The sequence below is a fragment of the Rhinatrema bivittatum genome, chromosome 6 (assembly GCF_901001135.1).
Source record: "Rhinatrema bivittatum chromosome 6, aRhiBiv1.1, whole genome shotgun sequence".
Taxonomy (NCBI): Eukaryota; Metazoa; Chordata; class Amphibia; order Gymnophiona; family Rhinatrematidae; genus Rhinatrema; species Rhinatrema bivittatum.
The window spans coordinates 318,498,087-318,642,265 of record NC_042620.1 but is presented as its reverse complement, the minus strand read 5'-3'; the positions used below and the strand labels follow the sequence as shown (position 1 = coordinate 318,642,265).

Genomic DNA, 144,179 nt, shown 5'->3' with positions numbered 1-144,179 from the left:
TCATTTTATTATTTCTGTTGGGCAGAGAGTCGAAAGAGGAACTGTGTTTTATGGCTCCATTTTTTTTATATTAGACCAATTTTTTTTAAGTATATTGTTTATTGAGCAAGACATAACCAAATCTTGAAATATTAAACACTATGGAAAATACAAAAAAAATGTCTTTGAACATGAGTAGACAAAAAGTAGATCATGTCTCACAATTATTTCCTCTTTATAACCCCCGATTCAAGCCATAATACTCATACACCCACTCATTCTCACACACATTCCACAACATATACTGAGAAAAATGATCATCTGTGACCACCTCATAAAGCATGAATGCCATACACTGAATAAGAGCAAAGTGGAAGCCTTTTCCCAAAAGCCAAAATATCCTTGTAAAAATAACAATGACTTTTTGACCTTGCAAATCACACTGTCATAATAACTCCAGAGCATAGCGGTGCAACATCTCCTCCAGCACTGAAAAGAAGGTGCTTCCGCGTTGTGCCAACCTGATAAGATTACTTTTTTGGCCAGAACCAGAGAGAGGGCCAGAAATCGCTTCCCACCCTTAGGAACCAGGATATGTCTTGGAAATAAATGCAAATAAAAAAGTTTCCCATCCCAATGAATTTCCTGCTCCAGAGGAGCCTCTATCAGCCTCCGGAAATGACCCCAAATATTTTGCAACCTATTGCATTCGAAAAACCTATGGCAATGTCCCAACTTCACTGTTAAAGAGCTTTGAGTCCCAAAACTTCACAGAGCACCTTTATCTCTAGAAATGTATACCCGATGCAATCATTTATATCAGTGGTTCTCAACCTTTTTTTGGCCGGGACAAACCTGACAGATGGTTCTCACATGTCTGACAAACTGAACATGTGACCGTCTCGGGGCTAAATGTAAACATATATTCTGCATCTACAGGACCCCCGACTCTCAACAATGGGTTAGAGCAGAACTAGGGAATTACCCGTACAACTCACCATACAAAAATATATTCTGGTTCTGGTGACCTCAGTAAAAGCAAAACAAACTCCCTCTACTACCAGGCACAATAGCCCCCCTTATGAAAAGACAGTAATTTAACACCAATGCATATCCTATTGAGAAAACGCAACAAATACGATTGATACAAATGCCTACATGCTAGTAAAATACCTCACCTCGGTCACACACATAAAACCGATCTTCACCAAGTACAGAAAGCCCACAAATTATTATAAATATGGAGAAAGAAACTGGAATAGAAACCCAAAAAAGCCACTCTGCATGCATTACAAACCTGGAGAAATGGAAAGAGAAATATAGCACCTAACATAGTTCCAGGATCTGCAATAATGCACACAAACTAATTCACACAAAGTTACACCTGTATTATGGAACACGCTCAAACAGTAACAACCCTACTTATGAAAAGGCAACACTACAAATATTAAGCCAGGCCCTAAACACTAAAGCACCTCCTATTAGGAAAACAGAACAAGCCAATTGTTGCACTTTCCGGCCATGTTCGCTCCGCGGCCGGGCCTGCTCACTTTGCTACGCCTTCCATCAGCTCCGGGCATGTTGCCTCCACAGCCGCTTCCAGCTCGCGGCGTCTCCGGCCCCCCTGTGCTCCCGCTCTGGACCAGATCTCACGGCGGGACTTGGCGTCCTCCATGGCATCGGCCCCGCCCCTAGGCGCATGCGTGCAGACTGCCCAGCCTCTTAAAGGGCCAGGGGCGGATCCCAGCTCCGCGGCACGCCCTGATTGATCGCTGCTTAAAAGGAAGTAGTCTGACCCCACTTCCTTGCCTTGGCAATCGGGTCAATCATGTTGTGTTAGCAAGTTTGCCTTCCTGCGTTTCCTGTGTCTCCTGTTCCAGTCTCTCTGTTCCAGCGTCTCCTGTGTCTCCAATCCTAGCATCTCCTGTCTCCTGTTCCAGCGTCTCCTGCTCCTTCGTCTCTCCATTCCTGGTAGTACCCTTCGGACTGATCTCACGGTACTGACCTTTGCCAGTTCTTGACTACTCTCTTCAGCCTTTCCTCATAGGGAAGCTGTTCCATCCCCTTTATCATTTTGGTTGCCCTTCTCTGTACCTTCTCCATCGCAACTATATCTTTTTTGAGATGCGGTGACCAGAATTGTACACAGTATTCAAGGTGTGGTCTCACCATGGAGCGATATAGAGGCATTATGACATTTTCCGTTCTATTAAACATTCCCTTCCTAATAATTCCTAACATTCTATTTGCTTTTTTGACTGCTGCAGCACACTGAGCTGACGATTTTAAAGTATTATCCACTATGATGCCTAGATCTTTTTCCTGGGTGGTAGCTCCTAATATGGAACCTAACATCGTGAAACTACAGCAACGGTTATTTTTCCCTATATGCAACACCTTGCACTTGTCCACATTAAATTTCATCTGCCATTTGGATGCCCAATCTTCAAGTCTTGCAAGGTCCTCCTGCAATGTATCACAGTCTGCTTGTGATTTAACTACTCTTAATAATTTTGTATCATCTGCAAATTTGATAACCTCACTCGTCGTATTCCTTTCCAGATCATTTATATATATATTGAAAAGCACTGCCTCAGGGATCTGCAGTGGAGTGCCTCAGTGCAGATCCCTGAGGCACTCCACTGTTTACCCTTTTCCACTGAGAAAAACTGACCATTTAAACCTACTCTCTGTTTCCTGTCTTTTAACCAGCTTGTAATCCACGAAAGGACATCGCCTCCTATCCCATGACTTTTTAGTTTTCGTAGAAGCCTCTCATGAGGGACTTTGTCAAAAGCCTTCTGAAAATCCAAATACACTACATCTACCGGTTCACCTTTATGCACATGTTTATTAACCCCTTCAAAAAAATGAAGCAGATTTGTTAGGCAAGACTTCCCTTGGGTAAATCCATGTTGACTATGTTCCATTAAATCATGTCTTTCTATATGCTTTACAATTTTGTTCTTGAGAATAGTTTCCACTATTTTTCCCGGCATTGAAGTCAGGCTCACTGGTCTATAGTTACCTGGATCACCCCTGGAGCCTTTTTTAAATATTGGGGTTACATTGGCCACCCTCCAGTCTTCAGGTACAATGGACGATTTTAATGATAGGTTACAAATTTTAACTAATAGATCAGAAATTTCATTTTTGAGTTCCTTCAGAACCCTAGGATGCATACCATCCGGTCCAGGTGATTTGCTACTCTTTAGTTTGTCAATCTGGCCTACTACATCTTCCAGGTTCACAGTGATTTCGTTCAGTTCGTCTGACTCATCACCCCTGAAAACCATCTCCGGAACTGGTATCTCCCCAACATCCTCATTTGTAAACACGGAGACAAAGAATTCATTTAGTCTTTCTGCAATGGCCTTATCTTCCCTAAGAGCCCCTTTAACCCCTCTGTCATCTAATGGTCCAACCGACTCCCTCACAGGTTTCTTGCTTTGGATATATTTAAAAAAGTTTTTATGAGTATTTGCCTCTATGGCTAATTTCATTTCAAATTCTCTCTTCGCCTGTCTTATCAATGTTTTACACTTAGCTTGACAATGCTTATGTTTTATCCTATTTTCTTCAGATGGATCCTTCTTCCAGTTTTTGAAGGATGTTTTTTTGGCTAAAATAGCCTCTTTCACCTCACCTTTTAACCATGACGGTAATCGTTTTTCTTTCCTTCCACCTTTCTTAATGCGCGGAATACATATGGACTGCGCCTCTAGGATTGTATTTTTAAACAATGTCCATGCCTGTTGAACACTTTAAACCTTTGCAGCTGCACCTTTCAGTTTTTTTCTAACTATTTTTCTCATTTTATCAAAGTTTCCCTTTTTAAAATTTAGTGTTAGAGCTGCAGATTTTCTTATTGCCCCCCTTCCAGTTATTAGTTTAAATTTGATCATGTTATGATCACTGTTGCCAAGTGGCCCCACCACCGTTACTTCTCTCACCAAATCTTGCATTCCACTAAGAATTAAATCTAAAATATTGCAATGTTTGTCATTTCTGTACTATCATGGACACTCTGTATTTTGTTTTATGTCCTGATTTCTGATTTTTTTTTACATTCCGCTTTTTGGCTGTCACGGAATAAAACTATTTTGGAAGAAAAGTAATAATAATTGTCACATTGGCCACCTTCCAGTCCTCAGGTGTCGAGGCTGTTTTAAATGACAGATTTCAATTGCCAGCAACAGGTTAGCAATTTCATATTTCCTAGCGTGTAGCCAGATGGACTCAGAACGAATGGGTATAGTATGCTCGTGCTAGCAGTTGGAGACGGATCTGACGTCAGCACGGGTATATATACCCCCACAGGAAGCGTAGCAACTCAGTAATTTCCGTCTCCAAAGCAGTTTGGAGTGCCTGCACGCTCGCTGAGCGTGTTTCCAATCTACTTTCTATTCTTTATTTTTCATCTTACTAAATTTCTACAGAAACATCGAGCCCCGCACTCCTGCGGTGATACCCTTGGGGTCCCTCCCCCAGTTGAGTTTCCCGGGGTGTTTTCCGTGATCCCCCAGAGGTTTAAGACCTCGGTCTGGTGGCCGAATCGCGGCAGGGACGTAGCCCCCGGGCGAGAAGGGCTCGGGCGTGGCGAAAGAGGCGCCTCGGTCCCGGCGTGGACGAGGCAGTGGGTGCATTTCCTCAAAGCGCGGCGGTGAAGGTATTTCCCCTCTCCCCCCGCAGCCGGAGACTGCCCGGGTTCCAACCGGGAAGCGCCGAGGATCAGGTAAGGTGTATATCTCTTACTTTTTGGTCTCCGAGGAAGGAGGAACGCCGGCGTTGCCTGCATGTGGCACGCCGTGGAGGTCGCCATTTTGTCTGCCTTGTTCAGGTATTGAGCGCCCATGATAGGCGCCGGTCTATGGTTAAGCGCATATTGGATATCCTTGAGTGTATATTGCTGACCGCATACCACTGAGCACATATTGTATACCATTGTGCGTATATTGCTGACTGCAGACTAATGAGCACGTAGACTAATGAGCGCATATTGGATATCATTGAGTGTCTATTTGCTAACCGCATACTGCTGAGCACATATTGGCTATCATTGAGAGTATATTGCTTGAGCGCCTGTTCTCTTAAGCGTGTATTGCTGCCACATGTTATTGAGCGCCTGTGGTGTTAAGCGCCTGTTGTATTGAGCGCATATTGCTGCCGCATATTATTGAGCGCCTGTGGTGTTAAGCGCCTGTTGTATTGAGCGCATATTGCTGCCGCATATTATTGAGCGCCTGTTATATTGAAGCGCCTATTGCTGTCGCATATTGTTAAGCGCCTGTTGTATTGAAGTGCCTATTACTACGCATATTATTAAGCGCTTGTTGTATTAAAGCGCCTATTGCTGCCGCATATTATTAAGCGCCTGTTGTATTGCAGCGCCTATTGCTGCCGCATATTATTAAGCGCCTGTGGTATTGAGCGCATATTGCTGCCGCATATTATTAAGCGCCTGTGGTATTGAGCGCATATTGCTGCCGCATATTATAATAAGCGCCTATTTTTCAATGGAACAGACCGCCTCAGCGTCTTCAGCGGCGGCGCCTCCTGATTCAGGCATTAAAGCCCTCGGCCTCTGCTCAGCATGCCAGCTTAGAGCCACGCATAGCGAGGAGCCAGACTCCCTTTGTGCCCAATGTGAGGAGGCAGTGGGAGCCTCGGGCCAGGACCAGTCTCAACCACGGTTTGCTGGCAGTTCCCCAGGGGCCACCCCGGATCTAGCGGGCAGTCTCGACCAACCTGGGATCCCGGGGGACCTGGTACCCCGACGACTAGAGACCGCTTCCATTTCCTGGGTGGATCTCTTTAAGGGGATCCATGCCTTTGTACAGATGCAGTCAGCTTCCCGTCCAGGCCCTGCTGCTGCTGCGGCCGCTGCGGTTGTTCCTCCAGCTGATCCTGCCCCTGGACCTTCGCGCCCTGTTCCTGGGCACCCGCCTCAGGGCAGTCCGGTTTAGTCGGACCCTGATGTCTCGGAGGACGAGTCTGAACCCCCGGAGGAGGGGGAACTTCCCTCAGGGATTGAGCCATATCGAACCATGAGGTGGTTCTTTCCCAAGGAAGATCTCTCCGACCTGGTATCACAGTGCCTGGCGGAGTTAGATATTGCAGGTCCCAGCTCTACGGCGCCCTCTACGCAGAACCCTCTGCTGGAAGGTCTTCGTCCTCCAGCCCGCCCTTTTCCCTTCTTGCAAGCAGCACAGCAACTGATAGACTTGGAATGGGCTGCACCAGCAGCCTCCTTCAAAGGGGGGCGGGCTCTGACGGGCATGTACCCTCTGGAACCGGCAATCAAGGAGATGCTGGCGTGCCCTCAGGTGGACGCCTTGGTTAGCGCTGTGGTCAAGCGCACTACCATTCCAGTTGAGGGGGGGGGCGGCCCTCAAGGAGGCTCATGACCGACGCATGGACACCATCCTGAAACAGACCTTTGAGGTGGCAGCTTTATCTTTGCGGATTGCAACCAAACCATATCCTTGCCTACTACGGCGGGTTTGAAGAAATCAGAAGAAGGGCGTTTACTACGCCATCTCGACATTGGCAGATTGCTGCCTAGATATCTGGAATTGACACAAGAAGTACGAAAGACGGACCATCTGTTCGTCCTATACAGCGGAAAGAAGCAAGGTGAAGCGGCCTCTCGGCCCACCATCGCCCGCTGGATTAAAGAAGTCATCAGAGCAGCTTACGTAGAGGCCGGGAAGTCACCGCCTCTACAAGTCCAGGCTCATTCTACTAGAGCCCAAGCAGCATCTTGGGCAGAATCCAGGATGCTGTCGCCTGCAGAAATATGTAAAGCGGCGACGTGGTCCTCCCTCCATACCTTCTCCAGGTTCTACCGCCTGGATGTCCAGGCCAGGGAGGACACAGCATTTGCGAGGGCAGTCCTACGCGGTCCTCAGGCAGCCTCCCACCCGGGCTGGGAGTAAAGCTTTTGTACATCCCATTCGTTCTGAGTCCATCTGGCTACACGCCAGGAAATGTTGAGATTATTTATTTATTTAAATCTTTTCTATACCGTCGTTAGGAAGGATCCGTCACAACGGTTTACAGTAAGGCACATAAAATAAGGATGCTGAGATACATTAATTTACATGCGTGCCTTAATGATTCGGTACATAGTTTTCACAATGATATAATTGGGGTGTGATACAATACTGTCCGGGAACTATCAGTTTAAAAACAAATCTAATTTTATAAGTGTCAACTTCTCATCTTGTGAAGAACAAATCGAAATACAGCTACACACTTTATTTGTTCATATCTCATACTTTGCCTGCCTCACTGTTTCTCCTTCTCTATTTGGTAGGCTAGCTTGAATAGCCAAGTTTTTAAGCCTTTTCTGAAGATTTTGTTGTCTTTTTGCAACCTTAACTCTAGTGGCAAGGAGTTCCACAGTGTGGGTCCTGCCAAGGATACTGCTCTCTCTCTTACTTGAGTTAGTCTTGCTGTCTTAATTGATGGGATAGTAAGGAGTGCTTTATTCGCTGACCTTAGGTTTCTGTTTGGTATGTGTACACGGAGGGCTGTGTTAAGCCAATCTGCTTTTTCATTATGTATTAATTTATGTAAGATGCAAAGTGTTTTGTATTGTATTCTCTGCTCCACAGGTAACCAGTGTAACTCTACCAGTCAAAATTCTTGCAGCAGTGTTTTGTAAGATTTGTAGTGGTCTGAGTGAGGTGTATGGTAAGCCTAGTAATAGCGCATTACAGTAGTCGGTGCTTGCAAAAATCAATTATTGTAGGACTGAACAAAAGTTTTTTGGTGTTAGCAGTGGTTTGAGTCTTCTGAGTACCATAAGTTTAGCGTATCCTTCTCTAACTTTTAAGGATATTTGTTGTTTTAAGCTTAGTTTGGTGTCAATTATAATTCCTAGGTTCCGTACTTTCTCCGCTAGTTCAATCTTTTGGTTGTTTTTGAGTGTGATAGTGTTTTGAATGATCTCTGTCTTTTTGCATTCTAGATGTAGGAATTCTGTTTTCTCTATGTTGATTACTAGCTCCATTTGGTTTAGTAATTGCTTTATGATGTCGAGGTACATGTTAGCGATATTTAATGTTTTTTCGATGGTTTCATCTATGGGAAGTATTAGCTGTATATCGTCAGCGTATATATAGTGTGTTATGTCCAGTCCGGCTAGTAGGTGGCATAAAGGTAACAGATAAATGTTAAAGAGTGTAGCAGATAGAGCTGACCCTTGTGGTACTCCTGTTTCTAAGTGATTTTTTTCTGACATTACATCATTGATTTGAACTTGGAAATATCTGTTACTTAGATATGATCTGAACCATTTGATGGTTATGTTACTCAATCCTATTTCCTCTAGTCTATTTAAAAGTATGTTATGATTTACGGTGTCGAATGCTGCTGATAGGTCCAGCTGCTGATAGGTCCAGTGTTTGCCATTGTCAAAACCTCTCATGATGTTGTCTGTTAGTGCTATCAGTAGTGTTTCTGTACTATAGTGTTTTCTAAAGCCATGTTGTGATGGATACAAGATGTTATTATTCTCTAAGTGCTCCACTAGTTGCTTTTGTATAGTTTTTTCGATTAATTTGGCAATTAGGGGAAGGTTTGATACAGGTCTGTAATTGCTCAGATTAAGCGGGTCGCTGTTCTTTTTCTTTAAAATTGGTTTAACGATTGCCCCTTTTAGATTATCTGGGATAATTCCTTCCTCTAACGAGAGATTCACTATCTTTGTTAATGTAGGGGATACTGTGTTGGCTATTTGTTTTATTTCAGTGGTTGGTATTGAGTCACATGGATGGGGGGCAGGGTTTAGTTTTCTTAGCATAGACTCAATTTCCATTTCAGTTACCATATCAAATGTTTTTCACTGTTCAACGTCTCTTTTTTTCATTTTGATTTCCTGTTTTATTGTATCTGGAATTTTTGATTTTAGGTTTTTGATCTTGTCATTGAAAAAGTTCGCTATTTCATTGCATTTATTTACTGGTAGGTTTTGTGGGGAGTTAGATTTGTCATTAGTGAGATCTCTTATGATTGAAAATAAGGTCCTAGGGTTGTTAGCATATTTCTCTATTCTAGTGTCGTAGAACTGTTTTTTTGCATTGAGAATTATTTGTTTGTAATAGGCTAGGTGTTTTCTGTACTTGGTTAGGTTATCGGTGTTTTTATTTTTTCTCCATTATTTTTCTTTCTTTCTTAGGTTCCTTTTGACTTCTTTTATTTTTTCATTGTGCCAGGAGTTTGTTTGTTTAGGTTCTTTGATGTTGATGTATCTTGTTGGGTTTATCTCATCGGCTAGGTTATTGGTTGTATGCATCCATGTTGTGGTTGCTGAGCGGCAGTTGGAGTAGTCTAATTTTGTTAGTTTCTCTTCTAACTTGTCTTTCAGCAATTCCGAATTATAGGATGGTCGATATTTAAATTTAATGGGCTTACTTTTTTCCTGTGATGTTAGAGGTTCAATGAATTTCAGGGTGGATTTTATGAGGAAGTGATCTGACCAGGGGATGGGTGTGTAGTCTGTTTTCATGTGTTCTAAGTGACTGTGATTGATGAATGATAAGTCAAGAGAGTGTCCTGCTTTGTGCGTGGGTTTGTCAGTTATTAGAGTGAAACCTAATGCATTCATAAAGTCCAATAGTGTTTGGCAGGTGTTGAATAATGGCTTTGTGTCTATGTGAAGGTTGAAATCAATTTAGTGGGTTTTGAAGTATTTAAATGTGTGGTTAGGAATTCAATTAGAGGGGAGATGTTTAGTTCGAGTAGGCTAGGTGGGCAGTATATTAGGCAAATTTGTAGATTAATAGTGTCAAAAAGGGCGATTTCATGGTTTCTCGGTGGAGTAGTTGGTATCAGTTTACATCTGAGTTTTTTTTCAATTATTAGCATTAGCCCTCCCCCTCTTTTATTTACTTACCTGATAATCTCCTTTTCCTTAGTGTAGACAGATGGACTCAGCATCCCGCCCCAGCTGCCAGTATACATGGGTTTCACCGATTCAAGGTAGGCCATGTCCTTTTACTTACATAAGAGCGTCCCCTTTGCCAGGTGTCGACGCCTTCCGGTTGTGAATGCTGGTGGTCTCCAGCTCCTATCAATCGGTCAGGGGAATCCTGTTTCACTAATTCATTGATCGTCAGTACATCCATAACAGCTTTTGCAAGGAAGATTACTGAGTTGCTACGCTTCCTGTGGGGGTATATGTACCCGTGCTGACGTCAGATCTGTCTCCAACTGCTAGCACGAGCATACTATACCCATTCGTTCTGAGTCCATCTGTCTACACTAAGGAAAAGGAGATTATCAGGTAAGTAATCTCAACATTTCAGTTGTGTTAGAACTGTGAGGTGGTGCAAGCTTCACACCCGCCCCCTCTGAGAAAACCCCTAAAGAAAGAATATTGTTAAAACAGATCAAACTGTAATGCTCCAGTGTTATTAGCAGAGTCTGAGGAAAGGAATCTTGCAGGCTGGGGTCAGAAACACCAGAGAGGTGATGCTGGCCAGGAGACCAGTGCCACTACCATCCCGATGGCTAAAGGAGTAGCACTGCGGGACGGAGATGTCCCCCTCAGCTCTCCTGGCTGGTGGTGGTACATATGTCCAGGTGTGCCCTCCTGGGTGAGGAAAGTGTGTGAAAATGGACAGGGTCGGTGCGAGAGTATTTGGCACTCTAGGCAAATGTTCGGCCATGCACCCTCCTCCTCCAACTTATCTATTGCTGGCAGTTCCAGCACAGTGCTCCCTCCTAGGGCCCCTGCACAGCACTTCGCTCTTTGTGAGCATTGGCACAGGCCTAGCACTCCTCTGGGCCTCATGTTAGTGGGATTTCATCAAACACCCCCCCTCCCCCGCCACAATTTTGGCGCTCTAGGTGACCACCTAGTTTGCCTGCTAGAAGCACCAGTCCTGAAAACGTGGATGGAAAAGAAAAATGCTCAGTATCGGCTCAGCCAGACTTTTGCACTGTAAAAGCTGGTGTTCTCCTGTGCTGCTTTCACTCGATAGGGAGGGGGGGGGGGGCCTGTGCCGCTCGCTCGGAGATGCTCGCCTCGGGCTTCCGCGCACAGCGCCGAGGGTGGCAGCGCTCATTCTTACACGCCCTTCAGCCCAGCTCCCTGTGAGGATTCCCTGTCCTTTGGGAAGCTTATCCAGTGCTGGCCCAGGCTTTTAATGGGCAAATCAGCAGCCAGGACCTGGAGTCATAAGGCAGCCAGTCACCCTGAAGATGAGCTCTAGAGTCAATGGGGAAAAAAGAGGTTTGAATCAAATCAATGGGAATGCTTGGGTGAAGGGAGGGGGGGGGCTCAAATCAGCAAGGTCAGTGATCAAGAATTAAAAAAATTGGGACCTCTGATTGTAAAGTGTATTGACAGTACAAAACGCTTAAACCCTCCCCCCTCCCAGTCTGCACAACTCTTTAAAAACTGGAATGACTTTGTGTAGGTCCCCAGCCGCGAACACCTTTTGACCATGTCAGATGTGGCTTCAAAGGGTGTCCGAAGTTAGGAAAATATACATCACCTATACAAGCACACTGCAGCCCACGGAAGAGCAGCGGTGCAAGCTTCACACTTCTCTCTCTCCCCCCCCGAGAAAACTCCCTAAAGAAAGAATATTCCAAGGCCAAGATCAAACAAACAGCCACAAACTCTCAGGGAACCATTTTACTGAAAACTATTGACTCTAAAGGGAACAGGTTCTGATAGGCAGATGATATAAATCCTTCCTGGAAGTCAATAGTTTTCTGCTACAGACGGAAAGTGCCAGTCTATATTTGTTCTGGTAACAGTATCAAATGTCTGTTGAAAAAGCTGCTCCTGACGATTATATAGAAATGGATATGTGAATTATAGGTCCTACCCATGCCCCAGTGCATGAGTCACTTACGCCAGCATCGGGAAGCTCATAAATCTGTCGCATCGGGATTATCCCTGCCTTTTTTTCACATCGTAACAACCATTCAGGAGCAGGGTGAGCCAGGGCCTGTATACCGAGGACAGAGCTGCTGGTACTGGAGCGGATGTACTGCTCTATACCCAGGACAAGGAGAGGACTCGGAAATGAATTGTTTTATTAAGGTGAAAGAGTGTGTGCACTGCCTGCATGGTCAGAAGATTAGATTCCACGACGTGCACCTGGGGTGCAGATATATAAAAGAATCTATGCATGATGGTGGGTGGGAGTGAGATGCTGGTGTGCGCTGACTGGGGCAGAGAGCCCTCAGGCTTCATAGCATCTGGTGAGAGAGTGTGACAAGGCAGTGGCTGAAGCCAGAGGGATTGTAGGTTGCATAGACAGAGGCATAACCGGTAGGAAAAAAAAGGAGGTCCCTATACAGATCACTGGGGAGGCCTCACTTGTTCAGTTCTGGAGAGTGCACCTCATTAAAGGACAGAGGTAGGCTAAAGGCGGTCCAGAGAAAGGCAAGCAAAATGTTGTAGGGTCCGCACCAAAAGACATATGAGATGAGACTTGAGGAACTCAACAGGTATTCCCTGGGGGAGGGAGGATAAGATAGACATTTAAATACCTGAAAGGTAATAATGCACAAACAAAACCTTTTCCAGTGGAAAGGAACTAGGGGTAACAGTATGAAGCTGCATGGCAACAGACTCTCACAACATCAGAAAATATTGTTTCACAGAAAGGGTGGTGGATACATGGAACGCCCTCCTGCAGGAAGTGATGGAGACAGACAGTAAAAGAATTAAAATAAATACAGAGGATCCCTTATTGGCAAGAGGAAAGAAACACAACACTGGAGTAACCTGCATGGAGCAGTGGTGAAATGACTGTGCCGTGCTTCCAAGAAGGGCACCTGCATGGAGCGGCAGTTACACCCCTAAACAGAAGGCATGGCGGCAAGGTTTCCTGTAAACTGTGTGTGTGTGTGTGTGTGTGTGCGTACAAGAAAAGGAAAACGAAATGGCCCTTCAAAAGAACACTGAGCACAAATGTGTACACTGCTTCTAAAATGTACATGAGAACTTTCTTTTGTGTGTGCACACAGACCCCCAAAAATTCGAGGGAACATTGCATGGGAGTAACTGCAAGAAGCGGCAGTAACACAGACTGGGTGGGCCATTTGGGTCGTTTTCTGCCTTCATTTACTAATTTTACAAATCCCCTTTCACTTGTTTGTTGTTTGCCAAATATTGTTCCGGCCCCCTGTGTGCTGCAGTGAGGAGCGCTCTGGGCTTGTGCCCTCCTTTCAGTAAGGTTAAGGAAGTAAATACATCCCCATAGCCATCTTTGTTTAGGGGGTGGAGGGGATGAGGAAAGAAGGTGAAGGCAGGGCCCCAAGGTGGACATGTTTTGGATCACACAAAGGATAAAAATATCAAAACTGGCCCATCAGTTACAAACAATTCCCCCAGCTCCACATTTTACCCACTTCTACAAACCACCTCCTGGGGCTGTTTAAAAGGAAGACGCCAAAAGACTGTCTGAACATGGGGTAGAGTTTTAAAAGGCAAACCTGTGCCGCACAGAACTAATGGATCCTACTTTCTGGAACAGGTAGATGTGAATCCCCAAAATTTATTCCTTGGACTGCCTGACATGCATGGATCAGATTCAGACACTAAGCACACACATTATTGGATGGGAAGAGGGAGAGGAAAGCAGACAGACAGACAGACAGACAGGGTGATGTCAGAAGACTTCTTCCCTTCAGAAGATGGGATAAAAGTGGATTGTAAGGGGTAATACTCCGACTTAGAATTGGAGCGGGTGCTGGTGGCATCTCTTTCCCTGTTTTATATTCTCCACATGCCACAAACCGCTCTCCCCAGGCACCGCTGCCTCTTTATGGATCAAGGGCGGCCAGGGTAGCATGGAAATCCTTAAGGACTAAGCTGTCATTACCATGGGAGAAATCATTCTTACTCCAACTGCGGGGCAATTTGGACTCCCCCCCCCCGGGGGATGAGGTAGCAATTTATAGAGCGTGGGAGATGACACACAAAGCATTGGTTTTACTATTTATTGATTTACAATCCAGATCAGTACATTCGTTTACTTATCGCCTCCCCCACTTAGGGTTTCAAGCACATCAGTTCTCAAATTAAAATCTATATTATGGTTGCTTTTCAATTACAAACTGTCCAATATACCTCTGGTCCCTTCCAATGATTTTATGGGCTATGCTTGGGAGGTAAACATACACTTTCGTTCTCTATATAAATGTTTGCATGCTGTTCCATCGTATAAGCTTTTAGCATCAATGGGTAATGAGTTGCTTATCACGGTAGACGAGGATATGATTGTATGTGTCCATGATATATATGGGACATCGGAAGGAGTTTGTTATAGAGAATTGCAATTTAAGATTCTGAATGGAATGTTTTACTTCCCTCAGCAGGTGTTTCGAGCTGGCATATCCAGACACAGCAAATGCCTTAAAAACGGCCACCTGAGTGCGACACTGAGTCATTCTTTCTGGACTGCCCTTTCATTCAAAAATTTTGGAAGGCAGTTTTTTCCTCGATGGGCCACTGGTGGCCAGTGACTCTTGAGGGTCCCGCTGAGGTGTGTGGATTGGGTAAAACGTTGGACTCTCCACATATAGATAAGGCAGGTGCCCTCTTTATATATAAAAGTTGTCTGGTTGGGAAGCAATGCACATTATTGCACTGGCTGGAAACATCTGCTCCCACTCTAGCCTTGTGGCACAAGAAATGGTAACCTTGCTATGCCTGGAATCACAGTCTATTAAGTTGAACCCCCTGCTCAGGTGAATTTTTTTCTGCCTGGAAACCTCTTAAGAGGTCTTTATCTGTTGAGCTCCAACGAATGGCTCTTCAAAATGTAATATACTCTACCTCAAACTCCTAGAAATGTTGTATAAACAGTACAGGATTCTCTGACTAATAGTTATTTGGATCTCAATGCGAAACTTCCTTCTTATATGGAGGGATGCTATTGGGATCGAGATCCATTTAAACCGAAGTGATATGTAATTTCTTACATGAATATCGGTATATAAAAATGTTAAATAAATAAATAAATTCACCAGTTTGCAGTATACTGTGTTGATGGTTATAGTCTTTGAGTCAGGAGACTTGGCTAGAATGGGGTGGGGTGGGGGGAGGGGATATATGAGAGATCCTATTTGTAATTTTCTTTCTGTTACGGCTATGGCTGCAGTGCAACCGCCTCACCACCAGGGGTCCCTCTAGTGCTGGCTCTCCTGACAGGTCCAGTCCATCTCCCCTGTCCACTCTATGTTCTGGGCTGTCCCTTATAACCCTGCCTGACAGTTCCCTCGGTGCTTCGGCATCGAGCTCGCCTGGGCTCCCTGCTCTAGCCTTCCTTGCTTGCTGTGCTTTTGGTCCCTGGACCATTCCTTGCCTTGCCTTGCGCGGCCTTCGGGCCTTATTCCTTGCCTTGTCTTGCCTTGTGTGGCCTACAGGCCTTCTGTGTGTGTGTGGCCTACGGGCCTTCTGACCTGCCTTGCCCTGCTTACTGTGTGTGGCCTACGGGCCTTCTGTGTGTGTGTGTGGCCTACGGGCCTTCTCTGCCTTGCCTTGCGCGGCCTTCGGGCCTTATTCCTTGCCTTGCCTTGCGCGGCCTTCGGGCCTTATTCCTTGCCTTGTCTTGCCTTGTGTGGCCTACAGGCCTTCTGTGTGTGTGTGTGGCCTACGGGCCTTCTGACCTGCCTTGCCCTGCTTACTGTGTGTGGCCTACGGGCCTTCTGTGTGTGTGTGGCCTACGGGCCTTCTGACCTGCCTTGCCCTGCTTACGGTGTGTGGCCTACGGGCCTTCTGTGTGTGTGTGTGGCCTACGGGCCTTCTCTGCCTTGCCTTGCTTACGGTGTGTGGCCTACGGGCCTTCTGTGTGTGTGTGTGGCCTACGGGCCTTCTGACCTGCCTTGCCCTGCTTACTGTGTGTGGCCTACGGGCCTTCTGTGTGTGTGTGGCCTACGGGCCTTCTGACCTGCCTTGCCCTGACCCAGCCTGAACCCGGACACTGCTACTTGCCGCCTGCCCTGACCCAGCCTGAACCCAGACACTGCTACTTGCCGCCTGCCCTGACCCAGCCTAGACCCAGACACTGCTACTTGCCGCCTGCCCTGACCCAGCCTGAACCCAGACACTGCTACTTGCCGCCTGCCCTGACCCAGCCTGGACCCAGACACTGCTACTTGCTGCCTGCCCTGACCCAGCCTGGAACCAGACACTGTTTCTAGCCATTCCTGTCTCTCTCCACCGGGAGCCACCCTGCTGGGTGGTGTTCACGACTCCTGACCGGAGCCCAAGCGTAACACTTTCTTTGTAATACTTGTGCTTTTCAGATGTTGATATGTCCCCATGTTTTGGGGGAGGGTTTGTGAAAGTTCTAATAAAAGTTATATGCAAAAAAAAAAAAAAAGATTTTTGAAAAGACATGTCCAGAAAATAAAATCAACAGTCCACGTACTGCATTCCAGTTGGCTGGATAGGGTGGTAACTTCCTGTTGCGTCCGTCGGTCTCAGACGGCTTTGCCCGACATGCCTCACCTCTATTTCAGCCTTCCCCACTAGCCTCGGGAAAATGGCATCCGTAGCGTCTCCTTGCCACACCCTCCGGCGCCCCTGGAGCGGCTTTGGCGCGGCATCTCGCCATGTTGACCTGTGGCCTCCTAGAGCGCGCGCGCGCACGCCTCACATCTTGAGGCAGTGTTGGCGCGAACCACGGGGGGCGTCCCTCTCGAGTGACGTCACTGCTTCCGACTACAAAAGGTTGCCCATTTACTGACTCTCGCCGAGTTAGCAACAGATTGGATTCGTTCTGGTCTGAAACTGCTCTGCCGCTTCTGCTGCTGCTGGAAGTGGCTATCTTCACCCCTCCGGGGTGAAGATAGCCACTTTGTGGCGCTTCCTGGTTTACCATCTGCTAGTGAACTTGCAAAGCTTTTCATCCGCCACATATTCCGCTTGCAAGGAATACTGAAGCACATCGTCTCAGACAGAGGCGTACAATTCACAGCCAAATTCTGGAAGGCTCTTTGCAAAACGTTTGATATCACTCTCGACTTCACTTCTTCTTACCATCCGCAATCCAGTGGCCAAACTGAGAGGATGAACCGTACCCTCAAACAGTTCCTCAGAACCTATTTCTCTTCACGCCAGAATGACTGGGCTGAACTTCTACTGTGGGCTGAGTTTTCCATCAACTCTCATCCAGCTACATCTACTGGATCAACACCATTCGAAGTGGTATATGGACGACTACCTTCACCACCTTTGCCACTTCTGCTTTTAGTGTTATCCCCGGCAGCACAAGTCACTGTCGATGAGATTCAACAACTTTGGAAGAAGACAAAGGAGATGCTCATCAAAGCTGGAATTCGAGACTGGAATTGAAGACTAAGACATTCATCACGGCAAGGCTCCTGAACTCAAGCCTGGTGATAAGGTCTGGTTGTCTATGAAGCACTTTAGATTGAAGTTGCCATCTGCTCGCTTCGCTCCATGCTATGTCGGACAATTCTCCATCCTCTGACGTCTGAGCAATCTCTCCTACAGTCTCAAACTTCCTCTAGCAATGAAGATCCATAATGCGTTTCATGTCTCATTACTGAAACCGCTTATTCTCAACAACTTCAGCACCGAGACACCAGATCCCCCTCCTGTTGACGCAGAAGAGGACATTGAGTACAAAGTAGACGCTATACTTGATGTAAGGAAGAGAGGCAGAGTATGGGAATATCTCCTGTCATGGGAGGGTTATGGACCAGAAAATAACTTGTGGGAACCTATGTCTAAAATTCTGGATAAAGAGATGCTGAACCAGTTTCATCGGAAACCAAGACCAGGTAGGGAGTCTGGAGGAGGCCCTTTGAAGGAGGGTACTGTTGCGTCCATCGGTCTTAGATGGCTTTGCCCGACATGCCTCACCTCTATTTCAGCCTTCTCCACCAGCCTCAGAAGAATGGCGTCCGTAGCGTCTCCTTGCCACACCCTCCAGCGTCCCTGGAGTGGCTTTGGCACAGCATCTCACCATGTTGACCTGAGGCCTCCTAGAGCTTTCGCGCGTGCGCGCCTCACGTCTTGTAGCAGTGTTGGTGCGAATCTCGGGGGCGTCCCCCTCGAGTATCGTCACTGCTTCCGACTACAAAATGTTGCCCATTTGCTGACTCTCGCCAAGTTAGCAACGGATTGGATTAGTTCCGGTCTGAAGCTGCTCTGCCACTTCTGCTGCTGCTGGAAGCTATCTTCACCCTCCGGGGTTCTACTAACTTGGGTACCCGCTCCTCGGGGGCCCTTTGTTTATTTCCAGGTGCCTATCCTGAATCCAGGTACTCGCTCCTCAAGGGCCTGTGTGTCTATCCTGGTGCCTGCTACCAATTCTTCTACCTGCTGGAACATCACCTATCAGCTACAGAGAGTGAGTACTACTTCTCCCAGTCTGTTCATCTACAGCTCCTCATTGTCTATCTGCATCAGGCCCTACACTACCATTGTGGAACGGGACACCTCTGCCGCAGATCACAGACTGTTGCTACCTATCCTCTCTCTACTGCTTATTGGGAACTCTATCTACTCAGCTATAAGGGAGTGTGTATAACATCTGCCAGTCTGTCTCTCCTACAGCACCTCACTGGATACCTGCATTGGGGCCTTACACCACCATTGTGGGACGAGTCTCCTCCGCTGAGGCTCACAGACTGTTGCTATCTAATCCACTCTCTACTGCCACCTCTGGTGAACCATACAAGCTGCATAATAAAGATATATTCTCTGTGTGCATCTGAGTCTAGCCTGGTGCTACAGTTCCCTATGGGGCTCCTCCATGTGGGAGTCACTATCATTGTTGCCCCTGAGAATCCACCAAACACCTCGATATCATAACACTTCCTGTTTGGTGTCCCCTTTAAATCTACCCCTTCTCATGCATCCCTTTCCTCCCACTTAGATTGTAAGATCTTTGTAGTTTGAAAGTCTATTCACTAGTGTGCCTGTAAGATATTAGTCAGTCATTAAATTATTGCATTGTACAGAGCATTGTGCATTCAGTACAAACTACAAACAAAATCATATTTTAACTTTAAATCCCCAGGACAACTACAGTGATCAGCAAAAAGCCACATGCTGTCTATTCCATGACTGATCCACAGCAAACAAATACAAATAAAGATTACTGCTCTCAGTTTGGAAAAAAATGTGTGATGCACTCAGCATATTTGTAATACTAAAGAGACCTTTAGAGATTTATCAAAATGCCACTCCTGTTTGGCATCAATACTGGACCTGTTTGAAATGTGGAGATGTTTTCATTCATTGAAGACAAACTCTGATAAATCCTTCCCAGATTGTATTTTGCTTCCCAAGAGTATGGGATAAAAGAACAGGCTGATGTAAGAACATAAGATATGCCATACTGGGTCAGACCAAGGGTCCATCAAGCCCAGCATCCTGTTTCCAACAGTGGCCAATCCAAGTCACAATTACTTGGCATGTACCCAAACATTAACAGATCCCATGCTACTAATGCCAGCAACAAGCAGTGGCAATTCCCTATTGATTAATAGCAGTTTATGGACTTCTCCTTCAGGAATTTATCCAAACCTTTTTTAAACCCATTTACACTAACTGCTGTAACAACATCCTCTGGCAATGAATTCCAGAGCTTAACCATGCGCTGAATGAAAAAGAATTTTATTCAGTTTGTTTTAAATGAGCTACTTGCTAACTTCATGGAGTGTCCCCTATGCCTTCTATTATCTGAGAAAGTAAATAACCAATTTACATTAACCTGTTCAAGTCCTTCCATGATTTTGTAGACTTCTATCATATCCCACCTCAGTCACCTCTTCTCCAAACTGAACAGCCCTAACCTCCTTAGCCTTTGTTGTGTCCGTCGCTGTCCGACGTCTCTGCTCCGCCCACCTTACCTTGTTGGCGACTCCCTTTGGAGTTGATGGAAGGCTAGCTGCTGCGGTGTCTCCAGGCTGTCCTCCTCCGGCGTTCCCGGACCGGCTTGACGCTGCAAGCCGCCATGTTGACAAGATGCCTAAGGGCGCGCGCGCGCGGCCCGACTGCTGTACCACTGTTGGCGCGAACCTCAGGGGCGTCCCCCTGAGATGACGTCACCATCTGCAGATATTTAAGGTCTCAGTTTTCGCTAAGAAGACGAGTTAGCGAGGGGTTCGCTTCCTCCTGGTCGCTGCGGATGGGATTCGCTCTCCGCGACCCTAGCTACTCTGCCTCCTCAGACTTCACTAGAGGTACCCGCTCCTTGGCCTCGCTCTCTCTTTTTCTTTGCAGGTCGCAGTCCGGAACCTGTACTCGCTCCTCGAGGGCCCACATCCCGGACTGGGTACAGGTACTCGCTTCTCGAGGGCCTAATGTATACCATCTCCTGGGCTGCTTTAAGAGACTATTGTGTGAGTGTTACCATTAAGGACTTGTTCCAGTACTCTGCATATACTGCCTACTCACTGTCTTAGTTTCTCTACAGCTCAGCCACCCTGGGATCGCTGTTCCAGTACCTGAGGGACTGCAGCCCAGCTGGGCACTTCCAGCTCACTACTGCCACCTTTGGTGGTTTGATGTATTGCTTCTAAGAAGTCTTGTTGCTTAACATGTGAGTTGCCTCTATCTCTCAGAGCGTTCCCTGGAACCAGGTACTAACTCCTCGAGGGCCTAATGAATTCCAACTTCTGGGCTGCTTTAAGAGACTATTGTGTGAGTGATACTTATTTCCAGGTGCCTATCCTGAATGCATATACTGCCTACTCACTGTCTTAGTTTCTCTACAGTTCAGCCACCCTGGGATCGCTGTTCCAGTACCTGAGGGACTACAGCCCAGCTGGGCACTTCCAGCTCACTACTGCCAACTTTGGTGGTTTGATATATTGCTTCTAAGAAATCTTGTTGCTTAACATCAGTGAGTTGCCTCTATCTCTCAGAGCGTTCCCTGGAACCAGGTACTCACTCCTCGAGGGCCTAATGAATTCCAACTTCTGGGTTGCTTTAAGAGACTATTGTGTGAGTGATACTTATTTCCAGGTGCCTATCCTGAATGCATTTACTGCCTACTCACTGTCTGTCTTATTCTCTACAGCTCAGCCACCCTGTGTTATGGAACCCTGCCCGCGAGTCCCCCCGCAAGCAGGCACTCACTCACCCTTGCTGCTTCTTCACCCGACGCGGCATGGACGCCGCCGTCGTCAGGCCTTCCAGCACGGCTGGAGCCGCGGACTTTGTTGCTCTTCGCGGCCCGGAGGCCGCCCGTGTTGCCTGCTTTTGTTGCGGCCCGAGCTGTAGACTTTCTCCCTTATGCGGCACGGAGCCGCCGCCGCCGCCTGTGTAATCTTCGCAGCCAGAGGCCGCCAGCCCCGGGCTAGATTAGTGGTTGGAGTTGCCCCCGGGGCCTCCTGCAGCGGCTGGAGCCGCTGCCGTCTTTGGGCCTGCCTCCAGGCCCAGCCCTACGTCTCTGGCGTCTGACGTCGGTGCAGGCCGCTGTCCGCAGTCCTGCACAAGCTCCTGCTCCTCCCTTATGTGCCAGCACGCCTTTCTACAGGATTTAAAGGGCCAGACACAGGAAGTGTGCTGGCCCCACCTAGGAGTGGACTTCCTGCTCCAGCCCTATAAAAGGGCTGCTCCATCACTACGTCTTCGCCTTGCATCGGAGTTACTTCACTCTGGAGGCTCCTGCCTGTCAGAGCTCCATCAGGTCTTCTTCGTGGAGCTCCTCTTCGTTTCGTCTTCATGTCAAGTCAAGTCAAGTTATGTCTTTGTGCCTGAGGTCGTCATCCAGGTGTCTTGGTGTCTCATCTTGATCCTCCGCTTCCTGATGTCCCAGGTTCCTTGGTGTCCTGCCCTTCTTGGTGTTTGCTTCAGCGCTCCTGAGCCTTCTGGTACCTATCAGACCCAACTCCCTTGGATGACGTCTTTCCCGAGCGTGGAGTGGCCTGCAGGTGGACTGGTGTCCTCTGCTCCTGAGCTGTCATATCCTGCCAGTCTTTGTGGTGCTTCGGGCGACATCTGGCTTCGTCGTCGGAGTTCCACTTCGACTGGATTCTTCTCTGCGCTTGTCCCGTTCTCGGCGTGGTGCGTGACCAGCCTCCTCAGGCTGTTTAGGGCGCGCAGTGGGACAGGGTGGTCCGCGACCAGTCCCGCGGGTGGACTGTGTAGGGCACCCTGAGAGACAGTGCCAATGTCCTTCCGCCCAATCTCGCGTCTCGTCTGGACTTCGTCAAGTTCATCGTCTCGTCATGGATGCAGTTGCATCAGTCTTGGTGTCATGTCAACGTCTTGTTCCTGATATCGTCGCATCGACCCTGGTCCGGGATGCCATCGTATCGACCATTGGTCCGTGATGTATTTGCATCAGCCTCGGTGTCATGTTCTCAACTACCTTGGTGTCATGTCTTGTTCCAGCCCTCATCTCTGATGCCGTCCGCATCAGCGTTGGTCTCATGTCTTCGTCTGCAATGCCATAGCATCGACTTTGGTGTTATGTCTTCATGTCAAGGCCCGTCTGCCCTCATCCTCAGGCCAGGCCTGCTGCTCCATGCCGATCTAAGCAGCAGGTCCGAAAGGGCTCGGAATGGTCGGAGGACCATTCACATTCCAACATCATCCTGTTGTTGGCCTTGGGAGCTTGCAGGCCTGGCGGAGGGTAAGACCGTCTGCCATAGTGGAACACGCCGTCAACCCTCGGTTCGGTCCTGGATCCGTCTGGGGTCAGGCTGAGGCCCAAGGGCACACTAAAACACCCCGTTCTCAACAGAATGCAAGGGCATTCGAGACCGTTTACATAACACCCTGGGATCGCTGTTCCAATATCTGAGGGACTACAGCCCAGCTGGGTGCTTCCAGATCACTACTGCCACCTCCGGTGGTTTACCATATTGTCTAATAAAAGAACGTGTGTGTCTGTCTCCTACACTAAGCCTGACCAGTGGTCCCTCTCAGGAATTCCCCTGAGGGCATGGTCACCTGCCACTGGTCCAAGGATCCACCCACAACTATTCTAAATAACTACAGATTGCTAATACCAGCTTTATCAACAGAGCTTTCTGACAGATTGCTAACTCCCAGCTTTCTCTATAGAGTTTTGACAACAGATTGCTGACTCCGCACGGAGAACACATCAGATTGCTGACTCCACACGGAGAATGCTGATAGATTGCTGACAGCCTTTCCTCATAGGGCAGCCATTCCATGTCCCTTATTATTTTGATCGCCCTTCTCTACACTTTCTCCAATGCAACTATATCTTTTTTGAGATGCGATGACCAGAACTGAACACAGTATTCATGGTGCGGTCTCACCATAGGGCGATAAGAGGCATTATGACATCCATCGTTTTATTTGCCATTCCCTTCCTAATAATTCCTAACATTGTGTTTGCTTTTGTGACCAGCATAGCACACTGAGCCGACAACTTCAATGTATTTATCCACTATGAAGTCCAGATCTCTTTCCTGGGTGGTAGCTCCTAATATGGAACCTAACATCGTGTATCTATAGCATGGGTTATTTTTCCCTAGATGCATCACTTTCCACTTGTCCACATTAAATTTCATTTGCCATCTGGAAGCCCAATCTTCCAGCCTCAAAAGGTCCTCCTGCAATTTGTCACAATCCGCTTGAGGTTTAACTACTCTGCAAAATTTTGTGTCATCTACAAATTTGATCACCTCACTCATTGTACCGCTTTCTAGAAAATGTATAAATATATTAAAAAGCTCCGATCTAAGTACAGATCCCTGAATCACTTATTGGACTGTGAAAACAGAGCATTTAATCCTACTACCTGTTTCCTATCTTTCAACCAGTTTCCAATCCACAAAAGGGTATCGCCTCTTGTGCCATGACTTTTTAGTTTTCTTAGAAGCCTCTCATGAGGGTCTTTGTTAAATGCCTTCTGAAAATCCAAAACTACCACATCCACTGGTACATCTCTGTCCACGTTTATTCACTCCTTCAAAAAAAGTTTGAGATTTGTGATGCAAGACTTCCCTTGGGTAAATCCATGCAGGCTGTGTCCCATTGAACCATGTCGATCTAAATGTTTTGTGATTTTATTCTTTATAATAATTTCCACCAACAGGTGCTGGCTTTCTATTGGACTAATTTAATACATTTGCAGAGCTGGCCTAGTTCCAGGGGAGAGATTTTAGGCCAGTTCTATGATCACAACTAATTCAGCCTGGTGCTTGCAGCGCTGATTGCCAAATGGTAGAAGCAGAGACTACAAATACCACAATGCACCAGGACATAAGTAAAAACAAAAAACAGGACTGCCTGAAAGTCTTCCTGCTTGACCTGGGTCACTTGCCAGCTCTTGAAAGGCACCCAAAATGGATGAAGTTAGTCCAATAGAGAGGTCTGGCCTGCAGCTTGTTTGCTGGCCTTTCTTTCTGTGAATCCTGGCTAACTGCTTTCTCAGGCTCACCATGCTACATCCCTTAATAACCACTTTATACCTTCGTCATCTATTGTGGTTTTACTTTTAACACAATTCTTGCTTATGCTTTCAAAATAAAGCTTGCCCAGGATCTGACCCCGCCCTCTCCCGACACGTACATTTTAAATGTTTGCACATCTGATGATCTCCTTTCTGCATGGGGTGTGACCTTTCCAGGTTAATTAATGTAACAAACCCTCTCTAACCTCTGGATGTAATATTCCACCCGTGCAGCAAAAAGTGGAGAGCTAGTCAAATATCCATCATATTCTATCCCCAGCATGGGCTCAACAGTTGTTTAAACCTGCTGGGTACAGCCCTTCCCCAGCCAGGACTTTCCTCCTTAAACACAGGCCTGGGGGGCAATCTTTTATCAGGACTGGATTGAGCCTGACATGTCTGGGGGCTCCAATACATCATTAGCAGTCACTGAGCAGCACCTTTGCAGGGACGGAGGCTGTTACCTGAAGGCGAGTAGGCATTCAGGCCGATACAGTACAATGCGCTACGGTGGAGCTCACTGCAAGTCCAGGTTTGGACACGCGTTTTCGACGCGCTAGCTTTACCCCTTATACAGTAAGGGGTAATAGCACGTCGAAAACGCGCATCCAAACCCCCGAAACTAATAGCGCCCGCAACATGCAAATGCATGTTGATGGCCCTATTAGTTATTCCTGTGCGATACAGAAAGTAAAATGTGCAGCCAAGCCGCACATTTTACTTTCAGAAATTAACGCCTGCCCAAAGGTAGGCGCGTTAATTTCTGCCGGCGCCAGGGAAGTGTACAGAAAAGCAGTAAAAACTGCTTTTCTGTACACCCTCCGACTTAATATCATGGTGATATTAAGTCGGAGGCCCCAAAAGTAAAAAAAAATTAAAAATTGGCCCGTGGGTCGGAAGATGGACACTCAATTTTGCCGGCGTCCATTTTCCGAACCCGTGGCTGTCAGCGGGTTTGAGAACCGACGCCGGAAAAATTGAGTGTCGCCTGTCAAACCCGCTGACAGCCGCCGCTCCTGTCAAAAAAGAGGCGCTAAGGACGCACTAGTGTCCCTAGCGCCTCCTTTTACTGCGGGCCCTAATTTGCATAGGGCACCCTCCTGAATCGCGCGCCCAGGAGAGTGGCCTGTGCGCACGCCCCGGGAGAGCGGGTGCTCGCCCGCTCATTTTTCTGTATCGGCCTGATTGTGATAAAACTAAACCATGGCTCCCTATCAATAGGTAAAAAACAAAGAGGAGAGGGGAAAGCAAGGGTCCCCCACCCCCTCCCCGGCTTCCGTTCATGGACGTCCAAAGTCAGGGCTTCCATTCATGGACCTTTCCGCCTGTATCCGGGTGTCCATGTTCGTAGGCTGGACGTCCCAAAGTCGGGGCTTCCGTTCATGGATCTTCCCGCCTGTATCTGGGCGTCCTTAAAGGCGTCCATAGAGGCGTCCATGCCTCCGCTGGACCCCGGAACCTCAGGATGCCTAGCAGATGCCGGATGAAGGCATCCGTAGAGGCGTCCATAGAGGCGTCCATGCCTCCGCTAGACCACGGAACCTCAGGACGCCTAGCAGACGGGTGAAGGCCTGGCAAGCCTCCCATCTCTCCGGCGACCATGTCCGGAACCTCAGAGACGCTCAGAGATGGATGGTACACTTGAACCCAAACAGAATACATACCTCCTCCGGTCTTGCTGCTGGGTTCTCCGGTTGGCTGGGTTCTACAATCTGCAGAGCAAAAATAGCGCCAGAGCCAATATATGCATGTTGTCCATGGCTCTGTCCGGTACGAAGCTGACTGAACATCACCCTAATGCCAGAACAAGGGTAGGCGGTAAATATGCAGGTTAAAGACGCGGTAAATAAGCAGGTTAAAAAGGTAATAATTTGGGCGCACGTTACTGTATGGGAGGGAATAGCTAATCCAATCATTAACATATCACATACATGCGGCGGGCAGAAAGGGATATGCGTCTTTTTCTGCAAGCGATAAGGACACGTAAAAGCAGATACTGAATCGCGGGTCCTCCTTACGCGCTCAAAACGTGCGTCCAAAGTGGGTTAAAAAACGGGCAACCGCAGCCGCGCTTTACTGTATCGGCCCGTCTGTTTTTTCAGTTCCTTCAACAATATCACCACGATATTAAGTCGGAGAAACTACAGAAAAAGCAGTGTTTTCTGCTTTTCTGTTAATTCTTGAGGAGCCCCTAAAGTTAACAGGGCAGGCGTTAATTTTTGAGAGTAAAAATGTATGTATCGGGCGCACATTTTTTTTTTGGCATAGGTGGGTAATAGCTAAAAGCCTCATCAACATGAATTTACATGGGATGCGCACTATTAGCTATGCGCTGGTTTGGACACACGTTTTGGATGCGCTAATCCCCTTATTGCATAAGGGATTTGGGATGCACATCCAAGTACGTTGTAAAGCCAGGTGCTCGGCTGAGCACACTATATTGTATCGACCTGTATGTGTGCACAAATCCTAATTACAGGTCCCATTGACAGAACTCCAGTTTCTGCCCCTAGACTGACACAGATACTGGAAATTTCACTCCACTTCCAACCAGAAGGAAAATTTCCTGCGCTGAGAAAACCTGAGTTAAGCCAGGGCACTTCTATGCATGGGGCCGGGGATAATAGTTAATGCCTTCATTTGGATGGAATTTCCATGTGAGAAGGGCGCACAGTTTTATATGCACGATTAAATTGCCTTTTACTGAATGCTCCTCACTGCATCGGCCCCATAAGACATAGAAGGAGCCTGGGGTATCGAGGCCTGGTCTTGTAAGAAGCAAAGCTGAAGATGGCCACTAGCAGAGGTCCTCACTGTAACAGAGTTTAGGACAGAGCTAGAGGGCAGGTAAACAACTTTTTGGGAATTCCTATTTGCTCAGTCTTGCCCCCCACTGCTCTGCACCTCCCCGCCGTGGAGGCATCTCAGACTGGGGGGCCCTCCCTTATTTGCTTTGCTACTGGGGACAGAGGTCAGGCCATTTCCAGCCGCGATCACCCCTCCCGGTGACAAGCGGGAGCAGGAAACAAGGCATCCCGAGCTTCGTGCGCCACCTCCCCGAGCAAGCAGGGCGCCCGCTTCAGCCTTCAGGCCACGGCTGCAGGGAGGAAGCGGCCGGCGGGCGTTTTCCCTCTGCTCTCGGAGCTGGCGGGGGGCGGGGCCTCGGGGCTCCTCCCTCTCCGGGCTCCGCTTTCCTGGGTGGGGTCTCTGCAGCCCGCACAGTTCCGTTAGCAGAGCTGAGCAGCAGCGCGTCCCCGGCCCGGAGAGCAGCAGCGGTACCGAAGGCAGGTTGGGACCCCGGGGTGGCTGTGAGCGAGCCACGATGCCTAAGACGGTGAGTTCCCGGGGGGGGAGGAGCGGGGCTCCTCCGTACCATGCGAAGTTCGGGGAAAGTTTGGAGGATTTGGGTGGGTTTTTTTTCCATTTTCTCAGGGCGTGGGGCCGGGAGCCTCCCTCCCTCGCCGCGATCCAGGTCGGGAGCAGCCAGGAAGCACTCGCGGGTGGAGACTTTTTCCTCTTTTTCGCTTGGAGGTGTTTTGTGTGGTTTTTTTTGGGGGGGGCTCCCTCCACCCCCCCCCCCCCCGAGAAGTCCTGCAGTAGCCCATGTTTCCTCTTCTGTTAGGTTTGCCCCTCGCATTGGGGAGGGGGCCGCTGTAGCGTGAAACGACCCCTGGTGTAGTTCTTCTCCCCTCCCCCGGGGCATCAAACTTCAGTCGCCTGATTGAGGGACGGGGGCGCTCTCCTTAATTCCAGCCTCCTCTGGGGTCGCCGGGGCCGGTTCCGCAATAGCCAGGTTCTCGGTTGGGGGGTGGGGGTGGCTGGCACTCGCCACCGCTGGCTTAGCCGGGCACGTGGCCGGGCATTTTTCCCTGCTTTCTCAGCCGCCTCCCCGCTCCGTGTCCGTGAGTCACTGCGAGTCCCTGTTCCAGCTTGACTCCAAAGTATTTCTGGGCCGGTGCCACTGCGCGCTTCGGAGGCCGAGACGCGCTCAAGTCTGTGCTTGATTAGACGGATAACGTCGGGAATGCCTGGCGCTGGTGCCCTCCCTGACTGCTGAAGTGGCCGTGCCCACTTAGTAAAAGGCTACCGCTTATTTCCCTCTTAACTTCAAAATAGACAGTTTTCCTGCGGCTTTATTGGTTTGGTTTATTTTTTTTTTCTTGTTTTGCTTTGGTTGTCCATATTCCTACCGCTCTTCTTGTCCTAATTACAAAAAAAAAAAAAAAGTTTTGTAATGATCCGTAACTTTTCTTTAAACAACTCTTTCCAGCTTTCATTTAATGAGCTGCTCCCTCCGTCGAGTGGGGAGGACCTTAACTCCACACTCGCCTCCCACCTTCTCATGGCAGCTTACTAGTGTGTGTGTTTCTAGAAGCTAAATGGTATTTCTTTTAATACCGCTACAATTGGAGGGATTGGCGACCTTTCCTCTTGGTATTTTAAGTGCTGGTACTTTCAGTACCCTTGCCCCACCCTGCCGCAGACAAGCACCTGGGAGAAGAAATATCAACAGTTATCTGAATATAATCTGCTTCGAAGTGCCAGAAGACAATATAGAGTGTGTGTGTTTGTGTATATGGTGAGGCTCAGGGCAGGTTCTGGTGAAAGCATTGGTGCAGGAGCCAAATGCACCCTGCTTGACTTCAGTAACTTGAGAGGAGGGCCTACCGGTCTGTGCTCTGGGCATCTTTCTTGCACATCTGGCACTCTAATTTTGTTTTCTCCCTTTGCATATAGGGTTTCTGTTAGAAATAAATAAAAATCCCAACTTGTGAAGGCATATTTTCTTTTTCCAGGAGAGGTCTGTGCCATGCAGACATAGCCCTCCTATACTCCTCCAGCTGTATCCAGATGCAACTCAGTGGGAACAAGGTGCCTTCTGTTGCCCTTGTTACAGTATCCAGGGACACTCCCCAGTCATGCTGTTCTCACTCTCTCTAGTGCTTTCCCCCGGGAACAGCAACATCTTTAGCTGGAGAACATTGGGCTTTGTTTTTAAAGTTGCAACTTTATATCATCTGTGTGTGGGGGTTATGCTGTACCTACCCAACCGGCAGGTTCCAACTTCTGTGGTGGCTACAAATCTAGAGCTTAGCAAAAGTGAGTTTGTTAGAATAATGGCACACATGCTAAATCGTGTCTCAGGCTGACACACTGCTTACTAGCAATTAAGGCTCCTCATTTGCCTTCCAGTGAGGCAAGAAAGTTGTGAAAACAAAATGTTTCTCTGCTCGGCATTGGTCTCCATATTGAAGTGATGTGGAAGGTTTTTCAGCAGATCTTAAAAGGACCAGTATTCAGGGGGATGTGCAGAAAGATTTTGCACAGGAGGAACTCCCCCCCATGCTTCTCTGTTCTGAATGTTAAATCTTCCAGCCTTGGGGGGAGATGCCTTGAGCCAAATAACTGCAGGTATGAGTCCATGTGCTGTGCTTTGCAGGAATTTCATAGACTTGATCTTGTACGAAAAGCGGGATACTTGCTTTCATGCCTGCCCCACCCTACAGCTTCCAGGACCATGCTTGCCTTAGCCAATCACCTTGCACCTTATTTACTGCTTTGAGACTGGATGGCTCCTAGGAGAATCTGTGGCCTTCCTCATGCATACAACAATCTGAAAACCTGTTTTTTGGTTTCAATTTTGTCGGCTTTCCACGTCACAATTGTTTTAGCTTCATGGATAAGTTGAGGACCTGGCAAAGAATAGTTTCTTGTGACTTGATTTTTTCCAAGTCATATAAGGTAAACGAATATAAACTTATGTGTAATATGGGAATAATTATTTAAAGCCACAAAAAGGAAAAGTGGGAATCTTATGTAGGAATATTATATACAGAGACAAAGTCTCTTGGGGGAGGGGTTGCAAGTTATTTAGATGCTATCACAAAGATCCAGTAGTAATTGGTGATTTTGGGAAATAAGATTAGTATTTGAGTGTTACAAATGTGAAGCTTTCAGTGGTGGTAGGGGAGGAGCATAAAGCCCCTGCTATCTGATTAGTTTGTCCTGAAGTTAAGGAGAAGGCTGTCACCTTTCCAGGAAAAGTCTTGTGATCCTAAGTTATTATCCTGCATGAGCAAGGAGAAACTCTACAATATCTCTGGAAAAATGATGAACTTTGTGTCTGCCTGCTGAGTGTCTAGGGACATCTGTTAATCTCTCTCTTCTTCTCCCCCCACCCCCACACACACACTCTGAATCGTTCCACAAAAGCCTGCTTGGAGTCCAGACTTGATCATTGTCCCACAGATTGCTTAAGAAACTCAGCACAGTTTTCTTGTCCTTTCGAGATGATCAGAACTGGGGCTGTGTGCTGCCGTGGTGGAGGGGTATTCTGCTCCCTGACCCCCCTGCGATGCTTGTTGCAGTTGATATTTATCAGTTGTAGACTCAGGCAGGAAAGAGCCCGTGAAAGGCAATGTAAAACGTGTTCTTTTATTGTGGGTTTTTTTTTTAAGGTAAATGAAATAATTGGAGGGAGTGCCTCCTGAGGGGATAGATAAACTTGTTGTAAGCTACTGATGCAACCTGTCCAACTTCCACTTCAGATGCATCTTTCCCACTAGAGCTACAAGGAGAGGGCTTAAGCTTTACCTACCATTTCCTTTCCTTTATTTGAAGAATCTTAATGAATTTTTTTCCCTATATTTTTGCAAGGAATTCATTTTCCTATAACAGCTTTGTTCCAACAGTGCCATAATCTGTCAAAATGTTTCCAAGTGCCCTCTGCCGGGGCAGTTACCTCGGAAATCCTTTATCACAGCCTTTTACAGTACAGCTTCTCTCAAGCAGACATGGGACTCCACTGCCAAGCTCCTCTCCCCCTCCTGGCCCCTGAGGATGAAGCCCTCTGCGGAGAGAGTCTGGCCATGAACCAGTTCCACTTTGATAGGTCCAGCACTGTCCTGGGGGTGCGAGCTTCGAGCTGGGCTGATCTCAGCTAAAGATCTGGTGGGAGTTATTAAAGACTGGCCTCAAGCTGCTACTGCTCCCACTAAGCTTTATATAGTGCAATCAAACGTGGGTTTTATCCAGGTGAGAACCCACTTTAAAAGCCAAGAAACTCAAGATAGTCACACTGGTTAAGTCTGGGGTATGGAAAGCTGCAGCTGATGTCTGAACTGGATTGTGGCCATGTTGGAACCCAGTGTGTCCCCCGTCCCCCCCCCCCCCCCCCCCCAGACACAACAATTACTTGCTTATTGTCTTAAGAGCTCATAAGGGAAATAAAACGTTATCCATTTTTTTATTAAAATAATTGGCTACAACTAAAAAAGAAAATGATGCAGTTGATGGTTGTATTAGTCAGGTCTTTAAAAAAAGATGAAATAGTGCTCTGTATATAGTGTGTGGGGTGGTTCCTCCTGCTCCGTCAGAACCAGGCTTGAGATCCAGCACCATGAGCTGCACGGGGATTTTCCCCTGTGTCATCGCAGGGCAGAGGCCCACACACTAGAACGGCTCCTGAATCCAGCCATTAAATGTTGCTGTTGCACAACGAGTGACTCACCTCCCATGGGCTGTGAGGGCTCCCTCTGCAGCATCCCCAACCCTGGCCAACCCAGGGAACACAAACCCAGGTCCCTTCACATGGCAAAAACGTCCTGTGCTTGATCTGTTGGGTTTTTTTTTTAATGTGTTAATTTTTTTTAAAGCAAAACAACTTTTGGGTTCATGGTAGAAATTCTTGTTGTGATTATGGTAAAAAATTGTATGTTGACAGTTGTATTTGGATTAAGCTTTTGTTTAAAGGAATAGGGACTACATTTTTCCTTTAAAGGAGGCATGGCTGGATTTGACATTCAAAAAGGATTTCAATCTTAATTTTGTGCACAGTTTAAAAAAAAATATCCAGAGTTGAGAGGGAAATGAAGGACTGGTTTAGGAGACAGAAGATGGCTAGATGTAGGACAGGAAAAACCCTGGTGTGGATTTCATGCTTTTGGAGGCAGAATCCTAGAGTTAACATGGTTTATTTTTTTGTTGGCTCCTGCTGATTGTCTGGGTTATTTTTAACCACCACATGTGATGAGTTTTCTTTAGTGGTTCCCATCACCTCAGGGATCATTGCTTCTGTGATTTTTAACTAACATGGTATAGCAAAAGCAGCGAGTTCCCAAACTCTGCCCTCTGGATCCTTGACGCCAGGCTATTTTTGGATTAACCAAAATACACACATTAACCTGTGCTTGGACTGCTCACATGAAGAAAAGCTCATTCATATTCTGAAAAACAGACCTGGCTGTGGGACTTGAAGATCCAGATTGTGAATGCTCCTCTTCATGGTCTCCTTTCATTTTTGTTCTAACTTAGTTTGAAATGAAAGTTCTGTACCTTCTAGGGATGTGAACTTGTTTCCTTTTGGGTGGTTTATGAATGTACATTTTACATAAAATCTGATTGTGTGTACAGTGGTATTTATGCACTTACCTATATGAACTGAAAAAAATGCTAAATGCCTTTTTTAATTTATAGAATTTTATATATGTACAAACAAAATATCCTTATAGTACAAGTAGTTTCCTTATTGAGAGAAGAATTTGCAAGAAAATACACCAATATTACCGACAAACTGTCTTTTTTTTTTTTTAATGTATATCCTTACTACCACCTTAATGTGGTGGTGTCTCCTGTTTTAATGGATCTGGTAAGAATCTGGCTGTATTCTGGCTTTAAATGAGTCCTAATGAGGTGTCTGGACGGAGGCACAACTTGACTTACTGATCCACTCCACCATCAGGTTATTGAGTAATTTTGAAACTGTTCTTCCCTTTTGAAACAGACTAAAATAAGAGCAAAAATGGTTCTTATTTTAATTTTCTGGTTAATCATTCTCTTAATCCTGTTAGAGGTTCCGACTTTGCTTTGTAAGTTCTTGACCATTTTCCCACCTGTGACCTTCGAGAGCTGTCTTAACTTGTTTAACTTTATTTTTTTTTAAGCCGAAGGCTGGCGTTGGGTGAGATAGGGGGAGCCCTTGGGGGGGGCAGCCTGCCCAGGCTGCAAGCTGGAACCTCATGACTTAGTACGGGACTAATGTGGCCCCTGTGTCATGCGGTCTCCAATATTCTGATCAAGGGAGGGCAGGATATAGTGTGGCAGCCCAAAGAAGGAACCTGCTCAGCACCGCTGTTCTGTAGACTTCCTATCATTCTGTAATGGCGGCAAACACGGAGTTTGACCGTGGCTGTTTGAAAACCACACATCTGGCTGCCACTGCTGACATTGCCTGATAGAAGGCTGAACAGACTGCCACAAAGTGTTTTCCAGAGAGGTTCATGCAGGAAACCTTTGGCTTGCCACAGGCCGATGCATTAAACGGGCACTCATGATTGAGCGCCTGCTCTGTTAATGTGCCAGTCTACCTTTCTGGGGTGCCCAATGCAAATGGGCTGCAGTGGTATAGGAGGTGATAAGGGAAAATTGTATGCCCCTAGCGCCACCTCGGCAGTGGCTGTCAGCCGGATAGGAAAATGGATGCTCGTTAATTGAGCATCTCTTTTGCTAACCTGACTGCAGGTACCCTCTTAAATTTTTTTTTGGGACATTCTAATATTTTAGTTCCTCTGACTTATCACGTTTATAAAGTCGGAAGTACAGAAATCGGTGTATTCTGCTTTTCTGTACACTTTTTGGGCTCCTCCAAAATTAATGCCTGCTCGGCGTTAATTTGGTGAGTAAAAATGCGTACATTGGGTGCACTTTTTTTTTTTGCATCTGGGCAATAAATAGCCTCATTTGCATGTGATGAGTGCTATTATCTACGCGTGCTATTGGATGCATGTTTTGGACTCGCCAACCCCCGTTTTGCATCGGTTATAGATGTGCTTCCAATCGCGGGTTGAGCCGTGTGCTGCAGCCGGTGCATGGTATTGCCTCGGCGGAAAAGTGTTGCTATTTCCCAGCCATGTATGGATGACTTGGGGGAGGATTTTGTTCCGTGCTGAAGGCACCGCTGCTTCCTTGTATTGGAAGCCATTGATTGAGCAGATATAAAGAGGACTTCAAACCCTCTTGGTCTCTTCTCTCCCCTCAGCCCATAAATATAATTGAATTATCCAGAATTTATGAACTAAATCCTTTTGAGCTAATATTTCAAACTTTTCCATCTTTCAGAAGCCTGTTGAGAGTTCTGAGAGCTATTTGTGACTTCCAGAGCTCTGTGATGTTTGCTTTGTCAGAAGGGTACTTTTAGCAATGTGAAGAAATATAACTTCCTCATTTGGTTGATGGGGAATGCAGGGGCCCATGGTGGTGGTGCTGAGTGGCCAAACGGAGGAACTTCTCGGGGACTGGTTGGCTGGTTTTTATCTCTAGTTGCCCATTCTATAAGTAGGATTAATAGTAACTGAAGGAATGCCTTGCAACTGACAAGTCCATCTTTTTTTTTTTTTTTTTTTCCTTCATCGATGCATGTGGAAAAACTCGCAGCTTTCCTGTCGACAGTCGTGTGTAACAGAAACTTGTGGAGGCGAGTGGGAATAAAAAAAATTACTTCTGGGAAGACACCTTTCCTGTCTCTCCTACCTTCTGACAGAAGGGAGCAAGCCCTCCCTAGTACTGCAGCTAAATGAACCTCCGCTCTCCTCTGATTTGTCGGTAAACTAGTTTGCCTTGACTGAAATAAAGTCCACTTCTATATTCTGTACCTTTCTCCTGGAGTAATTTAGGTCATTTTCACTTTGACTGCAGAAAAGCTGCTCACTGAATTACTGTTAGATCCCAGGGGATTGAAAAGTTCAGCATAAGTTATGCTGCGAATTCCTCTTGTTGGATGTTGTAAAGCTTCCTGTGAGAAGTGCCCTATTGGTGGTGAAGGGAGTGGTCCTGTGCCAGATGTGATCTGGGACTGCATGCCATTTAAAAATGGCATGTACAAGGGTGTTTTTTGGTTTTTTTAGGTTGGCCATCATGGGATTACCAATAGCAAACCAAATCTGGCTGCACTTTCTGGTAGAACAAGCAGAGTCTGGGAGTATCTCAAACATGAAATGTTTAGGTTCTGAGTGGCTAGTTCTGGCAGTCCCCCCCCCCCCCCCCCTGGTGCTCTTCAGTGACCTTCGGGGTCAAGAAACCTGCTGTCTCTTGTCTGGGATGAGTGGAATGGAGTAAAATGGGTGTTTAAACAATTTGCATTAGTTCAACAGAATCAGTACCTGCTTGCCAGGTCCACTTCTGAAATGTTGTCCTTTTTTTTTTTCATGACTTATGTAATGGGATGTCTTGCTGGCTGTGGACTGAAAGGGCCTGTGAGCAGTGTGCTGGCCTAGTTTGGTAGCTCCATAATCTTTACACTAACATTTAGGGAATATCACAGGAGAAAGTGAAGAAACCTGTGTGTGTGAAACAGATGTCCCCAGACGTAAGGTCAGGTGGATATTGTCATTTAGCCAGGAACAAAGTTTAGAATATCCTGAGAGAACGCACAGCCGTGGTCTCTGGCATCCTGAGGCACTTCAGGGTGGACTCTGTGGCATATTTGTGTGCAGTTTACATAATACAGAAATGCTGTGTGTTATGCCTGGTGGATGGAGTGACTGGTTCCCCCTGTAAACCTGTGGGACCAGGCATTTAGCCTGGCCTACCTTGAATCCCATAGAGGAGAGAGCTGAGACATTAAGAATGTGAGGCCAGCGTCTCCAGGAGCAAGGAGCTCCTGTCCTGTGAGTACCCTCTGCCCTGAGGTAAGGCAGCCCACTATGACATTGTTCTGATGTTAATAAAACTTGAGATTTCATTAGAAAAGGCTGAAGTTAATGTGGTTTTCTACTCCAGCCCAGAAGATTTGCTTGGTCATCCTCACATAAGCCATCTGGTTAGGGATTTGTTTTTTCTAAGCTTGGCACAGGGTAACCCCCCCCCCCCCCCCCCCCCCCGAAATCTTGGGAGCACTGTGAATTAGTTTGTTGTGCGACCTGCAAAAGAAGAAGTTTGGAGGCAAAGCAGTGCTGTAGTGTGCAACAGAGCACTGAAGTTAAAGCTTCCTGATTCAAAGAAGAGTACAGAAGAGAGGAATTGCCTTTAAAACAGAGTGGTCTGTGGGGCCTGGCATGGAAGTCAGATTTAAATTTTCAACAGACAAAAGGGGCAAGCTCTGTCTGGAGTTAGGGCTTGTAGTCAATGAAGTTAGTACCAGAAAGGCAGTGTTTTTGTCACCTTTTTGAAGAAAAACCAAAGTAAGAGAGAAGCAGTTGTGCACTATGGCTGGAACTGGCAAGCTTTCCTTTGATTCCCGGGCTAAGGAAAAAGATGCAGGAAGAACAGCTTGCTCTCATCTCCTGTGCAAAGGAGAACTTGCATTGTCTAGGAGTAGAGAAGCACTGGCAATAGACCAGAGATCCACTGAAAAGGCCAGTTGGAGGCACTGCAGTAAATGCAGAGAGATGCTGTGGGGAGTCTAAGGTGCCCTGGAAAGCCCAGGGAGAGAGATGGAGAGCCCTGAGAGAGGGAGCATAGCAGCTGAGTGAATCACCGGACTGCTCTTCAACCCTTCAGAGGAAAGCAACTGAGCAGGAGTAATGCCAAGGAAATGATCCAGCAATGACTGAAGTACCAAAAAGCTCATGGTGGAGCTTCATGGCCTTGCCTGAAAGAAGCAGAGTTCCCCAAAGGGGCAATGCGCAGCACTGATTGGCCTATGGAAGGCCAGAGAGCAGTGCAACCAAAAGGCCTCTGAGAAGTACTACAGAGGAACCAGTGAGACGGCCCAGTGAGGGGCACTGCAGAGGAGTCAGCAAGTGCCATTGTGATCTGGCTAGTGTGGCGATAGTGAAGGTGCAGAGAAGGCACAAGACACCAGAGAAGAATGGAGAGCACCCACAACAGGTATCAAAGAAACTACCACAGGATGTTCCACAGTCAGTTCAGTCATGCTGGGGTGGAATTGGAACCCGGAGCCAGCAAGAGACTCAAAGGACTGGGGGTGCACCCTGGGTGAAGGGCACAGTGGGTGGTGGTCATAGTATTGTCTGGAGTAACCCTAATAGGTGTGGGTGAGTATGACCCTAGAACACTGACCCCAAGCTTAGCTGGTGGGAGGTCAGATGAAGGGGAGTGGAAATGTGAGGCACTTCCTTGGTTGGTATCCAGGGGGAGTGAAAATGCTGAGACCGACTAGTCCAAGCTGGGGGAGGGAGTATATGATGGAGTGACCCTATTTTCCCCTATTAAACCTGTGTGGAACCAGGCATTTAGCCTGGTCCTCCTGAAATCCCATAGAGGGACCCTGCTGGGATCAGGAGGCCCACGTCTCCAGGAGCAAGGAGCTTCTGTCCCTCTCTGCTGAAGGTTTGTGAGTACACTGTCCTGAGGTAAGGCAGTCAGACATTGTTATAAAACACCCCCTTATACCTATTGCCTTTGTTCTCATCTCATCTTAAGGTGCCTTTTCTCTCCCCTGCCTCCGCAGCTCCAATCCTCCCATGGTTTAGCCTTTCCCTGTCCGTCAGTATCTATCCTTGTCATCTCTCCTTCAGATTCTCTGACCAGCCATCCTCTCATCTCTTCCTCCTGCTGGCCACAGCTTGTTATATAGCAGTGGATAGGATTAGCCACAAAATCATGGCAAACTGAGGGCCTGTCTTAGTCCTCTGGAGGTTGGGATGGGGAAACCACACCCATGGGACAATGACGGCAGTAATGAGCCTGTCTATCGGTTGCTTGGCATCTTTGGGACCTTGGTCAGTCGTACTTTATCTATTGCCGTATGGCTTGGCTTCGGGCACTGGTACCAGTGCTTGGTGGATCAGTTTTTCTGTGGGGTGTTCATTGCTTACTTAAACTTTGCTGGAAAATGTTTGGTCCAAAGAAAGATGTACATTTTCCGGTAACTTTTTGAATTGGTGGAAGAAGCTGGAAAACCAAATGTATTTAAATAGCAGTTACTGAATATTACATAACTTCCTAATTGAGTAGGAATATCTTATCTACACATTATATCAAAAGAGATGTTTTGAGCTGGCTAGGACAGGGTATTGTCGTAACTATTAAACACAAGGGGAGCCATAGTGGTCAGGATTATAGCGGTTTCTAAGGAAGACTTTCCAAGAAGGATGATTAGGGCACTCTGCCTATCTCCTACCCCTGCTGAAACAGAATTGTCATTCAGTCTCTGTACCACAGATTTTAAGAAACTGGAGAAAGATGTTGGATATTTGGGTATGTGTGGTTTTTAAACAAGTGCATCAATATTCCCACTTCTGTCCCGTCCCCCCCCCCCCCCCCACCTCTCTGTTTATATCTTTCATAGGATCTCTGGCATCAAGACTTTAGACAGACAATTCCCATAGGCGGACTAGAAGGGGGGGGGGGCCCCATATGAGAGCACCCTCTTGTGGGTGGCAGGGCCAGCAGATGGCTGCCTCCTTATCCCGGGTGGGAGTTGGTAGACTTCTTACAATGGGCCTGATGGGAGGTCTCTCTCACTTCCTTCCTTCCTTTTTTTTTTTTTTCCCGGCCCAGTGAGAGGCTGTTTCCTCCCTCACCCGGATCAGAGCGAGACATTGCCAGCTCCTGCTGTTCTGGGCCTGATGCAAACTTTATCTTCCCCTGCTGAGTCTGGGAGGGATGCTGCTGATATCTCTTCACCCTGTGGAGGGTGGGATAAAGGAACTTGGGGATGTTGGGAAGATACAGGTGGAACGGATGAGGGAGTGTGGGGGCTGCTGAGCAGGAAGGGGGGGGGGTCTGGGTAGCTATGCAAGGGAGAGAGGGAGCACAGGGAAGAGGATTGGGGGGGTCAGGAATGCTGGGCAGGGATGAGTGGAGCAGATGTTTGAAAGGGAGTAACTGGGAAAAGTGAAGGAGTGACGAGGTGCAAGAGCCATAATGTGTCAGTTTGGGAAATGTGCGTTTTTTTCTCTTTGTATTTTGCTTAGTGAGGGCGGAAATGGATTTTTGTTTTGCACTGCAGGCAGAGTGGCCTTTTGAGATTTCCATTCCGGTTTTTGTCTCGACATATGTAATTTGTGGTCTCTTATTCTGTATTTGCTGAACGTCAGATGTGTAGGATGATGGAGGTGAGGCATTTTACTAGTAGGTAGGGATTTGTATCAATCTCCTTTGTTGCGGTTTTTCATTGTCAAAAGGACATGCATTGGTGCTGCACTGCTGCCTTTTCACAGGAAGGGCTATTGCTGTTTTGAGTCCTTGGAATTAGTCTTGCAATGGTATGAAAAGTTTGTTTCAAGTTTTGTATTTTACAATGTGCCTGGTAGTAGGGGAGTTTGTTTCTGTTACTGAGAGAGCACCTGAATCAATTTTTTTTAAAAAATATAGTGAACTCTATTTGAAATATCCTGGTTCTGCTCTGCGTCCATTGTTTGGGGATGAGTGTGGGTTCCTGTGGATGTGTTTACATTTAGCCCTGTGATGGTCAGTGTCGCGCCTGTAAGCATTAGCTGCCAGAAAAAAAGGTTGAGAACCCGTGCGGGAGGAGATTGAGGGCCTTCCGGTCTCTGCTCCTGCGCTTGATGAAAGGCACTGACACCGCTATGCTAGAAGGCTGGACCAGGTCTTCCTCCCAAATCCCTGACCTCTTTCTTGCAAGCCCTCTCAACAGCTGTCCTAAAGGTTAATGAGTTGTTTTCAGGCCCTCCTGGGGAGGGAGGGAGGTTTTGTTTCCCTTCATTACTTTTTCTGCTTAAAAAGCAGAAGAGCTGAGCAGGTCAAGCCTTGTGCCAGCACATTTCTTCTTCTAGCCCCCGGGGGTTGCACCGTGGGCTGGTTGCTGTTGGGGGGGAGGAGGAGTGCCAGAGTGTTTGGGATGTGCAGAGCCAGTTAATTGAGCAGCTTCTGACTCCGGCGAGGAGTTTGTCCAGCAGTTCTGAGCTGGAATGTGGCTCCCCAGCATGGAATCCGCGTACTCGGGGCACCGGCAGCACAGATGGGCGACTCGTGCCGTCAGGATGATGGGGAGGATTCTGCCTCCCAGAAGTCCTTGTCCCATTCAGCATTGCATGGGCTGGAAAAATATTTGGTAAACTTGGGCTCCAGCCAACTTTTTAAGAGCTGGGAGGATCCTTGGATTTTTTTTCCCCTCCCCCATGCAGCTTCCCTGGCTGAGGCGGTGGGTGTCTGGGGGCAGGTGGAAGTAGAGCAGCGGCTCAATGGTGTAGATTATGCTCTAAAACAGACACTATATAATATATATTTCCCTAAAGTGCATGCATCTTGTGGAGAGTAGGGACAGAGCTCCTGATAGCTCTCTAAATGAAGACCCTGGGAGGTTAATGGGGTTTGGCTGCTTTGTAAATCCGATGCCTGTAAAACAAGTAGCATTAACGAATGTTCTGGGGTAAACTGCGAGCAGTCGAGCCGCCCATCTTGTGGAGTCCTTCCTGAGTTCAGTTTGAAGTGTCGCTTTGGCTCGCTCGCGATCAGATGAATGGTGGCTGTGCTGAGCGCTTGGCCCGGCTCCAGCTTTTGAAGGAAACCAGTGACTCAAAGCTTCCTGTGGCCTATGTCTGCTGCTCCTCCTCTGCAGCTCCCAGATCCTTATTTGGCTCTGTAGCTGCCCCTTTCCCTCCTCCTTTTTTTTTAAAACAGTCTGCCTGACTTCATACAGGCCCACGGTAAAGGATGTGGATTTCTTTCTCTGGTATCTTCAGAACTACCCACCCCCCTCTCTTGCCTTTACCTGTCCCAGGATTTAGACTGCCCTGGTTTATAGCTGGGGATGGGGTGTGATTCAAGGAAGAGAAATGGCAGTGCTGCTGGGTCACTACTTGCCTCCCGTTCTGCAGGGCGTTACCCCCTTTCTGGCTGAATTATTGCTATTCCTGCGATGTCTCTGCTCTGCACTCCTCCTTCAGCTGCTGCATTGGCAAAGGCTGTGCTCGCGGTCCCCAAGGAAGCAGATTCCAGTGCTTAACACTTGGAGTCTGAGGGTGGTGTGGTACATTTTGGGGGACTAGGGTGTGCCAAGCGCACACTTTCAGACAAATCGGAGAAAGTGTGGCTTTTTTTCCACTCACTGCAGATTAAACCATGGAATTTGTTGCCAGAGGATGTGGTGAAAGCAGTTGGTGTAACTGGGTTTAAAAAGTTCTTGGAAGAAAAGTCCAGTAACCATTATTAGCCAGGTAGACTTGGGGGAAAGCCCCTGGTTATGAGCAGGAAGGTCTGGATCTATATTTTGGGATCCCACCGGGTACTTGTGACCTGAATTGTCCACTCCTTCTGAAGATTGGAAAGATGTGTGTGTCTCCGCATTGCCTTATTTCAAAAGCCCCCTCCGACTTCAGTTTCTTTGGGCATGAAGCTCCTTTCGGCACTGCTAGCAGCTTGGTTGCCGGGTTCCTTGGCAGCTGGTTGATGAGAGACTTTGATATTCAGCTCTCTTGTGGGAACCGTGACACCAGTTTTCCTGCAAGAACAGAATCCTAGAGAGAGTTCAGCTTTCATTCCCGAATACATGCAAGATCAATTGAACCTAACCCAGCTCTGATTTATGTAATCTGATATTCAAGGGATTCCAGCACCTCTCTAGATAGCTTCTTCCAATATGTTGGCACCGTTCTGTAAAGTGGAATTCATGGTGAAAGCCAGTGTGCCGTCATATCTGATCAGGTGTGTCACAGAAAATTCACCACTTCCTGGTGCTCAGATTTAGGCTAGCACCTGGGTTCTACTCTCCATGCCTCACAGCGAGAGAACACCGTGTAATCAAGCAAGCCGCCTCTTCCTAGTTACAGCACGAGACCCGGAGTATTAATGTGAAGCATGCAGGGGTGCTGATGACTGGGCTCCGCTTTATGCCGCTCGCACACTGCTAGAGATGTGCATTGTTTACCTTTATTGGTTCGGGCTTTGTTTTCAGGCCCCCATGGGAAATTTCATTTTTTTTTCGTGGGTCCAGATTTTCGTGTTAGTGCGCGCTAACACAAATTACAAATGTTTCCGAAATAAGACTTTTTCTGAAATTTAATTTTTCGGTACCCATGAGCCATGACTAATTTTAGACAATTTTGTTTAAAAACGAATGCACATCTCTACACAACGCCACTGCCTTTGAGTCCTTCTAGCCTCTGTCTTATCCCCAGGCTGAGTGAGACGGGAGAGCCTGCACTGGATGTGACTCACTTTTTGAGTGTTTTGGTGCGGCAGCAGCGGATGAGTTCTGGCAGCCACATGCGACAGCCAAGATAACTTACCCTTACCTGCAATACTCTCCCTTCTCCTGCCCTTGTAGGGAGCTGGTTCAGTGTGAGTTCGTGTCACTGTCCCCTCTTTCCCTTTGTTTTAAAGTTTTTGGAAGAGAGACAACTAGGGCTTTCCGTACTTCCCTAGCTCTTCTTTTGATCATGTCAGTACGCTGCTCCGTGGGGGTTGATGGCCATACAACATTTTTGTTCATGAACTTGGGCCTGAAAAGATTGGGGAGGAAAACGCTGGCATAGGTGAACAAATACATCCACTGAGTTCTGTGTATTGAGTGTGCCTTCAACGGAGCTGTCTAGGTGTCTGAAATTTGAAGCAAGAATGGGGATATTCATCTTTCTGGAAAGATGGGACTCTGATCTGTTGAAGTTCTCACATTGTCAGCTTGACTGAAAAGGAAGTGGAGGTGAGCAGCTCGGAACAGATTTTTCTTCTTGGGTCTTCCTTTTTAAAAATGTTAATGCTCAGCGTCTCTTGCACGATAGACTTTATCTTTTGTGGTCCTTAGCTAAGTATAGAAAGGTTCCTAGTCAAAACCTTTTTCCCTGAGTGCTGGAAGAGGAGCCCGACCCGGAACGCCCCTACAATCTTATTGCATAGATGGTGGATGCTGCAAGACATGCAGAAAGTACGATGCCAGGAAGAAACTGCATATTAAGGGAGTGGGCTTAGGCCAAACCAAGGCGTGAGCCCAGAATTTCACTGTTGGCAAGATGAGGCCATGTTAGAAAGTTGCTGGAGGAGCAACTCCCTGCCTCTTCAGATAAGCAGGGTAGCACACAAGGAGCTTCAATTGATTTGTGGTAGACAGATTATTACTTTGTTGCTGGAATCTATTTTTAACTCGTTTGCTTTTCTTGTTACAAGCTAATGCCTCATTTTAAAATAAAACCTCTTTGAAAACAGCATTTCAGTATGGATTGTGAGTTACTTTTAGAGCCCCTAAGTGCATGTGCTTCCTCCCCCCCCCCCTCCCCCCAGGTCCTAATGTAGTCTCTTGGATAGATCCCAAATTGATGTCCTTGTCTGGCCTTGACCCTGGGAGAAACAGCAGCTTCTTAAGAGACGGCCTGCTTTTGTGATTATCCACCTTGACTGTTTCAGCCAGCCATGCGCTCTTACTAGGAAGAAGCCGGTGGTGCTGCAAACTTGGGGATCCCCCTCCCCAAACCATGATTCACCCCTCCCCTGCCTTACTCAGAACAGGGGAAAGCTTCAGATGAGTAAGTGAAAAGGTGGCCTGATAGTGAGGTTGAGATCTGGGAGGAGAAGCCCAGGTGCCTAGTGGTGGTGGGAGGGTTAAGGATGGGGAAATGATGGGAGGGTAGCTTGTCGTCTTAGACTGATATCGGTTTTCTTGAAATTGAGTAATGTCAGAAGCTTCTCTGCTCTTTCCTGCAGGATGTGCAGAAGCACGATGCCTTTAAGACTGAAGATTTTTTTCAGTCTCTTGGGTACAGGTTTTGGTTTGCTTTGTTTGTCAAAATGGGGTTTTAAGTGCCATTGTGCCCTGGGACTTCCAGTGAGAAGTCCCTCCCCTTGGAGGCTTTCCTTTGTGAAGGAGTGAAACGGCTGCATTAACTTTCTCCAAGGGGTGCTGTGTTGCACTGTTCGTGTGTGTTAATATAAAGCTGTGTTATTGGTTAGGAAGCCAGTACTCTCAGTTATGATTGGTTGGTTGTACAGAAATAACTTCGGAGCAGGATAAGGATTTTTTGCCAAAAATCTTCATTCTTGGGAAGTGACCTGCAGTCATCCTGTGGACAGACCTTGCCAAACTGTGCTGGGGAAGGGTCTGATTTCTTTTCCCGATAGAAGTTGTATCTTTTTTACAGTTTTCTGTACCTCTTTCCTATTAGAACTATTTACTGGGGGGGGGGAGGTGTTCACTGTGGCATGCCTTTAGTATACATTATTTCTTTGTACATGCCTGGTGGGCTCAGTCACAGCTTCCAGGCCATGACTGTATCTTACATTAAATCTGTTTTGTTAAAGAATTTCAAACATAAAACTATTTAATTGTTGACTCTGTACGTGTGGCTGATCAATGACCTGTAGAGGAGTCACTGGGTGATCCTAGAAATATACCTATGGACTGAACTAAAAATACTGGGAATCATGACTCTGGAGTTTTATTCTGCTGACAATCAGGCCGATGCAATATCAGCAAGTTAAATGGGAGCTCATTGAGTGCCTGCTCTTCTAACACGCCCTGATCCACCTCTCCCGGGCACCTGATTTTTATATTAAAATTTAGCTGCTGCAACAAAAAGGAGGTGCTAGGGGAAACTGTCCCTAGTGCCCAGGAAAGTTGGCTGTCAGTGGATTAGGAAAAAGACTCTCAATATGAGTGTCCATTTTTTCCTGCTACTGGCACAATATATACAGCCTGGACCGTGTATATTGGGCACTCAGAAAATTGTGGAAAAAAACAAACTTTTTGAAATGATTCTGCTTTCTGTGATCCCTCTTACTCAGTATCGTGGTGATATTCATAGGAAGGATCACAAAGGAATTTTCTAAGTCAACTTAATAGCAGGTAATGGACTTCTCCTCCAAGAACTTATCCAATCCTTTTTTTAAACACAGCTATACTAACTGAACTAACCACGTCCTCTGGCAACAAATTCCAGAGTTTAATTGTGCGTTGAGTAAAAAAGAACTTTCTCCGATTAGTTTTAAATGTGCCCCATGCTAACTTCATGGAGTGCCCCCTAGTCTTTCTACTATCCGAAAGAGTAAATAACTGATTCACATCTACCTGTTCTAGACCTCTCATGATTTTAAACACCTCTATCATATCCCCCCTCAGCCGTCTCTTCTCCAAGCTGAAAAGTTCTAACCTCTTTAGTCTTTCTTCATAGGGGAGCTGTTCCATCCCCTTTATCATTTTGGTTGCCCTTCTCTGTACCTTCTCCATCGCTATATATCTTTTTTGAGATGCGGCGACCAGAATTGTACACAGTATTCAAGGTGCGGTCTCACCATGGAGCGATAGAGGCATTATGACATTTTCCGTTCTATTAACCATTCCCTTCCTAATAATTCCCAACATTCTGTTTGCTTTTTTGACTGCCGCAGCACACTGAACCGACAATTTCAATGTGTTATCCACTATGATGCCTAGATCTCTTTCCTGGGAGGTAGCTCCTAATATGGAACCTAACATTGTGTAACTACAGCAAGGGCTATTTTTCCCTATGTGCATCACCTTGCACTTATCCACATTAAATTTCACCTCTTTAGGGTATGTTGTGTCACTGAACCTATAAACACGAGCCTGGGTGTTTGAGCCTTTTTACATTTTTTAAACTCCAGTCTCATGATGGGCTCTCCCAACTGTAATCCACAGAGGGCTTAAAACGGGTCTGGTTTTCAGGATGGCCATAAATAATTGTATTGGTCCAGTGTCTGAAAACCAGATGTGTAGTCATTGCTCCCCCCATGGGGGACAGAGTTGATGCCTTGCACCCTGTTCTTACGGTTCTGTAATGTTTGTGCCTTCCTCTCCTTTTTGCAATTTTGTGGGACTGGAAGCCATCCGATCCGGCAGCTCACTTCAGCTTGCGTGTGCGCAGTTTCAACACATCGATCTTCAGGCTTTGGCATTTCAGGTCTTGTCCGCTCCTTTGGTTGTGCGAGGTGTAGTATTGAAGATGACAAACTGAGGTTCAGGTCTCTCTTGGTAGGGTTTTATTGAAACGTGCTGGAATAGCTATGTATGGGTCTCACTTGTTTGAGATTTTGAATTCTTAGAATGGAAAAGTAGGTTTGGGGTTTGTTTTTTTTTTTTGTGTATCTTAAAGATGCCATCTTCTGGAACCAGGACTTAAAAACAAAAATCCTTAAATTGACAGCACGGAAGCATATTCTTTACCCATTGTGAAGCCCTTGTGGGACTTCTCATTCTCCTCCTGTTTATCCTGGATTTGTCAGCTGTTTGGCTTCCAGGGTAGTTAAATCTGTGCCTCAATTGTTCATTCATGAAAGTATCCAGAAGTAGGTAGCAGCCCCTCTTGTAGCCTGTGGAAACAATGGAGCTGACTGCAGATGCCGTGGCTGCTGTCCTGTGGCAGAGCATTAAGTGCAGGGGTTATAGGCCTCTGGACATGTGAGATAGGCCCACCCAAAAATGCCAGAAGCTTGGATTAATTTATTAGGGGGGGGGGGGGAGAGCAAATAAAAAGGTATTTCTGGGCAAGTGACTAAACATGGCCATTTTTTGTCTCTGTCCTTTTACTGTTCCGGAAGTGTTTACAATTCTTCCTATCAATGGAGCTCACTCTCTTCTCTAGGTTGGGGTTCCCTACCCACTGTGTTTCTTCTCTGTAATTCTTAGACCTTTCTCTCCTCAAAAGGTAACATTGGCTTAAAGAATCCAGCACAACAGTGTAATTACATCTGATCAAATATCTTGCATATTCTCCCACTATGAGGATGTTCCAGGAATCTGCCTCCCCTCTGCTTACACTCGTTTTCTGAAACTATTACTGGTCTGGAAAAGAAGGGTCTGAGCTTTGAAGGTAATGGTTTCCTCCAAACAATCATGTTCCAGAACTGGGCAACCTAAATTTTGGTAAAGGGAATCTCCCCAGAGTGTTCAGTTTGCATCCTCTCTGCATAGAACTGGCTCCAGGACTCCTCCTGTTGTTCACGATGAGCATTTTGAGTCGGCTACGGGCCTGCTCACTACTTTATTCAGGAGGCCCTGGGACTGGAATGTGAGGGCTCTGTGCTGATGTCAGACCTGTAATTATCCTGTTTACTAAATATCTCTCTCAAAAGCACAGAACATGCTCATTTTCTATTGCCCACACCTCTGCAGAGCTTTCATGTCCCTCTCATCTGAGACGTCTTGTGTGCATTTCCCTGGGGGTGGCTGTATTAAAGGGAGGGTAGAGAAAAAGCAGTGCATTCTGGTAACTTCAGGTTGGCTAGATGGGATGGACTTGAATGCTTGGAGGCTCTGGTTTCCGAGTCCTGTAAGGATGCATCTCCTCCTCGATTTAAGGGATAGCTATGTTGAGAATTTTGTATTACTCCCAAACAGAGGCTTTGCCTTTAACCAGGCACCAAACTTGAAAGAATGATTGCCTATCTGTGTTGTGGTCCATCATGTAGGGTTCTTGCATGGTTGAACTCTTTTATATTTGCTTGTACTTTCATCAGGCAGGCAGCACAGACTGTTTTGATCGAGAAACTGCCCAATCGTACTCCGCTAACATTCACTTAGCGATAGGAAAAGGCCAAGATGGTCTTCAGCTTTCATTCTCGAGGTTTCTTGTTTTCTGATGGCGTGGATTCTTTGCAGGTTGTGAACATAATTCCAAGGATGATTATATATCTTTAGCTTTTGAGACCACATGGATCTCTCAAAATGTGATAAGGGTAGAACAAGATGAGCTTTATGACCAGGGATCGATGGGGGGAGGTCGAGCAGCAGCCGAACATGTAAATCATATCATGTACAGGCAAGAAACGCACATTAACAGGGGCCTCACCCCCTCAACAATACAAGAGCAAAATGTGAAACCAAGCTTGCCATGCATTCTTCAAATGAAGATGACCAACCATTGTGTAAAACGCTATATTTGAACAACTCCCAGGATATGTTAAAGTGATTTAGTTCAGCATTTTGTCTGGCATTGGAACGCAGTGACGGCAGCCTCTGGCCAATCAGAAAATGATTAGTGTCGGGCGTCTGCTTTTGTGCTGGTTGCTGACATTGGAGTCAGTCCAGCAGTTGTACTGGAAAAGGAAAAAAAAAAAAAAAAGAGCTGAGCTGGCACCGCTGCTTATCCCTGGCATTGAGTGGCTGTGCGTGAAAGCCGTTCCACGGTGTGCTTTTTGGTAATAAGGTGCGCAAGGCTGGGCGTACATCTTAACACTACTCATGGTTTTAATAGACTTGCAGACAAAATACGTTCAGAGACATGAGCGAAGAATGTGTGCACAAATTAGCATACTGTCATGTAAATCTGATTTACCTACCCCCCCCCCCCCCCCCCGTGCAGGGAGGGGCGTTAAAGCCCTGGAGGCTTAGCTTGTGTCTTCAAGGCTGATAACTTAAGTCCTGGGTTAGAGGTGGAGTAAAGAAACTCATATTTCAGGTGGCCAGTGTTGGTCCTTGGTGTGGGGCTCCTGGTCTCCCAGGGCCATGCTGGAACAGCCCTATAGTTCATTTCTGGGGCCTAACTTTACTCCATCTGATGCGGGTTTTTTTTTTTCTTTTTAAGGACTAGAAATGTGAGCTGAGCACTGGGTATCAGAGGGGACCCTGCTTTGGGACCCCCTTCTCCCCCTCCAGCTGAGGTCACTTTTCACCTGTCCGGTTCTCATACGTTTTGCAAGTTACTTAGTGTTACGAACCCAGCCTGCCTTCTGATCATTGTGAATAAAACCCTTTTTCCTAGCGTGTGGCCAGATTGACTCGGGACCAGTGGGTTATGTGCTCTTCTGCTAGCAGACGGGAGAAGGAGTCAGATTTCAAAGCTGACGTCGCCCTAGATATACCCCTGCAGTATCCTCAGCTCTTCAGTATCTCTCAGTCTCCTAGCAGATGCGGACACTATCCCACACACAAGAATTACAGCAAGAAAAAGAGAATTGTACCTTGAAGATCGAGCCCCGCTCTCCTGCGGTGAAACCGAAGGGTCCCTCCCCCAGTTGAGAATTCCTGAGGTGATTCAGATGTCCCTCCGTGGTGAGCCTTGGTCCGGTAGCCGGTTCCCGGCGTGGACTTAGCCCCCCAGAGTGGCTGAAAGGCAGCGGGTGCACATCCGAGCGTGGCGGTGAAGGCAGAACCCTCCCCCCTCCGCCCCCCACCCTGCAGCTGGAGACCATCCCGACACACGATCGGTAAGCGCAGAGACCAGGTAAGCAGAAAACCTTAATTTCAGGTCTCCGAGGCTCGGATTGCTGTATCGCTTTCTTTTTTCCTTCTGGTGAGGTAAAAAGGGAGCACCGGGTTGAGCAGTCCTGATTGGGCTAGGCCCCGACCCGGTGCAGGGGTCCACGTGGAGACCCTCTGGGGGGGGGGGGCACCATCTTACACGTGGGGGGCGTTGGCGCCATCTTCCCTTCTCGACCGGTGGTACGTGCAGGGCAGGCTGGGCGGCTGATGCTCCTAACTTGCGCACGTCCAATAGACGCGCACACAGCGGTACGCATAGTCACACGCACAACGGAGTGCACCGCACGCATTGAATGAAAGCTCATTAGCAGGGGTACATCTAGGGTGACGTCAGCTTTGAAATCTGACTCAGTCTCCCATCTGCTAGCAGAGGAGCACATAACCCACTGGTTCTGAGCCCCATCTGAATACACTAAGGAAATGAAATTATCAGGTCAGTAGTTTCTCCAATATGATGGTCTGTGGGTTAGTGCTATAACCAGTATGCGACATTGTATGAATTCACGTGGTCGCTTGTCGCCAGAGTTTAGGAAGGTCATGACCTGCTCATGGATAGGGACTGCATGGTTTGTTTCTCTAACTGCCATATGATGCTGCCACTTTGGCTTAGCGTGGAGCCTGCAGTCTACCCTCAAGCATTTCAAAGGGGATGACCCACATGCATGCTGCTGCCGCCGCCAAGGGCTCCCTCTTGGCATCTCAGATTGGCCTCTGCCTACAGTTCTGGTGATTTCCAGTTCACCTTGGGGCTATGAAGTCAGGATGCATAGGTTAAGCCAAGTCCGCCCTGTGTAGAAGGGAAAATTGAGGCCACTGTAGAGCTTTTTGCTTTTTCTCTGACACTGCTGCTGCTGTACAGCATGTGCCTTACCAGCAAGACGCCAGTTCATGACCAAACCCATCTGCTGCAGTGTAAGAAGCAGCCCTGGCTTCCTGTGCCTTCTGTTCAGAGACATCCACCCACTTCCTGTTTGTTCACCACAGGCGCGTTTGCTGTTGCAATGGTTTTCCTGGCCCTGGCAGTGAAGAGATTGTGCTGACTTACTGAGCACGCTCTGCAGGCAGCCCTTGCAGCTCAGAACTTGTCACGGGCATAAACCAACAGCTGGTCTCACCGGCGGTATCGTTGAACAGACAATTTTCAGCAAAAACTTGTCTTAACGCCAGGTGGAAGTGCCTGCTTAAATACAGGAGGTGTTTTTTAAAGTCCTGCATGTGAAGGACTCCCTCCTCCTTGGGGCATCCATTTTTTGTCAGACATTAGAGCAGTCTGAGGTGGTTGCCTGTCCCCTGCTCCCAGTTAAGAGCAGAAGACACTACCATGGCCCAGAATTCCAGACTCTGGGGAAGCAGTTTAGGCCCATTGTGAAGAATATTGCCCCTTCAGATGTATTACCTGTTCATGGAAAGGGGAAGGAGAGTCTAAGCATATAGATAACTTCAGTGCATGGCTGGAAACTAGGGGTATTTTTGGGGGCTGGGGCTGTATTACTCCTGGGGGAATTCTGCACTACTGCGGAGTGCACAATTCCCATTTTCTGTGCAGAGTTTGGAGCAGACTCTGTGCTTTGGGTGGAGCCCACCCCACTTGTGGCGAAGATCATGCAGGCCCCAGCGAGAGTGTGTGTTTAAGATTGTGAACCTGTGCGAGGGGGAGCCCATGCGAGGAGATCGCGAAGATGTGTGTGTGTGTGTGTATCTGGTGTATGCGAAAAAGGGATTTTGTGTGTGAGGGTGCTTTTGTGAGAGGGAGCCTGTGTGTGTGTAAGAGCTTGTGTGAAGGGATGGGTATGTGAGAGACATAGGTAGCCTGTGTAAGGGTTTATGCAAGAGAAGGGAGCCTGTGTGAGGTATGTGTGTGCAAGTGAGGGAGCCTATATTAGGGAGCTTGTATGTGCTCTGAAGAGAGGGAGCCTTTGATGCCTCTCAGTACTGCCCCTCACAAATTCTGGGCATGGAGATAGTGGAAAGGGATAAGCCTAGAAGGGAAGGGGAGAGATAGGGGCCGGTAGAGGGGTTGGGGCCTGAGAGGCAAAACGAAACTGTCCATGGGGAGAGGGTGGAAGAGAGACTCTTACAGTAAGTTTCTAGAGAAACTCTGCATCTTTAAGTAATTAATTTAAAATGTGATATAGAAAAGTTATTACTTTGATGGTCATGTATATTGTTTTTGACCAATATAAAGTATGCAGCATTCTAGGTTTTTGTGTGCAGAAAGAGTAATGTATGGAACAGTAAAAGGCTCTGTCAAAGGTGGCTTACATTTGTGTGGCAGGAAAATGGATCCTAAATGAAAAATTCAAATCCTATCCCACAAGGCATTTAAATTAGAGGACAGGGGAGGCAGAAGAAAATTGGAATGTTGCCCCAAGAAGTGGATGAAGAAATGAACAAAAATCAGCTGAATAAGGCAGAAAAGATGTCCAAGAAGAGCAGCAAGCTGAGGGAGAGAGGCTGGAAAGCTATGAGCACAAATACTGGTAAAAATCTGAGATCTGCAGGCTCTAATGGAGGAGGCGAACTTGGATATCACTGCTGTTAGAGACCTAGGTCAGTGAGTTACATGGATTGGGATACGGCCAGCCCAGGGACAAGAAAGGGGGAGGTGTAGTACTTTGTCAGAAACACAGTGCAAGGGCATAGGGTAGGGAAGATGATTATGGGCTGTTCTTTAAAAAAAAACAAAAACCAAAAAACCCCCCAAAAAAACAAACTTCCATTTACATAGGTGTGGTCTACCGGCCTCTGAGTCAGACAAAAGAGCAGGATAGAGATCTTTTCCAAGACATCCAAAAGGTGGGAAAGAAGGGAACAGTGATCACTGGGATATCTTTCATCTGCTGGATGAAGACTGGAGAATCCCTTCTGTGGAATTTGAGAAGAGAGAGAGTGGATGCCCTGCAAGGAGCTCTGCTCAAACGAATGGTAATGGAACGTACGAGGGAGGGTGCGATACTCGGCCTGGTGCTCACTAACGGGGGTAATGTCTCTAATGTCCAGACTGAGCACCAGTGATCAGACAGTAAGGTTTGATATCACGAATAAGATACAGAAGTCACACGAAGACCGGAGTTTTGCATTTCAAATATACGGGCGTTGACAAAATGTGGGGGGTACCTGGAGGAAGAACCAGGAGAAAATGGACAAGGTGGAACAGTGGGCCTATTACAAAAGCAACAAATCTGTTAGAAAAGTAAACACAAGTTCAAGGAAAACGAAACAAGATTTGGATCTCAAAGAAGGTGGCTGGTAAAAGGCAAAAAACAGCATTCAGGAAGTATAAAAATCCCAAAAAGAGGAGCACAGGGAACAATACGTGGCAAAACTGAGGGAGACAAAAAAAAACAGGAAAGCAAAAGGTCTAGCAGAAGCAAGGATTGCCAAAGAGACAGATGACAAAACATTTTTCAGATATTTCAGAGAGAGAAGGAAGGTCCAAAGTAGCATAGTGAAATAGAAAGGTGACGAGCAATGTGGGGAGAGATGAAGAAATGGCAGAAATACTAAATCAGTTCTGTAAGGCAGGCATAACTCCGTTTACAGAAGAGAATGTATGGAAGCAACTAGGAAAACTGAAAGTGGGCAAAGCCATGGGGCCAGGTGAGTTACATTCCAGGATACAGGAACTCAGTTTTCCTGGTGGATCCACAGGAAGGACCTGTTCAGTAGATCCCTGGAAACCAGAGTGGTGCCGCAAGATTGGAGGAGGCTGGAAACTACAGGCCGGTTAGCCTCACTGCTATGGTAGGAAAATTTAATGAAGACTCTGCTGAAAGAAAGGATAGTGAACTACCTACAATCTGGTAAGTTCCTGGACCCAAGGCAGCATGGATTCACCAGGGGAAGGTCCTGTCAGAAATCTGACACTTTGGGTGACTAGAGAATTGGAAGAGGAAGAGTGCTTGATGTGATCTACTTGGATTTCAGCAAAGCCTTTGATACGGTCCCACACAGGAAGCTTGTCAATAAAATGAGAAGCTTGGGAGTGAGTGCCAAGGTGGTGATGTGGATTACAAACTGGTCAATAGGAGACTGCATGAAACGTTAAATGGAACCTACTCTGAAGAGAGAACGGTGTAAGTAGAATGCTACGATTGGTGTTGGGACTGGTTTGGGAGTGACATTACGGAAGGGATGGAAGGTAAAGTTTGTCTCTGTGGATGATACTAAAATCTGCAACAGGGTTGGACACACCTGAAGGAGTTAGAGAGAACGAAAAGTTATTTAAGAAAACTTGGAGTGGTCGAAGATTTGGCAACTGGTATTCAGTTCCAAGAAGTGCAGTCATGCATCGGGGGTGCAGAAATCCAAAAGCTCTGAATATGATGGGTTAAGAGTTTTGTGCACAGACCAAGGGGGAGGGATCATGGAGTGATAGCTTCGCCATATTCAGATTACCAAACACTATGTGACAAGGCAATAGTTTAAAACTAGAATTCTGGACTGCATTCAGAGGAATAACCAGCAAGAAAAAACAGGTGATAATCCCCTTGCTGAGGCCTCACCTGGAGTACTGCTTTCTGTTCTGGAGCCCGCATCTCAAAAGGATAGAGCCAGGATGGAGGTGGTCCAGTATCGGAAGCATTATGAAGAGAGACTGAAGGATATGAATATGTACATCCTGGAAGGGGGGAGGAGGTGCGGGGGAGATACGATACAGACCATCAGATATCTGAAAGGTTTTAATGATGCACAAACTTTGAATCTTCTCTATATTGGAAAGAAATCAGTAGACTTGGGATTCAGGAAATTAAACTACACTGGGGACAACACAGAACAGTCAGGAAATTTCTTCATGGAGAAGATGGTGGATGCCTGGAATGCCCTTCTGGGAGAGGTGGTGAAGATGAAAACAGCCAAAGAATTCAAAGGGGCATGGGATAAACATTGTGGATCCCTAAAGGCTAGAGCATGGAAATGAAGAGAGAGGTACATAGGGGGTGATTACAAACCCTTAAACGATAAGCGTTGATACTTTTTGATGCAATGCCATCATTCATTGTTCTCTGCTTCAAATACAAGGAGAATTGGATTCGGACAGCAACAGAGGGCCCTGGCTTTTATGGTCTAGGTAACTGATAAGCATGGGGGGGTAATCTGCATGGAGCAGCAGTTACTGCCCTTAACAGAAGACATGGGATTACTACCCTTAACCAATAAGCCTTGGTGCTTTTGACTCAACTGTAACATCTCTCTCTCCGCTTTGATGGGGGGTGGCAGGAAAGAGGAATTGGATTCGGAGACAACCAACATAAGCCCTGACTTTTACAGTCCGGGGTACTGATGCGCAGACATAAGGGGAAAAAAAAACATAGGACTGTTTCTAGGGCCAAGTCCATAAGCAAAGCACGTCAAGCTGCACTGTCTGCATTTTTGAAGGCTCACTGCCCAGGAAAAATGTTGCTAGCAGTGTAAAATGTTTATGGGTTGTCATAAGGTTTGGGGATAAGTCACCAGCTTGGATGCTTTGTAAACGCTTCCTTATCTCCACTGGGGAGCAAGTGAAAGGTAGAGGCTGTGGTGGGATCTGACCTGGTACCCGAGCACAGGTTTGGGAAGTGCTGCAACAGAAGCTGCACATTAAAAGTGTAAATTGTGGAGGACTGCTGAGTTGACAGTTTTTTTTTTCTTTTTTTTGCATAATTGACATAACTGAAATTAAAATTTGCCAGCTGTAGTGGCTTTTTTTTTAAAGCAGGACAGGACTCCTGTTAAGGTTTTTAAATCATTTGCATGTGTGCGTGAGATCTTTTTCTGCAGCTCAGCATGGCTTTCTGATGGATGCAGCAACACTAAGTGGGTGAGGACAGCCTATGGCATTTGGGTGGTGGCCTTTTAGACTTGTCTGGCTTGGCCTTCATCATGCACAAAGGTGGAGAAACATTGGGAGAGCAATTGCAGTGTCTTAAACTGATGGTGTTAAATGATTAGCTTAGACCAGTGGGTCTCAATCCCATCCTGGGACACACCCAGCCAGTCTGGTTTTCAGGATATTCAGTGAGTAAGCATGAGGTAGACTTTCATGCACCGCCCCAGTGTATGCAAATCTAGCTCGAGCATATTCATTGCACGTCCAGAAAACCTGAACTGGTTAGGTGCGTCCTGAGGATTGCGTTGAGAACTCTAGTCTGGACCTTTACTCTTCATCAGGGCTTCCCGGACTTGTCCTGGGGACCCCACAGATGGTTGGGCTTTTAGGGTAATCAGAGTGAATTGCTTAAGAGTATCTGCACGCGTTGGAGATGTGGCATATGCTTGTTCGTTATGGCTTTGCTGAGAAACCCGGCTGTGGTCCCCAGGACAGCTGTGGGTACTCATTCCATAGATCCAGGAGTACATTATTGCAGTCCACTGGAGCACCTTTACTCAAACCAACTGCTCACATGGCAGATTTTTTTTTCCTGCAATTTTGTACCCAGAACATATATCTTGATGGGCCAGCCTAGTTGTATTTGTGACAGATTTAACAGGAGGAGTTGCTCTGCTTTTAAGTGGTTTTTCTTTAAGTTGGCATGATTGATTCTCAAAAGTTTTTTTTGTTTTGGTGAGTCAGCAGCAGGGCTTCTCATGTACCTGGGCTATTCCTGTCCCTGTTCTGCTTTTGCTCAGCAGAAAACAAGCTATTGATTGCTGGAATCAAGCTGATTGTTTTACTAAAATGCAGGGGTCTGATTTTTGCAATAATGTGGTCTGCCCAGAACTGGGACAGATTGTGCTCTGGGAGGGAGAGGGTACTGAAAACATAAGACCTGTCATACTGTTCTGACTAAAGTTCCATCAAGTCCAGCATCTTGTTTCCAACAGTGGCTAATGCAGCTCACAAGTACCTTGCAAGATCCCATGCTACTTATTTCAGGGATAAGCAGTGAATTTCCCCAAGTCCACCTTAATTTAACTTTCTTGTCCAAACCCAGCTATACTAACAGCTTTCACCACATCCTCTGGCAGTGAATTCAGTATCACCTAGCAACTTCATTGAATGTCCTCTAGTCTTTGTACTGTTTGATTCGTATTTATCTGTTTCACGCCACTCATTTTATAGACCTCCATCATAGCTCCCCTCTTGTCCATGCTGAAGAGACCGTACCACTTTAGCCTTTCCTCATAGAGGAATCGTTGCATCCCCTTTATCATTTTGGTTGTTCTAATTGTGCTCTATCTTTCTTGAGATGTGGTGACCAGAACTGCACACAATACTCAAGATGAGGTTGCCCCATGGTACTGTACAGAGGCATTATGATATTCTGTTTTATTCTCCATTCCTTTCCTATCGTTCTATTTGCTTTTTTGGCTGCTGCCACACACTGGACAGACTTCAACATATCCATGGTGACACCTAACGTGTAGCTATAATATGGGTTGCCCTTCCCTACATGCATCACTTTGCACTTGTCCACATTAAATGTATTCTACTGTTTGGAGGCCCAATCTTTGTTTTGCAAGGTCCTCTTGTGATTTAACAGCTTGGAATAATTTTGTATCAGCAAACTTGATCATTTCACTCATTGTTCCCATCATATTTCTTTATGAAATTTTATAAGTGTTAAACAGCTGTCTCTGTATAGACCCCTGGGGCACTCCATTATTCACCTTTCTCCACTGAGAAAATTGACCATTTAGTCCTACTCCTTTTCTATCTTAACCAGTTCTCAATCCACAATAGGACACTGCCCCCTATCCCATGATTTTTTTTAAAGCTTCCTCATGAGTCTTTCATGAGGAACTTTTTGTCAAATGCTTTCTGGAAATCAGGATACACTACTAGCTGGTTCACTGTTATCTACAGGTTTCTTCAACCTGCTACGTTTTTTTGAAGATGTGGTGAGGTAAGACTTCCCTTGGCTAAATCCACGTTGCTTTGTCCCATTAAACTGTGACTCTGTGTTCAGTAATTTTGATCTTTATAATGTTTCAACCATTTTGCTTAGCACTGATGACAGGCTCACTGGTCTGTAGTTCTCTGTATCAGCCAACTTTTAGCTACCTTCCAATTTTCAGGTACTGCATCCAATTTTCATGATAGTTTACAGATTGCTAATAGGTGTCCACGGTTTAATTTTTCAGTTTAGCACTCTGAGATGTATATCATCCGGTCCAGGTGATTTTCTACTCCTTTAGTTAATTTTCCCTATTATGTCTTCCAGTTTCATAGATGTTTTGGTTCCTCTGAATAAACAACTTTTAAGTATTGCTTCTGGTATTGGATATCTTACATCAACCTTAGTAAAGATGAAGCAAAGAATTCATTTAATCTCTCTGCTATGGACTCATCAATTATCTAATGGTCCAAATGACTTCCTCGTAGGTGCTTTGCTTCAGATATACCTGAAAGTTTTTATCAGTGTTTGCTTCTACAGCAAGCAGTTTTTCACATTTTCTTTGCCTACCTTATCAGTGCTTTGCATGTAACTTGCCAGTGCTTAAGCTGTTTCCTGTTTTTTTTTTGTTTTTTTGTTTTCATTTGGATCTCATTTCCATTTTTTAAAAGATGTTCTTTTGGCTAGAATAGCCTCTCATCTCACCTTTGAACCATGCTGGCAATTGTTTGGCCTTCATTTTCACTTTTTTTTTTTTTTTTTAAATGTGTGCAATACATCTGGTTTGGGCTTCCAAGATGGTGTATTTAAACAATGTCCATGCCTGATGGAAACTCTTTAACTGAAAGGAGCAACTGCAAAGGTTTATTTCTTCACCAATGTCTTTCTCGTTTTATCATTGTGTTTTTTTTTTTAAAGTGAAATGCTATTGCAGTAGATTTCTTTAGTGTTTTCCTCCCAGTTATCAAGTGAAACTTGATCGTTATGATCACTGTTCCCAAGTGGCCAAAAAATGTGTTCCATTAAAGATTAGGTTTAAAATTGCTCCCCCTCCTTGTCTGCTCTTGTTCCAGCTGCTCCGTGAAGCAGTCACTTATTTCATCTAGAAACTAGACCTCCTCAGCATGTCCTGATGTGACATTTATCCAGTCGGTGTTGGGGTAATGGAGATCTCCCATTATTAACGTGCTGCTGATTTGGTAAGTTTCCCTAACTTGTTAGCCTTTCATGCTCTTGTCTATGCAGTGTGGACAGTAGAACATCCTCTCTGCTGTTCTATTCCCCTTCTCACATGGCATTTCGAGCCATAGATTCTGGAGAACATTTTGTTTCCTTCAGAATTGTTATCCTTTTTGACTCCGTGCCCTCTTTAAGGTACAGCGTCACCCTCCACCAGTATGATCCAGTCTATCATTGTGATATAATTTGTACTCTAGTAGTGTCCCATTGGTTAACCTCTTTCTGCCAGGTCTCTGATATGCCAACTTATATCTACCTCATCATCCAGTGCAACACTCTCTCATCGTGTTTTTTTAAGACTTCTAGCATTTTTATACAAAGTGGCTTTTTGTGTTTGTTTGTATTAACCTGCTCATCAGTTGACAATTTTGAAATCTTTCTGCTCTTTACTTAAAGGCATCTGGGCTACTTTAGCACTTATTGCAACCTCCCTGACTTCCCTGTTTTGTTTAGTATCCTTCAAAGCCACATCATTGTGAATCATGCACTTCTGAGTGACTGTTGGCTTTCCCCATCATCTAGTTTAAAAGTGCCAGCAACCTGGTTAAGGTGGAGACTGTCCCAATGGTATAGACACCCCATTCCCCAGAAAGTTGCACTAATGCCTCATCCGCCCATTGAGACACGGGAGTTCAGCCTGCCTCTGTGGTCCAGCGCGTGGGATGGGAGCATTTCTGAGAATGCAACCCTGGAGATTCTGGATTTGTTTCCTACCTAAGAGCCTAAATTCAGTCTCCAGAACCTCCCTTCTGCACCGTCCTATGTCATTGGTACCCACATGTACTAAGACAGCCGGCTCCTCCTCCTCCGCACTCTAAAATTGGGTCTAGGTGGTGTGAGAGGACTGCACCAGGTGGGCAAGATACCAAGCAAGCTTCACACCCAGCTGTCTACTTTCCTACTGATTGAATCACCCACAACAATGGCCAACCTAATCCTTCCCTCCTGAGCATGGACTCCTGGAGAGACATCTGTGCAGCACCTGAAGAGCAGATCCTAGCTACAAGATCACTTTCTGCCACACTGAGATGATGGTCTCCTGCTAGGTGACCTCGCTTCTCCAAAGCAGCACAAGGGCTGCTAGACTGGAGTTGAGACTGCTCTATGTCCCTGAAGGTCTCCTCTATATACCTCCGTCTGTCTTGGCGCCTCCAGACTCGTTCTCTGAGAGGCGGGAGCTCTTTGCACCAAGTGCCCACATACAGCACCTCGCCAGTCGTACGTATGGCACTGGGTGCAGAAAACCCCTGGAAGATCCTGCCCCCACCCCAGCTCGCTACTGCTAGATGTCCCTAACCAGTGTGAGGGATTCTAGGCAGGGTTCTTGGCTTTACTGGAAGAGAATTGTTTCTCTGAAGAGGTCTTGGAGGTTTCCACATCAGAATTTTTAACCAGTGGTGAGTGTGTTTAATTTCTACAGTGGTTAATGTCTAAGGTTTTGTTTAAAATGGCCACCGGATGAAATAATGGTGCTGCCGTTCTAGTGACATCCTCCTGCCTTTCTCTGCTGTTGAGATCGGGAGGGGCTGCTCTGCAGATCAGGACCCTGCCAAGGAAATGCAAATCCTGAACTATCGTCTGTTTACAGATTGCAGTCGCAGAAGACTGGCTTAAACTGTGGCACAATAGGTCACTAGGTGGGCCCCTTCTGGGCTGTCAAAGTGAGATGCAAAATAACATCAAATAGTAAAGTACAAAAGTTTTAAAAGCAAATCAGTTACTACAACCTAGTGAGCAAACAACTAATCTACACACAGCATGAGCTAATCTTGCGCTGCCACGGCAGTCTGACCCTGCCCTGTGGTGTGGCTCTTCAGGACCTTTCTCCCCTGTCAGCTTGGCTGCCTGTGCTCAGCTATGTTAATCATCTCTTGAAACCCAGGCATCTTCCATCTAACGAATCCAACTACTAATAACCTTCCAGCCCCGTGCATACTGAGCAAGGGCTTCCCCCAGTGGATTGCTGTTTGACTGACAGTGTGAGTTGAAGGGGGGACGGACTATGGGGTGCCAGATCAAAGGTCTATAGGTCCTGCTTACTGAATATGAGCAACCTTCGTGGCCTTGCTGACTGTCGGCAGGTGGAGTTCATGGGAGACACGAGGAGGTGGCCCCCAACAGATGTCCTGTAGCCGTGGGCATGTTCAGTGGCCCTACAAGGGTCTGATGGTGGAGGGGGATTGCCTGCACAGTAACACCAGCACCGCCTGGGATTAAAATAAAACCAAATGTAGGTAGTGCAATAAGGCTGACTGCTTCCATGCTGCATCCTAAGGGCCCCGTCTAGTCTCTGCTTCCTGGCTCAGTGCCAGACATTACCCGTTGCATGCGTTAATGATCAGCCAGAGGCCCTGTGATGGTGAGAGCCAGGGTTGGATACAGCACTAGCTGGCAAGCGGCCATCCATCCATTCCTGAGGTGGCACAAGGCGTGGAGGAGGAGGGTAGGTACTGTAAATGAGAGAAATAAACGAAGCCGCCATTCTTTTATTTTCCCATTATTCCTTAATGGTTTTCTCTTAGCTGCTTCTGTCTGTAAGTTTAGGTAAAAGCAAGGGGAGTGCTGTAAGGACTCCCAAGCGAGTTCCCCCCACAAAGCGCTGGTTTAGCAGGGTGCAGCTTCATCGTATGCTGCTTCTTCCAACAATTCAACACTCGGACTGCGCCTCAAGAAAGGTGAAGGAACGGGCAGGAGGGATTTCTGCAGAAAGTGGCACTTAACCAAAAGTTAAGCCCAGAACTTTACATGGAGACATGAGGAGGGCAGCGCACGTTCGCATAAACAGAAGGCAGGGTATTCATTATAAAGTAACCCTGCTGCCCTTTACGGGAACGGATAACCTTTCAGCAGGGGGTACTTTTGTACGGCTTCTTATCCTGCTACCAATGATTTAACAGTCGTGCACTGCAAGAATTGGCTTCTTTACAGAAATTTTATGCATTTTTCAATATACAGCATAATGTGACTTTTTTTTTTTTTTTAAGAATCCCAGTGTTTAGATTTCACTCGTGCCTTTTCCGTTGGTAGCTCAAGGCGACTTACGTTCAGCTGCTTGTAGGTATTTGCTCACAGTCTAAGGGCCAGGTTTACTAAAGGTTTCTTTCTTGGATGAATCTGTGCAGAAAGTGCTCAATAAATCAGGCCTCTGAGGCAATAGAGGGTGTGAACCAAGGTGTGACAGTGGGATTTGAGCCCTGGCTTCTCAGCCTGCTGCTCCTAGGGTGGAGAAACGCCACTGCTTAGAACCCTCGACGTCCCCAAAATAAGGGTAGGAACAGAATGAAACGGCCAACGCTGAGAAGGCAGGTGGAAGATGGTTATCTGCAACTGCATTGTGGTTGGAAGAGGTCTCCCCCTGACGCAGACAACTCGAAACATAGCCTGTGTGGTATTAATCCAGTCCTCAAGGTGGTAGGATTTTATTTCCATGTGAAGTGCAAACAGAACTTGCAGGACCCATGATAAAATGAAAGCCCTCACCATATGCGGGATTAGGTTGGCTATCTGATGGTCCTTTTTAAGCAGACTAATTCTAGGGAGGTCTTTTGTTTACTAGTTAGAACCCAGCACTGGTAGGAAAGAAACACTCTTGGGCAGTGACCGCATTGAGTAACTGTCCATGCACACAAGTCCGGTCTCCTGACTTGGTCTGGAGAAACCTGGTATCTTCGCTGGCTGCAATGTCCTTTTTAATGAAAATGCACTGCCCAGCCGAGAGACCTTGGGAACGCAGTGTGTGATCTCAAGGTAGTGAAGCAAGGTGAGAGTACCCCTGTACAGGTCGCTGATGAGGCCATACCTCCAAAATGATAGGCTTGGAGGTGGCTAGAGACACCACCAAGATGGTGTGGGGTCTGCATCAATTTGGGATGTGAGGATCTAAATTGGGTCTTCCAACACCCATTTTGGGTTTTCAGGATAGCTACAATGGATAGGCATGAAAAATTGCACACGAGTGACTCAGTATATATGCAGACCTATTCATGCATATTTATTTAGGATAGCCTGAAAAACCTGACTGGCCTGGGGAGATCAAGGAGAGACTTGTGGTGGGGGAATATAATGCACATTTAAATTCTTGAAAGATATTTTAATGTACAAGAAGTAAAAGTTCTAGAATTAGAGGTCATAATGTGAAACTCCAAAAGGGTAGACTCCAATGTCAGCAAATTATTTTTTTTCACAGAAAAGGTAATGGATACTTGGAATACGCTCCTGGTGCAGGTGGTGAAAAAAATGTAACGCCAAAAAAAAAAAAATCATGGGATAAACACTCTTTATTTGCAAAAAAAAATAAAAATGGAAAGGTTAGTAGAAGCCATGACCAAGTGGGACCATGGTGGATAGCCTAGGGGAAATCTATACAAAGTGGCAGGTATGCTGCTAACAGCAGAGTGATAGCTGGCTTGGGTTAATGTGCATGCAGTGACCATGGCTATAACCGAAATGTCAGTGAGCATGTGGCGGCCAGATGGTTGGGATAGTGGCTTCACTAGTGTTGGCCGCCGTGGGGATTATTGGAAAGCTTGGTGATAAGACCTGGTCTTCTAAGTAGCATAGGGGAAGATGACTGGGCCTGAAATGGCTTAGAGTGGAGGGGGGTGGCAGCCAGCACTTTAGCAGGTTTGGGAGGTGAGTGCTGGGGGGGGGGGGGGGGGAAATGTTGAAGGTTCACGTGAAGGACATGAGTGGGGAGCTGGTGGTGGGTTGAGTATGGGAGTCTGTGTGCTCATCACCAGTTTGGTCTTTCTGTTACTATGCACAGTTCTTTAAATTGTATCAGACTATTTACCTGAGCTACCACTTGAAAAGCAGGTGTGGCCTTACAGGCTTGGGTATGACCTCTGTTTTTTTTTTTTAATTAAGATGCTTACATCGTGTCGCTATCACCAGTGTGCAGGTTCTTAATGAGCTCGGCTGTCACCAGCATGTTTAATATCCTGTAAATATCTTAGCTGGAGGGCATTGTACCCCCAACTAAATTTTTTTTTTTTAAGGTAAGGATGCCATTTTGGGGGAATAATGGAACAGTGTACTGTTAACTGCAGGACATGGAAGGAACTTCAGATAACGATACACAGTAGATGGACGTTTCCGGGGTGGGAGGTGGATCTCCTGCCTCTTAGCACTCTTAGTTGCCTGCACCATGGGCCCAGCCCTAGGTTACTGGATTCCAAGTGATATGTCCCTGACGAAAGCAGCAGGTGAAGGGGAGGCTTCCATGCAAACATAGCGGAATAAATGCTGATGGATAGGTGGTAGTGGTGCCCGTTGAGCAATGTTTGTATTCAGACTGCATATACTCCAAGCAGCTTACGTTAATAACCCTGCCTCCCCCCCCCCCATTTCATTACAGATTGCCAGTGCTCCGTGTTTTCCCAGGGCAGTGTTTCCCACCCCTCTCCTCGGAGGCTCACCTAACCAGTCGGGTTTCCAGGATATCCGTAATGAAAATGCACAATAGAGATCTGCCCGCCCTCGGTGTCCAACGTGTGCCGATCTCTCATGCATATTCATTGTAGGAATTCTGAAAACCTGACTGGCTGGGAGCATCTCCAGGAGAGGGGTGGGAAGGGGCATCGCTGGCCTAGGGTCAGTATTGAAGAGCTGCTTTTGCATGTTAGTTTGGGATATTTGAGTCATTCCTAGAGTAAATATTTAGCTCTTGTATCTTGTCTATTACATCTGTTTAACTGATCTTTAAAATTGGATATTGGGGAGGGAGACCCATTCTGCTAAGGGACGTATTGAGTTTTGTTGTGACTGAAGTGTTTGCTGTCGAGCTCTGTCAGGGTATAAGAAGCAATTTGCCGCCTTGCAAATTCTTTCTGCTAAATTGAATTCTTATGTGCTGCGTGTGTAACGTACTCTTTATATAATAAAAAAAAAAAAATAAAAATCTTAAATTGCAGAAATACAAAGCCCGTGTTTTATCTAGTCTTTGGTTGCCTTCCTCCTTTCTGCCTGCCAAAGCCCGTAATAGGGTGGCACGATCTCCCTGATTCCCTCTTGCTGGTCTCTGGCAAGCAGATGGAGATAGGTGGTGGTGTGTGTTAATTTTCGATTTTAGGGTAAGATCTAAAAAAAAAAAAAAAGAAACAAAAAAACCCATGAAAGTGTAGTGCAACAGAGTAGCACTACACTTCGCTGATGAGCTGTTATGAATCTGAAGTTGGGCCAGCCTGGTAGCTCAGGCGTCTGCTGGGCCTGTAGACTGCTGTTCCACAGGTCTGGCTAGGGGTACTGCAAAGGGGTGGGAGTAATCTGCCACTGCTCACTAGTGACCCATGCTGGCTGCCTCTACTGCGTTCTGGATGGCACTGCAGTCAGTGAACCCTGGCTAAGTACCACCACTAATGGCTGGATTATACAAGAAGGGAAAAAGCCCTAGGTAGCTGGTGAAATAAAGGCTCATGGCACCATAGCCTATCTGTGATTACAGCTGGAAGCTCAAAGAAGCGGGATCCCCCTCTCCCCACAGATGTATCACAAGCGACTCCTTAGAGCCCCGTGTTTTATGAGCTTCTCTCTGCTGCCTGCGTGCGCCCTTCCACACACAGTAAACAGCCGGTGCCTGTCTGGAAATGCGATGCAGCAGCCTCTGCTCTTTTACAGAAGGCCAGACAATAGGGAATCCGTGCTTGAGGCTAGGTCTGGGCCCAGGAGATGCTGCTAATGTGGAGCCCAGAGCTGCCCCATATAAGAGGGCCAGGAAGATAGAAGTGGGAATACCGTCAATCTTAATTTTTGGTTCTCAAAATGTAGCGTTCCCTCCCCATCACACTGCATGGTACCCATTGACCTCTGACTCCGAGCCGTTCTCCATGGAGGATTCTGACACATGGCTCCAGTTGCCTGCATGTTGTGTGGCTGTTTGTTTGATGTGTGACTTGATCTCTCAGGTTGACTCTAACCTTGCCCAGCCCCTTCGCCTCCTAGGTCAGCGGTGGGCAACTCTGGTCCTTGGGTGCCACAAACGGACCTGGTTTTCAGGATGTCGACAACAAATATGCATGAAAGAGCTTGAAAACACAAGCCTGGTTGAGGCACCCAAAGACCAGAGTTGTCTGCCCCGTCCTAGGTCATACAAATGGCAGCTTCTGTTAGTTGGGATGCAACCCCCTGGTTTTTGTAAACTGTCAAATTTTGGAACTTGCAGCTGAAGAAATTGAATGTAAATCATGGCTTCTCAAACCTTCAGCCAATATGACCCCATTTTAGCACTTGAAAATTCACATGACACCAAAGGAGGATCAAAAGAAAATAGCAAGGGTGCGATCTCCCTCCAAAAATCATTGCCCACTCTCCCTCTTTCCACTCAATCTGTACAAATCTTTCAACCTTCACCCTTTCCTGTTGATCCTTTGTCAGTCTCCACTCAGCCTCTGTCCCTACAGCCGATCCCCCTACAGCCTTTTTATCTCCAACTGGTCCTCTGTCATCCCCTCAATCTCCCACCCCTTCTCACTTCCTCTCCTTCAACATTTCTCTTCCACCCCCCCCCCCCCCCGGCCAGGGTCAGCTGGAACATTTTCCTTTGGACCCAGGGCCAAAGATGAATGACAGCTGGTAGGATGGGGGGGGGCAATCCCCCCTTGGGTAGGGTCAGGGGAGAGAGGCAGTGGCAATCTGCACAGTCCCGTGCACATTTGGCCCTTCCCTTTCCTCATGGCTGGTCCCATGATTGATTGGAGATCTGTGGCTAGAAGCAGCATGAATAATGAAAATCGGCATGAGGTCTGCGAGCCAGTGCAAGTTCACAGGCCCCGCAGTGGCCCCAATCCTTTCTTGTGCAGGTTTTCCTTGTGTGAGGGCAGTGCCACTGTAGGGCCTGTGAGTAACTCCTTCCACCACTGTCTTAGGTTTGATTCCCCCTCCTCTGGCTTCAGGGGTGAGGTTACTGTTGTATTGCTTGCATCTCCATGTTAGGTGAGCATCATACACGCCTGCTTGGTGCCTCCGTTTGATTCTCCCTACTCAGACACTACAGGCCTGAGCGGTTGGGCAGCTGGAAGTGACCACCATAAAACAAGTTTGCCTGTAACACACACCACATGACAGAACAGGGTCAGGAGACCCGTCTGGTCTGACCACTTTCCATTCTGTTGGAATATCAAGCCCCTATTCTTTCTGGCTTTCTCTTCTTTGCCATTAAAGATTCTCTGCTTATCCCATTATTTCTTGAATTCAGTTGCTGTTTTAGCCTCTACAATCTCTCTTGAGGCAGTGCATGCATCCACACATTTCTCCAGGGAGGGTGCAGAGTCTTCTCCTGTCTGTCTTGCATGGCCTCCTTTCTACTGAAAATGCAGAAGCAGCAAGCATTTATCTACCATGTGCTTCTGGAAGTAGTGATGCCTGGTTCCCCTTTCACATACACACACCCCCAGGATTTACATACATCAGGGTTTTTCGGGCTGTCATGGGCCCTTCTCTTGCTCTGAGGGTGCAGCCTAAGTAGGTCTCCAAGGATGAGACACATGAGGCAACTGAACTCTGAGATCCCTTCCTGGCAGTGACATCTCGTCAGCCTGCTGTTTTATTCCTTTCTCTGTGTACACATTTGATATTCTACCATTATCAAGCTGGTCTCAATGGCTGATTGCAATCAGATTATTGTACAACAGAAATGTAATTATAAAACATAAGGAACATGAAAGGAAGCATGAGGATTATTCTGATCATCTAGGGCAGTGGTTCTCAACCTTTTTTTTTTTGGCCGGGGACACACCTGACAGATGTTTAGTGTCATGCATGTGAGAACCATGTGACCATAGGGCTAAATGTAAACATGCACTCTGCATCCACAGGAATCCCCTCAACCCCCAGCAATGGGTGCAGAGCAGATCTAGGGCATTACCCTGTACAACTCGCCATACAAAAAAGATATTCTGGTTCTGATGACATCCCAGTAAAAGCAAAACAAACTCCTTTTACTACCAGGCACAATAGCCTTCCTTAATAAAAGACAGTAATTTACCACTCATGCATATCCTATTGAGAAAACACAACAAAGATTGATACAAATGCCTACATGCTAGTAAAATACCTCACCTCGGTCACACACAGACTCGACCTTCACCAAGTACAGTCAGACCACAAATTATAAATATGGAGACAGAAACTGGAATGGAAAACCAAAAAAGCCACTCTGCATGCAGTGCGAACCTGGAAATATGGAAAGAGAAATATAGCACCTAACAGACTCTCAGGATTTGCAATAATGCACACAAACTAACCCGCACAAAGTTACACCTGTATTATGGAACACACTCAAACAGTAACAACCCTATCTAAGAAATACAACTATTAAACCAGGCCCTAAACACTAATATATTTCCTATTGGGAAAACAAAATAAGCCAAGCTGCTATAGAGCCCCACACAGAAATAATTGTAAAGTTATACTAAAAATGTTACAAAACAGCTGCTGAATTGAATAATATCCAATAATTAAAAACTCATAATGATTAAAACATGTCCAAATATCAAAATATTTCAAAACAGCAGACATCGCATAATACCCAGTAATTAAAATGGCAGTCAATCAAGAAAAATAAATTTAAAAAACCACCTTTACTTACCCTCTCCAGCAACTCTCCTACTCCTTTCCCTTCCAGGCCAATAGCACTCACCAGAAGCAGCAAGGGCTGCTGAAGCTCTGTCCTCACAGTCCTCTTCCTTAGGGCCCACAACCAGTCACTCACACACCCCCAATTAGACCCCGCGACCAGTCTGTCCTCTCACACCAGTCATCTTCCTGATCGTTCTCTCGCTCTCACACAAACACATCACCTCCCTGACCAGTCTCTCTCTCAATCACACACATGCTCTTATATATATAAGCTCAAAATCACACACACATGCTCTCGCACCTATTCACACTCACCAGCTCTCACCCAGGTGTCCATTCATACCCACTCACATCAGCTCTCACCAAAAACCTCTTCCTTCACTGCAGGGATGGGCTCCAGTTCCGCTGCAGCTTTACTCCGGCGGGCCTTTTTTCGCCACCCTGGGGATGGGCTCCTGTGGTGGTTGGGTTTCCTCTTCGCCGCCACAGGGTTGGGGTCCTGTGGCAGCCTTGCTTTGGGGTTCGACACTGCTATTCCTCCTACCCTGGGCTGTGCAATGCCTGCCTCACCGGCCAATCAAAGGTTTCCTCCCTTCTTCCTACTCCTGGCAGGTAGAAGGGAGGAGGCTTCTGATTGGCCTGCACGGGGGCAGGCAGACTGAAGGGGGCTTCCCATTGGGCAGTGGGTGTAGGAAGCAAGGAGGCTTCCATTTGGCCCGCGGGGGCTGGAAAAAGGGAGAAGGTAAGTACAACGGGGCAGTGGGACACCAGGAGATGCGACACACCTGCCGGTGTTTGACACACTGTGTCGTGACACACCGGTTGAGAATTGCTGATCTAGGGAATACTCTAAGGTAATGTAGCAATGGAGGACTGCTTGATGGCTTGAATTTTGGCTTAGTGGGATGAAAAAGTGCTGTGAGCACTCTTCCCATTAGACTGGGTATAGAGGCACTTCCTCTGTGAAAGGCCCCTCATTCCCAAACTTGTTTAGTCTGTGAAGAGACTACAAGCATGAGCAGGCACATCTGGCTTACTGTCTGTCTGCAGGAGTGGGGGATCTGAAGGCAGGGTGGCTGCCTGAACACGGTTTATGATAAAGGGAATGGAAAAAGAGACCTCGCTGCTATTCGAGATTCTGAATAACTCTGGATATGAAAGATTTGCAAATGAGTGTTTATACTAGTCGTGGACCGGCTTCGTCCTGCCTGGTTTTCTATCTTTTTATTTTTACCATTTCCCCTTCTTTTGTGGTGGGGTGTAGGGTCCCTCCAGGAAAGACCTCTCTCCCAGTTTGCTGCTCTGTCTAGCAGTGGTGGGCAGTTGACAGGCAAGGAATTAGTCATAAACATTTTAGCCTTTGGCTGAAAAGGGCTGGCACAACCTCCTTTACGTCAGAGCTGCCGCTAGTACTGTGAGTGGGGAGTAACCACATTAGTGGAGGGGGATGGAGATGTGATGTGAGCATTCCCAGTACTGTACAGAAGGTAAGGGGGCAGCGGCTTGGCACATATCTGGCAGTACACTATGTTCATGTGCATAGTGGTGAGAGCAGAGCACCAATGTATGAACCTGCAGCCCCCACTTCAGTCCCTCTGTCCCACCACAGTAACTCGGTCTGGTCACTGAAGCTGCTGGTGCTGAAACGGAACAGATGGTGGGAGCAGTGGGTGTGGAACCTGGACCTTGAGATTTTCTCACAAGCTGCTGGTTGCTCTGATCCTCTGGTTATGTTCCAGGCTGCTAAGGATGCTCATCCTTAGTGCTTTGGCTTCTTGACCTCTAAAGCTACAGGAAAACCTTTTTTTCCCTGGGATTTGGGCTGTAGAATCTATAAATCTAAGGTTCTGACAAGGACCCGGGAGAGAGAGGGCTTTGCCATAGCAGGTGTGCAGTTACATTCCTCCTCTCTGGGTTTGGCAAGAGATTTTCTCAATTTGTTGAAAGCTGGAGCTCTCTAACTTGGTCATGTAAAAATATCTAAGATGAAGGGGCTATGTAATTGTTGTGAGCTCAAAACATTTTTTAGGGCACTGGCAAATGGCGGAAGGAGACACTTTTTTTTTTTTTTTTGTGAATGGTATAATTTAGTTTCATCTTCAGCTTCTTGTGAGTGTGCGCTAGCAAATTCCGGGTACCACAAAAATATTTGCATGAATTTAGGCTAATTTCGTTCTTACAAACGTGTAACGTTTTCCAGTACTGGGTGTGTTCTAAGCATGCATAATTCCGAAGGTTGGGGGGAGGCTTAGAGGGGTTCACTGAATTCATATTTTGTAACTTTGATTACCCCACACATTTTGAGGCGTTTCTTTAAAACTAAGACTATATTTGATTGGTTCTTGTTTGAACTCTTTGTAAGTTTGTAGCATCTTTCTTCTTTTTTCTCAGATTTTTCAATCAAAAAAATGGTTTCTCTCCTTCCTGGATCTTCTTTGAAGTCAGGTTAATAACGTAGGTTGTATGGGTTTTTCTGCCATCCTATTTTATCTGCTAATTATATGATCCCTGCCATTCCCTCTGAGATCCCCTGTTCTTGTCCATGGTCTCTGCCTCCACAGGGAGGCTGATCCATGCATCCACCACTCTGTAAAGAAATATTTCATTAGGTATCACCCTCATCCCATGACTAGAGCCTGTTTTCCTTTGAAAGAGGCCTGCTTCTTCTGCATGGAAACTTTGGAGATATTTAAAATCTTGCATCTTCCCTATTCTGTCTTTCCTGTAAGGTGTACATGTTTAGATCTTTATCCCCCTATGCTTTAGCACGAAGACCACTGAACATTTTAGTAGCCGCCCTCTGGACTGACTCCATCCTGTTTATATCCCTTTGAAGGTGCGGTCTCCAGAATTGTACACAGTATCCCAAGTGAGGTCTCACCAGGGACCTATGCAGGGGCAATTTCACCTCCCTTTTTCTGCTGACCATTCCTCTTCCTATGCATCCAGACATGTTTCTGGCTTTTACTGCAACCTTGATCATCTGATTAAAATCACCTCCAGTTATTGCTCATTTCATTCCCAATGCTTGGGTTTTTGCAGCCCAAATGCATGACTCTGCATTTTTTATTTTATTTTTTTTTAGCATTAAGTCCGGCTTTGCTAGATCTCTCTGTCTTACACGCCACCTTGGATGTCTACACTGTTGTAGATTTTGGTATCACAAAAAGATAAACCTTTCTGGATAATCCTTCCTCAGTGTTGCTTATGAAAATGTTGTGTTTTTCAGAGGCCCCTGGCTTTGTGTGTGAATGTATTCTTAGACTGGGTTGCTTGGCTCCCCATTGGCTGAGTTTCGGAGTTGCTGCCCTTCTTTGGAGAACAAGAGGCATTATTTGAGAGTGAAAGACCAATATGGTACATTAGTCTGCCCAGCAGGTTTGGTTTTATTCTGGCTAGTAGCAATTGCTGCTCCCAAGCCTTCTGTTGTAGCTTGTCTGCAGCCAGTCTCTGAAATGGAGGCCAGCAGGGATATGTGGTGCTCCCAGGAGCCAGCTCTTAGTTATTTTAGGAACACTCTCTCTCCAAGTGGAGAAGATATAGTGTGATCTCCTTGATACACAGTCGGTAGCTCATTGGAGAGGTTATACAGTTATGTTGCGAGGCAATGACTCCATTCCTCAAGTCCAAGGGCAGAGTGGGATCTCTTGACATAAATGCCTTGGTCTTTGGACAGGCTTGACTGATGGGAGAAAAACTTGAAGGTAAAGCAAGTAGGGATCCCTCCTGTTGGCAAAGTCCCTGGTGTGAGTCAGTAAAATAGTATAAAAAAAATCATTGACCCCACTGAGAAGCTGGTGGTTCTTTCAGGTAGGTTTTGTATGTGATGGGTGGAAATTGTTGGCTTGCAGAGGGAATATCCATATCTGGCCTGGTTGACCCTGCGCTTTTTCTTAGCACTACATAATTTTGTGTTTAAGAAGACTACTGGGGCTGTAATTCCTCTCTACCCCCTTTCCCATTTTAGCCTCTGAGCAGGTAGTATTTGACTACATAGTGTGGTACTGTCAGGGAGTGTCTGGGCTCAGCAATCAGGGCCACTCTGGAAGGGAAGGTGTGTGCTTGGAGGTGAGGCAGGAACACTGGAACTCAACACACAGGACACTGAAACTGTGCTGAAAGACAGAAGGTTTATCCAGCAAGAGCACGATTACCAGGCAAGAATACAGGAAATCAGGAGTCTCTCAGCATTTCCATGGGGCGGACATCAAGAGGATTCTTGGACCAGCAAAGGTATGTCAGGCTAGAGCTCTGAATGTACAGCCCGCCCTTTGGGATAACCTACTGCTTGCCAGTAGGGAGCCTGCAGGGGTGCGTGACTCCAGGAAAACTGAATAAAAATCCTAGAACTTGCTGGAGAGCCAGCAGCCTCCTCAGCTCTGGCAGGTCCATGGTCTGGAATCCCCAGGGCTGTGGGTTCAAACCCTGTTGACCCATTCCTGGGTTTCCTTTTTGACTATAATTGGGTAGACCCAAGCTTTCCTCCCCTGCAGAGTTGTAGTTCATGAGTAATTACCTTAGAAGTTGGGGTGACCCTTGACTATAGCACAGCATCTCCTGGCATTGGGTGATCAGGGAGCATCTTCAAAAGCAAGATATGCAGGATAGTACAGATGAGACTACTTGTGGTAGTCTGGATTAAGCAATCTCTAGCTTTAAAGAAAACCATGTAGGGTCAACCTCCTGGCTAGGTAGTGGTGGGGGAGGTGGAGTTGTGGGGTCGTGTCTTTAAATGGTTTAGGTTTTGCACATACAGGAATGAACTTCACTCTTAAGTGCCATGCTGACTCAGACCAAGGATCCATCAAGCCCTTGGCCTTTCTCTCAGCGGCCAATCTGGATCTCTCGGAAGGTATCTGGTAGATCCATTTCTTGTTACTCACTTCCAGGGATAAGCGGTGGCTTCCCAGAGTCTACCTGGCTAATTGTTTTTATAGACTTTTTTTTTTTCTTCCAGGAACTGCTCCAAACCCTTTTTAAACTTGGCTCTGAGAGATGCCTTGGCCATACTCCAGCAGCAAATTCCACAGCTTCATTGTGTTGTGTGAAATACCTTTCTTCAGTTTGTTTAATTTCTGCTAACTGTTAGTTTTACGGTGTGTCCCCTAGTCCTTGTGCTATCTGAGAGTAAAGAACTATTCCCTGTTTATCTTTTCCACTCTGCTCAAGGCTTTGTAAATGTCTATCACATTCCCTCTTCTCTAAGGTGAGGAGTCCTAACCTTTTCTTCCTAAGGGAGCCGTCCCATCCCCTTTCTCATTTTGGCTGCCCTTCTCTGCACCTCTTTTAGTTCTGCTGTGTCCTTTTCGAGAAGGACCAACCAGACTACACGCAATACTCGAGGTGCAGCTGCCCCATAGATCTATATAGAAGCATTAATCCGTTTTCCTTCCTTTCTGAATAATTCTTAATGCTTTTTTTTTTTAATCTGCTTTTTTTTAACCGCTCACCACATGCTGAGATCTTCAATATATTATCCATAGGGACTCAAAGGTCCTCTTTCCTGGGTGGGTAGAACCCAGCGCTGGGTACCTGTAGTTGGGATTATTTTTCCCATCGGCGTCACTTTGCCCATTTTGTCTACATTAAATTTCATTTGCCATCCAGCTGCCCAGTCCCCTGGGCTCAGAAGATCCTCCTGTAATTCCTCAGTCCGCTTTGACTATTTTTGTGTGATCACCTCACTCATCACTTCCTTTTTCAGATCACTAATGAATAAATTAAAGGCGGATCCCGGCACAGATGCCAGAGGCATTCCACTGTTTAACTCCTTTCGTTGGAAAAACTGACCAGGCGCTTATGCCCAGTGAGACCTCTCCTCTCATGAAAGTAGAAAGTTATGGAAGAAAGACTTCATCAGACACCACCTGAAAATCCAGTCGCCCTGTTAACTGGCTCACCTCTGTGTGTACTTTGTTCTCACTTGCAGAGAACGGTAATAAATCGGTAAGGCATGACTTTCCTTTGCTAAATCCATGCTGGCTGGTCGGAGGCTCTCAGATTTACTGCTGATGCCTTTCTTGAAGCTCGCACTGTGCAAAGGAGACGCTGTCCGGGGTTCATAGGGCAGACTATGTACGGGGACACGTCAAGGTGCGCTTGGAAGGTTTTTAATCAGGCCAGTGGTGCCCATTAGAATTGGGACTCTCTCTTTATATTTCTGCCACGTTTTCTTGATCTGTGATTGTATCTGGGCTAGGTGCTGTGGGGTCTGATTGCCAAACCCGGGTTTTGTTCCTTGGGTGGGCCTGGAGATTATGCAAAATGTGGTTTACTGGGGGAGAGCTACACCACTCTGCTTCTGCTTAACAACTAGGCCTGAAATTTATGAAATTTTAGTCGGATTATCAAAAGCAGATTGGTGGTGCCGAAACAGGTGCGTGCTGGTTCTTGACTACTGTCGCAACCAGTTTTTTTTTTTAATAACCTTGATAAGTTAACGGGGTGGCTGTGCTTTTTGAGGCGTTCTGGAGAACCCGGCAGCACCTTCCGGAATCGGCGACATGTTTGCACGCCCAAGCTGCCCATTTTTTTTCTTCAGTTTCTGCTTCCGCCAGAGCTGCTGACGGGAGGTGGCTGAGGAGGATGTTACTCATGTCCTGTGGCAGGGGGCTGGCCCCCTGGATCCACCCAACTGTGCTGTGCTCCGGAAGCTGCTGCTGGGTGCAGCTTGCAACAGCAAAGGTCAAAAGTGAAGTACGGGGGGGAGGGAGAGAATGGAAAACAGAAGTGAGTCTGCTCTACGCGAAGGCCGCCGGAGTGTCAGTATTGTGCGATGAAGTGGGCATGGCTGTGTGTGTGTGGCTATTGTGTGTGAAGTGGGCATGGCTGCATCTCATTTCATTCCTACATCTTCCTCTTGCTAAACGCGTCTCCCTTGTCCTATTTGAGCAGTTCTTTGCTTTCTCACATCAGCAGCATAGTCTGAGCGTCTTTTGAAATATATTGCTTAAGCTTGCACCAGTGCTGCTCCCATTGACGGGGGCTTGTACTCTCCTGGTGCGAGGGAGGAGTTGCCTGTGAACCTGCCTCTGTGGTACAATGTGCCTTTCTTTTATCATTTGTCTCTACAGGAAGTTCATTAAGTGTTTCTGTAAAAAGGGAACCCCTGCTTCCTTCCTGCCTTCTGCTTTTGTGTAACTTGAAGTTGTACCTGATAGTGCAGCTGTAGTGTTGCACTAGAGCACTGGGCTGTGTAATGTTTCTGTATGGTGCATGGGCAGAAGATACAAAATAAAATTAATGCAAGATGTTTACTGCCTTATTAGGTCATTGACGCGAATAGTAATTATGGCAAAGGGATTTTGAATTGTTAGAACTTCAGTTCTGGGTTCTCTTGAGGGTTAATTTCTTTTTTTTTTTTTCCAGTGTTACTTGGGGTTGGCGGTGACTCTTGGGTGTCTATCAGGATACCTGTTGGTATCTTGTTTCCTGAGGAGGAAAGTATGAAAAGGCCCCTTTAAGACTGTCTATTTGAACTATAATCCCTTCAGGTATTGTAAGCACTTTCATGTGACGCAGCTCCAGCAAAACCTGGGGAAGTGCTTGAGAGGAAGAGCTTGCCGCAGATGTGGTGAGTATTCCTGCTGTGGGGGCAGGGCCTCTGTGGTATTCATTACCCAGCAGCAGGGCCGACTGCCAGCTTTAACTGGCGATCCAAACTAGAGAGAGAGAGCCTGGCTACTCTGCTTGGTGTCCTCTTGGCTCTTTGGCGGCTCCTCCGATATCAGCGATTTGAACAGCGTGCGTGTATTCAGAGGCACACCGTGCATAGTCGCACAGCCTTCAGCGCTGAGGGGAGTGCTCTTTACCTGCCTCGCTATCTGGAGAAGGGTCCTCGTCAAGATCCCTTAGTGGGTTTGAGATGAAGTCGCTGCTTTACCTTCTGTCCCTCCCCCCCCTCCCGGTAACAGTTCTTGGGAAAACTGAGCAGAAACTGTAGAAGTGGGCAGAACTGGACGTACAGTAGTATGCATGGAGCCGGTAGTCTTCATCTCACTGGGGTTTAAGTTTTTTTTTTTTTTTTGTGGTGAGGACTGAGCAGACTCCACATGGGCAGGAGCTGTCTTGGTGATGCAGTGACTCCAATCCACTTCTATTTCAGACGTGGTATAGACCAAGGAAATGCGTACACTCTGCGTTCATACCTCCTGCTGTGCAGGCTTCTTTAGGGGCAAGCATTCATTTATTTTAAGCATTTATAATCCGCCTATATGAGTGCATTTGTTGCTAAAAGAGAGAGAGGATGGCTTTTTCTTTTTTTTTTTTTAATGCACGTTTCATGTCTCTAGCAGAAGTTTGCGGGGCCTAATCTCTCCTTTAGTTAGATCTTCAAGCAAGAAAACGAGGCGTGGCTTATGGGTAATGTAGGCCAGAATATTCTCGTATGTACAGACCGCTGCTGCGAACTAGTTAGAAGCAGTACGTAGGATTGGGTTCATGCCTTTGATTTTAATGTGCAACTTTGAAACCGATTTTATTTTTTTTTTGTCTGCGTTCCAGTTCGCTCAGCTGTTCTCGGGCAGTAACACGGTGGTCCTTACTAAATGGACTTTGTTAAAGGATTTGTGGCAGTTGAGTTTTGATTCTGATCAGATACTGTGTTCCTTGCTGGCTTTTAATCTCCCCCCCCCCCCTCGTGCCCTCACTGTGGTGATGGACCCATCTCAGCTTGGGTGCCTCTTCGCTCAGCGTTGCTGAAACACTGAATGCATGGAGGGTTGAATGGAATTGTAAGACTGAGTCCACTTCAAAGCAGAGAAATAAATAAATGGGCCCATGACAGGCTGGATGCGCAGGACTACAGATCCCAGAATGCTGTGGGACACAGGCAGCATGGGCATCCGGTGGCAAACCTGTCATGTGGAGAGATGAAGCGCGATAGCCACTGTGAGCCCTCCCTGCTAGGCGGTGCTGGGTTCTTATCTGGGTGCAGTGTACCCGGCGGATCACGGGGTGGTCTCGAGTCTTGGTATCTGCATGGGAAAATCAGAGCTAGATTTCATCAGCTTCTGTCTCTGGTGATTAGTGCAAAGTGGGCAGGATCCTATCTTGCTGGGGGAGGGTGGATGGAATGGGCGCCCAGGATGCAGACAGTGTGGGAGAAGGCATGAATCTGGGCTCGCGCTCTCGCCCGTTTGCTTGCTTTCTGGGGCTCATTTTCCTGGATTCGTTCAGGAGGCTCCTTTTTTTTTTTTTTTAAATGTTTGAGTACAAAGGCAGCTTGGTAAGCTGCTGGGTTCATGGGGATTTTAAAATTAAAGTTGACACTTCAGGCTGGCAGGCTTCTCTCTTTCATGTTAGGGAGGGCTCCTTTAATTCTCAGTAAAGCATCAAATTCTTTCCGCACTGCCCTGGGATACTGAGCCATAACCCAGGCAGAAATCTGCAGGGCCCACTTCAGGCTTTCTATTGGCAGGAGGGTGGCGTAGAGCACAGAAGAACTGGAAAATAAAACAAGAGTGGTTGAATAGGAGAGGGGGCTGTCTGCAAGCTTAGTTTACAGGAAAACAGTCTCTTACCTCCTCTCCCCACCCACGTTAGCTGGCTCAGAATATATTCTAAACCAGGGGTTCCCAAATCATGGCCCATGGGCCAGATACAGCCCGTGGCTGAACGTCATCCGGCCCCCAGCATGCATGGCAGAAAGAGCTTGATCCAGCTCACTGTGGTGGCACATTCTGCCACGGCCACCAGCTGTGATGGCTGAAGTTGGAAGTGCAGTTGGCAGCGAGTCAGTGGCAAGTGCGCCACTGGCTCGTTGTGGTGCTTGCTGCTGGCATTAGTGCTGCTTTTGTAGGGCTGAAGACAGGTAGAGAGCAGCACAAGTGGAGGGTGGTGCAGGCCACGAGCAGGATGGTACCGGGCCCGGTCTGCCAGGGAAAGCCAAGAATGGATGGTGGTTCCTGGAGCTCCCAGCTGCACCACCATCTTCTTGGAGCTGTAGAGGGAGGGGGTATGCACATTGTGCCGCTGCCTGCATCCTTTGGGGGGCAAAATGCAGAAACTCATAATATGGATACAAAGTCTGAGTCTCTCTGGATTAGGCTATCCAGAAGTGCGTGTATAGAGATCTGACACCATGCAAGAGGAAGGAGAATGAGGAGGGATGAGAGAGGAGTGAGAAGGCACCACGTGCCACAGCCCCGCATCCTGCTGTCCATAGCCAGGGGGACAGGCAGTGGATAGGATTGCGAATGATTGGAGGAAGAGTGGTAATATCTGCTACGCTGCTGGGAACCCACCTTCCTCCAAAACCCTTCATCTCTGCAAACACAAGTCCAAGGAGTTGCTCTCCCTCTTTGCCTTCCTCCTGGCTCAGCAAACTGAGGAAGACAGCCCCCCCCCCCCCCCCCAGTGTGCCTGTGGTGGTCCTGGTACCACCTCCTGCCCCCAGGAAAGAGTGGGGAGAGACAAAAGCTTCCAAGTGAAACTCCGCCCCCCTCAAAAGACAGGAGCAAAAAAGTAGCTGACATTCAAAATTTGCCCCAGGCTGCTCTAAAAAGTGTCAGCTTGTTAAGAACATAAAAAATGCCATACTGGGTCAGACCAAGGGTCCATCAAGCCCAGCATCCTGTCTCCAACAGTGGCCAATCCAGGCCATAAGAACCTGGCAAGTACCCAAAAGCTAAGTCTATTCCATGTAACCATTGCTAATGGCAGTGGCTATTCTCTAAGTGAACTTAATAGCAGGTAATGGACTTCTCCTCCAAGAACTTATCCAATCCTTTTTTAAACACATCTATACTAACTGCACTAACCACATCCTCTGGCAACAAATTCCAGAGTCTAATTGTGCGTTGAGTAAAAAAGAACTTTCTCCGATTAGTTTTAAATGTGCCCCATGCTAACTTCATGGAGTGCCCCCTAGTCCTTCTATTATCCGAAAGAGTAAACAACCGTTTCTAGACCTCTCATGATTTTAAACACCTCTATCATATCCCCCCTCAGTCTCTTCTCCAAGCTGAAAAGTCCTAACCTCTTTAGTCTTTCCTCATAGGGGAGTTGTTCCATTCCCCTTATCATTTTGGTAGCCCTTCTCTGTACCTTCTCCATCGCAATTATATCTCCATTGCAATTATATCTTTGTTGTAAATATTTTCCCACTCCTTCCCTTTCACATTTGATTATGCTCCTGTTAGGTTGGGGGGAGAGCAAATGTTTGAGCTGTAGCTTCCCTTCCTTTCATTTAATTGGTTGGGATAATGTATTTTATATAAATTGTGGTATTTATCAGGCAGCCACACAGCCAGTGAGTGGCTCAAAGATCCCCTTTTATTCCTTGTCAAGTTTGTTAAAATATTTATCATCCACCTATAGCGTGAAGCAGGGGTAAAGAGCAGCCACTAGGCTGCTGAAGAAAGGGAGAAGTAGAGGGGGAGAAGCAATAGCACAAAACTGTAAGAAGTTCTATGTCATCACCCTTTAGTGTCGCAGGCTCGCTCCCCTACCACCGAGAGCGCACCACGGATCCCATACATGCTTGCTTTTTCGCAGCACGTGAGAGTGCAGAGCTGCTCCTTTGTGCGTTCTTGCTTGCATGCAACTCTTCATTACCGACTTTCTATCTCCCCTGAGAATCATGGCTTTCTTTTTCAGGCACTTAAGGTACAGTTTTGGGTGGGACACTTAACAAAACTATCTTGTAAAAACGCAGCACAGCTATGCTTGTGTGGGTGGCTTATTTTTTGAGCACAACTCGCACACAAACAGCAAATTATAGAAATATTTTTTATTTATATATAAAGTATTTATTCATTCCAGATGCTGAAATTTTGGTATCTAAAATTTTTTTCTAAACTTTTTACTCCTGTCCAATCAGGAAAGTCAACTTAAAGACCATACAGACTCCTTCCCAGGCTCTGGTCTTTCACTCCCTGTTAGGTCAGTTTTAATGACGCGCACATTGAAACGTGTTAACATAACTTTACTCCTGACTTAACAAGTTTAGCGTGCACAGTGGCGCACCTCCATGCAAATCCTGTATTAATCAAGGCATTAGCTGTTCTTCCCCAATGTACAGAGGTGCACAGGTTTAACTCAGTTTTTAAGATTGGAAATCTTAACTCCTGGTCAGAGCTGGGTTAGTGTATGAGGGTTCAGGAGTCCTGCATGGGGGCTTGTGCATTTACATCTTTTTGCTTTGGTTTTCTGTACAGATTTTTGGGCTGGCCTGCTTTCTAACTCCAGTGCATTAGCATGCCTTTTCCTTACTGTGTCAGACGTTCAGTGCATGGTACATTGGGCTCTTGAGTTGGCCAAGGGATGATTTCACAATCCTTGGGGGAGAGTCTCCAGTTGTCATTTAATGGTGGCTTCCCGTGATTGCCCTGGACTTTCATTGCCATGATTGACTCAAATAAGTTGGGAGGGGATAGAGTGGGGGAAGAGTTTGCTGGGTAGTTCATACCAGTTCCCATTGAGCTGGGAGAGTAATTGACCTGGTAAGCTTCCTCCTGCTCAGTCTTCCACCCCACTCTCCATTTCTGTATGAGCCTGTTGAGTGTTCAATGTTCTGATGTCTGCTGCCAGGGATCATGAATGCTGCTTAAACAATATCTGTAATAGCGAGTTTTCTTTCAGCCAGAGGAGGGCAGGTGGGTTACGGGAGAACGCCTCCATGCATATTGTATGAAGGTGTTTTTTGTTTTTTTGTTTTTTGTTGTGGCTTTTAGCTGGAAGGACCAGGTCAGGTTAAGTGGTCTGTTTGAATTGTTCTTTCTGGGATGGATGGCCCCAAAACATGGGGAAGATTTGATATTGGCAGATTGAAAATCTAATAAAGCTTTACTTAAATTAGAGGTAACGTTACTACTATGACCTTATCTTGAGGCAACCTGAATCTGCAAACCTTCCAGGGCACGCCAGAGTTTATAGTTGGCTCATGACCCTGACGAGTTGAGGCAGGCCCACTTCCGCAGCAGAGGAGTCTCCTTGCAGCTTGCATGAGAACCCCCCTCCGGAGTCATCCTGCATGGCTCTTCCTGGCTCCCTGGGACTGGAATGGGCAGTGCAAGGGGCAGCAGCCAGGGGCTGTGCTTTTACAAGGCCGTTCATCGTGGTGCTTATGGAAGAAAGCCAGCCGCTCCCTCTACATGATCTGGCACAATTTGTACCTGGATCGCTTCACTGCTAGTAACTCTTTCCAGCGTCACACCCATGAATTAAGGGTGGCTCCGTGGCTTTCCATGAGAGCTGGTGGTGCAGGAGAGAAGGCAGGCAGATTCGGGAGGGGGGGCGGCTGTGTGTGTGAAGGGCATTCTAGGAAAAGTGACTGACTTGTGCTAACTTTTTAAAAGAAAGGATCTCTAATAGGACCAATTTCTGTCTTGTGTCCTGCCATGTAGCTTTCAGCATGGAGTTGTCATGCTTGGTCAAGTGTATTTTCCCCTTGGCTCTCAGTTGTATCCTGGCTTGCATAGACTGCAGCCTCATGCCTGAGAGTGGGGAAAACCCACTGAGGAGATTTTCTGGGTGGCATGCGTTTCCGGCCACCGGAGCTAGCATAAGGGCATGACTGTTCAGCTGCAGGTATTGGCAGTGCATGGCTTCTCTGCTGGACCATCAGATTGGCTCAAAATCAGATGCTGCTTATTAAGACTTTACTCTTCCTTGGGCACAGAATTTGCTGTTTACTGCAGAATCCCTTGTTTAAAATTCTTTAATCTTAACACTTTACTCTAGCACCACCTTTTCCTGCCCATCTCTCCTGTGGGAATCCCACCTCACAATATTCTCTGGTTGTAAGTGCCACCTTCAGCCTTGCAGTCACATCTGAAAAAGGGACTTTGTGGTCTTTAAAAGCTTTGGGTACTACCACATCAATTTAAAAAAAAAAAAATCAACTGATTTGCTCCTGGACCAGTACAGCTGCTAAATGCGCTCCGTTGGCTGAAAAAGGCCTTGGAATGGTGCAGACACACAGCTTTCTGTGGAGAACGCTTCAAGCAAGCTTTCCCATTGGAGCACCAGGCTTGAGGAGAGGAGCTGGCTTTTACTAGAGGCCGAGGTTACTAGTACAATGCCAAACAATGGAAGATGAAAAATATAATTTAGAATGGACTTCTATGGATACGTAAGGTTCAGCTCATGTATTGAATCTTGCGCATGGGATTCACGTGCAAGGGCGGTGGCTTACTCTTTCACTTTTAATCTGGCTTTTCCCTGTCACTGCCATAAAGGAGATCACGAGAACTGATGAGACACACAAGCAAGGCTAGAAAAATCATTCAGAAAAGTAAAAAAAAAAAAAAAATTGCTAAGAGCAAAGTCGCAACAAAAAAGGATAGTAAAATTAGGAAATGTACCCAGTCCCTAAAACTTTCTACCTATTTCCATCCCTGCATATCCGTACAGCTGAGATTTCACATTCTCCGTACCTGAAGATTCTGCTATCACACAGTGGTTTTGTTCATTGTGAAATGCCATCGTGTGGCTGTATCATGCCCTGAAGAGCTTCATATTTTGTCTGTGGATGGGTGTATTTGAGGGATGAGACAGGGCTGGATAAAAGATCCTTTCCATCTATGTGAACAGCTGGGAAATGCCTGCTGTGGCTTAATCTTGCTGCAGGGTTTTAGCCTTTTTAAACTTCAGTTTTAAAAAATGTTTTGTTTAATTTTGCAGTCATGCATGCACTTGGCTAACTGTGTTCTTGGTGAAAGCATTTTATTCTGCTTTGCTTAAAAGTTGGTAAGCATTAGACTTTGGTTTTCAGGATATCCACAATGAATATGCATGAGATGGGGTGAATACTGGACCTGGTGCTTATCAACAAGAACAGTGTCTCTGTAGTGGATGATCTGGGATCCAGTGATCACCAGCTGGTGTGGAGAGTGTAGGAGATGAAGGCTCATCCAAAAATAGGATCCTAGACTTCGGGAAAGCTAACTTTGTTAAAATGGGGGAGTACCTCAACGAGCTATTAACTGCTTGGGAAAATCTAGAGTAAGAAGAGCATTGGGAAAACTAAATGGAGATATAAGAGCAATTAACCTTTTGTTAAAGTAATTAAAGGAAAGAGTGCTGTGGTTTTCTAAAGTAGCTGAGAAGGTAAGGGAGAAAAGGTCAGCATTCAAATTACAAGAGATCACAAAGAGGGAAGACAAGTGACAATATCTGGAAAAGCTAAGAGAAGGTGGGAAAGTAGTCAGGAATACAAATGTAAAAATGGGGGGGGGGGGGTGTGACTATTTTTAGATGTTGGCGATAGAAGGAAGTGCAAAAGTGGCATTGTGAGGCTGATTTGAAGGGGAAGAATATGTAGAAGCTGATGAAGGAAAATCAAAATTGCTTAATTTCTTCTTGATGTTCACTGTGGATACAAATAAGATTGGAAGCAAGGTAAATTGCAATCAATTGTCAGAAAAGTGTATGAGGAACTAACTAAACTTTTAAAAGTAGATGGGGTCAGATGAGATACATGAAAGGGGGTACTAAGGGAACTTGGAGAAGTTCTGGCAACTCCCCTGGTTATCTTTTTCAATGCTTCCTCAGTCCAGAATAATTCCGGAGAACTGGAGCCCGGCAGATATGGTTCCTATTCATAAAAGTAGAAGTAAGGAGGCAGCTGGAAACTACAGACATTAGTCTGACCTCGTGAGCAAACTAATAGACTTGCTGCTAAAACGGAGGATAGTGCAATATTTGCAATCAAATGTATTACAAGATCCAAGGCAGCAAGGTTTTACCAGGACTGTTTCCTTGATTAGGTGACCAGAGTTGAATCAAGTAATGTACTTGGCTTTCAGCAAGGCCTTTGCCAGACTTATAAATAAATCGTGCGCCCTTGGTATGGATCCTAGAATGACTGAGTGGGTTAGAAACTGGCTGAGTGGGAGGCGACAAAGGGTAGTGGTAAATGGAGTTTTCTTTGAGGGGAGGAGGTTACTAGCACTGTGTGCCTCAGGGATTGGTTCTTGAACTGGTTCTTTTCAACATTTTGGTGAGTGACGTGACATAGGATTGTTGGGAGAGGTTTGTCTTTTTGCTGATACCAAAATCTATAACAGGGTGGACAACCAGGAAGGAGTGGCAAACATGAAGAGGGATCTAGTGAAGCTTAAGGAATGGTCTGAGGTCTGGCAGCTAAGATTTAATGCTAAAAAATAGAATAATGCATTTAGGATGCAAAAACCCAAGGGAAAGGTACAGTATTGGAGGTGAAATTCTTCTAAGCACAAAGGAAGAGCGGGATATGGGGGTAATTTATATTTGACTATCTTAAGGTGGCCAAGCAAGGTAGATAAGGCAACAGAAAAAGCCAGAAAGATGCTTGGCCTCAGAGGGAGAGGAATGGTCAGCAGAAAAAGGCAGGTGATGTTGTCCCTGTGAGGATCCTTGAGACCTAACTTACAATACTGTGTACAATTCTGGAGACAGTACCTTCAAAAGGATGTAAACAGGATGGAATCAGTCCAGAGGGCGGCGGCTAAAATGGTCGGTGGTCTTCGTACTAAAGCATATGGGGAAAGACTTAAAGATCTAAACAAGTGTACCCTACAGGAAAAGTGAGATAGGGGAGATAATGATCGAAACCTTGAAGGTATTTAAATATCTCTATGCATAAGAGGTGGATCTTTCTCAGGAAAGGAGGCTCTGGGAAACGCTGTTCTAATCAGTGCGCTGTAGCTTTATCTCTGGTGTGCCATGACAATCTTCAGTTTCTTTCTCAAGCGGCTGGCCTGCAGGATACCCTCCCACCAGCAGGGGGAGTCAGAGCAGCGCTGACCGGCTGCTGCTTTTGTGCTCTCCTCTGCAGTTGAAAGGGCATGGGGGATCGCCCTGTAGTCTCAAGTCCTGCTGGCCCCATGCGGTTCCCATTACAGAGGGCATCAGGCGGAGGAGAAAGAAGCAGCAGCAGGTAAATAGTGATAGAAGAGGTGAAACTTGCTAGGAAGCTGGGGGTTTGGGGGGAGAAGGAAAGAAAGTACTGATGCCAAGGAGGGGAGAGGGTAGGGGAGAGGTTGATGGAGATTATATCAGGGAGGAGTGGAAGGGAGAGGATAGGGAAGGTGAATGGGGGTGGAGGGAGAGAAGGGAGGGGAAGGTGATAAATACCAGGGGTTGAGAGAAGAGGAAAGATGCAGGGGGTAGAAGGGAGAGAAAGGAAGAAGGATGGGAGGAGAAGGTGATACCAGAGGTGTGGAGAAGAAGAGAAAAGGTGATGTTGCCAAGGATGGTGGAAGAAGATTAGGATTGCTGTGGTGGGAATGGAGAGGGAAGAGGGGGAAAAGCCGGTGGGGAGAGAAGAGAAGGTGATCATGCGGGGTGGGAGGGAATGAAGGGAAGGTGATGCCAGCAGTTGAGGGGGAAGAGAAGTGATGCCAAGGGAGTGAGGGATAGGGAAGGTACTGGTGTGCCGTGATGACGTGAGCCCTATGCCATTTGTGCCATGACCCAGAAACTGTCGGGATCCGCTGCTCTAGAACGAGGGCTGGGCTCTTAGGAAATATTTCTTTACAGAGAAGGGTAGTGGATGCTTGGAGCGGGGCTTCCTATGGAGGTGGTAGAGGCAAGGCCAGTATCTGAATTCATGAAAGCAGAGGGGAAACACGGGATCTCTGAGGGAGGAATGGGAATTGTAAAGCTAAATTAGTTGGGCTGATGGGCAGACTAGACACACCATATGGTCTCTCTGCTCTTTTTTTTTTTCTCCTGTCATTTTTGTATTTATATATACTGGAGGCATTGCATGCAAAAGTGTACCACATGCATATTCATAAGACCGAGACTTGCCATACTGGGTCAAACCAAAGGTCCATCAAGGGCAGTGTCCTGTTTCTAACAGTGGCCAGTCTAGGTCACAAGTATCTGGTGGGATCAGTGGCAGGATTCATTATGGATATTCTGAAAACCAGACCTGTTTGTGGCACTTCAGGGTAGGAGCTGCCTGCTTCTGTATTAGGATGTGCTGTTGGGTAAAGGGCGTTCTGGCCCATAAAGAAAATCCTCAAAGTCGGAGGACTGTACTGTTAGGCTGTACATTCACCTCTTTTTCACATTAACATTTCTATTGTAAAGAAAGACAGGTCATGGTGGGGAAGATGTAGGGTTTGTGCGTGAGAAGACTACATTCAATCACCTTGGTCATGTCCCAGGCATGATTTTCTGATTTATATTCTGTTTTTAAGGGACTAAGCAGATTATATTCAGGTACTTGTAGGTATTCCCTACCTCAGAGGGCTTTTAGGTAGTGGGAAACGAATGAGATCTGATGGCCTGTTAGGTCTCCTGGGAGCATAAATCTGAGCAGCCTGCATCAAGGATATCCAGCAAGACTTCACAGGACCTTTTTGTGTCCTTGACAGTATGTGACAGTGTACAACAGAAGTCCAGGAGGTGAACAGGAACCACAATGTGAATGTCTGCTGTGGTCTCTGGAACGGAACAGAGACCCACCTGAGAGAGTGGCCTAGGAGGTGAACAGAGACCGGTGGCCTAGAGTTGGAAAACTCTTAATGCTGTGACCATTCCTCTGAGCCATCCAGTCCCTACAGCCACCAGATCACAAAGGCTATCCAGTCTACCTGGTTTGGTGATGCCCTTCTGCTGACCCAGTACTGCAGACCCAACCACCTCTCTAGCCTTATACTCGTGTTTTCCCTTATTTATGCTTTTCCCATGAATTGTAATGGATTTTATTTTAACTTTTATCCTAACCCATTTCGGTCAAATTTAGGAGATTGGGGCTTGGTTTAAGAGGTGTGTTGGGCTGTGAGCAGTTTTATCTGCCAATGTCTGCACATGTTTTATACACAGGCTTTACTCCTGATGCAGCAAGGAGTTCTGTGTGCAAAGAATGTGCACACAGATTGGCACTCAAGCATTTGAAGGCATGAGCTCTTACTTCCTGATGCGGAGAGGTGTGTAGGCTTCACCAGGCATTTCTTATTTCTGGAAACCTAACTCTTGGTCAGAGATGGCATAAAATTACTTGGACTGTTAGTCTATGGGGCAGAGCTCAGTGTTCATGGGACAGGGGTTCTAAACTCTAATTTGTGCACAAATCCATTTTTCTCAGAGGACAAGCAGGATGGTTGTCCTCACAAATGGGTGACATCGAGGATGGAGCCCACCACGGAAAAACTTCTGTCAAAGTTTAACAGAACTTTGACTGGCCCCTACTGGGCATGCCCAGCAAGGCACTGACCCTGCAGCCCGCAGGGGTCTCCCCTCAGTCTTCTTTTTTCCGCGCAGCAGTTGCCACGCGGTGAAAGGAGCTCTTCTTACCACGTTCCTGACAGGAATTCGGTTTTTCTTTCCGAAGAAAAATTTGCCCCTCAGGGGTCTCCCTTCGACAAATTTTTGTCACCTTCGCGGACTCCGGTAAGTTTTTTGCCGTTTTTCATCGACTGCCGTCTATTTTGGCCCTCGAGGCCTGTTGGCACTTACCGATCCCGCGGCTAAATTTGGCCCTAGGCCATGGCGACGGGGTTCCGTCGTTGTCCGGACTGTACCCGGACTATGTCAATCACAGACCCCCATAGGGTTTGTGTCTTGTGTTTGGGTAGTGAGCATGATGTCCTGACTTGCACCAAATGTGCCTTAATGACACCTAAGGGTCGCAAAGCCAGGATGGAGAAGATGGGGCTCCTCTTCCATGCACCCACCCCAACGCCATCGATAGCATCGACGTCATCGGAACCGGCACCGTCGAAGTTGCACCACCATCGTCAACCCTCCGGTGACCGTCCACCATCGATGACTTCTCGGCCGTCGACTCCTGTCCCCTCCCCGGATGGGCGAGGAGACCGAAAGGACATTCTGCACTAAAGCACGTATGTGCAGAGTACTTTGTGCACAAGATACATTTGCACAACATGTTTTACATGCATAAATCGTGTTTTGCATGCTAAGTGTGTCTTGGGCATATGTTTGGGTTAGTGCCCCCTCTTAAAAATTCCCAGTCATTGGCATATTAGTTATTGCAGCGGTAGCTTTTGTTTAGACACTGCAGCTCAGGGCTTAGTGCCTCTGCCCCTTAAGGATGTGCATTTTTCTGTGTGGATAAATGTGCAGCATGTGAAAAGCATTCAGTGATGGTGGAACTGAATAAGATTTCACTAAAGTTGTGTAGAAATCCTTTCAATGCATACAATAAAACTACACCGGTGCTTACTCTTCGGCCCATTGAGAGTTCCTTGCTTTTTGTTTTTTTTTGTGTGTGAATTCTTATCCTGGCTGAAAATGCAGGGTACAAGCTGTTACTGTACTGGATAATGTCTCTTTGATAATTCTCTCTCCCGGGAATGCTGCAGGCTCCTTTTCAAGATGTCTCAGGAATGTACGGAGGTGATGGCTGTGCCAGGCTCCCAGCCGTGAGTGGTGGGATCTGCTCAAGTTGCTGATGCTCTCCAGCCAGAGTGGGGGTGGGGTGTGCTCGGCTCAGATCACTAAAAGTGCACCCAGACTTACAGCGAATCAAGAGTAGCCCTTACTAAAGTCAGAGGCTCAGCATAGTACAGAGGAGTTTTGCATGTGTTTCTTTTCCAATTCCTTATCAAATTGGAGCAGATTGAGGCCTCTGAACTGCTGCCCAAAAGTTAACAAAAAAAAAAAAAGGAAAGGTGGCTTCCCTCTAGCTGGTTGCATACCAGTTTATGCTCCAAGTGGAGCCAGTCATGGCCCAGCCCTGTAAGGATTTCAGAGCTGCTGTGGAAAAAAAATGTAATGCAGTGAGTGCCAGCAACTGTATTCTGGTTCTGTTTTATTTTTCAAGTTTGTACAGACTTTTAGTGCCAAAATGCACGCACAGCATATGCGAACTCTGTGAATATAGCAGTGCTTTGAGAGATGCAAATATTTAGTGTCTCATAATATATTCTGCTCTAAGTTGACATTTTGTAAGCCACTTCTGAAAGAGACTCTTTTAGCCATCCCTGTGCAAGTAGGAATTTCCTGTATGTTTGAGTATGCAGTAGAAGTTGGAATTTCTCAGTGCTTGCAGTGAAAGCTTGGCTATCCCAGTACTAAGCAGCCCTTGTAAGATCCCAGTGGAATTCTAACTAATGTGGGAGTGGCAGTTAAGCTGCAGGTGCATTTTCAGCATTTTGGAAGCCCAGGCAAAATGTATTCCGCACATAAAGACCACCAAAAGAAGACCAAATGATTGCCAGCATAGTTTAATGATAAGGTAAAAGAGGTAATTTAAAACCAAAAGGGCATCATTCAAACAATGGATAACAGATGCAAATGAGGAAAATAAGAGCATAAATGCTGGCAAGTTAAATATAAAATAGTAAGGCAGGACAAGTTCAGAAGTAAAAATGTGTTAAAAACAAAAACACCTCAAAATACATTTGAGGTAAAAAGCCTGTGAAGGAGTCGGATGTCACTCAGCGCATAGTTAAGCTTTGGAATTCATTGCCAGAGGATGTGGTTTCAGCAGTTAGTGTAACTGGGTTTAAAAAAGGTTTTGGAAAGTTCCCAAAGGAAAAATCCATAAACTATTATGGTAATAAGCAATAACAGCTTGATCTAATTTTAAGTACTTGCCAGGTTCTTATGCCTGGATTGGCCACTGTTGGACACAATGGGTTTAATGGACCCTTGGTCTGACCCAGTATGGCAATTCTTATGTAAATGACCAAGGCGTGCTTAGGGAGGACAAGGAAACAGCAGAAACTGAATTATTTGTCTGTCTTTACTGAGGGAGGATATTGGGAGCATACTCACACCAGAGACTGAGCATCTGGCAGATGAAATTTAACGTGGAAAAGTGCACATAGGAAAAAATAATCCCAGCTACAGATACATAGTACTGGGTTCTGTATTGGGAGTCACTACCCAGGAGGAGGAGATGGGAGCCCTTGTGGACAATACATTGAAATCCTTAGCTCAGTACACATTGGACAAAAAAAGAAATACAATACTAGAGATTATTTGGAGAAGAATGGTGGATAAAACAGACTATAATTCCTCTGTCCATTGTGTATTGAATGTTTGTCTTCCTTTTGGGACCATATGCCATTTCTTAGTTTGACTGTTTTATTTTGTAAACTGCATCGGGGACACTTGAAGAGATCAGTATAAGATTTTAAAAGATAAAATGTGACTGCTTCTTGAAAATTGTGAGGCTCCAGGACTTGTGTGCATTATTTAGTTATCTTTTTATATTCTGCTTTTCGCACTTTTTCCAGGCACTTCAAAGTGGATTACATTCAGGTACTGCAGGCATTTCCCTATCCCCAGAGGGCTTACAATCTAATTTTGTACCTGAGGCAATGGAGGGGCCGGTGCGCGCGATCCAGTATTTAAATTAGGCGACGCGGTGCAAACGAGGAAAAAGAGGCGCTAGGGACACTAGCGCGTCCCTAGCGCCTCCTTTTGGCCTGGAGCGGCGGCTGTCAGCGGGTTTGACAGCCGACGCTCAATTTTGCCGGCGTCGGTTCTCGAGCCCACTGACAGCCACGGGCTCGGAAACCGGACGCCGGCAAAATTGAGCGTCCGGTTTTCGGCCCGACAGCCGCGGGCCGAATTCAAAATTTTTTTTATTTTTTTTTTACTTTTTTTTTACTTTTGGGGACCTCCGACTTAATATCGCTATGATATTAAGTCGGAGGGTGCACAGAAAAGCAGTTTTTACTGCTTTTCTGTGCACTTCCCTGGCGCCGGAAGAAATTAGCGCCGACCTTTGGGCGGCGCTAATTTCTTAGAGTAAAATGTGCGGCTTGGCTGCACATTTTACTTACTGGATCGCTCAGGAATACCTAATAGGGCCATCAACATGCATTTGCATGTTGAGGGCGCTATTAGGTGCCGCGGGTGGGCCGCGTGTTTTCCTCCCCTTACTGAATAAGGGGTAAGGGAAAACACGCGTCCAGAGCAGGGTGACAGTGCGCTCCGGAGCACACTTTACTGGATCGACCTGACAGTAAGGGGTAATAGCGCGTGGAAGCACACGGCCAACCCCCCCCCCCCCCCCAAAAAAAAACTAATAGCGTCCGCAACATGCAAATGCATGTTGATGAGCCTATTGGGTATTCACCTGCAATACAGAAAGCAAAATGTGCAGCCAAGCCGCACATTTTACTCTCAAATTAACTCCTGCCTTTGGCAGGAGTTAATTTCAGACGGCACCGGGCAAGTGTACAGAAAAGCAGAAAAAACTGATTTTCTGTACACCCTCAGACTTAATATCATAGCGATATTAAGTTGGAGGCCCCAAAAATAAAAAAAATTTAAAAAAAAAAGAAAATCTTAAAATCTGCCTGCAGATTGGAAAACCGATGCTCAATTTTGCCGGCGTCCATTTTACGAACCTGTGGCTGTCAGTGGGTTCGACAACAGATGCTGGTAAAATTTAAGCCTCGGCTGACAGCTGCTGCTTTCCCCAATAAGGAGGCCCTAATTTACATATTGAATCGCGCACCCAGGAGAGTGGGCGCTCACCTCGGAGCGCCGGCTCTCCCGCACAGTTTACTGTATGGGCCTGTTGGTTGCTAAAAAGCCAGGCCAGGTTTTAGTGATTAAGTTTATCAATTGTACTCTGCTGACACAAATCACCCCCTTTTTTTTTTTTTTTTAACAAGTCAAGCTCTGCCATCTCTTTGCCTTTTTTTTTTTTTTTTATCATCATCTCATGCTGCCTCCTGTTACGGTTTAGCCTTCACCACTTGATTTGGGAGGTTGGTCCACACATCCTTTCCATGAAAACATTTTCTGAGGTTGCTCCTGAGTCTGTCAGGACTTTTGACCCTGTTAAGACGTGACCCCTTGTTCTGGAGCTGCTTCTCTCGTCGTTGGCTACTTGTGCATTATTAATTCTTTTGGTATTTGTGTCATGCGCATAGTTAGACCCTGCACAATTTTGGAAGCCCTCTTCTGGATGGTCCCACGCTCCTCCCCTCCCCTCCCCTTTTCTATAGTTTGTTGATGCGAGGTGTCCAGTTCTGGAGGCTCAAACTCAGGAAGAATTGCCACTAATTATGCCTCTCCCTATGCAGCTTTGTTGCATGCTTTTGTTACCTCGGTCATGGGATATAATCCTAATTTTCTCTTCTGCTTGGACATCTGTATCTAACCCTCTCAAATCTTGTAATGCTCTTGTGCACTTCTGCACCTCAAAACGTGCAACTGGTTTTGTGTGTTTGGGTAGCTGCCAAGCAGCTTGATCACGCCTCCGGGCTTTCTTAGGGGCCTGATTTATTGAGGCTTTTGTCCCATTCTGTGTTTATGGGGAAACGTGCTTAGTAAATATAACCCTTTGATTGCTTCTCATTCTGTTTACTTCCTCGAGCGTGCCCGTTCTGTTGCAGGTCTTGGCAGCAGCCGCTAAGACGCTTTTTTTTTTCCCCCTCCTAACTCCTTGGTGATAGCTCTCACACAGATATTGAACGGCACAGGCCTCAGGCCTGGTCAGTGTGGCATTCCACTCGTTGCCTCTTTCCTCAAAGTGATTATTCTTTGAAAAGGGGAAGATACTAGCGCACGTGTGGGGCAGCTTCTCTATTAATGGTTGGTTTGTGTTCTTTCATATTTGTTTTTTTCTGACTTTCCTACAAGGTGGATCATAGATGAGGAACAACAGAAAAATAAGTCCTCGTTCCCTGAGAGTAGGGCATAAGAAACATGCTGTGCCCTGGAGGCTAATCCACTCTTGCATTTTGTATCTTGCAGATCAATGTCCGAGTCACCACCATGGATGCGGAGCTGGAGTTTGCTATCCAGCCCAACACCATGGGGAAACAACTCTATGACCAGGTGAGCGCATTTAATGGGAGAAGAGCTTGGGTCATCTGTCCTGAGCAGCATGGAAAGGAGGGGGGAGGCCTCAAGCTATGCCCCAGCTCTGCTTTTCTTTCTCATCTGGGAATAGATTGAAATAACAGAGAATGGAGGATTAACCCGCACAGCTCTGCCAGTGCAAGTCATGGTTGAGGAGCTTCAGCACCATCTGCACAGGAACTCTGTGACTACCTGAGGGCATTTGAGGTTAAGACCGAAGTTGACAGCTGTTGGTCAGTTCTTGCCGGAAGAGCAGGAAGTGGTGTGTGCCAGGACAAATAGCCACACTCGGATCTCCATCCACTTCCTGTTTGTTGATAATTTTAAGAGACTTCACTTCCGGGGAGCTGTGGGAGGAATTCTGTAACTTGTCACACTTAGACCTTGATAGATTTTTTTTTTTTCCTTTCTTCATGCCATCTATTTTCTCCTCATACACACACAGCAGGTTCCTCCTGCTCCTGTGGGCAGCCGGCCTCTATTAGGCAGCGAGGCCATAAACCTTCATTTGGGACGACCTGGGTATTTTCCCCTTATTTTCTACCCCTCCCTGCTCACCTAACCCCATCATTGCAGCAACGGCCCTCGGTCGGGGACCATGCACTGGGACTGCTTTTGCCTCTTCAGTATTCAGTCCTGGTCCTGGAGTCGAAGCCGGTTGCTCCATATGGCATGGCAGTAAACATCCCTCCATGAAGCCACCAGATCCTTTTTTGATATTCGGCATGCTTTTGTTGGATATGATGCATGTGGTTTTACATCTATTAGACTAACTTTATATAGTACTGGGGTAAGAAATATTCTGAAGTCTGTAGGCTCTGCCAGCTCTGTGGTGGTAGTCTCCAAAGGTTACTTTTACGCATGCTGTGATCAGAATGAACCTCACTCATAATCCAGGGCACGCCGGATACAGTCTCTGCCTCAGGTTTATTGCTGGTGCTCTCCCTAATTGCACACTGCCAGGGAGCTTCCTTCTGAAGTGCATAGGATGCAATAGGTGCAGGCAACAGATCAAAATGTGCCTCTGTTTTTTTTTTTTTCTTCTTTTATCAGGCTGCTTGCACCCAGTACAATGGGGATTATTTCTGTATCTTCCAGTCAGTTTCTTGCTCTCTGATTGCATCTCTAAGTACTTAAGGATCTTCTCTCACTCACTCCATACATTACGCAGGCCAGGGATATGCATGCATTTGAAATGTGGAATTTCATTAATATTTTCCATTTTTGTGTTAACTTTATTTTTATAACGAAACAAATGAAATGTTTTTTTTTTTAAATTGGACATGCCAGCAACCCCTCCGCTCTCACACCACATCTGAGCCCATCCGCAGATCTTGCCTCTCTGGGTTGATGCGAGGCACGTTCTGCCCATGGAAGATCTGCGGAGGGGGGTAAGATGTACCTTTTTATTTGATAAAACGCTTGTGTGCCGCATTATCCATAGATCTAAGCAGCTTATGGTCAAACATTCATAAATGGGAACACTTAACGTGAATAAAATTGTGCAAATGATATCGGTGAGAACAAAAAACAAGCTCGGACAAAGCATAACTTAAAAATACGAAATAAGTAAAAGCCAGAAGCATAAAAAGTGAAACCCACATGATCATAAGAGCCATAAAACCGAGGTGGGAAGGTAATTCTGGATTATTAAAGGGGTTGATTAAAAAGAGATCTAAAACCGGCCTCAGAGAGACTTTTCCAGGCCACCGAGCCAGCAGTGGGAGAAATCGGTCGTTGACTGAAGGGCTTCCCTCCCGATCTGGGGAAAATGCTTGGTGAATGAGGCCCTAAGGTCTTGAAACCTCGCCCCGTTCCGTTTCTTTAGGTCATGTTTGGTTAGTGAAATAAAAGGGTGGAGGGGAACCCCTGAAACTGTTCGGGGTTTGCCCTTTGCTCCTGCCCCACAATGTCCAGCTTTTATCGATGAGATTTGGAATGGTCCCAGTGGGTTTCTGGTGCAATTCCACCCCTCATATTGTGCCGTTCTGTATTCAGGCTCCCTGACGGCACCTCTAGCCCACCAGTGAGATGTTTAACTGAATCTGCACTTCTGCCAATTTTTTTTTTTCTGTACTTGCTGTGCACCATCTTGTCTGTAGTAGTTAATCTTTCATCTTTAGGCGCAAGTTTGTTTCTCTTGGTCGCTGTCACCTCTGCTCTCTGCCATTCCCTCGGGTATCTTCTGTGCTTCTCCCATGCCGCCTTGAATTCAGAATACTGTTTTTGTCTCCACCTCAATGGGGGGAGGCCATTCCAGGCATTCAGCACCCTCTCTGTAAAGAGAAATTTCCTAGGATTTCTCCCTTTCACCCTCATTCTTAGAGCCTCCTTTCTTTTAAAAGAGGCAGGGAAACATTGGAAGTATTGCAGTTCCTGTGTCAGGTTTTGATCTCTGTGCAATTGCCAAAGTGTAAAGCTTGCCTTTCCCACCGTTCCTTATCCTTTCTTCCTGGTCCAGCTCTTTTAGAGGTCTTTTTTTTTCCCCGGCACCCTTATTTGGAGCACTCCCTGAAGCATGAAACTGGTAAGCCTTAGTTCCTGGCTCAGGGATCCAGAGGCGGCCACATTTGGCAGCAGAGGCCACAGACTACATTCTCGGTTGCAGCTGTTGCGGAACTAGGTAGACTGAGTTACACTGCACAGCTGTGATCCTAGAGGGGTTATTCCAGCTACTGCCCAGTGCTTTGATTAACAGCTTATCCAGGAACAGGATGACGCAAACTGACAGACAGCCGAAGCATTGTACACCGCAAGTATCAGTGAGGAGAGGGAGTAGGCGGGGACACAATGACTCTTAGCTCAAGGCACTTTTTTTTAAAATAACTTTTTTGAACATGGGTGTGGTCCACAGGAAGCCTAGACATTTAGGGTCTGGCCTTACTAAATGGAAGTTTTTGATTCAGACTAACCCAGGATAACGAGGTCAAGGCAAACGTACGCACTTGTGTCTTGTTCTGAGTCTCTTGCTTTCTCGGTGCCTTACTCTGAGGCTTCAGCCACTTATCTTTTACTTCGAATCTGATCTGTGTCAGTTTTACAACAGCAAGGTTACTTACCACCCAGCAGGACAGGCCCCAGACCCCCCTCCTTCTCTCTCTATCCCAGTGAGCACCTCCAAAGAGGAGGTAACAGTAGTTGAGGTCCTAGGCCTGCAGGGATTATAAAAACTAGTGTGGTGCAGTTTACAGGAAGGTGCAGGGAGGTGCTTTGAGATTTCAGATTTTCGGTGATTCCAGGCAGATTTTCCGCATACAATCCCATAAAGAGTGACTCGGGTCCAGGAGCTGGTTTTTTTTTTTTTTTTTTTTTTTTTTTTTGACAAAAGGATATGGTTTGAAGGCTACCTTCTGTCTGTAAGAGTGCAAGCACCTTGCTGGATCAGATCAAAGGCATTCCCAGAAGTGGAGCCCTTATGTCTGTTAATCTTTTCTTTTTTTTAAACTATTATATTACAGCCTTGACTGCATTCTCCAACAACAAATTCCATAGCTTAATCATACATTGAGAAACTCTCAAATGTATTTTTATTCTGTTACCAGATTCATGGGGTGTGTCCCCTAGTACTGTTTGAAAGAGTAAATCTTTCCCTATCAACTTGTTCCATGCTGCTTATGATTTTGTAAAAGAACATAAATACCAATGAATAGATCCAATTCTTTATATCAATCTCCGCTAAAGATGAGACCAAATTGATTCTATGTATTCCAAAAATTGCAATAATCTCACCTTGTTTTTTGTTCTTATAAACTGACAATGTAATTGCAAATTAAAAAAATTTAAAGCGGGATGAGGTAAGTTTCATATACTTAGACGCATGCCTCCACGGCCTTGCCTCTTACTTTCCAATATAATCAAGGTGGAGATTATACTTTTTAATAAAAATGAGTTAGTTAAAATATTGAATAGATCCAATTCTTGTCATAACCAGGGACAGTCTACAAGACTAATAATGGTTTATGGACCTTTCTTCCAGGAGCTTGTCTAAACTTTTTTTTTTTAAACCCGGCTACACTAATGGCTTTCACCACATCCTCCAATTCCACAGTTTATGCGCCCAGCGAAAAAATTCTGACTTATTTATATAATCGTACAGCTCACTATCTCTGTTGTAAACATTCAGAGCAGATATCGGATATTTACATCCATAAATCACATCTTAACATAGACATCCAAACTGACAAAAACACAACTAAAATCCCATAAAATAATATAAAAATGTATGCTTGACCTTGCATGACTTAATTTAATTGGTTCATTGCTACTAATATGCATACGTCATGTTTCTCCCTGAAAACGTTTAGATCCCTTTCATTCTTCAACTCTGCAGGCAGAGCATCCCTAAACACCGAGACTGTGTGAGAGTGCAGGCTGGACAGTGGCGCATAGGGAATGACCTGGTATCTCCCATTCAGTAGGCTCACTAAATTGTATGGATTTTCCATGTATAACAATTTATGTACATGCGTTCGCCAGTGCAAAGATTGTAGTTTCAGAGAAATGTAATCTCTTAAGGCCAGAAAGCAGTCTTGCAGTGGTGTTTTGTATCAATTGCAGGATCTGATTCTGGTTCTTGGGGCAGACTAACAGACAAGCCATCACAGAAATCCAACCGTCCAAATTACTAACAGTTGTAGCACTGTTCTAAAATTCTGTTTGCATCAATTTCTTTAGAAGTCTAAGCGACTAATTTAAACCTATGAAGAGGGCAGCATTCTTTAACTTACTGTTTGAATAAGCTTTGAATCTATCCAGGATTCATGCTTCAAAAGTAAAGGGGATTTTAATACCTGCAAATTCAAAATCCACAATACTTCTGGAACGCCTCTTCCAACCCTTAACAAAATTTAATTCCCAAATTAAAAAATTTGGGGAAAATGTTTTCCCCAAATTTAAAGTCAACCACCCATCTAATTCAGAGGGGCAATTCTTCAGATAACCTGGTACATAAAGTGGTATATCATTGGCATACAGGTCATAAAGATGGCCTAATATACGTATTTAAACAGAGGATAGTGCAGTCCTGAGGTGCTCCAGATAAATCCTAACTCCTACACACTTTTCAATCCTCCAAAAACATAAACGACGTTAGAGTAGTCCTACCAATACCATATTGACATAACTGTGTTGAAAGCTGCTGTAATATCTAGTTGCACCAATATACTGAATTCCCCAGTTTGTGTCAAACACAAGTTTCTTGGTACCATGCACTTTCTGGAAATTATACTGTCAATTATCCAAAATTGCATAATTATCTATGAACTTTTCAAGTTGCCATAAAAACATTTCAATACTTTTCCTAAGGAAGAGAGATTAGAAATGGGATGATTTCTTGGTGAGAATCACCAAGTAACTGCGTCATAGACAGTACAGAGGGTATGAATAGGCTTTGAATCTGCACCCTTTGTTTCCTTTTTCAAGTTAAACCTTGAAGTTTTTTGCTCTATAGAGTTTCAATCCACCCCCATGTATTACTTAATATAATTAGATTGGTTATTGATTATAATATTTCTTTGTATAATTTTCTTCAAAGTTTGGTATAATTATGTAACCATAGTTTCCAATCACAATGGTTTATTTGTGTAACTTAGTAAAATGCAATAAATAAAATTAAAAAAAAAAAAGGATAATTTCAGAACATATCCATTGGTAATGCTGTCCTCAGTCAATGAGATTATCACACACAATCATAGGATGAAATCTTTTACCCTTAATTATATTAAATGGGCATGGATCCAACTTAGAATAGGTTGATGTAAGATTACTAATTTAATCTATCAAGGAAACCTGCCTAAATTCACCCCAACGAATGGTAGGATTTTCTCACTCTGCTTCTCAAGCAGAATCATTGGTTCCAAACTTTGTTTGCATTTCTTAATCTTATCTTGGAAGAAATCAGCAATTATGAGTTTAACTGAGATGGACTACGATCTGGTTTAGTAACTAACCTCTGTACAGTATCAAACAATTCTTTAGGTCAGTTAATAGTTTTCATTATCCTATTGGAAACAAATTTTTTTTTCCTTTTGACAGGCTGATCTATAACTTCAGATACAGCCCTTTCCCCCATCTCCTTTATTTCTAAAATTCCCTTTTTCTAAATGTATTCTTTGCAGTTTCTTTGCTTAAACCAAGGTGCCAGTTTACAGCTCCCTCTGCATTCCAACAGGTGCCATCACGTTATACATATCTGCCAGTGATGAATATAACTTCTCTACCGCTTCTTCAGCACACAAATTGGAGTCTAACTCTAACTTTCCAAAATTTTTTATTCTTACAATTGCAAATTTTCTGAGGTTGATCAATTTTAAATCATAGAATTAACTCATGATCTGTCCACAATAACTTCAGAATTGAGATGACGAAAGCCTGCTCTCATGACAATAACATCTAAAATGTCCAGCTTTATGTATAGGAGCCTGCACAACTAGTCTAAAATCAGCAGCTGTCATAATAGATAACTTATCTAGCATAACTAGAATCTGTCAGTCATGTACATTAGTCCCAGATATCACTTTTTAAAATGTACTGTGTCTCCTGTTCCCTTGTTCCTAGTACTTTGAGTAAATAATTACCCCATTTATCTTTTCCACCCCACTCATGATTTTAAAGATCTCTCCTGGAGGCACATCTAACCAGTCAGGTTTTCAGGAGACCTGCAGTGAATATGCATGAAATTACAATCACTGGAGAACCAGCATATGCATATTCATTATGGCTATCCTGAAAACCCAACTGGTTGAGGAGCACTGCTCTATCATATCCCCTCTTGTCTCCTTCCAAGCTGACAGGCCCTAATCTGTAAACATTTCTTTTCCTTTTATACCCTTTCTAGTTCTATATATTTTGAGATGGAGGAACCAGAACATCCCATAGTACTTGGAGCAGCTTCACCTTCAATCTATAGAGGCATAGATGATCAAGGGTTTAAAGGGGCACTTAGAGAAGGTAGCCTTATCTCCAAAAGATTAAGATTTCTTTACTTCTGTTTACTGAAGAGGATGTTGGAGATAACCTTCTCTGGAACGGGTTTCATGGGTGATGATTCAGATAAACGGAAGCAAATCATGGTGAACATAGATGTAGTAGGCCTGTGACAAACTGAAGAGTAGAAAATCACCTGGACCGGATGGTATACACCAGGGGTAGGCAATTCCAGTCCTCGAGGGCTGCAAACCAGTTGGGTTTTCAGGATATCCTTAATGAATATGCATGAGAGAGACCTGCATACACACTGCCTCAGTTGTATGCAAATCTATTTCATGCATATTCATTAGGTGTATCCTGAAAACCCGACTGGTTTGCAGCCCTCGAGGACCGGACTTGCCCACCCCTGGTATACACCCTGAGGTTCTAAAGGAACTAAATGAAATTTCAGATCTGTTAGTTAAAATTTGTAACATAGAAACGACAGCAGAAGACCAATCGGCCCATCCAGTCTGCCCAGCAAGCTTCACACTTTTTTTCTCATACTTATCTGTTTCTCTTGGCTCTTAGTAACCTTAGGTTCTATTTCCCTTTCACCCCCACCATTAATGTAGACAGCGGTGATGGAGCTGCATCCAAGTGAAATATCAAGCTTGATTAGTTGGGTAAGTGGCAGAGAGTAAAATATGCGTGGATATGCGTGAAGTATTAGTTTTTCTTCTCCCCTGCCGTTGAAGCAGAGAGCTATGCTGGATATGCATTGAAAGTGAATTATGCCTTGAAGGTCACATTAACTATCAACAAATATTGAATAAGCCTAATTGGTAATTGAATAAGCCTAATAATTGTTAATACCTATAGCCCATGAACCCACCCCTGTTTTTTTTTGTTTTTTTTTAATTTGGAGATGGCAGCCCTCCATCCATCCGCTCCATGAAGGTGGAACACAAACCACTGGCCACTGGCATCCCGCTCTGAATGCCTCTGTGGCTACTGCCGCTCCGTGCAGTGTTTTGCTGCCTCCTCTTCATACGCGTCCTCTAGTCCTGATGGATCCACAGTGTTTATCCCACGCCCCTTTGAAGTCCTTCACAGTTTTAGACTTCACCACTTCCTCCGGAAGGGCATTCCAGGCATCCACCACTCTCTCCGTGAAGAAATACTTACTGACATTGGTTCTTAGTCTTCCTCCTTGCAGCTTCAGCTCGTGACCTCTGGTTCTGCTGATTTTTTTCTGACGGAAAAGGTTTTAATGATAGGTTACCTATCATTAAAATCATCCATTGTACCTGAAGAGTGGAGGGTGGCCAATGTAACCCCAATATTTAAAAAGGGCTCCAGGGGCGATCCGGGAAACTACAGACCAGTTAGCCTGACTTCAGTGTCAGGAAAAATAGTGGAAAGTGTTCTAAACATCAGAATCACAGAATATATAGAAAGACATGGTTTAATGGAACAGTCAGCATGGCTTTACCCAAGGCAAGTCTTGCCTCACAAATCTGCTTCACTTTTTTGAAGGAGTTAAACATGTGGATAAAGGTGAACCGGTAGATTTAGTGTTTGTCAAATGCCTTCTGAAAATCCAAAGTTCCTCATGAGAGGCTTCTAAGAACTAAAGTCATGGGATAGGAGTCTTATGTCCTTTCGTGGATTACAAACTGGTTAAAAGACAGGAAACAGAGTAGGAATAAATGGACAATTTTCTCAGTGGAAAAGGGGTAAACAGTGGAGTGCCTCAAGGATTTGTACTAGGACCTGTGCTTCTCAAAATATTTATAAATGATCTGGAGAGGAAAACGAGTGAGGTAATCAAATTTTGCAGATACAAAATTATTCAGAGTAGTTAAATCACAAGCAGATTGTGATAACTTGCAGGAGGACCTTGTGAGACTGGAAAATTGGGCATCCAAATGGCAGATGAAATTTAATGTGAATAAGTGCAAGGTGATGCATATAGGGAAAAATAACCAATGCTGTGGTTACATGTTAGATTCTATATTAGGAGCTACCACCCAGGAAAGAGATCTAGGAGTTATAGTGGATAATACATTAAAATCGTTGGCTCAGTGTGCTGCAGCAGTCAAAAAAGCAAACAATGTTAGGAATTATTAGGAAGGGAATGGTGAATAAAACAGAAAATGTCATAATTCCTCTATCACTCCATGGTGAAGATCGCACATTAAATACTGTGTATAATTCTGGTCACCTAATCTCAAAGATATAGCTGGGATGGAGAAGGTACAGAGAAGGGCAACCAAAATGATAAAGAGGATGGAACAGCTCCCCTATGAGAAAAGGCTGAAGAGGTTAGGGCTGGACAGCTGAGAGGGGATATGATAGAGGTCTTTAAAATCATGAGGTCTAGAATGGGTAAATGTGAATCGGTTATTTACTCTTTCAGATAATAGGACTAGGGGGCACTCCATGAAGTTAGCAAGTAGTACATTTAAAACTAGTAGAAAATGTTTTCACTAAAGGCACAATTAAACTCTAGAATTTGTTGCCAGGGTATGTGGTAAATGGAACTCTCTCTGAAGAGAGAGCGGTTTTAAGCGGTGTACCGCAAGGATCGGTGTTGGGGACCGATCCTGTTCATTATCTTTGAGCAACATTGTGGACAGGATAGAAGGTAAGGTTTGTCTTTTTGTGGATGACACTAAGATCTGCAACAGTGGACACGCTGGAAGGAGTGGAGAGAATGAGACTGGATTTAAGGAAGCTGGAAGAGTGGTCGAAGATATGGCAGCTGAGATTCAATGCCAAGAAGTGCAGAGTCATGCATCTGGGGTGTGGTAATCTGAATGAACTGTATTCGATGGGGGGAGAGAGGCTGATGTGCACGGAGCAGGAGAGAGCCCTTGGGGTGATTGTTTCACTGACTTCAGATCATTAGACACTATATGACAAGGCGATAGCTAAAGCCAAAAGAATGCTGGGCTGCATAGAGAGGAATATAAAGTAAGAAAAGGGAAGTGATTATCCCCTTGTTACAGGTCCTTGGTGAGGCCTCACCCGGAGTACTGTGTTCAGTTCTGGAGACCGTATCTCCGAAGGGACAGAGACAGGATGAAGGCGGTCCAGAGAAGGGCGACCAGAAAGGTGGATGGTCTTCATCGGATGTCATACAAGGAGAGATTGAAGAATCTAAATATGTACACCCTGGAGGAAAGGAGGAGCAGAGATATGATACAGACTTTCAGATACTTGAAAGGTTTTAATGATCCAAAGACGACGACAAACCTTTTCCATCGGGGAAAAAAATCAGCAGAACCAGGGTCACTGTTTGAAGCCCCAGGGAGGAAGACTCAGAACCAATGTCAGGAAGTATTTCTTCACGGAGAGGGTGGTGGATGCCTGGAACGCCCTTCTGGAGGAAGTGGTGAAGACCAAAACTGTGAAGGATTTCAAAGGGGCGTGGGAGAAACACTGTGGATCCATAAAGTCTAGAGGATGTGAATGAAGAGGCATGGGGCTGGCTTGCAGGAATGACTGCTACTACCTGAAGATTAATATCCTTATTCAATAAACATACACACGGTTAATGCGACACCAACATTGCTCTATGCTTCAACGGCAAGAGGAAATGTGGAAAATAGGATTTGCATTCACAAAGAGGGGAGTAGCTTGCTTGTTACGGCGGTTACTACCCCAAACCAAATAATGCCTGATACTTCACTTTCACTGCATATCCAGCATAGCTCACTGCTTCAACGGCAGGGGGAATGAAGAAAAGATGACTTATATTCAGACAACAACCAACAAGGACTGAATTACATAGTCTGGATAAGCAAATAAGCATGGGTGTAGCTTGCTTGTTACGGTGGTTACTACCCCGAACCAATTAAGCATGATATTTCACTTGAATACATATCCTGTGCAGCTCACTGGTTCAACGGCAGGGGGGAATGAAGTAAAGTGGAATTATACTCAGACAACCAACAAGAACTGAATTGCAAAGGCTGGGTAAACAAATAAGCGTGGGAGTAGCTTGCTTATTGCAGCAGTTACTACCCCTAACCAATTAAGCTAGATACTTCACTTAGATGCAGCTCCAGCACTGCTCTCTACATCAGTGGCAGGGTGGAAGTGAAATAGAACCAAAAAGTAACAGATAAGTATGAGAAAAAGATAAGTGTGAAAGCTTGCTGGGCAGACTGGATGGGCCGTTTGGTCTTCTGCCGTCATTTTTATGTTTCTAAGGTTAGTGTAGCAGGGTTTCAAAAAGGATTGGATAAGTTCTTGGAGGAGAAGTCAATTACCTGCTATTAATCAAGTTGACTTAGAAAATAGCCACTGCTCTTACTAGCATCAGTAGCATGGGATAGACTTAGTTTTTGGTACTTTGCCAGGTATTTGTAGCGTGGATTGACCACTGTTGGAAACAGGATGCTTGGCTTGATGGACCCTTGGTCTGACCCAGTATGGCAATTTATTTTTTAGTCTTTATATTCTGTGTTTTATTCTCTATTGCTTTCTGAAAGTCATAACTTTGTATTTGCTTTAACTACCACTGCACAGAGCTGAGGATTTGTCTTGTCCATTTTTCCCTAATACAGGATCCAGCATTGTGTACGTTTTAGGGTTACTTTTCCTTTGTGCATCACTTTGCACTTGCCCACATCCAGTTTCATCTGTCATTTAGATATCCAGTTCCCCAGTCAGGCAAAATTCTCCCCAAATTCCTCTGTTTTTCACTACTCTGAATAATTTTCTCTGCTCAGTGGATCCCCTCACTCATTGCTTCTTTTTCCAGCTTATTAATGAAGGTTGAGGAACACTGGTCCAGTACAGATCCCAGGGGCATTCCATTATTCATTTGTCACACTGGGGAAAATTGACAGTGTCTGTCCTGATTCCAATGTTTTAACAATAGGACATAGCCTCTTATCCCATGATTTTATGTTTATAAGTTTGTCATGAAGGACTCCATCGAATGCCTTCTGTAACTCCAGGTGCCCTGTATCGACGGGCTTGTCCTTATCTGTACTCCTGGCTTCCTGTTTGTAGTTGGAGCTGCTGCCGGATACTGATAACTGCAGACCCCGTTTCCCTTTGCTGTGTTTCTGGCAGCCAAGGACCTTTTCAGCCTTCGCTAGGACTGGGCCTGGGCCTGACTGATGAATCGCAGGCTGAGGAGATTGCAGTTCCGCTCTTTGTGACGTCTTTTAATTGACGCACATAATATCTGGTACCTTGGTGGTCCAGAATAGAATATGGATTTGACTGGTGGATGATCTGTTTATATAGGCTTGTAAAAAAAAAAAATAAAAATAAATTTCTGTACCAATCCCCTTACCATCTCCAAAGTGGAAGCGGTGTGGTGGCACGTGAGGCACTTCTAGTCTGCCCAGTTGCCTTATTCTTGCCATAACTTAGTCCGCCTCTTGAAGAGTTAGTGTGTCGGGATCTCCTCTAGGTTTTTTTTTTGGCCAACCAGCTCTGTTGTCATTCATCCTTTTATCAATTTAGCACCAATAATTCCTTTGCATTGCAGTGTGAAGTTTAAAAAAAAAAAAAAAAAATTCTCTCTTGGACAGTGCGTCCCCTCCCGGTACAATCCTTGCCGCTTTAACTTTCCATTACAGCTCAGTTCATTGTGAAGCTCAGAAGCGACGTCAAGCCAGTTTAAAACTATTATGTTTTGAAACTAGTTTCCCAATGTGTTTAAAGTTGGACCGTACGGGAACGTCATCCACTCTTTTTTTTAGTTTTGTCCAGGGTTCCTTGCTGCCTGCACTGGTAACCTGGGGGTTTTCAGCACTGTTTGAAGCCTGGATTCAAGAGTTCAAATTCCTCTTCATCTGCCCTGCAGGACCATATACATCACAGCACTTACCTGACAATTTGGGGTTTGAAATTACATTTTCTTGAGCTCTATATATCAAAAACCAACCCTTCACCAGCCGAGTGAATAGGAGGGAAACCCTTCAGTCAGGCTAAGAAATAGACACTAGTGATTTGCTAGACTTGGCCTCTTCTTGGTAAGGACGCAACGCTGGAGCTGCCGGCTTTAGGTTCGCTCTCTGTGAATCAGGTCATAACGTTGTCCCAGAAATGTCCCTGGAGTTGCCCGTTGTTGATGAGCTAAACTTAGCTGGTTGGGGTTCAGGTTAAACTCTGGAAACGAGCTGGTTAAATCCTTTTGTGAAGACTCTGCCCCCTCCCCCTCACAGGGCTGTGTACCAAGGTGCTTTTCCCATTCTGTGCCTGAGTGTAAAAGCCTCGTAAACCAGGCCCTAAGCGAGCAGATGGGGGGGCGGCTGACTTTTCTGTGGGACCAGCAGACCTCTGGTTCAGGGGTGGCTTTCCAATAGACTCCAAATTAGGTGATGTGCTATTCTCGGAGATAGCAGTCCAAAAAATCTTTTTAAAACTGAATTCACTGGAAGCATACCTCAGACCATGATGTCAGTTTTGGGCTTGGATTCAACGTTTGAGTCTTAGAAATGCTTCCAAAATGCTGAGGGCTGAAGCTCAGGCTGGTGGCTGGTGCTGGGCAGGCAGCTCCCCTGCAATCACTGCAGGGGTTAGATTTCAGTTTTCATAAAACATCTGTCTGGCATTGATCCTCCTTAGGGTGGTGTCTTAAAGTGGTGCTGTGTATACATTGGAAGCTTTTCTTGCTAGAAATGGATATAGATCTAATAAATATGGACATGGCTCTTGATTACATGTAAGTGAATGGAGGATATGTTTCCTTGTACCCTATCTGCCAGGGTGAGTAGCATGGCTTGTGGAGTTAGGGGGTGCCCTATCTTTGCTGGACATCAGAACTCGGCCAGCACGTTGCTATTTACTGCTGTGATAATGTTATACTTGACTCGCTTGCCTGGGACTCGTCTGACACTCCTGTGGAATAGCATCCTTATTAGTTTGATTTAGGGAATCCTGGTCTTACAGTGCAATGCTATAAAAATGTATTGTTCTCCCTGTTCTTGGTACTGGGAAGACACTTTTCTTGCCCCTTTTTGTGTGTATTGTATTTTTTTTTTTTTAATCGTTCTGATTGGGGCTCTCTATCTGGAAAAACCTGTGCGTACCTGGCACCCTCCCGTCTCAAAGCCACTCTTCTTCGTCCTGTCCCATGCTAGGCCTGAAGTGCCCACTAAGCAGATGTCATGGGCCTGTACCACCGGCCACTCTCCCAATCCAGCTGGAATTCTCTGCTTACACAAACTGGAACCACTGGCTAGGCCTCGGGGGGAGGAGGGGGGGGGGGGGTGCTTGTCCTTGGTCCTGCTGCCCGACTCCTTGCAACTTTTCCGATTCCACACTCTGAGGTTCCCCAGGCCAGGTATTTCAGTCTCTCTTGCCTGTACTTTACGCTCTTCTTTCTAAGGTGTATTGTCTATGGTTTCAAATCCTCTCACCCCAGTTGGTGAGCTGGGTTTAAACACAGCCCCAGGTTATTCCGGTAGTTCAAAGTCTCTCAAATTCATACAATAAGAAAGCAACTCTTGCCTTAATCTTCCTGCATAACCTTAGTTTGGCAGTGCTCTGCGGGCCTGATTCTTAGGAACCAGACCCTACTGCCACCTCCCTCCATAGCCTGCAGCTGGGGTTTGTGCTATGGCTGCAACTAGATCCATCCCAAGGCACGGTTAACTTAAAGCTCCTGACCTGCAGCCCCCATGAGTGTCCTCTTCTGGAGGTGGTCTCCTCCACTCGTCTCCCAAATCTATCTGCATTGGCTCCGGCTCGTCCTCGGGGCTGCTGGGCACCTCCATCTCCTCTGTTTCTTTTTCTAGTTCTAGTAGGACTCCCTCTTGCCCCTGCACAGCCCTTCCTTTGGGCAAGCTCTCAGCCTTCTCCCCCATGCCTGGGCTCTCGTATTCTCGATAGGGCAAGGCCTGGGAAGTTCCTCTTCCCCTCCCCCCCCCCCCCTCAAGAAGCCCTCTGTCTTCTGGGGGTTGGAGTCCACCACCTACTCTGATTTCTTTTACATACTGGCTCTCCTTCCCAGGTTTTCTTTACAGCCCATCTTGTATTCACCAGGGGAATATATAATGCCCATCACACAGTGTAGGTAACTGACAAGTGGAAGGGTGTCCAGTGGACCTGTTGCCTTAAAGGTGCAGTAGCCTATGGGTTGATGGCATTGTAACTGTGAAACAGACTTGCTGCCAGCCCTCCCCTGCGCCCTTTGAAGAGGGCAGGTGCAGTGAGATGCTGCCAGTTCAGACTGGGTGCACCTTTAGAGGGAGGAGGGCCCACCACATCATGCTTTTGCATGCACTTTTGAAGGGAGGACCCCCCCCTCGCACTTCTGCATCCCAGGGCTGCCCAACAAGTAAATCCAGCCCTGCCTGCCCCATTGGGCTGACTAGATCAGGCCTTCCCAAAATTGTCCTGGATACCCCTTGGGCGGTTTGGGTTTCAGGATATCCACAACATATAATCATAATAAATTTGCATGTGCTGGGTATATGTTAATATATGCAAATGTATCTGTTGTATATTATTCATTGTCTATAACTTGGAAACCCAGCTGACTGTGGGGTCCAGAGGACAGGTTTGGGAACTCTTGGGCTACATCGACATAACAGGGGTCATTAAACTTTGGTACTGAACATTTATGTCCTTGATACTGGTACCTGCATGAGAGAGCTGCCAGGTCACTGCTGTCTTAAGATGCAGGATCACTGACTTTTCTTTTGATTTGAGAACACATAGCCAGTCAGGATTTTAGGATATCTACAATGAATATGCATAAGAGAAATTTGTATGCACTACCTTCGTTGTATGAAGATCTATCTCACGTATTTTCATTGTAGATAACCTGAAAACTTGACTGGCTGGGAGTGTTCAAGGACTGGGTTGAGAACCACGGATGTATTGGTGGCCCAATAGTTGCATGCTGATTGACGTTTTGCTTTTGATTAGGTAAAAACTTCAATAAAACAAACTAGAGTCCTTGTTGGCGATGTTCCATATATCGCATGACTACAAAGATTCACTTGTTACTATGACTGTCATTCCTCCTGTGACATGTGACTCTCTCAAGGGTTTTCACTAAGTGTTGCATAATGATCCTGTCCTGTCTGCATGTACTTCTAATGACGTGACTAGGAAGAGTACATCCAATTTTATGGCATCCCATGCTCGGGCCAAGTCACGGCCATCCAGTATTGGCATGGTGACCCACCTGAAAGCAGCAGGTTGTTTGGATCTGAGGGATTTTGGATGCCAGTCAGATCTGTTTTTCCTCCCATGTTACTTCAGGCTTAGTACCTTTTTATAGAAGCATAATTGGAGCAACATGGGAGCATTCATTTTGTGTGCTCCTGCTCCAAAATAGAATTTTATCTCCTGGGGTTTCTAGATTCTTTCCTCGGGGGTTGGGATCCCCCATTTCTTTTCCAGAGGAGAGTCTGGAAACATTTCTTCTCATAGATTTCAGATCGGTAAACTTGGCTACCTTGTGGTGAAAATGGATCCAAAAACTTTCTCACTGGAAATGTTGCAAATGTGTCTAAGCATAAAACGAGATTTCCCTTTCCCTGTTAGTCTGGCTTTCTGTACTTACTATACTGACTGCAGAGACTATAGAGCTTGCATGTTGTGTGGCCGGTGCAAGGGGATTAGGCACCCTAGGTGAACCTTCTGCCTTGCGCCTCCGCACCCTCCTCCCGGTCACGCCACCCCACGGTCTTGGCCCTGACTCCTACCTCATTCTCAATCACGCCTGTTGAGTGTGTGGTTTTCTGGGCCGTGAGCAGGTTGGGTGCTGCTCGTGGCCCGCCAAATCGTCACTCCTCTTTGCCACCGCTTGCAGCCCCATATGGCTCGTGGCCAGTAGCGCACCAAGGGTCTCCGGCGCCTGGGGGCCAATGCATTTGTGTGCCTCTCCAGCACCCCCAATCCTTGTACTATTGCTTAAGGCAATCAGTAGCGTCTCTAGACAGAAGAATTTGGGGGGGGGGAGCCAAAATGACATTTCCTCATCACACCCACCTCCATAGCATGGCCCCCTGCTTTAAAATTGGTGTTAAAAAAAAAAAAAAAAGTCTTAGACCAAAGGGTCTTCTGCATAATTTTAAAAAGCTGGCCAGTTTCACACCTCTAGTAAAACTACTATTACAATTATTTGATAGCTTTATTCAACTAATTCTCTATGGCTATGAGTGAAGTCTGGAATTTATAGGAAGGGACAGAATGTCAATATAAATCCTGCACCTCCATTTCTGTAACATACAGTGCATCCATGGAAATTCACCCAACAATGGAGCTTGGGTGTTTCCCTTACAGCTCATCAAACAAAAATATTTTCAAATTCTGGTATCACCTCACAGTAATAGTAACACAAACACCTTCCACTGCCAGGCACATTGTGAACTAACAGAAAACCCTGTAAAAATGACACTCAAAATCTATACAGCAAGCCTATCGCAACATAAAAGTAATATCACCAAGTGAAAAAGCAGCACTGTAAATATTACACTGGGTCCCAGAATACCAATGCACCAAATCTTCCGAGGAAACAAAACAACTCCGATTGCTATAGATCCCTACACAGAACACTCTATGCTAGCAGAATCTCTCATCATGGTCACACACACAGAGCAGAGACAGACCCTCACCAAATACAGAATAAAGGATCACAAATTAGATAAACTGAAATGGAAACCCCAAGAAGCCAGGTTCTGAGTGTAACAATGGAAAAACAGAACCCCACCATTCCTCATAAAACAAATAAAATCAAGAAACAAAGCATCAATTTTTATTTTATTTAAAATCTTTTCTATACCGTCATTTAGTAGTGCACCATCACAACGGTTTACAGGGTGGCACGCATATATATATTTGATTAAATTCTTACTAACAAAGTGCCAAAACATTTACGGTAACAGTTTTCATAAACTGAGGTATATAATGTGAAATCTGGATCTTGTCTTTTATATGATTGATAGGAAATCATACAATTAAACTTAAAACTGCAAGTTTCTTAAGTTATTCTATAATGATGATGGATATACAATTATGCTAATAGGGTGACTTTAGCTTTGTGTAGATGTTCATTCGCTTATTCCTTTAAACTACTTGTTCCCCATTCATATTGTAGAATGCTTTTTTGAAAAGCCATGTTTTTAAACTTTTTTTTAAAGCTTTTTAAATCACTTTGTAATCTTGTTTCGAGTGGCAATGAATTCCATAATGCTGGTCCGGCTAAGGAAAGGGCTCGTTCTCTAACTTGGGTAAGTTTTGCTGTCTTGACTGAGGGGATGGTTAGGAGAGCTCTGTTGGCTGATCTAAGATTTTTGTGGGACGTGTAAGCGTAGTGCTGTGTTTAACCAGTCTGTTTTTTCTTCGTTAATCAGTTTGTGAATTGTGCATAGTGTTTTATATTGCACTCTTTGTTCTATTGGCAGCCAGTGTAATTCAGCCAGTGTTTGAGTGATGTGTTCCCTTTTGTTTTTACCAGTCAGTATTCTGGCAGCCGAGTTTTGTAATATCTGAAGAGGTCTTATTGTTTAGTATGGTAGTCCCAGAAATAGAGTATTACAGTAGTCTGTGCTGGAGAAACCATTCTAATAAAAGAATATTTTAAAACTACTGATAAATAGAATAATTTCTATTAATTAAAATCAAATATATTTTTAAAAAATTTCCCAAGCACCAATAATATATTTCAAAAGAGCATAGATAACAAATAACACCCAGTAATTAAAACTAATAAGGATTTAAGAAAGCCCCTGCTGTCCATACCTGGGAACTCTTGATTTCCAGTCACTCTGAAATTGTCGAGGATTAGGTTAGGGGAGGGCACAAACTTTATCCTCTCACACATACATGTTCATTCTTTCTCACACATTCACTGTCACAGACACACACATACATGCTCTTATACCCACCATAACCTCCCTCTCTCTCACAGACATTGACACACTTTCAGGCTCTAAGACCCTCTCTCTTCCCCCCCCCCCCCCACACCACCTACACACAAGCACTAACTCCCCTGGATTCTCTCATACACACTCATGCTCTCACTCTCACTGGCTCCCTCAACACATGCACCCACACCCCCAGGCAAGCTCCCAGTCATTCTCACGCACACCCCCACACCGACCCCCAGGCAAGCTCCCAGTCATTCTCACACTGCTCCCCCCACCCTCCAGGCATGCACACATTCATTCTCACACACACCCCCACACCGACCCACAGGCAGCTCCCATTCTTTCTCACACACACCCCCACACCGACCCCCAGGCAGCTCCCAGTCATTCTCACACTGCTCCCCTTCCCCCCACCCTCCAGGCATGCACACATTCATTCTCACACAGGCAGGCACCTATGCTCTAAGGATGTGAATCGGGTGCTCGATCGTTCCCGCTTTCGGGATCGTTTTCCCGCGTTTCCCCACTTTTTTAGTGAAATCATTTTTCGGGTTAGTGCGCACTAACAAAAATAGCAAAAAATAACTAAAATGGGGTTTTGTTATTGCGCGCTAACTCCCATTAGCGCGCGCTAACCCAAAAAACGATTTTTACAAAAAATCGGGGGTAAAACTGTTTCTTTTAACAGATTTCTCACGAGTTTAGAAATATCGTACGATATTTCAATTAGTTAGAAAAACGATTCACATCCCTACTATTCTCTGACAGACCCAGGAAGACATCCATTCGTTCTCAGGCAGGCACCCATACATTCACACATACACCCCCAGGCAGACTCCCATTCATACACTTGCACGCACTGAAGGCAGACCCCCCCCCACCCTCTTTCTTTTGCCAGCAACCTCAGCCTCTCTCATTCCTCTGCTACTGCTGCCATGTGGAGATTTGGGGAGGTGCTGATTGCTGCTACTGGCATTGAAACTCATTCTGCTGTGTCCTCTGTGCAGGCCCTGTGGTATTAAATATTTGTGGGCTTCTACTTCCTCCATGCCAATCTCACACATTGCGAGATCGGCATAGAGAAAGTGCTGCTATTGCACATTCCCAAAGATTACATGTGCCAATCAGTAAAAAGTAATTTTTTTTTTTTCTTTTTACATCTGCTGTCTGATCTTAGTTTTCTAATCGGTTGGTCACAGGCTTTTTTCCCCACCTTCCCTTTCTTGTTTTTTGCCAATTCCTTTTACAGGGTCTTTTTTTTTCTATTTCTTTTCTCTGTCTTCCCTCAAACACACAATCAGGTTGTCATTCTCACACATATATACACACAGGCAGTCTCTCTCATGCAGCTTCACGCATCCACAGCTCTCACATGCTCTCTCATATACCCATATGCACTCTCTCACGCACAGGCTATCACATGCTGTCTCTCCAAACATTCAGGTCCTCACTCCCACACAGTCTCTCAACTCACACACATACATACACTCTTCAGGCTCTGGGCCTCCTCTGCAAGAGTTGCCGCAAGATGGGCTCTGCAGCGGCACTGATCTTCTCTGGCCGCCCGCTACGTGGGATCTGCAGCGGCTCTGCTACCGGGTTTCCTCCTCCTTTTCGGGCCTCCGCAACCTGCGATATGCGGCAGCCCATTATCGCTGCTCTTTATGCGGCAGATGCTTCTCCTCCTTCCTACCCACGTGGCTCCACAACGTTTTTCTTCCGGGGCCGCGCAGGCAGGAAGGAGGAGCAGCACCTGCAGGTTTGGACGCAACCTTTTTCTTCGGGCCATGGTGAGACGAGCTTCACCACGGCCCCGCCGATCTTCCTGCTGTGTGCGTCCGGCGCACAGCAGTAGTTCCTTGCTCACTCGCCGGTGAGATGAGGTCCACCTGTGGCGGCGGCATGGGCCTCCCATGTCGGCCATCAACGCCCCCCTATGGCCCTGCGCCTGGGGGCATTGGCTCCCCCTGACCTCCCCTTGGTATACCGCGCCCCCTAATGCTCGGTGCCCTAGGCCCAGGCCTAGTTTGCCTAGTGCTGCTGCTGGCCCTGGCACGCTTCACTTTAATCTCTCTCCCTTCCACCCTTGCTAACAGTTCTGTAATGCAATGAGCGGCTTTGTCCCGTGGATATGTGGAGCCTGTCTCAGGAGCAGCAGACTTGTGTGCAGATGAGTGAGCCTTCTAGCTAGGAGATTAAATCAGCTCCACGTGTCCGTCAGTCAGTGGCTCTTATCCATGGCTGCGTCTTTATTCTTGTAAGACAGCATTTAATTAAATCTCCCCCACCCCAAATAACATTCACGGACTCTGCTGTTAAGAGCAATTTGCTGGAGAATGCAGTGGAGGGTGGCACGGAGGGGTCTGATCTCTTCCTCGGTTGGATGCAGGCTTTTGCTTTGTCACTGACACATTGTATAAGATGTTCAGGTTTGGGGAGGGTGCTTGCTGCGATACCCAGGCGTTCAAGTTTAAAAAAAAAATCACTGTCCTGCACTCTGAGTTGCGTTAGAAGTCACACCACCAGGATCCTTTTTACATACCCCCTCGCCCTAACCAATGCCTTCTCCGTGCAAGCTGTAGCAGCTGTACCAGAAATTTTAATCTCTGACCTTCATGGAGAGGGGGGAGGTCAAGCTTAGACGGTGTTCTGCGGTTTTGAAGTTAGTGTGACCACCTTGACCTAGTTCTGGTATTTTGAAAGCTGTGAAGCCTGTGCAGGTATTTCTAAATCCTCTCCCTGCTCTGCACGGCGTGGCACACACTGGTGGTGTTTGCATCCCCCGTGTACCTTGGCTGGATTCCGACAGGCGCCCTGTGCGCTTCACAGTGTGTGTTTAAATGGAGAGAACTAGACTTTGAATCGGCAGCGTAATCGTTGTGGCTAGGACTGGGAAAGGCGGGAAGCAAGCTCTCTCTTGCTGTGCCTGCCCTCTTCCCCTCTCTACCCTGGTGTCTAAAGCTGCTCTTCCTGTATTCAGTGAGAGGGAGGGCTCCTTGGTGCCAGCCCTGTGCATGCTGCTCTCGGAGGTTTCATCAGCTGCTGAAGTCATTTCCCTTCTGGACGGAGCACAAAAGCTCGCTTGTTCTGGCCGCTGCCTGGCTTGACCCCACCCAGCCCGTAAAGAATGGCCTGCAGGAAAGGGGGGTTTTGGGAGCTTCCAGGATGGCTCTCACCTCCCCCCCCCCCCCCCCCCCCCTGGTCTTAGCTGTACAGTCTGATCCGGCCCCTTCATCAGCCTCTGTGCTATTCTGGTCATCCCCGCCCGTTCCTGTAAACCAGCGACTGGCAATTAACTGAGCACTCTGGCAAGACGCAACCGAGAGAGATTTGTTCTTTCTCCCCCTCCTCCCTGGCTGGGTCTGGGTGGGGGGGGGGGGGGGGGAGGCATTGTCCCACTACAGCAGTGGGACAATGGGTGCAGGAAATGAAACGGACCAATCCTGTTCCTTCAGTTTGCATTTCCAGGCTGCAGGCAAAATATGGTGAACAAATGTCAGCTGGGCCTCAGAGTCCTGTGACCCTCGAATCTGAGGCAAAGGACAAACCTTTAGTGGACACAGCAAACAGACCTGAAAAAAACTGCCGGATGACGAAGGAAGGGCTGAAATCTCTAACAAAGGAGGCTGCTCTGGATGTCTTCACTGGCAGAGGTGGCGACGTTGGCTGATTTGCGGTAGAGCCATAACTGTTGCAGGGCGAGTGAGGCACGACAAGGGCAAGGCTGCAGGTGTAGTGTGGGTTACTTTGGATGTGGCATGGGAGCGATTTGTCTGCACTGCGGCACAGAGAGAACAGGGATGGATGGTGGAAATACATTTAAGGGAGGTTACACTCTTGAAGAGGGGGGGGACATCCTCGGCTCCCTTCAAGGGGGGGACATGGTCTTCAGACAACTCGTAGCAGAGCCCTAGCACGCTCCAAACAGTGAGGTGTATTGGGTATCGCAGCGAGTGGCCGCCGGTGGCCTGGTGATCTGATCTCCATTGCGGTTCAGTGGCCATTGGGCCAGCCAAAGGCAAGGGTTCTGGATTTCAGGCCTGGCGACTTACATAGGAGATGAAATACTCTGGGAGGAGTAAGATCATGGGCAACCCAGCCCGTTCCCATTTTTTAAACAAGGTGACAGACCACGTTTCTCAAATGTTGCTGGGTAGTTGGGGCCAAAGATTTCTCATTTAGGCAGTGAATGAGGAAATCATCCCTTTTTAGGGTGAGCAAAGATTGCAGGGTTGGAATTGAAAAACAGGGTGAAATCTGTAGAAAGACCCAACTGATGCTTTGGGTTGAGTATTCATGGACGACGAGCACTGAGGAGGGACTTAAAGGTAAGTAACGAGCACAAACACCCACCTAATTTGTGGTAGTGAGTCTGGCCAGAGTTAGCAAATGCAGAAGTTGACAAGGCAGAGAGGGGATGGCATCACTTCCACTGCATGCAAATTAATCTTGGGGGCCATATAAAGTGCGGACAGTTTGCGGCACTCGAGCTCTGGAATTGCCTACTCCTGTCTTAAGATATCATGGGTTCTGGAAGCAGCACGGATATAGAGAGCATGCAGTGGCGCCCCCCTCTCCTCCCAGGCACTGGCAGTTTGCAGGGAGGAGATTGTAGAACTTTGAATATAGTATTTTTAAAGCATTTTCCCATTCCACTGTTCTTGATGTTTTGTTTTTTTTTAATCCTGTATAGATGGATCACTCCTGAACCCCAGACTCCTCCTTAACTTCTTGGCGGTCTTTAAGCTTTCCGGCACCCTAGTCCATTGAGGCTGTTGGAGGGTGCTTGCAGGCCGCTACCTTCAGTGAATTTAGAGCCAGTCTGGGAGAAGCTATGGAGTGGAGTTTTGGTACTAAAACACTTCTCATACTTCATTTTATTTAGTCCTTTATCGCCACTCTAAATCGGACTAGAATTTGCATCCTGTGGGAAGACAGATGTGCTCATCTGGACCGAGGTGCATGTGATGTGGTTGCAGTAGGCTGGAGGGCTGTGGTTCTTGGGGGGGGGGGGGGCCTGTTACTGCAGTTTGAGCTTGTGAGGAGGGGGGGGGGGGAGAAGGGTAAGCTTGCGTTCATTTCTTGCACCGCTTACTGATGCCGTGACTGGATGGGCCCTCTCCAGGCAGCGAGCCCTGGCCTTGGCAGTGCTGCCGCACTTACGAGGTTAAAGCAAGTTGTGCGCAGTCCATCGGTGACCAGCGAGATGAGCCGGCACGTGATGGGGGGAGAGCCAGTGCGCTAAAATAAGAATAGTGCCGTGGGAGAAGAGAGCTGGCACTCTTCTGAATTATTCCTACACCACACCCTTTGCTCCGCTCCCTCCCCCTTGCATGTCTTTTTGATGCTGTACCCTGTCGAAATCACCTACTAAAGGCAGGGCCTGAATGCAGAGAGCAGCTTTTTAAGTTTTTTGTATATCTGCGATTTTTGTCTGAGAGGGCTGTTTGGTTTATTTCTGTCCCTTCTCGTGGCAGATACCAGAAACATGGTGGAAAAAAAAACAGGTGGAAAGCTGGTGGCGCGGGGGTAATATGAAATGGTGCAGGATACTGGAGTCTCCAGTGGGCATTAAACAGAGCAGACCCTACAGGAGGAAGGAGACTGCAAATGGATGGACCTTCTGGGTCTGTCTCTGCTGACCTTTACAGAGTTACTGTGCCTTCCCTGTAAGACCTTGGGTCTAGATTGGTGTAACCGCCCCTCACTGGGAGCATCGAAGGGCCAAAAGCAGAGATGGATTTATGGCTTTTTTTTGCCAAGCCTAGGCAACTGAAGCGGCTGTCACCCCGCCCCTGATGGGGTCAGATGGGGATAGGGAGCTTAAGGCACAGCTCCACACTTTGCCTCTGCAGCTCAGAGACAGATTCTGTGGCAAATGCTGGAAAACGTTTTGCCAGTGTGCTTCAACTTTTTCATCTTTAAATGATTATAAACTAATTTTCCAGCTTTGTGTCCATATAACTTTTTTTTTTTTTTTTAATTGGGCAAGGAAAAAGAGATATTAAGTATCAGTACAGGGATGAGATCTCAGGGGTGGGGTGAAGTAGAAATGGCGGGAGGGGAGTTCTGGAATTGAGGAAGGGGAGGAGGTAGTGGGACATGGGGGGGGGGGGGGGTGTTCCAGTATCTGGGGGATACTGATGAAGGGAGGTGGACCCAAGATGAAGGGAGGTGGACCCGGGATGGAGAGTGGTCAGATAAGCCCTCTTTGTTCTCTGTTCCAGGAAGCAGAGGGCAGTCCTGAGAGGCTCAGCACAGCTGGGTGGCAGTAAATCTTCAGCCAGTCTACTGCCCTCAGCTTTTTTTGCCACCCTGGTGTGCCCTACTAACAAATCCAGGCCTGACTGAAAGCTAGTAAGGGGTGTGCAAGAACTTTCCTGTACTGGAAGACTGTTTGCTTTGGAGCAAGGGGAAAGTATTTTAGTTTAGATAAATATCCATGGATGTTGCTTGTGATTTCTTCTTTTTACCTTGGGTAAATGAGGGGCTGTCACCAAGGCTAAGGGAGGGGAAATGGAATTCCCCCCACCTTTGGGGGAAAATAGTAAGGTAAGATAGATGTTACTGGATAAAGACCACTTAGCCCATCCAGTCTGCCCTGTTCTCCCTGTCTGCACCGTTAAGGACGTATCCCAGCTGCAGCCGTAGAAGCTTGACCACTTATTCAAGTCGGCTTTAGTTGTCTCTTAAATTTTCTCCTCTTGGTTGAATGAGCGTTCAAGTTCTATGCTTGAATCAGCACCCAGATACACCCTCTCCTGATGTTTTGCCACCAAGATTTGTAATATCGCTTTTTGTGCACTTTTTATAGAATGACATTCAAAGCAGTGTACAGCAAAGCATAAAATGCTGGCTCGGTGGTAAGTGTGCCATGCAGAAGGTACTGAGCCGGATATGCCACTCACTGGAGATGCTGAGAAGGCAAAGTTCACAGCCCCCGGGGAGGGAATCATGGTCATTAGAAGGCGACAATGGCCAGTCTGGGAGGGCTCTGGAAGGGAGCCCTGGTGCGTGGCTCCTAGCCAGGGGCTGGCGCTGCAGTGATTGGGAGTTAAACCCCCGGGTAGCTGTAGCTGAAGGCTTTTGGTGCTGGATCCCCAGTTCTGGTTCTGACTGAGCAGGAGGGAACATGGGTCCCAGGAGATCGGAATACCATCTGATCTTATCCGGTGACCATCTAAAGAGCTGTCAAACTCCAGAGGGTACTGAGCCTGCACTGATCCCAGTGGTTTGGTGGGAGTTGTAGACGTCTGCTAGCAACCTGGCCAGGCTGTATGCCCTGTATCTTCCTCTTTACTTGGTGGCTCTGAACACATTTTTACTAATGCAAGCCAGAACGCTGCATAAGTTCAGAAGAAAATGAGGCAAGTAGTTTAGAGGCAGAAGGGTTAGCTGGAAATACTGCTGCAGGATTTTTCATTGCTGTGACATTTTCCACAAACAGTTGGTTTGTAGCCTGACATCCCCCCTGCCTTCAGCAGCTTTAGGACAATTAGTCATTTTGGTGCTCTGCACCTGTTGTCCAGTTGTGACAGGAACACGTTTGTGGAGGCTTTAATTATTGAATCCTTCGCTTACGTCAGCTCAACCTTCCCAGCTCTTTCCATGTCCTGCAGGGGCTCCTGTGTAACTGCAGTTCACAGGGTTATAGGGCCGGGCTGGTGACTCGGCAGCAGTGTTGGACGCTGCTGCTGCACAGAAGGCCTGGGCCCAGCCCTGGCTGGTTGGGAGAGCTGCCTAGGCGCAATGTTCATAGCCCCTGGGTGTGGAGTCCCAGCCACTGGCCAAGGGTGACACCTGCTGGCAGGAATCGGGCTGTGGAGGGAATTGTGCTTTTCTGCGGTGCCCGGGGAAGGTTAAAAATACAGGTTGTCGCAAGCGAGGGCTCATGATAGTGATTCTGGTTGAGTTGTAAGCCGAAAGGAGCAGGAAGAAATACTCCTGCTTAAAATACAACTTTAATAATAAATATAGCTTTAAAGCCCCTTTTTCTGTCTTTCAGGGCAGGAGACTAAAATTGGTTGCTGAAGGTCCGTAAATGGCAGACTGGAGAAGCTGGGTCAGTGCTCTTGTCGTTATTTCACTGCCCAGACCTGTTTCTCCTTGGGTGCTGATTACAGTTTGATCTCTGAATTTATCCCAGTGCTGTGGGGGTAAGGGGGAGGGCAGCGGCTGCCGTTCTGAGCATATGACAAGTCACATTCAGACTTTTTTTTAATCACAAGATGAGGCACTTGGATCACTGAAAGATATAACATGATGGCAGATAGAGATTTAGCCCGTCCACGTGACCGCCTCAGCTCTGCGCTCCGTTCCTCTGCATTGGGGGAGCCTCCATGCTTGTCCCATGCTTTCTTGAATTCTGAGGCTGTCCTGGTCGCCACCAATTCCTCTGGAAGGCTGTTCCATGCATCCACCGGTCTCTAGAAAGAAATATTTCCTTGGATTATTCCCCCTTTCATCCTCATCCCATGACTCCTCAAGGAGGCTCCAGAGCCTCCTGCACACTTACTCTTAGGATAGAAACATTCAAATACCAATCTCCCCATTCCCTCATTTGCTACAGGGTATATGTGTTTTGATAGTTGTCCTTGTGCTTTGATGGCAGCGGTTGACTTTTAATAGCTGTCCCCTGGACAGACGCATCTGGTTTATCCTTTTGAAGCTGCAGAACTGTACACCATATTCCTTTCCCTATGGCTTTTGCCATCACCGTATCTGCCTCTGTGGCCACCTTAAGATCTGCACAAGAGCAGGATTTGGGCATGAAGAGTTTCACCCCCTATACTGTAAACTGTCCCTAGGGTTTTTGTAACCCGGATGCATGACCCTGTATTTTTTTTTAGCATTAACGCCAGACCATTTCTCAGGCTTCGCTCTATTTCATGTTTTCTACGCCTTCCAGGGCACCTGTCCTGTTTATGGTGGTATCCGCAAAAAGGCGGTCGCTTTCTGGTAGCTCTTTCACAGCAGCGCTGACAGAAACGTTGAAGCAGACCACATTTAATCACTGGTAACCTTCCCCCCTTCCTTGGAGTGAGCTCAGCTTACTGTCTGTCTCCCAGTTTCTAGCAGTCGCTTCAGAGCACTCGCTGTTTATAAGTCACCTGTGCGGAACCACTTCAAAGGCCTTACTGGGAAAGCCAAATACAGAACATCTACCCCTCTGGTGATCCAAAGAAAGTGACATGGCGGGACTTGTCAGACGGATCTCTGCGACAGCCATGCTGCCTCGGATCCTCTAATCCATTGGATTCCAGAAACCGCACTCTGTCCTCTGCTTTAGCAGCGCTGCCATTAATTTACTCACCACGGAGGACAGACTAGCCGGCCTGTATTCCCAGCCGCCTCCTTACTTCCACTTTTATATGAACTGGCGCCACATCTGCCCCTCTCCAGTCCTCCTGAACTACTCCAGACTCTAAGGAAGCATTGAAAAGGTCAGCCGGAGCTGCCAGGACATCTCTAAGGTCCCGTAGCACCCTCGGATGGGACACCACTGTTTGCATTATGGCCTCTTGGTATCCCTCATCTTTTGTGTTAAAGCTCTTACCCGTAATAGACTTGCGTTGTCTAACAGTGACTTTTCTCAATGACAGATGTGCTTGTGTCTGACGCATTAAGCTTTCTATGCTGGACTTGTGTTGCCATTGAGGGAATCCCATGAGTTTCTCACGCAGCGGGCGGGGGGGTTACATAAGGAAACCTCCTGTTGAACGTGTGTTTGAGCGGTTGGTGTAGAAAGGGTGGCCTCTCTTGCTAAACAATTTGTTGCTTTTGACTTGGATTGCATAACTTTTTTTTTTTTTTTCTAACCAGTTAATTTGTGGTTTTAGGCAGAGCTGCTCTGGGCTGTGCAGCTTTTCTGACGCAGCTCTCTGCTTCTCTCCACCTCCCTCTCTTTTTTTTTTTTTTTTTGTTGCTTTTCCCAGCCCGTCATGATGGAGGTGACCTTGAGGTTGCTTTTTCTGGCAATGACTAGAGTATGTTCTTGAGAAATATAATTAATGATCATCCTGCTCTTCCCTTCCCCCTCCCCCCTGCCGGCTTTCTGCATTAATGTTCAGTGTTAAAAGGGGGGTGGGTGTGTGTGTGTTACCTTCCAATGCCACTAGCGCCGGGCCGTTCCTGCTGACACCATGCATCTTGAAAACCACACATACGACTTTCTCAAACATGTAATGAGGCTGGATACCAGGTGAACTGCATGGGAAACGGGGAAGAATTCCTCAGTCTCTGGATCCCCACATCTGGGAGTGGGTAGATCTGGTCCTAGTCGTGGCACACGCTGTCCTCTGCCTTCCAGTGTTACAGGAGCTGCTGTGGCTTCTGGCTCTGGTGGGTGACGCAGTATCTGGCGGCAGTGGCTTGTCGGACTGAGATCAGAAAAGCCCCTGAAGGACATGATGGTGACTTTTTTTTTTTTTTTTAATTTTTGAGAGGGGGGGGAAGGTGGGTGGAGGGCCGGTTGTGTCTCAATACTTTTTCATCGCGAGTTCCGTCGCTAAGTCACTTCATGGTTTTTATCACCTCATGGGATAGGTGATAGAGCCCAAAAATTAACCCTGAGCTGCAGGATGTTAAGAGCCGGGCTCGTGGAGGCTTGCAGCTGGTTTAGCCGCTTCCTGGGCTGCCCACGGTGGGCAGTGCAGCGGTTCAGGCCAGACCTGCCATGTCTATGTGCCCCCCACACACACGTACGCACACACACACTCCCAACTGAAAAGTGCTAAAGGTGCAAATCCAGCACTGACCACATCACAGGTGGTAAGACAGAAGGGGGGGTGGGGGGGGGGGGTGGAGAGGTTTTTCTCTGTACTCTGGGCTTGCTGCTGTAAAGGGAATAGCAATGTCATCTCTTTTATTTTTCCTTCTCACCAGGTTGTGAAGACCATTGGGCTGAGAGAGGTCTGGTTTTTTGGACTTCAGTACCAGGACAACAAGGCATTCTCAACATGGCTGAAGCTAAACAAAAAGGTACAGAGGAATCTAATCTTTTTGTCTTTCCTTTCCCTTCTTGATGCTTCTCCCTGCCTCCTGTAATCCTGCACTAATTTAAGATCTTTTTTTTTTTGTGTTGGAAGGACAGTGGCGTCCGTGTGTCCCTCCCCTTAAGCATAGTGTTGTGTGGTTATGTTGCAGCCGCTTCTGAGAGGCGGCAGGGTGGAGGGGCCTAGCTGGAGGTAGCCCTGGAGCTGCTGCACTAGTGCACAAGAGGATCAGGACTGCCCTGGTGATAGGCCCTCAGAGCTCAGGGGAACGGAGCAGTCACCGACGTGGCACTCCCATGTCACGTGCACTGACAAATACAATGTAAGCCATCGAGTCTTGGGGGAATGGCGTTAAGTTTGGAGGCCCAGATGTGCTGCAGATTGCTTCCAGCTGTGCGGGTGAATAAAAATGCAGCGCTTCTCCCCCCCCCCCCCCCACCACGTTTCAGTTGGCAGCAAAAGGGAGCATTGAAAAGGTGGAAAAACGCCTTGGTTGTAAGGCGGGTCAGCAAAGGGGAAAGGAGAAAAAGGCCAAGATGGTTCTGGAAGGAGGTAACAGAAGTGGTGGGGGGCAGAGGTTAGCAGAGAAAATGCAGTGTAAAAAAAACAAAAAAAAGACAGAGACGAAACAAAAAATTGGAGGCAGGGAGGGCCCAAATGGGAAAGTACTGCTCAGTAAAGAAATGCGCAAACCCAAGGGGGAGTGAGAAGATAACTGAGAAGGGTGGAGTTTGTGAAGAGGGGGACTGGCTGGGATGAGAGCCTCGGCAGTGATAAATATGAAATGATTACAGATCAGATGAGGGGATGTGGTCGGTCATGGGACCGGACGCTGTACACCAAGGGCTCAGGAAAGTGCTTATAGTATTTATTTATAGTCTGATTCTGCTTTTCAACAGATTACATTCGGGTACTATAGGTATTTCCCTGTCCCCCCAAAATCACAAGGAGTGACTGTGGGATTTGACCCCTGGTTTCCCTGGGCTGCAGCTGGATTTAAACTTGTCCTTGAAGGCTGGGGCAGGTTCTGTGAGGGCCTAGAGGAGAGTGGTTGTGGGCTACATCAGTGATCTTCACTATTTCTCAAGTGAGGGGCCACTCTGCCAAAAAAACACTTCAGTAAGGGAGCCAGGACCGTTAGCAGATCAAGTGATTGGCGCAGAGGTGGCTTCCCCTCGGAGGCTGGCCCTGCTGCTCAGGCACACTCGGTGCAACCGTGTGCTCCAGCGCACACTCTTCTTAGCCCCTCCCCCATGCACTCTCTTCCCGCCCCTTCCCCCCCCCCCCCCCCCATGCACACTTTCTTCCCAGGACATACTCTCCCTCAGTCAATCTGAATCCCTACCAGCCATTCTCCACCACCCCTAGCCCTGTCTCAGCACCTCTCGGGGCTTGCTTCCTCCAACTCCTTCTGGACAACGCGCACACACACTCTGTGACCAAGCTGCACGCTTCCCAGACTCCTTTGGTGTTCTCGCGCGAATAGTTCAAGAGTTCAGGCACCACATGGCTCAAACTCAATGAGAGCTGCCTGGAAACAGAAGAAAACACAACAACTGTTCCGGGGGGGGGGGGGGGGCAGTGCTGGCAACCAGCCGCTGGAGAAGATGGAAGGGTCAGGGAGCTGCGGTTATTGGCTCCCTGGGCTATGCTTTTGGAGAAGGAAGGCAACTACAGTCCCATCGGCAGCGGGTAAAGCTGTGAAACGAATACGAAGTGTAGATGGCAGGAAACCAAGTAACGTGGCTTCATGAAACGCAATTGAGCTTTTGTCACCTCATTAAAAAAGTGGAGGATCAAGGAGGTGCAGTGGAACTGGCGCATAGGCAATTGACCTGAACCTACTGGAATGGTTGAAAAGGAGAGAACGTAATACTGGGTGAAGGATTTGGGGAATGAACTTAAATGCTAAAGTGTGGGATACAGAAATCCAAACCACATCAGTCTGCAGTTCGTGCTCTTCTGTCAGAGCTCTAGGAAAGGGGGCCCCTTTTCAACATCCAAAAGGTTTAGGGGCCCCCATCTTGTCCACACCAGTCTTGCTGCCACCATCAGTCTCTCTCTATAAAGCCTCTCTATCCATCCCATCAGCCTCTCCCCACAAGTTTCTCTTATCACCAGTCCTCCCCCGGTCTCTTCCACTCCACCCTCCCCACAGAGACTTTACATGCAGCGATTTCAAAATGATCCCTGAGGTCCCATTTCTTTCCTTCTTCATCCTTGGCAGCCATCCTCATGGGCCTCCACAATCCCTGCCCTGATCCTCTCCCTCCTAACTTCCTTACATGGCCCCTTCCCAAGTGTCTACCCTGTGGCACCATCTCCAGTCCTCTGGCCCCTTTGTGTGCTCCTCCTTCCTGAGTTGTTACCACCACCCCCCCATGGCCTCTTCCTGAGTTCTCTTCCTCCTGCCCGTCACTTCCTGTGGCCCCTTTGCCTTGATTACGTTGGATTTGTATGAAGGAGGATTAAGCTGTGAGCCCGTGCCCTTGTGCACAGAACTCCTCGCCACGTTAGGAGAGGCCTAGTGCACCTTATTGCAGTGGGGCTGGGGGTCGTGAGGAGACGGCATTGCCTACCTGTGGGTGGGAAAGGATCTCTGCCCGTACTCAAGTACTGACTGGCTAACTGCACATCTAGAGGGAGATTAGGGACCCTCCCCCCTCATTTATTCTGGGAATTTAGCAGTGTGTGTTACAGGGAGACCAAAAATAGGAGCCATCGGTGGAGATCAATCTTTCCAGCTAAGCCATCATTTCTGTTCTTACAAACTCTGAAATTCCCAGGTAAAAACTGAAAATGAAGGTTCCTAGGTATTATCAGGAGCCCTGGTCTGCCGCTGGAGGACGGGCACTGGGGAAGATGTGAATGAATGCTGATGGTAGGGGCCTGCTTTGATTGTTCTGCTAAAGCTTAAAGGTAGCTTCTGGGCCAAAACATAGTCAGGTTTTGTATAGTGGTCCTTTCAGATCTTTGACTTGTACTAAGAGGTACTGGTCTCAACATGTCACGTGCCAGCACTGTGATTTCAGTCTGTCTGTCCAGCATATCACTGGAAGCTGTAGTTCTGGGCATGCCATGCTGACACTGCTGTATCTCTGCCTTGGGCATGCTGTGCCAGGGAAGGGGTTCTGCTCTGGTATGACGAACGTCTAGGTGGTTGAAAGGTATCCCCTCCACTTTGTGCCAAATGCTTACCTATCTGCCACTTCTCAGGTGACTGCTCAGGACGTGCGTAAGGAAACCCCCCTGCTCTTCAGGTTCCGTGCCAAGTTCTACCCAGAGGATGTGGCGGAGGAGCTGATCCAGGACACCACCCAGCGCCTCTTCTTCCTGCAGGTGAAGGAGGGCATCCTGAATGATGACATCTATTGCCCCCCTGAGACTGCCGTGCTGCTGGCGTCCTATGCTGTCCAGGCCAAATACGGGGACTTCAACAAGGATGTGCAGAAACCCGGCTACCTAGCTGGTGACAAGCTGCTCCCTCAGAGGTAACGAGCCAACTCTTGGTAGAGTTTGGGGGAGGGGGGTGCAGGATCCCACAGTCTTGTACTACTGTGAAGAGTAAACACACATACCAGACCCAAAGACCGTCTGCGTACTGGCACTGTATTGTGAGAGCGATGGCTTTTAGTCTTGATGAACGAATATCTCTTGACGTTTCAGAGGCACATAGCAGACCAGGAGGGGGGCCATGAGAGTTCTGCTTTGAGCTTGTGTGAACCGGGAAGGTCTCCGCTGGGCCAGCATGCCTGAACTTGCTTTGCTATTGCTGTTCTTTTTCCAGAGTTTTGGAGCAGCACAAGCTGAACAAAGACCAGTGGGAGGAGCGGATCCAGGTGTGGCACGAAGAGCACCGGGGAATGCTCAGGTAATAGCTGCGCTGCGGGGGAGGGGAGAGGACCCCGGGGGGGGGGGGGGCTGCTTTGGGTAATGCAGCAGTTCTGGGAGAGGGCTGGAAGAACAGAAGAGGGGGACCACACAGATGAAAGCACTGTAGCTTTTCCTTAGTTTGAGTGGGTGTTTTCTGTAGGCTATTTAAGCCCATAGGAAGTTAATTTCATTCTGCCCAGAGAGTCCGCTTGAATCCTTAATTCAGGAAACAATGAATTTCCTGAGGAAGCCCTGATATCTCTGAGGACTCTAGCGGCCCCTTTGCTCTTGCTGAGCTTAACAGTGATACTAAAGGCAGGGTTGCACTCTTGAATGATCTGTTTCCTTCTCTTTATTCCCCCACCAGAGAGGATGCCATCCTGGAGTACCTGAAGATCGCCCAAGATCTGGAAATGTATGGTGTCAACTACTTCTGTATTAAGAACAAGAAAGGCTCTGAATTGTGGCTGGGGGTGGACGCCCTGGGGTTGAACATTTACGAACAGAATGACAGGTAACTGGACCTCTAGTGCTAGGACTGAAAAATCTGCACTAAGGATCTTGAAAGCATTTTGGCTTCTCCAGTGCCATGGACCTGGACTTCTCGATTAGAACCAAACCGGTTGTAGATTTCTTGCCCTTTAACCATGAGTCTGTGCAAACTGCAGTCCTGGTCTGTACCAGCATCTTACTGGTTCGCTCACTTACATGTTTTGAAATGAGCGAATGCATCCAGTGCTTTTCATGGGTTAAACAGAAAAGTCACCTTGTCGGGTAGCAAGCAAGAGTTAGAGACAGAGGAGCCATGCAAGCCATTGAGTGGAGTAGCCCAGTGGCTAGAGCAATGGGCTATGAACCAGGGAAGCCCGAGTTCAAATCCCGCTGCTGCTCCTTGTGACCTTGAGCAAGTGATTGCCTCAGGGACAAACTTTGGTGAGCTCACTGGGGACATGGAAGTACCTGAATGTACTCCGCTGTGAAGTGCCAAAAGGCAGAATACAAAGCAAGTTAAAGCTTAGTCTTTAAACGCTTAGCACCCTAGTTTTTCCTTTGTTACAAATAGTCACTGATGTGGCTTTTGTCCTTTGTGCTGGCTTAATCTTGGCAGAACTTCTGATTTTTGACTCAGTTTTGGAAAGCACCTGGGGTGGCGACTTGCTCATTGAATATTTTTTTTTCTTGGTGTTTTTTTTTCTTTACTCTGAATCCAATAACGACTTCACCTTTTTTTATTTCTCCTTTCTGCATTGCTTAGGTTAACGCCAAAAATTGGGTTCCCCTGGAGCGAGATCAGGAACATCTCCTTCAATGACAAGAAGTTTGTGATCAAACCCATTGACAAGAAAGCACCAGTAAGGATGGGACGAGGTCATTGTGTCTAGCACTGTAGGTAGCGAGCTCACCTGTGAAGCTGCCTGGCTGATTCATGGGCAGCGCCTCTCAAAGCAATGCTGAGCCCAGTGAATCAGAGTGCTTTATAAAACATTTAAGCCAACAAATTTGAGACTCCACATTGAATGTTTAAATCTTTTATAATCAAGAACTGTCTCTTCAGTCTTTTTCTATAACATAGATGTCAGCCTAGTTGTTCCCACCTACACTCTAACTAAGGATATCCCCCAGCTGACAGCCATACAAGCTGGACTGCCTGCAGGAGAGCACACCTTACCCCAGTTCTGTTTTTCCCCCCCTCTCAATTCTGAGTAGAGAAGCAATACCTGGGCACTTCTACTCTCATTGTCCTTAAGCTCTGTGTGTCCCAAGCATGCTGGGGCCCAGCTCCAACTTGTAGACTCCTAAAACCCTCTACCACATTCTCCAGAACAAAGCAAGTTATTTGAAATCCACCACAAACTAGCAAAATGAATCATGCAGGGGAGGTGCTGGCACTGCAGGTTCTGATCCTGTCTTGGATGGATCTGACCCAGACTTATGAGTCGCTTGCAGCTCCTTATAGAAGCATATCACAAATAGGCCGATACAGAGAAACCCGCAGGAGAGCTGGCAAGCGCCCGAGCCACTGTCCTGGGCACGTGAATCAGTGTGTAAAAATATGTAAATGAGGGCCCGCAGTAAAAGGAGGTGCTAGGGACACTAGCACGTCCCTAGCGCCTCCTTTTTGACAGAAGCGGCAGCTGTCAACGCTCAATTTTTCTGCCGTCTGTTCTCGAACCTGCTGACAGCCATGGGTTCAGAAAACGGACGCCGGCAAAATTGAGCATCTGTCTTCCAACCCGTGGGCAGATTTAAAAATTTTTTTTTAACTTTTGGGGCCTCCGACTTAATATAGCTATGATATTAAGTTGGAGGGTGTACAGAAAAGGGTTTTTTTTTTTTCTGCTTTTCTGTACAGTTTCCCAGTGCCGGCCAAAATTAAAATGCAGCTTGGCTGCACATTTTACTTTCTGGATCATGCGGGAATGACTAATAGGCCCATAAAAATAAATAAAATAAATACATTTTGCATGTTGCGGGCGCTATTAGTTTCTGGGGGGGTTGGCAGCGCGTTTTCAACGTGCTACTACCCCTTACTGTATAAGGGGTAAAAAATAGCACATGGAAAACGCACATCCAAACGGGGACTAACAGTGCACTCGGCCTGAGCACACTTTACTGTATCGGCCCAAAAGTTCATAGTAGTCAGTCATGTGGACTGGCTTGGTAAGGCTTTCATTATGCAGGTAGACTAATCCCCATTGTAACTCAGGGCTTCTGGCAGCAGTATAGCAAGAGGCAAGCTCAAAGGCTCTTTCCTTGCAGGCCTTGTGCATTGGAGAAGGAAGTGGACTACTTGTGTGTTAAGGAAAGCTTTTAGCTTTCTTCTTTTAGCAGGCATATAATTAAGATATATATTTATTGGTGAATAGGATAGTTTGGATGTAAAAGATCTTCTGTTTGTCTTGTGGTGGGTTTTATGTAGTTATATATGTTTTATGATCCACACTGGACAATTTATTGAAAGCTTGTGGAATAAAATAATACACAAACACACATAACTAGATAATCTGGTCCTGGACTGGTTTTACACCGGTCCAGATTCAGTTTCTTGCTGTATCGGATTTGAGGTCACTGCTTCTCAGAAAATCCAAAGTACTGCTGAACATCACCAGTTCATAGAGGGGTGATGACCCCTGACCAGCTTGTGCCTTCCCGCTGCAGCGGACCACCATCTGGGAGCAGCTGATGGTGTGTCTGTGACCCCGTGTTTGAGATTAACACGGAACTGGAAATTCTTTAAGGCAATGTTAACCTTCCTCCTCCTTTTCCACTTCACTCCCCCTCAGGACTTTGTGTTCTATGCTCCGCGGCTCCGGATTAACAAACGGATCCTGGCCCTGTGCATGGGGAACCATGAGCTGTACATGCGCCGGCGCAAACCTGACACCATCGAGGTTCAGCAGATGAAGGCACAGGCCCGGGAAGAGAAACACCAGAAGCAGATGGAGAGGTGAGTGCCCGGCACGAATACGGTGATATAATTGTCCAGCAGGTAGAGGGTGAGCAGACTGTGACCAAACTCTGTAGGTAGCACTGAAGCTCTGCTGCATACAACATTGAAGTTGCCCAGGGTCTTGATTTGTAATGCACATAGCACTACTGTGCTTCTGGGTAACACTAAAATGTAGTGCTGTAGAATTCCATAGTAGCACAGATAGCTACAGCGTGTTAAAATACCATTTTTAGAGCATTACATTGTAATAGGATGTCCCAGCTGCTTTATAAAAATGCAGATCTGTGCTACGTATACTGCAGTGCTTGAGTACACAAGGCAAGTACGAACACTCACACTGAATTATTTCACTGCTTAGGGGACCTGTTAAAGCTGCTCTCATGAGTAACATGGCATAGGACTGGATTCATTTATCTGACATTTTCATTTTGTTTCATCTTATTCCCAACAACAAATGCAGTAACTGCACATGACTCTGAAATTGTGTAACCTAGTTCAAAATGTTTTAAAGCAGTGTGTGATTCACCTTTTGTTGCCCAAACCTGCCTCACTGTATCTTATCTCTAACTTCCTTCCTGAAATACGTCCAGTCGTTCACCAGTTCTCAAATCCCCACTGTACCAACTTTTAGCAAGATGCATTGCAGTTAATGGTGAAAGAACTGAGGTATTGGGTTTCAAGAGTTACCATCTTTAATCTCCCTCTCCCCCCCCCCCCCATGCCAGAGCCCTCCTAGAGAATGAGAAGAAGAAACGGGAGCTGGTGGAGAAGGAGAAAGAGAAGATTGAACGCGAGAAGGAAGAGCTGATGGAGCGTCTTCGGCAGATTGAAGAGCAAACCAAGAAAGCCCAGCAAGGTATTGGCCCTCCTAGGGTTCTAATCCCAGCTCTGCCACATGGGTCTCTTTACTTCTTCGTGCATGGTGGGTAAGAGTGACTAAGCAGTCACTGGGGCCCATCGGATTGTGAGTTTACCTTCAATGATTTTGCATTTGGATGTTCTCATTTGCAGGAAGCTTAGCTCTTCAGTATTTCTCCATCTTCTAAGCAGTTAGGGACACTACACACATTTGCACAGTGTTAGAAAATCTAAATCAAAGAGAATCTTACCTCTACAAGACTAGCCCTGCTCTCCTGCTATGATACCAAAGGGTCCCTCCCCCAGTCGAGAATTCCTCAGGTGATTTCCAAGATCCCTCAGAGGTAAGCCTCGGTCCGGTAGCTGGTTCCCGGCATGGACTTAGTCCCCAGAGTGGCTGAGAGGCAGTGGGTGCAATACAGAGCGCGGCGGTGAAGGTATTTTCCTCTCCCCTGCAGCCGGAGACCACCCGGCACGAGACTGGGAAGCGCCGAGACAAGGTAAGGTAGAAAACTTTCTTAAAGTCTCCGGTCTCCGAGGCTCGGCTAGCCGCACAGACCGTCCTTCTGGCGTCTGTTAAATCGGATTGAGCAGCCCCGTCCGAGCTAGACCCCGATCTGGTGTGAGGGTCCTCCCACGTGGAGATCGGGGGGGGGGGGGGGGGTTGCCATCTCACCCATGTGGTCATCGGTGCCATTTCCCCCCCTTGATCGCCGTATTGTCTGCACAGCAGCAAGCCGGGCACACAAACGGGGATGTGCCGGGTGCACAGTGGCACGCACATCCCCGCAAAGTGCAGAAATAGCATCCTGCACGCACATCTTCGGCGCACCCGGAGCGCACAACTAAGTCTCCCGGCGCGCGCACCTACGCGCACAGACTAGTTTTGAGCCACTCCTTGTGCACAAATCATGGCACTGCCGGCCAAGAAAGCCAAGGGACAAGCCCTCTGCCCAGCCTGCCACCTGAGAGATGGACAACCTAGTGGCCTCTACCCTATGCCTATAGTGCAAAGAGACTCTGGGGGAACCGAAGCAAGGCCCCCCTCAAAGTAGAGGAATACGGCTCCACCAATGATAGTACCCCAGACCTCTATATCTCCGGCTCAGCCCCTCCTCAGATGGGTACCTCAGGGAATTCCGCTGGATTCAATATGGACACAGGGACCTTATCCTGGGAAGAATTCTTCAAAAGGCTGCAAACCTTTGTCCAGGCGCAATCGGTACCACCTGTGACACAGCCACAGACTAAACTAGAACTGCAAGACCTTCCAAGCCCTCTTTGGATCCCCCGAGACGTGCTTCCTCCTAGGGGGACAAACATACCTCGGGGGAAGAGCTTGACTCCCTGGAGGAAGGGGAAATCCATCCCCCCCCCCCGGGGATGGAACCATACCGAACCATGATGCGATTTCTTCTCCAAAGACGAGTTACGAGATCTTGTGTCTCTGAGCCTGAAGATGCTGGCCATTTTGGGAGCAAGTACCATGGCGGAGCCAAAGACTAATCCAGTTTTAGTCAGTCTGTCAGGCCTCATGCTATTTCCCAATGCTGCAGGCCATACAACAACTGATTGACCTGGAATGGAATGCCCTGGAGGCCAGCTTCAAAGGAGGACAGGCCCTAGAAGCCCTATACCCCGTGGAACCCACGGCCAAAGAACTCCTAGTGTTCCCAAAAGTGGACGCCATGGTCTGCGCCATCTCAAAGCGCACTACCATTCCAGTTGGAGCTGCACTCAAGGATGCCCAGGAATCCATCCTTAAACAGTCATTTGACGTCGCAGCAATGACCCTACAGATCGCTTCCTGCTGCGCCATTGTAACACGTGCCTGCTTGCTTCTCTTCAGGGATGCAAACACTTCCACTGAAACATTAGAACTGGCGATATCCTTCCTCACAGATGCAACCTCAGCCAGGGGCGTCTCATCCATAGTAGCAGCCAGAAGGCAACTATGGCTTCGAAATTGGTCAGCCGACGTGAGCTCTAAGACTAAACTCACAAAAATGCCTTTTAAAGGATCCCTCCTGTTTGGAAGCGAACTGGAGAAGTTAGCAAACAAATGGGGCGAATCCCCAGTATCTCTGTTACCGGAGGACAGGAACAAAAGAAACCAATGCTACTCTCCCAGAAGAATAAAGGGCAGAGAAGCCCGGCATTTTAGACCGTACAAAAACACATACCAAGCACCTCACCCCACAGGCAAGGGTCAGTCCTTTCGGAACACACAATAAGAGGGGAGTGGGCTCAGGTAGGCTCTGGCCGCACCCCACCAATGAAAATCAACAGACTCATCCACAGGAAGAAGCCATAGGGGTAGACTTGACCCATCTTTGGTAGAAGAGGGTGAGATAACGTCAGACAAGTGGATCCTAACATCATTCGAGAGGGATTTGGACTTCCACAGCATCCCTCCAGACAAATTTGTGAGATCACCTTGCCACTTCCTCTCCAAGAGGACGGCAGTAGAAGCTACTCAGCTTAAAGGTGATAACCTCTGTGCCCACGCACCAACAAAATACTGGTCACTATTCCATCTATTTTATAGTCCCCAAGAAGGAGGGAACATTTTGGCCCATCCTGGATCTCAAGACCGCCAATCGCTACCTGAGGGTACCGCACTACCGGATGGAAAACCCTATGCTCAGTCATAAGGGCAGTGCAACTGGGAATTCCTGACTTCTCTGGACCTGTTAGAAGCCTATCTCCACATCCCGGTCCATCACAACTATCAGCGCTTCCTACGCTTTGTGATACGGGACCATCATTACCAGTTCTGGGCTCTACCCTTCAGACTAGCTACTGCCCCTCAGACTTTCACCAAAATCATGGTGGTAGTGTCAGCAACACTGAGGAAAGAAGGAATCCTCGTACATCCGTATCTGGACGATTGGCTGATCAGGGCAAAATCTCCAGAGGAAAGTTACCAGGCGACTACCAGAGTCAAGAATCTACTGCAGAATATCGGGTGGGTTGTCAACCCAGCCAAGAACTGCCTGCAACCCTCCCAATTTTCAGAGTACCTGGGGGTCCAGTTCGACACCAAACAAGACAAGGTCATTCTTCCCCCTACAAGGAGAAGGAAATTGATGGACCAGTTGCGAAAACTATTGAACTGTGCTCGCCCCAAGGTATGGGACTACCTCCAAGTCCTCTGTCTCATGACATCGACCCTAGAAGTTGTCCCAAGGGCAAGGGCCCACATGTGCCCACTACAATGTTCACTACTGTCGCGATGGAACCTGATGTACCAGAACTATGCCGTTTGGACCCAGCTCCAATGGTGGCTACAGGAAGACCATCTGAGCAAGGGAGTAAGACTATCACCACAGACCTGGATCTTTCTCATCACGGATGCGAGGCTGTGGAGCCCACTGCCAGGAACTGACAGCCCAGGGGCAATGGGACAAGGAAGAGTCGGGATGGAACATATATACCAGCTGGAAGCCCAAGCAATCAGACTTGCCTGCCTACGGTTCAGTCACGTCAGACAACGCCACAACAGTTGCCTACATGAACCGCTAAAGAGGAACCAGAAGCCAACAGGTGTCTCTTGAAATAGACCCCCTAATGGCGTGGGCGGAAACAAACCTGCAAGAGATCTCAGCCGCCCACATCGCAGGAAAAGACAACGTCACTCGGACTATCTCAGCAGAGAGAATCTAGACCCAGGGGAATGGACGCTGTCAACCAGTCTTCCAGTTAATAGTGGGGAACTCCAGCCATGGATCTCCTGGCAACCCGGTCTAACGCCCAAGTTCTTCAGCCACAGATGAGAACCACAATACCAGGGAATCGACGTCCAGACCTAGTCACAGGAAGACCTGCTGTACGCTTCCCCCATGGCCACTACTGGGCGGTATCATCCGCAAGAGAGAACACCACAGGGGCCTAGTACTACTAGTGGCTCCAGGCTGGCCAAGAAGGCCTTGGTTCACAGACATGCAAAGACTTCTTGCAGGGAACCTTCTGTGCCTTCCTCCACCCAGGGACCTTCTCCGAGATCCTCCACGAAGGATCCCGGAGGGATCTCCGCAACTCCCACACAGGGACCTTCTCCAGGGATCCTCCACGAAGACCCAACTCTATTCTCTCTTACATTCTGGCCATTGAGAGAACTCGCCTGAAGAAGAGCGGATATTCTAAGGCAGTGATTGACACCTTGCTCCGAGCATGCCTCTAACTTACATATGAATATGGAGAATATTCGAAGCCTGGTGTGAGGACCGTGACATCCTTCCACGGACAGTCAAAATCCCCATGATCCTGGAATTTCTACAGGATGGATTGAAGAAGGGGTTGTTTCTCAACTCTCTCAAGGTTCAGGTATCTGTGCTGGCCTGCTTCAGAGCTAAAGAGGATGGTATCAATCTATCATCCCATCCAGATGTTTCCTGCTTCTTGGAGTCAAGCAAATCAGACTACCACTAAAGTGGCTGGTGCCCCTATGGAATCTCAATCCAGTATTAGACTTCCTAGCAGGAGCTTCCTTCAGACCTACACACACAGCCTGTCACTATGGCTCCTGACCTTGAAGACTGCATTCCTAGTTGCAATATGTTCAGCCAGTCACATCTCTGAGCTTCAAGCACTATCCTGTAGGGAACTTTTCCTCATTCACACCGGAATCCATATAGCTTGGCACTGTCCCCTCCTTCCTTCCGAAGGTGGTTTCTCATTTCCATCTAAACCAAACCATCTTGCTGCCATCTCCAGATGAACATAAAGACTCTGAAGACTCACGCCTTCTTCGTCTTAACGTTGGCAGACTCCTAGTCCGATACCTGGAAAGATCGGAATCCGTACAAAAGACGGACCACATATTCGTCCTTCACAGCCGGAAGAAACAAGGGGAAGCGGCCTCGCAGGCAACCATAGCCAGCTGGGTCAAAGAAGTAATCAAGGCGGCCTATGTAGAGGCAGGGAAGCCTCCACCTCTACAAGTCAAGGCCCATTCTACAAGGATCTAGGCAGTGTCCTGGGCAGAAACCAAGATGCTGTCTCCCGCTGAGATCTGTCGGGCGGTGATGTGGTCCTCCATACATACCTTCTTGAGGTTCTACCGCCTGGATGTCCAGACCTGGGAGGACACATTTGCAAGGGCAGTACTAAGAGGGCCACGGGCAGCCTCCTACCCGGTTCTGGAGTAGCTTTTGTACATCCCATTGGTCCTGAGTCCATTTGCTACACACTAGGAAATGGAGAAATTACTTACCTGATAATTTTGTTTCCCTTAGTGTAGACAGATGGACTCTGCATCCTGCCCACAGCTGCCCCAAAAATCCAGAAACTTCAGGTGACAATCCCTGGGAGCAAGACAAGCATGGGTAAGCCAGGTATTACCCATAGTTGCCAGGTGTTGGCGTTTTTCAGTTGAGTGCACTGGCGGTCTCCAATTTGGAAATCAGTTTAACCAGTCCTAGTTAATCAAGTTAGCCAAGTTAATCAAGTTATTAAAGCACACATATATCCACAATTGCTTTTTGAGGAGAATACTGAAGAACTAAGCTTCCTGCACGGGTATATGTAGGCTGACATCAGATTGAAATCTGACTCAGTCTCCCAACTGCTATCAGGAGTACACTATACCCATTGGTCCTGAGTCCATCTGTCTACACTAAGGAAAACGAAATTATCACGTAAGTAATTTCTCAATTTGTGTTCATAACATGCAACAGTTCAATGTTATAAATACAAATTACCCATTAAATAAAACACTAAAATACACTTCATAAGTAAAACACAATTCCAAAATTTTTACAATAATCCTGGCCCCCAGCTCACTCTGTTTATTAGGGCTGAGTCAGCTAAGCAGAATATCAATATAACACAACGAATTGAACATAAACCTCCCCACACAGCCTATAACCCACCCGAACTGCTTAATCTCTCTCCCCACCATACATGCAGATAATCATTCAGCACTCTGTCTTGGAGCCAGAAAGGACATCTTGTATCCAGGCCGTAGGCAGTGTCTCATAAGCAGTCCAGACACGCCTCACAATTGGGACTTCTCAGCCCTATACTAACCTGTATTGTTCCCGCCATCTGAAAGTGACAGTGGTTAATCTCCACTCCTTTCCCTAACCCCTCTGCAATCTGAACTTCTCTTTTCTATGCCTCAATGCTGCCATTTCTCACCTGCTCTGCTGAAAGTTGAGGTTTCCTGACCAAGCTTGAAAGCTTCCTGCTGTCGGGAAATGGGTACTGGAAGGTTGCTTGTTTTCTGCTGCAACCTTATTGTAATCACTGTGTGTGATCCTTCTCCAGCACTACCTGCACAGCCAGTGAATAAGAGGTGACCACGCTCCCTGCCCCATCTGTTATTCATTTGCTTGTATAGTGTGTGAACTTACACCAGCAGTGCCCTGATGCCCCATGCATTCAGAACGGTGAAGATGTCTGAGCACAAAACACTTTAAAAACTTTTAAAAAGGCATCTCCAAATGCAGTAAAAAAAAAATCAGAATTCCCTAGCGCTGTCTCTGTAGGGAAGTGCTGGGATTAAATCTGGGTCGCCTAGGTTTCATAGCTCTGTACTGAAATCTAGATCATCGCCTAAATATTTCACATCACTTAATTTTTTTAGGTAATGCTTGGTCAGAGGGAAAAATGGTAAGATCCTACTGCCTCACTACTTAAAGGTGAAGGGGAAAAAAAGAAAATCCTGCAGTAGATGCCGGCTCTGAGGCTGTGCCTGCTCACATTTCTCTTGTCCTCTGCTCAGATTTGGAAGAGCAGACCCGCAGGGCACTGGAGCTGGAGCAGGAGAGGAAACGGGCCCAGGAAGATGCTGAGAAGCTTGCCGCAGAGCGGCAGGCAGCCGAGGAGGCCAAGGAAGCGTTGCTGAAGCACTCCCAGGACCAGATGAAGAACCAGGAGCAGCTGGTAAGAGGGCCTTATTCTCTCTGATCGCCAGGTCTTCACTTTAAGCCGGTAGAGTTTGTAGCATCTAGGCAGCATGATGTTTATGCAGCTCGTGCATGGAGTTAAAGGGATCCAGGACCAGGTTACAGGGACCGGATGGTTCAGGCGGTTACCTGCACTGCAAGGTGTAACCCCCCCTTGTCTGCTGGCTGCCCTAGTCTTTCCAGGTCTCTACCTAACCAGTAGGCCCGAGGAATCGGGGGAATGTGAAGATATCTGCAGCTAATCTAATCTTGCAGTGGGTATCTCCAGGAACTTTGCAGGACATCTCTGCACCCTCATATATCTGCATTTTTGCTTCCTTAGGCGGCTGAGCTGGCGCTGCTGACATCCAGCATCTCCCAGTTAGAAATGGCCAGACAGAAGAAGGAAAGTGAAGCAGACGAATGGCAGCAGAAGGTACCAGTATAGCTAGCAGTATGATCCGGTCTCTTCGGGGAGTGGGCAGCACAATCTCAGCCAGCTGCTCTCCAATTAATGGCAAAGGGGAAAAATGACAGATGGTAGCCCTTGGCATTTAAACACCAAACAAAGTTCTACAGCTGGGTGATGAGGGATAAAGCTACCATGCAAGAGTGGGAAGAGTTAGTGTTAAGTTGGGGTTTTTTTTCCCTTTCTATTTGGGTTAAGGAATACTCAGGAGGGGGTTTCCCCATTGACTTGCCCCCTCTAAAGACCCCAGCCTCTGCCCTCTGGATCTCCCTCCCAGTCAGCCTCAATCATGCATCCACCATCCTGTCGCCATCCCCGATACAGAGGCATTATGACATTTTCCGTTTTATTCACCATTCCCTTCCTAATTCCCAACATTCTGTTTGCTTTTTTGACTGCCGCAGCACACTGAACCGACGATTTCAATGTGTTATCCACTATGATGCCTAGATCTTTCCTGGGTGGTAGCTCCTAATATGGAACCCAACTTTGTGTAACTACAGCAAGGGTTATTTTTCCCTATATGCATCACCTTGCACTTATCCACATTAAATTATCTACCATTTGGATGCCCAATTATTTGTTTTGGTATTCACTGCAGAAGATATGAGATACGCATGCAGGAAGTCATGTACAAAGGTGATTCAGAGGAAATAAATCTCAGTGAACGTAGAAGATTTACTAGGGCAAGTTGACAAACTGAAGAGTGGAAAAAAAATCACCTGGATCAGATGGTATACATCCCAGAGTGCTGAAAACTGAGATGAAATTGCAGACCTGCTATTGGAAATCTGTAAACTCAGTATCATCTATGGTAATTGAAAACTGGAAGGTTGCCAATGTAATGCCAACTTTTAAAAAGGGATCAAGGGGTGATCCAGTAAACTACAGAATCTGATGTCTGTGCCAGGCAAAATAGTTTCTACCATCATAAAGAACAAAACTGCTGAACATATAGATAAGCATAGTTTAATGACACAAAACCAACATGGATTTAGCCAAGGGAAGTCTTGCCTCACAAATTTGCTACTTTTTTTTGATGGTGTAAATAAATGTGGATAAAGGTGAACCAGTTGATATATCTGGATTTCCAGAAAGCATTTGACAAAGTCCCCCATGAGAGACTTCTTAGGAAATTAAAAAGTCATGGGATAGGAGGAAGTGTCCTATTATGGATTGCCAACTGGTTAAAAGAGAGAGTAGGCATAAATTGTTTCCAATTGGGGAAAAAGGTGAATAGTGGAGGGCACCAGGGATCTGTTCTGGGACCAATGCTTTTTAACATATTTATAAATGACCTGGAAATGGGAACAAGTGAAGTAATCATATTTGACAATGACACAATTATTCAAAGTTGTTAAATTGCAAGAAGATATTGTAAAACTGGGAGACTGGGCATGGAAATGGAAAATGAAATTTAATGTGGACAGTGCAAAGTAATGCACTTTGGGAAGAATAGCCCAAATTATAACTACATAATGCAAACTTCCATATTAGGAGTCAGTCACATTCAGGAAAAGGATCTAGGCATTGTTGTAAATAAGTATACATTGAAATCCTCTGCTCAGTGTGCAGCAGCAGCCAAGAAAGCAAATAGAATGCTAGGGAATATTAGGAAAGGACTGGAGAATAAAACAGAGAATATCATAAGGCCTCTGAATCACTCCATGGTGCGACTTCATCTTGAGTGTTGTGTTTAGCTGTGGTCACTACATCTCAAGAGATATAGCAGAATTAGAAAAGGTACATAGAAGCGCAACCAAAATGATAAGGGGGTTGAAACAATTCCCCCTGAGGAAAGGCTAAAGAGGTTAGTACTCTTCAGCTTGGAGAAGAGACAGCTGATGGGGGATATGATAGAGGTCTATAAAATGAGTGGAGTAGAACCAGTGAACATTAATTTACTCCTTTTCAAAAAGTACAAAGACAAGAGGACACACAATGAGGTTACTAGGTAATAGATTTAAAACTAATAAGAGAATTTTTTTACTAAACATATAATTATGCTGTGCAATTTGTTGCCAGAGGATGATGTGGTGAAAGCTATTAGTGTAGCCTTGTTTAAAAAGCGATTTGAACAGGTTTCTAGAGGAGAAGTCCATAAACCATTATTAAGGTAGAGTTTGAGAAATCCATGGCTTATTCTTGGGATAAGCAGCTTGGAATTTATCAACTCCTTGGGATCCTGCCAGGTACTTGTAGCCTGGAAAGGCCTCTGTTGGAAACAGGATACTGAGCTTGATGGACCTTTGGTCTGACCCAGTATGGCAAGTCTGATGTTCCTATGTAAGCTGAGGCGGTGGATCAAAGCACCCAGAAGCTTTGTGATATGGAAAGGGAGGCTGGAAAAGCTTCGTGAAAGGTGATGGTTGAGGGTGGGGTCTTCAGGCAGGTGAATAATACCCAGCTACTTCATTTCTAGTTTGCTTGCCATGCTTGACCCAGTGTCACGTTTTGCAGGCTAAGATGGTGCAGCTGGATCTGGAGAAGACCCAAGCAGAGCTGAAGACTGCCATGACCACAGCCCATGTCCAGGAGCCTATGCAGTCTGAAAACGAACATGACGACGACGAGAATGCAGAGGCTAGTGCTGAGCTTCTTGCGGATGCCACCATCAAAGACCGTAGTGAAGAGGACCGTACCACCGAGGCAGCGAAGAATGAAAGGGTCCAGAAACACCTGAAGGTACCAGGGCCACCACTACATTCTTCTACTGTGTGGCTTAAACTGCTCAGAGTTGCTGCAGGATTCCCTGGGCACTCAGTCTTTTGCTTTGTCCTAAGGCACTATGCCTAGATGTGCAGGGATTACGGTCTCTCTTTTTTTTTTTTTTTTCTCATTTAAGGCACTAAGCTCAGAGTTGGCGAATGCCCGAGATGAGACAAAGAAGACCGCAAATGACGTTCTTCATGCTGAGAACGTGAAAGCAGGCCGCGACAAATACAAGACCCTCCGGCAGATCCGTCAAGGGAACACCAAGCAGCGTATAGATGAATTTGAGTCCATGTAATCTGCCCTTTCTTCTCAGATCCCCCTCCCATTCCTGTTCCTGTCCCATCCCACCCCTGTGCAGGAGCCACCACAGAAGAAACACCAGGGCTGACTCGAGCAGTTGCTGTCACAGGAAATTAGTACTCATCAGCTTATTTAAAAAGAGCGTCATAATTTTAAAATGAGTTCTGTCCAGATAGTTTTATCCTATTGTGTTCTTGACAGGGCGCTGCAGTTGTATTGTCAGGGGGAAGGCAGGTCAGTGCCTGTTAAATGATGTCTCGCATCCCATTGTCTTCACCAGAGTTGCAAAGGATCTGCTGGCCACAAGTTTGGTCAGCAAGAGCCAATGGCTGTGATCTGTGCAGTCAACCTTGCTCGCCCAAGTAACAAGGAGCACGTGAACAAACAGGGAAAAGGATCCCAAGCAGTGATATGCTTGGTTTGGGCCAAAGTGGCTTTCTAGTTTGACTCTGCATAGCAAGCTCAGTTGAAGGAGCCTTGGTCTCCAGTGCCAGTGGTGGGAAGGGCAGCAGCATGTCTTGGTCCCTGAAGTCTCAGACCTATTGGTTGATTATTTTGCTTATTTAAAGAGATGTTCATCTGCTGAGAGCTTGAGGGGGTGTTAGTACTCTGCTCTAGCTATGGCTTTCTTCTCTTGCTTTTTGGGTAGGATGATCTCGACTTTTTTCTTTTTACCCAGCAGGTTGCTCTTGTTCCCTCATGGGCTTCCAGCTCAGTCTGAATCTGCCTCTCCTGGGTGATGGTACCTTGAGAGATTTCCCCCATTTTTTTTTTTGGTCCAGTCGTTGTTGCAAAAGTCTTTGGCCCAGGGGAAACGCACCAGGGTTGTGCCCAGAACCCTGTGGTCACAAGCCCTAGTTGTTCCCGTTGAGTGGCGACTGAGCTTCTCCTCCAGGTACTGTGAAGACCTGACCCTGTTAGGCTTAGGTTCCTGGCATTGACGTGTGCGTCATTTCCATGTCAGGAATATGCCCCCTTGTATTTGAGGAGGGGTGGGGGGGGTGCTCTTTAGAGAAACCTCTGCCCTCTTCTGTACCAGGCATTACACTTTCTTCCTGCCACATCACCTTGTAGCTGCCTGGGCTAATATGCTCCAGGGCTGGCAGGCATTGACTAATGTCTACATCAGTCTGGAACAATTGGCAAACTAATCCTGTTTAAAATTGCTTGTCTCTGGGTAAGAATGCCTGGCATCAACAGCCAGGTACTCTGTGCCAAAACTCTAACCCCTTCACCAGTTTGGGAGCCTGCTAGATAAATTTGGGAGGGGTGGGGGGGGGGGTGTCACCTAGTTTAGACAGACCTGCTTGGTACGTCATCAGCAAAGCCATTGCAGTGCAGCTGCCAAGCCCCTTGGCTGCGATGTATACAAAGCACTGCATCTTGCACACGTGCATTTATCAGACCGCCACCCACTTCAGTTATGTGCCTTAATTACTGATAAATTCACTGTGACCTGTGGGGCTGGTTCTAGTGCATCCCACTGGGAGGGATTTTCTGCAGATCACCCAGAGGAATCTGCTTTAGTGGTCTGTCCTGCCTAGATTGGGGGGGGGGGGGGGTTTGTTTGTTTTACTAATGTATGCAAGGCTTAGTGGGTTGTGTCATGCGGTAATTAAGGGACCGATCTAAGACTGGAGGGGGGACAGTGAGGATTATTTCAAGAGTCCAGGAATCTCCTGCTGCTGCTGCAGTCTCTCTCTCCCCTAGTTGGGATTTGTAGAGCCTTTAACAAGAGTCACTGATTTACAGAGCGCAGCAATGTCTCTTTCTCAAGGAGGTCGCCTCCGGTATGCCTGTAAGCTCCCGAATCTTCCTCTGTGTAGGAGTCCTAAGAGCCAGATTCACTAAGGCGTTTCTCACGATCTGCATCTGGGGGTGGAAAAACTGAGTGAACTGCACACAGAGGCCATGAGCTGGAGGGTGAAAGTATCCAGGCTTACTCTGTGTAATCTTGAATGGCATCTATGCTGGCCTTCACACAGTGAGTTTCTGCCCTATCTGAACACTGCTGCCTTTTTTTCTTTTGTGCCATAGCTGCAACAGTTTGTGCCACAAGGATACAAAGTTACTAAGATAGCAGACTTTGATATGGCAAAGTATCACAAGAATCTCCAAGCTTGCTATCTTTCTCTAGAACATTTTTTTTATTTTTTTTTTAAACCGCTGCTCTGCTGTATTAAGAGCTCAGACTCCTGCACATCATTCCAGATGCTAACCTCTGGATGTGCTCCTGACTCTAGCACTTTTGGCCATAGGTGAGCTCTGCTCTCACACCCCTGTTACATGTACAGGAAGGCAGTCTGGTCAGGTTGGTGCCCTTCCTGTTGTAATCGTTTCAGCCTCCTTTCCTACCAGTATTATATATTCAAGTGGCATCTAATATGATTTCTACTTTGGGATTTGTTTTTCTAGCTATGCACAGTTTAGAAAAAACCAGGAGGGAATGAAAACCTCCTATTGAAAAAATTTTGTATACTGTATTATAAAACAGAAGATATTTTGCAACAATTAATGTTAAGGAGCTTTCAGTATTATATCAAAATATTTCTAGGGTTTTTTCATAGAAAACTAATTTTTTTTTTGTGTTCCCTACATCTTTACTACTTGGATATGTTGTGGGGCTGGCAGGTGATCACCCTGGCAAGCCAATCACATGTGGTTTTGTTTCATTTGTTGCTGTAAATTATAACTCACTTTTGGACCAGTTATTTTTACTGGTTAAATTAATAGGTCCGTGTTTGGGTCCTGTGCCTTCTACCAGTCGTTCTAAACTCGTGTCCTGTTACTGTTCTTCCTGTGCCAATAAAGTTTAGAGGAACTGAAAGTTTGGTCTGCTTTTTATTCCTAGACCCCCACCTGCTCAGACTTTGGAAGGGTGGCAATGTGAACACTTGGCCATTCTGGTAATTGCAGATTAACTAAATGTGCCGCCAGAAATGGATTTCTGAAGAGCTGCTCTGAGTGTTACATGAGTGCAGTGCTGCAGAAGTGCTGAAGTCTTTCTAGTCTCCTCTCTGGTCCTGGGTTGGATGCAGATCTGTGTGGCAGCTATCTGCCCCCTCCTGTTATC

The 144,179-nt window shown here is 46.6% G+C and overlaps 1 protein-coding gene across 1 annotated transcript; it reads left to right on the top strand.

Moving 5' to 3' along the window:
* Window positions 1-27,552: 27,552 nt before the first annotated feature.
* MSN (moesin) lies at window positions 27,553-143,933 on the top strand. Its single transcript, XM_029607557.1, has 13 exons — window positions 27,553-27,702; window positions 92,688-92,771; window positions 122,441-122,536; window positions 125,767-126,041; window positions 126,338-126,421; window positions 126,791-126,937; window positions 127,679-127,775; window positions 129,708-129,871; window positions 130,600-130,730; window positions 137,460-137,620; window positions 137,966-138,058; window positions 140,552-140,776; window positions 140,937-143,933. The coding sequence occupies exons 1-13, from the start codon at window positions 27,691-27,693 to the stop codon at window positions 141,099-141,101; spliced, it is 1,734 nt and encodes a 577-aa protein (XP_029463417.1). The 5' UTR covers window positions 27,553-27,690; the 3' UTR covers window positions 141,102-143,933.
* The last annotated feature ends 246 nt before the right edge of the window (window positions 143,934-144,179 follow it).

Excerpts from the sequence above, each read along its gene's own strand:
- MSN (XM_029607557.1), top strand. Across the intron at positions 129,872-130,599 it reads CACCAGAAGCAGATGGAGAG|AGCCCTCCTAGAGAATGAGA; the intron begins GTGAGTGCCCGG and ends CCCCCATGCCAG. Across the intron at positions 137,621-137,965 it reads TGAAGAACCAGGAGCAGCTG|GCGGCTGAGCTGGCGCTGCT; the intron begins GTAAGAGGGCCT and ends TTGCTTCCTTAG.